The 119,650-nt window shown below is 44.2% G+C and overlaps 1 protein-coding gene across 2 annotated transcripts; it reads right to left on the reverse strand.

The window, feature by feature from the left end:
* Window positions 1-16,977: 16,977 nt before the first annotated feature.
* On the reverse strand, window positions 16,978-75,237 carry ZC3H12C (zinc finger CCCH-type containing 12C). Of its 2 annotated transcripts, XM_068144571.1 has the most exons (6): window positions 74,890-75,021; window positions 48,410-49,173; window positions 31,752-31,891; window positions 26,407-26,641; window positions 25,135-25,241; window positions 16,978-24,407 (listed from the first exon to the last, which is right to left on the reverse strand). In XM_068144571.1, exons 2-6 carry the CDS (start codon window positions 49,099-49,101, stop codon window positions 23,011-23,013), a joined length of 2,571 nt encoding a protein of 856 aa, XP_068000672.1. In that variant the 5' UTR covers window positions 49,102-49,173; window positions 74,890-75,021; the 3' UTR covers window positions 16,978-23,010. The 2 variants fall into 2 exon arrangements, with proteins under 2 accessions (XP_068000672.1, XP_068000681.1); XM_068144580.1 differs by lacking the exons at window positions 48,410-49,173; window positions 74,890-75,021 and adding an exon at window positions 75,203-75,237.
* Window positions 75,238-119,650: the final 44,413 nt, after the last annotated feature.

The following is a 119,650-nucleotide window of genomic DNA, read 5'->3' on the forward strand; positions in this document are numbered from 1 at the left end:
TAATTCTTTCTAATTGAGTAATTTATTTATCATGTGATAAAGAAGGGCAAAGGGTCTGGAGAACAGGCCTGGGGAGGAACAGCTGAGGGACCTGGGGGTGTTCAGCCTGGAGAAAAGGAGGCTGAGGGGAGACCTCATTTGGCTCTACAGCTCCTTGAAAGGAGGCTGGAGCCAGGTGGGGGTTGTGCTCCTCTCTCTATTCTCAGGTGATAGAAGGAGAGGAAATGACCTGAAATTGTGCCAGGGGAGGGTTAGGCTGGAGATCAATATACTCTGTCTTCTTGTAGTAGATCCCCCTGCACATCAAAACTTAGATTTTCTGTTGGTTGTACTAGAATAGAATAGAATAGACCAGGTTGGAAGAGACCTTCAAGATCATCATGTCCAACCTATCATCCAACACCACCTAATCAAACCATGCAACCAAGCACCCTATCAAGTCTCCTCCTGAACACCTCCAGTGATGGTGACTCCACCACCTCCCCAGGCAGCCCATTCCAATGGGCAATCACTCTCTCTGTAGAACCTCCTCCTAACCTCCAGCCTAAACCTCCCCTGGCACAGCTTGAGACTGTGTCCTCTTGTTCTGGTGCTGGTTGCCTGGGAGAAGAGACCAACCTCTGCCTGTCTACAACTTCCCTTAAGGTAGTTGTAGAGAGCAAGAAGGTCACCCCTGAGTCTTCTCTCCAGGCTAAGCAACCCCATCTCCCTCAGCCTCTCCTCATAGGGCTTGTGCTCCAAACCCCTCACCAACTTTGTTTCCATTCTCTGGACACGTTCCAGCAGGTCAACATCCTTCCTAAACTGAAGGGCATAGTCCATGTTTCTCTTATGCTCTGCTTATTTTGTTGAAACCAGAATGAAATTCACATCCAGCCTTTTTAAACCCAGTTTGGAGAGCACTTTTGTCCCCTTCTTTAAACACATTCTCCGTGGCTGTTCAAGTTGCATGCTTGAACACCTCTGAGGAAAAAGAAAGCTTGTTTTAAGTGAAATGCTTTAAAACATCTGAGGAGAAAGTACCTCAAATGTGTTTTCTTAATTAAAAATAATTAGCTAAAACTTTTTGATTTTGAGAAGGAGCTTGGGCAAGCATTTTCCATGCCTGTTCATGGATAATTTAAAAGCAAATTGTGTTGACCAAGACATCAGACTAGTTTCAAGAACTGGGGATTTTTAAGAGAATTGGTGTATCCCAGTGGGGTGAGGTGGTTCATTTTAGTTTCCATAAATGCCCTGTCTGACTAAAAATATCAGCATAAGAAAGTTGAAAGCTTCCTCACAAAAGAGCAAAGTTCACTTATTACTAGAGGTTGTCTCACAAGGGCAGCTTGATGTAACTTGGCTGAATGATAAGATCTTCCTGGAAGGTCCCCAAACTATCACATTTCTTCTCCAGAGGAGAGCTCGAGTATTTGCAGCACTTGCCTGCAATATTCGAGATATTAGGGAAGAGATTTTGTCCACATACCTCATAGTTTAGGGGAGGACAAATCTAGGAAAGGGAAATGGAGCAGTTTGAATTGCAGGGAATTCCAATAGGTGCTTGTATTGTAAATAATGTACCAGAGTGTTTCTGTTTAGGCTTTAGGCAGCAGCAGAAGCAAGGTGAGATGGCAATGTACATCAAAGGGGGCGGCCCGGTCGGTGCAAGTACTCCTAACGCACTTGTGTGTAGGAGTCAATGTTCCCTGTGCTGTGGGTAAGTGGATCAGGTGAAAAGAGATCGAGCTCAGAGGTAGGACAATTGCATTGCTTTTTTTGTTTTGCTTATTTGAGTTTTGGGGGATTTTTGTTTGCTTTTAAACTCCCTTATTTACACAAGAGGAGTTGCCATTATTGGAGTAATGAGATGAAGGCTTTTAGCTTGCTGCCCAGCACCTAAAGGTCTTGCAGTTCTTAAGGCCACGTGTACCTAGAGTGGCCTCTGTATTATGGCTTGCTTAATTTCTGCAGGAGACATTCTTTGCAGTCTGCTCATTTCACGGTGGAGCAGTTTTGCACTGACAAGATCAGCTGAGAGCAGGCACAGTTCTTAGCTGCCCCACTGCTTGTTCCAGCAACGTGAAACCCATTGTGTAGCCGTGTGAAACGGTCATCGCATGACAGGCTCCCTAACCACGCAGGCTGAACTCTGCAGGATCTCGTGTCAAGTCTGCAGCTCCCTATGGCCTCAGCTTTCAGGCTTCTTACTCGTCCTTGATTTCTTCATTAAACTTGATACAGTATTTAACTTCTAAATCTATAACCTGAGTAATACTCTACTAAACTGAGCTCCCAGTTAAGTGGTTGACTATTGTCGAGTGTTTTCTGAGAACACACCATGCCAAGGAGTTGCAATAGTTGTGCTTTTATCTAAGTAGCACTTCTGATGAATTAATAATCATCTCTGTGAATATGGTAATGGCAGTCCTATTGCCAGAAAGAGATTAATTTGCATTGGGGCCGAGGCTGAACGGTTTTCTGCCAAGTGCTCTTCGATTTTCTACGCAGAAAGTTGAGAAGATGTAGGCCACACCTAGAATACACAGACCAGCTGATCCTGTCACTGCTGCCTTCGTTGCTGGGAACATTATTTGAGCAAACAGATTCAGCCCTTAGGCACTTGTGACAGGACAGCAAGCTTGTTCCCAGGCCAGAACAATTCCTGAAAATGATAAGAAATCTTTACACTGCTATCATCACTGCTGTTCCTGTCCTTGATAGTTCTTCAGGTTAATGCTGTTTTGAATGTCTGGGTCTGTTCTCTTGCTAACAGTGTTTCAGACATCCATCTGCCTGCTCAGTGCCAGTTGTACTTCTCTGTACCACTTGAAAACTCAGGGGAGACCTCATTGCTCTTTACAACTACCTGAAGGGAGGTTGTAGACAGGCGGATGTTGGTCTCTTCTCCCAGGCAGCCAGTACCAGAACAAGAGGACACAGTCTCAGGCTGCACCAAGGGAGGTTCAGGCTGGATGTTAGGAAGAAGTTCTATACAGAGAGAGTGATTGCCCATTGGAATGGGCTGCCCAAGGAGGTGGTGGAGTCACCATCATTGGAGGTGTTCAGGAGGAGACTTGATGGGGTGCTTGGTGCCATGGTTTAGTTGTTTAGGTGGGTTGGATTGGTTGATGGGTTGGACGCGATGATCTTGAAGGTCTCTTCCAACCTGGTCCTGTCCTGTCCTGTCCTGTCCTGTCCTGTCCTGTCCTGTCCTGTCCTGTGCTGTGCTGTTCTGTTCTGTTCTGTTCTGTTCTGTTCTGTTCTGTTCTGTTCTGTTCTGTTCTGTTCTGTTCTGTTCTGTTCTGTTCTGTTCTGTTCTGTTCTGTTCTGTTCTGTTCTGTTCTGTTCTGTTCTGTTCTGTTCTGTTCTGTTCTGTTCTGTTCTATTCTATTCTATTCTATTCTATTCTATTCTATTCTATTCTATTCTATTCTATTCTATTCTATTCTATTCTATTCTATTCTATTCTATTCTATTCTATTCTATTCTATTCTATTACAGCTCTTCATCTTTCTTCTTTTGGATCTTTCAGTGTTGTTTTGAGCAAAGCCACCTGTCTATGTGAATTTAGAACTGGTACTGCTACTTCTTGAATTAATCTTTATATTGACTTTGCTTGCCTGTTCTCTTATCAGGCATGCATATATATGCCACCTTATAGGAAAATCTGAGGGCTGGGTATCAAGATGAAGGTGACAGACTCTCTTCAGTGATGCCCAGTAATAGGACAAGGAACAACGGGTATAAGATGGAATACAGGCAGTTCCACCTCAACACAAGGAGATGCTTCTTTACAGTGAGGGTGACAGAGCACTGGAACAGGCTGCTCAGAGAGGTTGTGGAGTCTCCTTCTCTGGAGACATTTAAAAACTGCCTGGATGTGTTGCTGGGTGGCCTGCCCTAGGTCATCCTGCTTTCCAGAGGGGGGGTGTGGGGGGGTGAGTGTTGGACTACATGGTCTTTAGAGTTGGAGGTGGTGGAGTCACCATCATTGGGGTTGTTTAGAAGGAGACTTGATGGGGTGCTTGGTGCCATGGTTTAGTTGATTAGATGGTGTTGGATGATGGGTTGGACACGATGATCTTGAAAGTCTCTTCCAACCTGGTCTGGTCAATTCTATTCTAATTCTATTCTATTCTATTCCAATTCCATTCCAATCCCTAACATTGTGTGACTCTTTCTAGCAGTGGCTTCTCTATGTTTTGGTGGCCTTTTTCATATGTGTTTCTCCCAGTGTTGGAACTGTTTCTTACATCTCACCTTGCTTTACTGCCATTGGTTGGTTGGGTATTTTTGTCCTTACTAGTGTGCCATGCCTTTTATTTAATCTGAGTAATAGATTTCAGTTTAGATGAGATGAAAGCTTTACTGCTATGAAATGACTTTGCTTCAGTAGTATGAGAATGCAAATGCAGGCAGGGAAGGAAGATATTTCATAGCCAATGGTTTAAAAATATTAGGGTGGGTGGAAAGAGCTTAAGACTTACTGAAAGAAATACATTGCATTAGCTGACTGCTCAGGTTCCAGCCTGATAGCAAGAGGCAGGCAGCTACATAAGGCAAGATAGATGCACTAGCCCTATGAGGAGAGGCTGAGGGAGCTGGGGTTGCTTAGCCTGGAGAAGAGGAGGCTCAGGGCAGACCTTCTTGCTGTCTACAACTACCTGAAGGGAGGTTGTAGCCTGCTGGGGGGTTGGGTCTCTTCTCCCAGGCAACCAGCACCAGAACAAGAGGACACAGTTTCAGGCTGCACCAGGGGGGGTTTAGGCTGGATGTTAAGAAGTTCTTCACAGAGAGAGTGATTGGCCATTGGAATGGGCTGCCCAGGGAGGTGGTGGAGTCACCATCGCTGGAGGTGTTTAGGAAGAGACTGGATGGGGTTCTTGGTGCCATGGTTTAGTTGATTAGATTGTGTTGGGTGATAGGTCGGACTCGATGATCTCAAAGGTCTCTTCCATTCTGTTCTATTCTCAAACTAAATTAACTAAATTTATGGTAGCAAAGTTCTTTGGTAAAATTTACTAGGCTTTTTATTTATTTATTGACATGTGCCGGATTCTTTAGCGAGCACCAAAGAAGAGAATCCCATATGCTTCTTTCTTCAGTCACATTACCTTTCATTCCTTCTGCTGTGGCTTATTCTATCAATTTAAGAGTATAAAATGCCTCTTTTTCTCTCAGGTGATTCTGTACAGTTGTGTTTTCCCTGTGTCACTGCAACTAGCTTTGCAACCTGGGCCTTAATGAATGAAAGTATTGTCTGAGGGAAAGGTAGAATAATTTGCTTTGTGTTTAACTGAGCTTGATAACTTATATGTGTATATATACACATACACTTAAATTTTCTCTCTCTCTCTCTCTATATATATATCTACCTCATGGTTAAGCAAGAGATTTCTGAAACAGCATGTGGCCTTAGGCCTTGTATTGAATAGCTGCACTAAAGTGAAATACACAAGTTGCTACTTAGCTCCTGAATAGTGTTAGAAGTTAAGCTTTTTAAAGCTGTGTTTAAAAATATATATTGTAGTGTGCAGAGTGAGTGTGGTTCAGTTTTGTCCTCAGTATCAAAGTCTAATCTGTTTATCTACCTGTTGGAGGGTTTTTTTTATCCTCCTGTGAAAGCCTGTCGCTTCTGGGGTTCTCTTGCTCCCAGCAAATATTTGGCTGGTCTCAGTGGTGCCATCTCAGTCTACAGTTTCACTCTCTCCCAGAAGCCTGTTTCTCTTCCTCAGCCTTGCCCAGGAGTTGCTGTCAGACTTCTAGAACACCAGAGTGGTTTTAGTACTTCTACACTTTCAACACACACCTTATTTGTTTATGCTGAAGCCCTAAAGTTTGCCACAGGCTTCTGTGCCCCCAATTAGCACAGAATTTCTATGGGAAACAGGCTGTGGTATAAAATTTGACATGACATCGTGTGGCCAGCAGGAGCAGGGAGGTCATTCTGTGCCTATACTCAGCACTGGTTAGGCCACAGCTTGAGTCCTGTGTCCAGTTCTGGGCTCCTCAGTTTAGGAAAGATGTTGACTTGCTGGAACGTGTCCCGAGAAGGGCAACAAAGCTGGGGAGGGGTTTTGAGCACAAGCCCTATGAGGAGAGGCTGAGGGAGCTGGGGTTGCTTAGCTTGGAGAAGAGGAGGCTCAGGGGTGACCTTCTTGCTCTCTACAACTACCTGAAGAGAGGTTGTAGACAGGTGGGGATTGGTCTCTTCTTTCAGGCAACCAGCAGGCAACAAGAGGACAGTCTCAAGCTGCACCAGTGGGGGTTTAGACTGGATGTTAGGGAGAAATTCTTCACAGAAAGAGTGATTGCCCATTGGAATGTGCTGCCCAGGGAGGTGGTGGAGTCACCATCCCTGGAGGTGTTTAGGAAGAGACTTGATGGGGTGCTTGGTGCCATGGTTTAGTTGATTAGATGGTGTTGGGTGATAGGCTGGACTCAATGATCTAAAAATTCTCTTCCAACCTGGTTAATTCTATCCTATTCTACACCTTTCTTGCTGTAGCTGCACTCATAAATGTAAAACAAGTGGTACTGAGGGCCTCTCACTTTTGAATAGCAACTTGAATGACAAGCTGGTAATTAAGTCTTTATCCTAATTCCTTTTGAACAACATTCTGATTTGTTAATACTTGGAGCTGAAGCGTTTCTCTTGAGCAGTCAGAATGAGAGGTTCACATTATAGGAAGGCTGAATTTAAAATGCTAATTATTCTTTGCCTACTCATTATATAATACACCTAAGGAAGCCATTCTCTGAAAGGAAAACATTTGGCAAGCCACTTCAACAATCTTCAGAGAAGTCAACACAGAAAATACACACCTCTCTATTTTTTTCCCTCCCCCAAACTGTATCTTCACTCAAGTAAATTTTGACTCATTGTAAAAACATTCCACCAGAGAGCTTTAAATGTTAAGACAGACAGAGATTTGAGAGTGAGATGATCTTTTGTTATCCTCACCTTTTCTCCAGAGGTCTCATGGAAGGCAACAAACTGAATGAACTACACCCCAGAGCTTCTCCAGCAAACGGCACACGTGCCGTGCTAAAAGGATGTCTGAGATAGTACTGGCTGTGATTGAACGTTCTACCAATGAATGTGTCCTGTGTTTGGTGTGTTTATGCACAAGGGATCTTATTGCAGCCACCCTTGGGAACAGTTTTAATACAGTATTACCTGCATTGCACTCAGCTGTGGCTTGTGTCATCTGCATTAGCAAATTAGGCCTTTAAAACTATCGGGGGGTTTAAAACTATTGGGTGGATTTTAGGTGGTGAAGTTCCTTGTCATGCTACTATTTGCCATCAAAGTGGTGAAGGTCCTTGTAATGCTACTATTTGCCATCAAATAGATGAAGTTCCTTATCATGCTACTATTTGCCATCCAAACTATACTGGTATGAGGTATGGTGCAAGAATTTGACTCTGGCATAGAAGAGTAGTTTTATAGAGAGTGGGACCTGCTCTTCATGCTGAAAGTCAAAGAATGCTCTTCTGTGTCTCTTGGGGACTTTGGCCACAAGAGCCACGTGTTTCTTAAATCATTCCTTTTCTGCTGCTCCCTCATTCTGCTGATGTCTTGGAAACGAGATTCAGGTGGCAATGCAATTCAGAGTAGTGGCAGGGAGCGAAGTGTGGCTCTTGTGATGTTGCTGCATATTTCTATTTACTGTTTTTGCTTGGTATCCTCTTGCTAAATCTGCTTGATCTCTCTGTGTCTTTCTGTGCAGGTTACAAAAGTACGATCTCTTGCAGCCCTTAGGATAGGAACAAGGTAAAGATCCTCAGAAGAGCTGTGGTCTGCCAAGGCCTGCTATTGTGCTTCTGTAAATCTGGACAGTTTACAGCGGTTTAACTTAGGTGCTGCCTGGTCCACGAAGAGATTTTTTGGAAGGACCAGGAAGTGCTGTTACAACAGTTCACTGATGTTTGGTTCTCTCGTGGCCTCCTTCAATCTTTCCTCTGTTGTCTTTTCCCAGGATAAAAAATCAGCTTTTTGGAGTATTTAAGCTGTTGTACTTTCCAGAAAAAAAAACCAACCAAGAAATAATGCTAGTATGTTAATCTTTGTCTTGTAATGGGACCTGCTAGAGGGAAGAAGTGGGAAGAAGTTCTTCACTATGAGGGTGGGTGGACTCTGGAATAGCGAGGTTGTGGATGCCTCCTCCCTGAGGGTGTTCAAGGCCAGGCTGGATGAGGCCTTGAGCAGTCGAGTCCAGTTGAGAGGTGTCCCTGCCCATGGCAGGGAGGTGGGAGTAGCTATCTCTGAGGTCCTTTCCAACCTAAGCCATTGGATGCTTCTATGAAACTGCTGGAGGAATCTTGTAGATCTTTGCCCTCAAATGATGTAGTGTGGGAAGCCTGACGCTATATCCAGCCTGGGTAAAGTGAAATAAGAGTTAGATACTTTCCAAGTTTTATTGGTTTTCTACACAGTTTCTAATAGCCTTGATGATAGACAAATAGTGCCAGGTGATTTTTTAATGTAACCCCCCCCACACACAGTTGGAGCTGTCTGTACATAACGTTTCCAGTGTAAGCAGCCGTTGCTATTTGCCTTTTTGTACGCTCTTGGGATGTGCATACTGTGTATACCTAACTGTGTTCGGTGGTGCAGCCTGCACAAAAGCCTGAATAAATGGGTTTTAATGTTAATCCAGAGAATCACTGTTCCTTTGATGGTCAGTGTTGGTTACTGCCAGTGGAAATCTTTTTGCTTCTCTCGGAAGTTTGATTCATTTTGTGACACCTATCCGGAGCGGACCTTCCAGGTGAACATCTTATGCTGTGCTCAGATAAACCATGAGAGCCTGGACTTGCAAAGAATGGATCATTCTTCAGGGAAAAGATGGGAGCTGGTAATTAGGGGAGCTAGTAATTGGGCAGATGGGCACCTGAACTGTTCCCAAACTCAGCTAGCATCCCCTGGGAACATACTAAACCTTGGAAGCACATGTGTTCTTCATGGTACATTCTTGCATAACAGCCTCCTGCATTGAGAACTCTGCAGGTAGAGCCGCTGGAGGACTTGGATCTGAAACAGCTACCTGACATCTACCAAAGCCTGACAGCATGTGCCCAAAATCATTAGCTGGTAACTGCCCAGTGAGGCTCTGCAAGCCTCCCTCTGACCTGGGATGCTGCCTTGCCGGCACTCACTGCTGTTCTGCCTGTAGGCAACCACTACAAGGAGCAGCCTTTCTACCTGGCTGATGGTGGAGGGGCTATGTGCTCTCCATCCTGGCAGGGTTTGGAGCCACTTCCCTCACACCTCAGGACTGTGGGTGGGCAGGGCAGGCTGTGGGTCATGTCCAGCCTCTGCCTGAAAGCCCTGAAAAGCCCAGGAGTCTGTGCGGAATGAAGCCTCCTCTGCTTCTAACTGATGGATTACATCAGGGCACCACCAGTTCACCAGTTGAAATAAGACCCTGGCTCAGCAAGGTTCAGGTTCAGGACACCGAAAGGAATACAAAATTCAGAGCTATGGCCTCAGGGGCTGCTTTGCACATCCAGGCTAGCACTGGGCTGGCTTGCTCAGCACTTGAGTAGTAGTTAAAATCTTTCTGCAGTCTCCCCTTCCCTGTGTGACCCATATGGAGGGGTCTGAGAAATTCCTGCTGCCCAAGGGAACCAAGGCACAGAGGCCTTCATGAATTCTACCTCTAGCCAGGTTTTAAAGTGTTTCTGTAGTAACTGCCACTTGAAGCAGATTTCTCTAAGAGCATTTGCTTCAGGTACTAACAGTGACAGGTAGTAAAGCCCTTTCATCCAAATACACATTCAGTGTAACTACAAATGTTCCAGAAGATTTTATTCAGTGGTCTGGTTGCTGATGTCTGCCTGTGATGCTTCTTGGCTTCTGTTATCAGTGCTGAACTTCTCTGGTGGATGTCTTGCAGAGGGGAAATTGGGTAAGATGGAGTATAATAGAACCTTAGTAGATTTAAAAACAGAAACGTGAAAGAAAGTGATTTTACTGTAATAGAAGCTTTGGGCTCTTTCTCACTGCTAATCATAGCCTCAAGATGCAACAGTTCTGGTCTAGCTATAGCAGATGGGATCAGCTGCATGTTAGCTGGAAGGTGCAGGTTCATACCCATTTCTGGTGGCCAGAAGGAGCTGGTCTGGAAAGGGATGGCATCTCCCTACTGGCAGCTACTAGAGGACCAACTCCTGGTGATATGGCTTCCTCTGCTTCAGCAGCTGCTTTATATAAGCCTTGGTGGCTGAAAATTGTCATGTACTTCCATGCAGGGTGGCAGTCGTGCCTGTGGAAAGACCATAGGAAGTGGCCTTCCAATTTGAAGAGGGCCTACAAGAAAGCTGGAGAGGGACTTTTTAGGGTGTCAGGTAATGATAGGACTAGGGGGAATGGATCCAAGCTAGAGGAGAGATTTAGATTAGATGTTAGGAATAAGTTCTTCACCGTAAGGGTGGTGAGACACTGGAGCAAGTTGCCCAGAGAGGTGGTGGAAGCCCCATCCCTGGAAGTTTTTAAGGCCAGGCTGGATGTGGCTCTGGGTAGCCTGATCTAGTGGAGGGTGGCCCTGCCTATGGCAGGGGGATTGGAACTAGATGATCCCTTCCAACCCTTCCAATTCTGTGATTCTCAGCCACCTCAGGCAGGGGTCAGGATTTTGCCCTGATGAGGAGGGTGTTGGTGTTGAAATAACAGGTTGGGATTTAGCCATAGGTAAAGTTGTCTGTCTGAAGTATTGTTGTAGCAGAGTTGCATGATGAAAAATGCTGGCCTATAAGGAAGGAAAGCATGAATTCAATCATGCCTATGAATAGCCCAGCAGTGTGCACAGGTGGCCAAGAAGGCCAATGGTATCCTGGCATGCATCAAGAATAGTGTGGCCAGCAGGAGCAGGGAAGTCATTCTGCCCCTGTACTCTGCAGTGCTTAGGCCACACCTTGAGTCCTGTGTCCAGTTCTGGGCCCCTCAGTTTAATAAGGACATCGAAACACTTGAACGTGTCAGGAGAAGGACAACAAGGCTGGGGAGAGGCCTCAAGCACAAGCCCTGTGAGGAGAGGCTGAGGAAGCTGGGATTGTTTAGCCTGGAGAAGAGGAGGCTCAGGGGAGACCTCATTGCTGTCTACAACTACCTGAAGGGAGGTTGTAGCCAGGAAGGGGTTGGTCTCTTCTCTCAGGCAACCAGCACCAGAACAAGAGGACACAGTCTCAAGCTGCACCAGGGGAAGTTGAGGCTTGAGGTGAGGAGAAAGTTCTTCATAGAGAGAGCTGTTACCCATTGGAATGTGCTGCCCAGGGAGGTGGTGGAGTCACCATCCCTGGAGGTGTTCAAGAGGGGATTGGACGTGGCACATGGTGCCATGGATTAGTCATGTGGTCTGTGGTGATAGGTTGGAATTGCAGCTTTGCTGAACCTTGTGGAAATTCTCCATGGGACTTTGCTCTAGTGGTTTTTGCATTTGTGCATACAGCAGGATCTGGATTTGAAAGCATCTGGGCTGCAGCTGGCTATGGCCAGGTGGTCAGGCATGGAGTGGCTGAGGTGCAGGCACCCTGGGTCTTGGGGCTCAGCTGCCCCAACTACTGAAGGCCATTTTGTGAACCTACATCCATTGTGGGTTGTTTTCCCAGTTTCTATGATGATGTGACTGAAGTTCTGCTGCCACTTTGTTTTCCATTGCTGATGTGCACTGGCAAGTTAATGAATGAAAGCCTACATGACTCTCAGCCCTGGCAGCCCCTGATGCCAGCATTTGCTGGCCCTTGGCAGTGCAGGGGGAGGATATCCCACTAATTTTAAGTGTTAAAAGAATAAGGTGGGGTGAACAAGTTAGATTGCATTAGAAGGCTGTTCAAGGTTGAGAATAAGGTAGCAGCCTCATTTCTGGGCAGCATGTGGCTCACTAACACTCTCTATTCTTATCATGCTGACATTTTCCTTCTCTGAAATTATTCTCTAGATGCAGAGTTGAAGTGTTAACTAAATCACTTTTTCATAGAAAGAGCCAAGGGAAACTCTTCTTGTATAAAGTAAATCAATAAACAGAACATCATTCCTCTCTGCAGTTCTTGGCCATGATGACTGTGATGAGATCAGGGCAGAGCCTCAGCAATCTGTGTCCCTTCCCCCCCATAAAAGGAAAGCAAAATAGCAAACCCCAAGCCTTTGGCTGGGGCTGAGCCTCAGCAGGTCTGTAGTTATAGTCTGGAAACCTGAATAGAATAGAATTAACCAGGTTGGAAAAGACCTTCAAGATCACCGAGTCCAACCTATCATCCAACACTATCTAATCAACTAAACCACGGCACCAAGTGCCCCATCCAGTCTCTTCCTAAACACCTCCAGTGATGGTAACTCCACCACCTCCCTGGGCAACCCATTCCAATGGCTAACAACTCTTTCTGTGAAGAACTCCTTCCTAACATCCAGTCTAAACCTCCCCTGGTGCAGCTTGAGACTGTGTCCTCTTGTTCTGGTGCTGGTTGCCTGGGAGAAGAGACCAACCCCCACCTGGCTACAACCTCCCTTCAGGTAGTTGTAGAGAGCAGTAAGGTCTCCCCTGAGCCTCCTCTTCTCCAGGCTAAGCAACCCCAGCTCCCTCAGCCTCTCCTCATAGGGCTTGTGCTCCAAACCCCTCCCCAGCTTTGTTGCCCTTCTCTGGACACGTTCCAGCAACTCAACATCTTTCCTGAACTGAGGGGCCCAGAACTGGACACAGGACTCAAGGTGTGGCCTAACCAGTGCTGAGTACAGGGGCACAATGACCTCCCTGCTCCTGCTGGCCACACTATTCCTGATGCAGGCCAGGATGCCTTTGGCCTTCTTGGCCACCTGGGCACACTGCTGGTTCATGTTCAGCCTACTGTCAAGCAATACCTCCAGGTCCCTTTCTGCCTGGCCGCTCTCAAAGCTCATTCCAGAGGCACTGACAAGAGCTGGAACAGCAAGCAGTGCTGCTGTGGTCTGCAAGGTGACTGCAGCAGGGTAGAAGGTAGGAAAACACACTGCCTGAGGGAGTTCTGCTACTCAATTCAGTTTATCCCCCCAACAAGGGAAAAAACCCAACCAAACAAAAAACTTCTCTATTTCTGGAATTGGCAAAACATAAATGAAAGGTAGGTGTAAGTGAGGAAAACCAAATTCATTCTCCCTGCCTCCAAAGCACCTCTGGCAGGACCCCAGTGCAATTTTCCTCTTTACAGGCTGCTTCCTGAGGGGTAGAGTGTTGGGCCACCCAAACCATGGCCACAGCTCTGATTCCAGGGTGCAGTTGGGGATCTCTGTAAGATGAGCCTGGCTGCCATAAGGAACCCTCCTGGTGAACACCCGCTGCCAGCTCCTCATCCTGCATGCTCCTCCTGCTTATGCTTCACCCAGCTCATGTACATTAATAGTGGCATTTAATTTCCATTGTACCAACCTGCTGCTCTTGGCAACTGTAACTGGGGGGGGGGGGTGGGGGGGGGGGGGGTGGGAGGGGCAGTGAGAGAGAGATAAAAAGCCCAAGCCTTTCTATGGAGGCCAGTAAAGTGACACCAGAACATCTTCTGCACATCTACTGTGGGTGTCTTGCACATGTCTCCGCATCTGGCTCTTGACCATGGTGAGTAGGGCACCTAGTGAGGTCTAGGCTCTTGGGTCTCCTACAAGCTGGTTTTAGGCAGGTCCTCCTCAGCCTGCAGCTTCCCCCAAGCTCTCCTTGAAGAGGCTTGTGTGTTGGATACATGTCCAAGAATGGACAGTGAAATGCAGGGCAGCAGCTCCTTCCTGGTGGTGGCTGTGAGACTCTGGGAGCCTGCTGAGAGGTCAGGGAGGCACAGTGGAACAAAGTTAAGACAAAGCCAATCAGGGAAGGAAATTTCAATCATTTTCAACACTGCTGCTGCTTCAGCTCCACCAAATGTTTCAGGAGTGGGTCCTGGGGTTAGTGAGTGTAGGCCCTCTGTCATTACACTGAACAGCCAGCTGATGGTGGCACCTGGTGCATGTGCTCCTAATGTACCCATTTCCTCGCCAGCTTTTCTCTACAGTCACAGCAAACCTTTGGACCAAAGGGGCAGTTCATGAACCGGGACAGAAAAATCTCTCATTCATTTTTTCAGCATAGAATGGGCTCAAAGATCCTCCAAGGCTGAGAATGCTTCCCAGAGCAGCCAAAGCAATGCTTCATCCTGCTTGGAAGTGGTTTTGCCAGGAACATCCTTGTGTGGTTTGCAACAGCATCTCCTGTAGCTCCTTTTAGACAAGGTCATGCAGGTGGTTTAGTTCAGATTTCATCTCCAGGATGACTGACAGAGCCCCTTCATCTCCAACATAACTCTTCAAACTGCATCAGGAGCTCCTGTGATGCCTGTCAGACTCCATGGACTCTTGTTAAAGCTATCACAAGGGACATTTGTAACCTGGTAACACAGCCTCTCCAAGCCTGTCCTGTATAATGCAGGCAAGCAGGACCAGAGTGCTGCAGTGGGCTGAATACAGCATCACAGCATTGAATTCAGCAATTAAACCATTTTAGGGTACTTGAGGCTGAAAGATGGCTTGAAGTTGAGCCCTGGCCCCCTCACAGGAGAGAAGAGCATGATGGTCAATGCAACCAGGCACCATCCTGCAGCTCCTGTGGTTGAGAGCTGAAGAGGGAAGTGAGCAACACAACCAGGGAAGCAGAAACTATTTTTTCAGAAAACAGAACACTTCAGTGTGTTAAACTGCTAAGTAGCAAAACATTCCTTAGCCCTGCTCCTTAGACCCAAGCTCTGGATGTGCTCCAGGCCTAATTATTTTTTGCTCTTTGCTAGGAAAATGAACTGATGGTTATGGTTGGCTTTGGGAATCTGCTCAGCCTTACCTTATGCTCCTCAGCTCTCTGGGTGGAGGCTGCAGGTTAAGCAGAGCAGGACACAGCCCTGGGAGACGAGCATGCAAGGCCCTCAGACAGCTCTGCTCAGCTTAATAAATATAGCAGAAGCAATTTGCACCTCTGAGGTCATAAAGTGAGCCCTTCCTTTACTTGCTTTGGAGGATGGAGCCTCTGCCCTCCAAAACGGCATTTTCTTGCCAGGTGACTAATATGCTGCTGTGTAAAATAAAAGTGTAAGGGGAAGCATGCAGAGGATGCTGCTTAATTTCCTCATCTACTGCAAACAGAGTATTTCTGGATCTAACACATGGAGACAACGCAAATGCTTTAGAGCCTTTAAGCAGCTGGCCCAAGAAACCGACAGAGCTGCATAGATTGGCTGCCAAGGAAACCTCACCTCAGGTCATCGATCTGCCTGGAGCTGTGATCACCCAGCCTGGGCCCTCTCTGTTTATATGCACACTCTGCTCAGGCTTCAAGCATTGATTACTGAAAAGTAGCTTCAACAAGTCACACACCACCTCAGAAAAATAGTACTAGTTCCATGGGGCAAGAATAAAGGCTCAGCTGAGCTGAAGGCAGCAGGAACACCTATCCCAGCTTGACTTCTGACAAGAAGACAACAGAGGTGCTCAGAGTCCAACAGCAAATGAGGAAAATACAATGCAAGCACAAATGGGTATGTTAGAAACTACCAGCCCCATACCAGAGCTTGCAAAGGAGCCACAAGTTTCTCCTGTGATGGGACCACCTCAGCCTATGAGCTAAGGAACAACTTCTCACTCTTTACATTACACACAAACAGAAACACAGAATCACAGAATCACAGAATCGTTTTGGTTGGAAAAGACCTTTAAGATCATCAAGTCCAACCAATCTCTAACTCTACCAAGTCCAGTTAGGGGTACCCCACTAGCACAGGTGAGGGCTTGACCTGATGGAAGGTGGCACTGCAGAGGACTTGGGAGTGCTTCTCAGCCAAGAAAGCTGAGGCTGTCCTGGGGTGCACTAAGAAGAGCGTGGCCTGCAGGCTGTAGGAGATTCTCTTCCCTCTCTACTCTGCCATGGTGAGGCCACATCTGAAGTCCTGGGTCCAGTTCTGGGCTCCCCAGGTCGAGAAAGACAGGGAACTACCGGAGAGAATCAGAGGCCCTAAAGCTGCTGAGGGCTGTGGAGCATCACTTAACAGAGCTCCCCGGCACTGCTCCGCTCCGCTGCCGACGTGATCAGTTATGGTTCATGCACACCATGGTGAGTTTTGAGATCAGCATCCCTGGAGGTACAGCGCTCTTAATGCTTCCACCCAGATGCTGGGGCGGGACCTTCACGTTTCACTCCAGTGCCTCTGTTTGCCCTGAAAGGAGGCACAGTCATGTGATACACCCAGGCTGGACACAGTAGAACAGCAGATGTGCACAGATGTGTAAATCATTTGCATTAAGCAAATGACCACTGGTCACAACTGATGAAGGGCAACACTATGTCATTGGTTTTTTTAGGCCGTCTGTCCCATCTGCCTTTTTACCACCCCACTTTGTGCCTCACTGAAGTTCTGGCAGCCTGCACATAGGGCTGGAGAGGGAAGGAAGAGAGGTCACAGCAAATCTGGTGTGCTGGCCCTAGCCAGGCACTGCCACTGGGCAAAACCAAATCGACAGCTCCATGTATCTTGAACAAGCACTTCATCACAGCTTGGGGCAGCTTCTGCTGTACTTTGCATCCATCAGGTAAGTAATCAATTCCAAATTCTGTTCTATGCAGTTCTAAATTCTGTTCCATTTACCTTGCAACATCCTGAGCCAGGCCACGAGGAACTGCACCACTGAAGATGAAGAGATGGCACAGCAGTACTTGACAGGAAACCAGATCCACCATGTCTAAAGCCAAATATTGATAGTAAATGACTGATGTGGCTACTTAACCCTGGAGCTTGCTTTTGTAGTAAGCCAAACAAGGGGAAAGAGTCTATTAAATACTAAACTAAAAAAGAACTGACAATCTACAGTCACTTATGGTTGAAAGTCTGTTTAAATTTACTCAAAGTGAGCAGTTTTATTGTGCAGGTAGGAACACAAACCTCTCTCTAATTCCCTGTTAACTGCTCTTGAGATTACTCTTTTTGTTTTTTTATGAAACAAACCAGCCCATCAATGAAGAAAATGAATCTTTATTTTGTTGTTTTGTTTTCCTCTAAAAGCAGAATTCATGTACATGGGTTTTGTTTTTGTATGAGTTAGAAAGGTGGTTTTAAGATGTGAGTAGTCACATCACAGAAGTAATACAGAACAACCAGTGAAGGAACGAAGAGCCAGTTCGACAATTGCTTTATCAAGTAGTCCAAACATTCTTTTTCACTAATGTGGTTGTAGGAACAGACTTCAGGACAGTATGAAAATCTCACCTACTCAACACAAGTCCACAGATAATGAAGGGAAAAAAGAACTACAAAACACAGTTATTGCTGCTGTACCTGCATTTCTGTTTCCTTGCAGGATGCTCTGCAGTATGCTGGTAAAAAAGTTTCATTAAGAATGTCATTCAGGTAAATAAGAAGTACCCAACCAGCCACCCTAATGTGTTAATTAGACTTCATCTGAGACCGAAAGAAACAGTAGTTCTAGAAAAAGCAGGTAGGTTTTTGTTTTACAAGTGAAGAGTAGATTATTGCACCTCTGAAATACTGAGGATGGATGTGCTTAAACATCCAAGTAGCCTTGCTTTGTAGGTGCTCCACAAAATGCAATCCTGGCCCTCTGACTTGTCAGCACCAGTGAGATCTCATGTCTTTTGGGAGCAGGCTGTTCCCTAGCTGTGCTCCTTGAGGTCCCAGCCTTCCCACACGTATGTGCACCAGTTTTACTTAGGTCTTCTCTAATGGCACTAAAATCAGCCCACGAGAGTACTTGTGCTAAGTGTACACGGCCGGGAGACTGGGCCCTCCAACCTCTATTAGAAGTCCAAGAGAGGGGACAAGAGTATTGCAATCATTCAGGTTAAAAGGGTAGAAAGAGTAATAAACACTTCAAGCACAAGTTATGGCAACCCTTTAAGACCTGAAAATGGAAGTTGGAGGAATTATTTAAAGCACACTGGTAACTACAACCAGAACACTGCATCCGATGGCGCTTTTGTAAAGACCTACCACGTACTTCATGTGGACCGGTGTCACTGCAAGGAAAACCCAGCACACAGGAGGAGCATGTCTCACATGCAGACATTCCATGTGTGATTAGGCCACCAGATCACCAGTTTCTGATGGAACCTGAAGACATGTATCCCAGAAGATCTAAAGATGAAGCCTGAACATCTCTCACAATCACCTAACCAAAAGTTACATGGGGAACAATCCTTTAACACAGATGGCTTTGGGATTAGCTACACGGTTTGTCTAAACAACGCGCACACACACCTTTCATTTGAGCAGACTTCGTCAGCTAGGCTTCTCTACAACTTACAAAACATATAAAATGCATGATCTGACATTTACAAAACCTCAGCCCTTTTTATAGAAAAAAACAAGACAAGGCCATAAGAGTTTTAGGTTTAAATCTGTTGTGGCTGTTTCGTGTGTGTGCGCGTGTGTGCGTGCGTGTATTGTGTGCTTCTCAGCAGTGTTAGTTCCTACAATAAATACAAACCATCAATGGCACTCCAGCACGGCCTTATAATGCAAGGAATAAATTAGCAAGAGTCACACTCTAAATCAAAAATAAATAATTGCTAAATTATTATTTTTTTCATTATTTTTTGTTTGTTTTTTTTTTTAATGGTCTCCTTAATTGCACAGTACATTTTCAGTAGCAATGAAAAGTCAGCTGGGTGTTTTTCTGTCTGCTCCAGAGAGCATGAAAGCAATCGTGTCACATTTACTTTCAGCTTTGCACATCAAAGGAACACCTTGGTCAAACCATCAGCTGATGAAACTGATCAATGTTTTGGTAGTCTCTTTGCCGCAGCAAGATGCTGCAGTATCTCCCACTCGAGGCATTAAGTCCTCCGGTGCCCGCCTTGCTCAGGGCAGACCCCCCCCCCCAGCTTTCTGTTCCAAGTGAGGTACTCTGGTTTACACTGATAGCTTGGCTATTTTTGGAAAAGTGTTCACCATTAGCCATGACTTTCACAGCAGAAGATCATCAATGGTTCAACAACAGTCCACATACTCCAAGGCTGCAGAAGTCCCCTTCAAGGGCTTCGCTAGAACGGCACGCTGTCTTTTTTGGGTCATCGCATGAACACATCATCACATCATTGCATCAACACATCAGGCTTTGGCTCTCCCCAGAGCTCTTTTGCAGTGGACCAAGTTAGAACTCAGACACACCAAAGAAAACAGGACACCTGAAAAGACATGACCTTACCTCAGACTTAGCAGTAGTCTTAAAGCCCCTTGCCTAGCGTGTGTGCATATATACAGATACACACACACAGTCACACATCTTCAGAACAAAGCCAAAGACAACAAAGCAAATAACACTGTCAAGAGCCTGAGCAAACGTAGCTCAAAGCTAGGTATCTGCAGGACATGTTCAAACCCTCTAAATATTGGCAGCATGTTGTTGCACACAGTTGTGGGCAGATACCTAGTGGCAATGTGCACTCAAAATACTGTGCATCTACATACTACTGCTGATGTAGCTTGGGATTGTATCTAAAAATATGGAGTTTCAGCTTAGCATCAAAACAGTTCTCAGGTACTAAAGATGAAGGAGAGTGTTGCCCTCCTCATAGTGGTGGGACAGGCCTAACTTGAAAATATTTAAGCATTCTGTGCACTTCATGCACTCAGCTGGGGCAAAACCATTATCACTGAACTACCTTTACTGTTGGATGTTAGAGTTCAGTTATTTGCCTCAACACAATCACACTGACAAAGGTAGTACATTTGACTGTACATGTACATGTCTACATGACTACAACACGTACTGACTTCATGTAGTACATGACCAGTGTCATTGTGTTTATGGTTGTTACCGGTGTCCTCTCTAAAAGGCTGCTAAATATATAGACTGATCACTCCATCGTGGAGGAGTTCTTACACAACTCCTCATTCATTCTCTCTGTTAGCACAGCAAAAACAGCATCAAGGCAAATATTCTGCCCACATAAAATCTGCTTTACCAAATAGAAGACAGTCTAAGGGAAACTAGCACGTCATTGTACAACATTAAAACTCACCAAATTACTCCTCCTCTTATACGTCTACAGCATTTTTGGTGCCCGAGTACAAAGCACAGATCCTATTACAAGAATTCTCTAGCAATCAACACATTTTCAGGGAGGTAATACTGCATTAAATGTACACAGAGGCAGTGACACTGATAACCCAGGTGTGGATGCTGCAGCACACAGCCCCACACTTCTGTTTTAACAACTTGGCTAAGCCTGCTGATCCAGTACTCTAGACTGCTCCAGACTGCTACATGTACAGGGTAGGAAGCATTCTGATGCTCACATGATAGGGAGAAAGATGAAACACCTCTGTTACACACACACTTCTGTTCACGCTTAAAGGAATTCCACTTATGGCAGAAGTAAATTCCTACATAAAAAATAAATGTAGAAACCCATTAAAAACACAAACATCATATTGAAACAGCTGCATCTACACTATGGTGTAGTACTGAAGTGTAATTCAATTCAAACAAATCTTAGTGTAGAACTAAGACGAGACCCATTTCCCAGTCCAAACCTGCGCCTCAGCGCTGCACTGATCTCCACATTACAACGTGCTCTATAGATGGTGACCAACCCAATCCAGGGGGAAAAAAAAACTGTTTCCACAGGTGAAGAGGTCCTCTCCCTAAACAGACCATGCGGGACAGATGGTGCAGAGCCCCTCTGGTATCGCCGCAGGGACAGGCGACGGCAGATCCCGCAGCGCATCGGCAGCGGCAGCTGCCTGAGCGCTACGTCCTGAATCGTTTTGCTGAACATGGTTCAGATTATTGGCTATGTCTATAAGCACAATGCCCTTTAGGAGCATTTACTGTATACCCAAACCCTACTCACTGCAACACATGGTGTCGCACAAGTAGTGAAAATGTCTTCGTATTCAAAGGTGCTTGGACATAATTTTCAGGCAGCATTTTACCTTTATTTTAGTGAGTTCCCACTACAAAGATTTTTAGATGGAAGAAGTTGCCAATAATGTCTTTTTTTGTCTTTTTTTCTTTTTTTTCTTTTATAATATCTGAAACCAAGACAGATACCTAAATAAATATCTACTTTTACTTGGCCTAAGTCTACTCTATGTCTGAAACCTCTAATTTTTAAATAAGGGATAAAATGTTGCCCAAAAGTCTATGGTTATACATTTGTGTTTCTACTAAACCTACACATTGAAATAGTTCTCAGTTAAAAAGATACAATTTGTATCAACAGTAAAAGGTACTTTCTGGTTCTTCAGGGTTCTTACTTCAAATCTCAGCAAGTGTACCAAACTTACCAGCAGGGGTAGTGTAAACTAGCGATCGCTCTTTTTCTTTTAACACTGAATGTTGTTAACGATGGATGGAAACATAGCGGCAGTCATGTTAAGCACATCTGACATCAACTGCAAAACCTATTTCTATTTTATATAAATATATATATATATATAAAAAAGCTTATCAGGTGCTAGTAAAACCCATGACTTCAAAACCAGAAATATCCCTTACTAATGCTAAAACAGACTTGGGTTTGCCTGTTCCTAAAACTACGCTATTCATGGCAAGAAGCAGGCCCGCAGGATGCAGCAGGCCAAAAAACTACCTTCAGGAACACATACAGCATCTTCTCTCCTTGCAACCCTCCCCTCCCCAACTGAAACAGAAAGAAAAAGAAAACAAAACAAAAAATTCAGTTATTATTTTGAGCTACAATATCGTTACCATAGTGCACTTAATAAACGTTGCATATCCTCAACACACAAAACCTTTTCAGGCCAGCCTCCATAAATAGCAAGGGGAAAAAAAAATCAATCAAACAGTACCTTAAATACAAAACTTGCATTGAGATAATTAAATTTCATTTAAAAACAGGTAAAATATTTTATGGAAAGCATATTTTATCCAGTACACTTGTGCAGCAATACAAAGGGGAAAAAAAAACACAAACCAACCCAACACATAAACCAACTAAGTGGGACCCTGCAATTTCAGGCCCCTTCCTACTGACCAGAAATACACAGAGCTGGGTAGCAACACGTGGGAACTTGGGTGGCCGAGTCTGGGGAGGCTCTGAGCATTTGCAGCCTCTGTTATGTTCAAAGAGGGCTGCAAATTCTCAGCACCACTAAAACTCAGGCAATAAGGCTTTTTATCTTATCCATAAATTAATTAAAACAATTACTGTTTTTCCCTCCTCTGATTGCATCTGATCTAACGAATCGACTGCATCAACAAAACACGGAGCTACTGAAACAAAACAAAGCAAGCAATGGAAAGTGCCATACTATAAATTACCAATATATTGTTACCCATTTCACTGTTATTGGTAACTTAATTATTTGTTTAAAAAGGAAAAAAAAAAATGAAGTCAGTGCCATAGTAAATCTTTGTTTCCTATGAACAGGTGATCATAGCACACACACACACACACAAAAAGCTCACTGAAAAACACACATACAAACATACAAACAAACATACTTAGGGTGTTGTAATACAAGTTCAAAACACTTGGCTTGAAAATTGCCTGCCAGAAATAGCAAAACCCTCTTTCTGCAGGTTGCTTTAATACCACACAGCCCGAGGAACAAAACATCCGGCGAGTTAAAAAACAAACGGAACCCAAACTCCCAACGACGTGTAACAAGGATACAAAGTGCTGCATATAAACCCCTGATGCACCAAAGATTTTAACCAGAGACCACAAAAAAAAGTTTGTTTTGTTTTGTTTATATATCTATCTGTGTATATATATATATATATATATATATATATGTATTAATTTACACTGGAACATTCTCCAGCTGTGAAAATAGCCATTTAAAAAAGAATTCCCAAACTAGAACACAAAACCTATCCGGTAACTTCCGATGCATGGGGCTATACACACAGACTCCATGATACAGTATTTCACATAAATGGATTACTATATAACCTCCTTGCTGAGAAGGAGATCCCAAATGCTATTGTAGCAAACCTCCCTCAGCCTTCCAGCTGAGCTGAAAAACTACTAAGACACCACAAAGATGCATCATCTCTCAATAACCCAGCTGAGATTTTTCCACCAAGATGGCTGCAGCAAGCTGCTGAGCGTCCGTCACGTGAGGGTTCTTCTTCATAACAATCCTCACCAGATCAGGGGGGAATATGTTGCAGAGGTTAATGTAAACCTTCTCCCGGGTGTCTTGGAGCCTTGGAGGGTCTTGAGGGATTCCACAGTAAGGTACTCGCCAGGTCTGGTCCTGCTGTTCAGGTAAGCTTTGGAAGGCAAACTGCTCGTAACATGGCTGTGTTGGGTTACTCGGCAAGGAGTAGGTCTGGCGGTAGCCGTACGCATCCATCCCGTAACCCTGCCTATCCCAGCTTCCAAGCCCATCTTGGCCAGAATAAGGCTTTCTGTGTCTTAGTGGAGAATTATCATACAAATGTGAGTCTGAAATGCTGTCTATTCTTGTAGACACGAGGGCTCTCCCCAGATGCATGGGTTTTGAATGCGGTGAACTCTGAGATGTAGAGTAGTCATTTGGACAACTAGAACGAGCAGCGACTGATGGATGCTGTAGGTGCACAGCCATGTATGGAATTGGAGGTTTGTGGTGATGCTTTGGTTCTTCATGACTATAGCTTTGCACTCGTGTGAGAGGCTCGTGGTAGCTCTGTAGGAAGGGCTGAGTGTTAAGGCGGCCATGGGGATGCATATGCTGGCACTTCAAGTTCTCCTCTAGCTGTGGGTCAGGCGAACTCATGTAAGAGCGATCGCTGTAACCCACGTAGGAATCACTACTGCCACAGCTAACACTCCCTTCACTGCTGCAGTCAGAAGCTACAGAGCTAATCCTATAATCTGTGTCCAAGGAGAAACGCCTTTCAGGACTACGTGGGCTAGATATACTTAGATTCGAATATGCACTCAGCATGGAGTAATACCCAACGTCCACAGGAGACTCACATTTTGGATACTGCTCATAAGGCATTGGCGTTCCATGATTTTTGGTTGCCATCATCACTGTGGGATACTGTCCCTGTGGTCTTTGATCCTGAGGTGTGAAGTGAACTCCAGATGGAAGGCCGTTGGTTAAAGGTGCAGTACTTTGGGGTTTTGCCGCAGAGGAGCTCGGTATGCTAACTAAAGAAGGTACAGACCTGGTTTCCAATTTGTTTTTGGTGGGAAGCTTTTCCTCCAAGTCTTGATAGACTTGAGTCCTTATACTAGGATCTGATTGCCTCTTTGGAGCAGCACGCTTCAGCTCAGAAGTGACATCATTTTTAGTGCTACAGGGAACACTATTGCTTTTTACCAGTCCTCCTTCACTTGTAGTTTTGGCAGCTGCGCTTCTAGACATGGCACGAAGTTCATCAGCTACAGACCGCTGAGGTTGATTTCCTCTCTCTGGGTGATAGTATTTGCATTTGTGTCCATAGGTACATTTCTTCCCTATTAATACAAACATAATCAGGTAACAAAACCTTCAACCAAAATCTCTTAATCAACAAACAATGGAAACAGCCCTCATTTAAAGTTTTGCTCGTGATTTGAAAGCCCTTGCAAGAAGTTTTGTGTGACACTGCTTGCAGTGTGCGCTCGCAGCTAGTGCTCCAGGAATGCAGACCAACGCTGCCAGACATGGTTTGAACTTAATGTCACACTGTCACTGCCCCTGCTGTACTGGACCAAGGAGATATATAATGGCACAAAACTGATTAGGAAAATCCCAAAGAGATGCAAGACCAGCAGCTTTCAGCTCAGTCAAGATGTGCCTGTAGGGATGCTCAGTAACTAAACTTCAGACAGCTGAATCAATTTTCTAGAAGGAAACTTAGGTGTCCAATGACCAAATCACATTAGAAAAGGGCTTTCTGAGGCATGTAGAATTTAGGTGCTGTTTGGACCTATTCCTGGGAATGATTAATAAATTTACTCCTTTAGCTCAAATAGTAGATTAAAATGTTCAATAGTAGATAAAAATGTTCTTTAACTAGCACATGAAAAAAAAATCATCTCACTTTCCACCATCAGATCAACATTTCAGCCATTCTCAGGCTAAGACACCAATGTAAAAACCTCTGTTAAATAGCTTCTATTTTTGTTAGTGTTAAAACAAAGGGGGTGCTTGGTTCCCAGTTCTAGCACTACCACAAATTGACGAGTTAAATCAAATTACCATATGGACATGGTTGCTTCTTATGTTCTGGCACAATAGGCTTCTTCCTAAGGAAATTGTCCAGACTTGGACCATGGCGACCAAGAGGATCATCAGGAGGCATAAATCTACAAAGCAAGGAAGAAAAAACCAAAAAAAAAAGGAAAATAATACTATTATGGAAAGCAAACCAACCTTTTCATACTCCTCATTCAGTGACCCAAACCCTCATGACTCTGTCCTACACCATAACCCTCTACACTGATGTTTTTAAGCCTGGGTACTTTGAAAGCTGTTTTGAAAGGCCACCTTTCTGCTGTCCAAGAGATGAGTCCTAGAAATAGACTGTGCATTTGTGGACACCCTAGTCTGCCTGTAGCCCAGCTAAGCTGACCACTCTGCAACAAATCAGGGCTTCATACAACCCATTCCAAAATCAAAGTAAGGGCAGCAGTACAGGCAGTGATTTCTTACACCACCACAACTAACTTTGCAGAACTGTGCTGATTGTCTAGGACTCTTGTATCAGTATTTAGGCTCTTAAATACAAGTGTCTGCTTCACAGAATGACAGAATGTTGGGGGCTGGATGGGACCTCAAACGATCATCTAGTCCAACCCCCCTGCCAGATCAGGATTGCCTACACCAGATCACACAGGAATGCATCCAGGTGGGTTTTGAGTATCTCCAGAGAGGGAGACTCCACAACCCCCCTAGGCAGCCTCTTCCACTGTTCCATCACCCTCACAGTGAAAAAATTTTTCCTCATGTTTCCATGGAACTTCCTATACCTCAACTTCCACCCATTGCCCCTTGTCCTGTCATCACCAAGAAGAGCATGGCTCCATCCCTGGCAGACTACTGACTTCCTCAGTCTGCCAGGTAGATCTGCGGTATCTACCATGGATCTACACAGACAGTTGAACTACAGAGCTCCTGAGGTCCATTCCAACATGGGTTTCTCCATGGCTCCAGGATTTAGCAGTCCAACCACAGGCACTCAAAAATGCTGGCTCAGCACACCAACACAAATGAAATCTTTTACCATAGTACAGATCTACTGTAACATATACATGGACATTCACCAAAAGAGGCAAAAATAGCCTAGAAGTTATTATCATTAAAAACTTCTAGCAAAACCCAGAGTATTTTTAATCAGAAGACCAAATCTACAATCAGCTTTTCCTCTTGTTTTCCTACATGTCCCTAATGATTTGAAGGTAAGATAGAAAAAACCCCTACAAGTCTTCAGATTGTTTTGGTGGGGTGAATCAAGGTGGCAAAAGCACTTACTTGTCGTTAACAAACGAATACATCAGCAAGCGTTCATCGATGAACTTCTTCCATTCAGGCTTTTCATTAGCTAGATCCCTGTAGTTGTCATTGGAAACAATGATGCCATCTGACTCAAAGGCCAGCTTAACTATGAAGCGGTCATCGTAGCACACCACCCTTCTGCCCTGCACGCGGCGGGAGGGCGTGAACACCAGGATCTTCTCCTTTTCCAACTTACGCAAGATTTCCTGATCTGCAGGGAACAGGAACCAAAGAGTTAACAGAGAAAGAACATAGAAACGTTTGGTGAATATCCAGAGACATCAGATTTAAGGTTGACAGTAGGTTGAACATGAGCCAGCAGTGCGCACAGGTGGCCAAGAAGGCCAATGGCATCCTAGCATGCATCAGGAATAGTGTGGCCAGCAGGAGCAAGGAGGTCATTCTGTCCCTGTGCTCAGCACTGGTTAGGCCACACCTTGAATACTGTGTCCAGTTCTGGGCCCCTCAGTTTAGGAAAGATATTGAGACACCTGAACATGTCCAGAGAAGGGCAGCAAGTGTGGTGAGGGGTTTGGAGCACAAGCCCTACGAGGAGAGGCTGAGGGAGCTGGGGTTGCTTAGCCTGGAGAAAAGGAGGGTCAGGGGAGAACTTATTGCTGTCTACAACTATCTGAAGGGAGATTGTAGGCAGGTGGGGGTTGGTCTCTTCTCCCAGGCAACCAGCACCAGACCAAGAGGACACAGTCTCGAGCTGTGCCACGGGAAGTTTAGGCAGGATGTTAAGAAGAAGTTCTTCCCAGAAAGAGTGATTGGCCATTGGAATGGGCTGCCTAGGGAGGTGGTGGAGGCACCATCACTGGAGGTGTTTAAGAAGAGATCGAGTGGAGCACTTACTGCCATGGTTTAGTTGATTAGATGGTGTTGGGTGATAGGTTGGACTCAATGATCTTGAAGGTCTTTTCCAACCTATTCTATTCTATTCTATTCTATTCTATTCTATTCTATTCTATTCTATTCTATTCTATTCTATATTCTATTCTACTTAATTCTAATTCTAATTCTATTCTTCTCCTCTATGCAGAATCCAGAGACCCCAAGGAGCTCTGAAATACAGGCTCAGACTACTAAGGAGGTTGTACCTAGCACTACTGCACACACCCCTTGTGCTGACTTTCCTAGCTATCACTATCCTCAGAGCACACAAGTTGTGAAAGAAAAATAAATCAAAAACAATGCAACATCTGAAAGAGCAGAAGATGCCTGCACAGTGAATATGAATCATGGCTCTTAATAACATTTGAGATCCCAAATAACTCAACTGTTGTGTAGCACAAGAAACTTGACAGGGAACATGTTCCATCTAGGAAAAAAAACAAACAAACAACAAAACAACAAAAGAGACTCCAACAGGAAGAGATAAAGCACTGATATTACACATAAGCAATATATTTTATATAAGCATTTATCTGCTTAGTTTAGGCTGGATGCTAGGAAGAAGTTCATCACAGAAAGAGTGATTGGCCATTGGAATGGGCTGCCCAGGGAGGTGGTGGAGTCACCATCACTGGAGGTGTTTAGGAAGAGACTGGATGGGGTGCTTGGTTGCATGGTTTAGTTGATTAGATGGTGTTGGATGATAGGTTGGACTCGATGATCTCAAAGGTCTCTTCCAACCTGGTTTACAATAAGCTGCTTTGATCTTCCTCCCATTTTCAAGGTCCATTATGACATGGAAAAATTGTTTTTCATAGCTATACTTGGGTCAATTCTAAGACTTTCTACTTGAAACTCATTTTAGGGGTTTCTATCCCCATCCACAGCTCTAGCAGATGTCATAATTTACTTCAAAATAGCCAAATCTTCACTGCTACACCAACACTCTTCTTGTGCCTCGAGCACCAGTATAGTGAAAAAGAAAGATCCTGGGCTGCATCAGGAGAAGTGTGGCCAGCAGGTCAAGGGAGGTGATTCTCCCCCTCTACTCAGCTCTGCTGAGACCCCACCTGGAGTACTGCCTCCAGTTCTGGAGCCCCTATTACAAGAGGGATCTGGAGGTGCTGGAACATGTCCAGAGAAGGGCCAGGAGGATGATCAGAGGGCTGGAGCACCTCTCCTATGAGGACAGACTGAAGGAGTTGGGGCTGTTCAGTCTGGAGAAGAGAAGGCTCCCAGGTGACCTAATTGTGGCCTTCCAGTATCTGAAGGGGGCCTACAGGAAGGCTGGGGAAGGGCTTCTCAGGATCTTAGGTAGTGATAGGACAAGGGGGAATGGAAGGAAGCTGGAGGTGGGGAGATTCAGGCTGGAGGTGAGGAGGAGGTTCTTCACCATGAGAGTGGTGAAACCCTGGAATGGGTTGTCCAGGGAGGTGGTTGAGGCCCTGTCCCTGGGGGTGTTTAAGAGCAGGCTGGCTGAGGCTCTGGCCAGCCTGATCTAGTGTGGGGTGTCCCTGCCCACGGCAGGGGGGTTGGAACTAGATGATCCTTGTGGTCCCTTCCAACCCTGACTGATACTATGATACTATGAAAGGCTCCAGACTACCTGTGATGAGGGGAGAAGAGCAGCTTTTCAAACCTTTTCTTGTTTCAACAGACATGTTCTAGTAGCAATCAAGGAGATGAAATAAAATGTAGTGAAGCTCTTTCCAGATGTTTGAGAATGCACATTGTAATCAAAATGTGATTGCATGTTCTTTTAGGAGCCATAGCTACTGCTCTCAAAAGCTTCCCCTCTTTAAAGGCAGCCATGTCTTTCTAACAAAAAAACAACTAACAACTAACTCCCTCAAAATCCCAATCCCCCCTCCCTCCTAGATGCTAGGGTTATTTTTAACCTGAAATTCTCCTTTGTTTAAAACAGAGAGAAGAGCTTTCCAGCCTTCACACAGAATCAACTGGCTTGATCAAGAAGTAAATACTTCCACTCCTTTTTTTTTTAATTCCATATTAAAACCATTCAAATTTTAAATTTTCAAAAACCATCTTAGTGGTTAGTAGTAAATTACAGAATCACAGAATCATTTGGTTGGAAAAGACCTTTAAGATCATCAAGTCTAACCATTATCTAACTCTACCAAGGCTGGTGCTATACCACGTCCCTCAGCCCCACATCTATTTGTCTTTTAAACACCTCCAGGGATGGGGATTCATTCACCTCTCTGGGAAGCCTATCCCAGTCTTTGTCACTGGAGAGGAGGAGACTCAGGGGTGACCCTATTGCTCTCTACAACTACCTGAAGGGAAGTTGTAGACAGGTTGATGTTGGTCTCTTCTCCCAGGCAGCCAGTACCAGAACAAGAGGACACAGTCTCAGGCTGCACCAAGGGAGGTTTAGGCTGGATGTTAGGAAGAAGTTCTATACAGAGAGAGTGATTGCCCATTGGAATGGGCTGCCCAGGGAGGTGGTGGGGTCACCATCATTGGAGGTGTTCAGGAGGAGACTTGATGGGGTGCTTGGTGCTATGGGTTAGTTGTTTAGGTGGGTTGGAGTGGTTGATGGGTTGGACGTGATGATCTTGAAGGTCTCTTCCAACCTGGTTGTTTGTTGTTGTTGTTGTTGTTGTTATTATTATTATATCCAGCCTAAATCACCCCTGATGCAATTTGAGGCCATTTCCTCTAGTCCTATCACTTGTTATTAAGGAGAGGAGACCAATGCCCACCTTGATGCAACCTTCTTTCAGACAGTTTTAGAGAGTAATGAGGTCTCCCCTGAGCTTTCTTTATTCCAGACTAACCAGCCCCAGTTCCTTCAGTTGCTCCTCACAATGCCTGTTCTTCAGACCCTTCACTAGTTTCACTGCCCTTCTCTGGACCTGCTTCATCACCTTAACGTCTTTCTTGTAGTGGAAAAAACCCTCAGGATCACCAAGTCCAACTGATAACCCTACTCTACAAAGTTCATCCCCCTAAACCGTATCCCCAAGCACCACATCCAAATGACCCTTAAACACGTTCAGGGTTGGTGACTCAACTACCTCCCTGGGCAGCACATTCCAAAGCCTGACTACTCTCTCTGTGAAAATGTTTTTGAGGACAGACTGAAGGAGTTGGGGCTGTTCAGTCTGGAGAAGAGAAGGCTCCGAGGTGACCTAATTGTCGCCTTCCAGTATCTGAAGGGGGCCTACAGGAAGGCTGGGGAAGGACTTCTCAGGATCTCAGGTAGTGATAGGACTAGGGGGAATGGAATGAAGCTGGAGGTGGGGAGATTCAGGCTGGATGTGAGGAGGAGGTTCTTCACCATGAGAGTGGTGAGACCCTGCAATGGGTTGTCCAGGGAGGTGGTTGAGGCCCCGTCCCTGTAGGTGTTTAAGCCCAGGCTGGATGAGGCTCTGGCCAGCCTGATGTAGTGTGGGGTGTCCCTGCCCATGGCAGGGGGGTTGGAACTAGATGATCCTTGTGGTCCCTTCCAACCCTGACTGATACTATGGTACTATGATAGTATGATAATGTCTGTCCAGTCTAAACCTACCCAGTGGTAGCTTGAGGCCATTCCCCCTTGTTCTATCACTAATTACCTGTGAGAAGAGACCAGCACCAGTCTCTCTACAAGGTCCTTTCAAGGTGTGGTGTCTCACCAGTGCTGAGTATAGGGAGATAATTCTCATAACCCAAAGAACAGGCGGTGACTCACTGCAGGTGACAGGCATACAGGCCAGCCTGCTCACCACAATAAAGATCACTCAGTGAATCATTAACTTCAGTGCCTATGTTACATGGGCATAGCACATTTTAAATGCAGCAATTACATTCTTCGAGAATTAAATAGCAGGAGGAGAGGCTGAGGGATTGTTTAGCCTGGAGAGGAGGAGGCTCAGGGAAGACCTTATTGCTGTCTACAACTACCTGAAGGGAGGTTGTAGCCAGGAGGGGGTTGGTCTCTTCTCCCAGGCAACCAGCACCAGAATGAGAGGACACAGTCTCAAGCTGTGCCAGGGGAAGTTTAGGCTCAAAGTGAGGAGGAAGTTCTTCACTGAGAGAGTTGTTAGCCATTGGAATGGGCTGCCCAGGGATGTGGTGGAGTCGCTGTCCCTGGAGGTGGTCAAAAGGGGACTGGACGTGGCACTTGGTGCCATGGTTTAGTCATGAGGTGTTGGGTGACAGGTTGGACTTGATGATCTTTGAGGTCTTTTCCAACCTTGTTGATTCTATGATTCTATTAATGGAAAAATTATCAGGTGAACATAAAAGGATGACTTGGAGAAAGCACTGCTTTGTCTTTTTCCTTCTCAAAGATCACAACAAAGTTATTACACCAAAGATATTTTCTATTACTCTCTCATTCCTGAAGACCTGTTCATTTGAGCAGTTGTATGCATGCTTTGCAAAGCACCAAACCACAGTGAAGACAGAACAGAGCTTACCTGTGATAAGAGCATCAGGCCTCGACTGCTCTTTCCTCCATGCTGGCACAAACACAGTAACATCCTTATGGCCTCTTTCCAAAAACCAGTCTACTGCCAATTTGATTCCTCGACAGGAAAACACTTCTTTGTTCCCGTGGCTGAAACACAGATTGAAATTAATTCTATGACTTTGCTGTTCCTTGACTGCAAACAGAGCACAGCAAAATGGGAATCTCAAAGCTATGCTCTTCGCTTGCTCCACAGCTCCTAAAGGCATCTAGGAGCCCTTCTGAACCCTGCCTAAGCATTGCCTTTGTTTGTTAAATGGTGTGGGAGAGGGATACTAAATCTGCCAAACATTTTTGCATCTGCACACAGACTCAACAAACAACAGATATAGGTAGGAGTATTAAAAACGCTCATAGCCCGACCAGAAGCACAGGCTCCAACAGCCACCACAGAGAAATGATGAGAGAAAGGAGGCCTGAAATACCAACACAAATAGGTGCAGTGTGTTTAGGAAATGCCTGCAGATGAGTAATGAGCACCTGCATGCATGGTAGCAAGGGAAGAAACAACAGATCCCCACTGCAAGAGATCTGTGAGGCTTCCTCTGAAGAGGGAAAGAGAGAAAAGGTCTCCAAGCCCAAGGGTGCGGCAGGCACCCTACAGAACAGATCAAGCAAGTCAGAGAGACTGTCCAAAATCAACACCACAAAACTAAGAATCTGTTCAGTACTGCACTTCAGAAGAAGAAATTAATTGTGTATTAAAAAAGCTGTGGAGAGACAGTTAAGCAGAACCTGATCAGACACAAGCAAAACAAAAGATGTGCATCTGTTGTGCAAGAACTGTCTGAGGTAAGGTGAGAGACGCAATTATGTCATTATCTGAAGGCAGACAAGTCCTCAGCCAATTTCTACATCCTGTTTTGGCAGGACACGTTACAAAAGATATAGAAGAACTGGAGAGAATCAAAAGAAGGTGAAACAAGAACTTGGCTCTGTTTCAGGGCCAGTCTTGTTTAATACCAATGGTCTGGATGAATGGATGGAGTGCTCCCTCAGCAGGTTTGCAAGTGACACCAAATTGGGTGGGAGCATTGATCTGCCTGAAGGTAGGAAAGCTCTGCAGAGGTATCTGGACAGGCTGGATTGATAAGCCAAAGTCACTTGTATGAGGTTTAACAAGGCCAAGTGCTCGGTCACAATAACCCCATGCAACACTACAGGCCTGGGGGAGAGTGGCTGGGGAGTTGTCCAGCAGAAAAGGACCTGGAGGTGCTGACCAACAGGTGGCCAAATGTGATCCAGCAGTGTGCTCAGGTGGCCAACAGCACCCTGGCATCCACCAGAAATAGTGTGACAAGCAGTGATTGTAGTCCTGTAACTGGTACTGGTGAGGCTGCACCTCAAATACTGTGTTCAGTTTTGCAGCCCTCACTACAAGGGAACATTGAATTGCTGGAGTGTGTCCAGAGAAGGGCATCAAAGCTGACGAAGAGTCTAGAGAACAAGTCTTATGAGAAGCAGCCAAAAGAGAGGGGATTGCTAGTCTGGAGAACAGGAAGCTGAGGGGAGACCTCATTGCTCTCTACAACTACCTGAAAGGAGGCTGTAGCAGGGGTGTCTGCCAGTCTCTTCTCATTACTAACAAGTGACAGGACAAGAGGAAATAGTTTCAGATTGCACCAGGGGAGGTTTAGATTGGATATTAGGAAAAATGTCTTTACTGAAAAAGTGGTCAGGTTTCAGAATAGGCTGCCCAGAAAGTGCCCTGGAGATGTTCAAAGCATGTGTAGACATGGCACTCTAGGACATGATTTAGTGGGCATAGTGGTGTTGTGTTGATGGTTGACTTGATGCTTTTAAGAGGTCTTTTTCAACCTTAATGATTCTATGAGGAAAGGCTAAAGTGTACTTAGTTATGCTGGGAATAAAAAGGCAGCTTCTGGAGGCACAAAACAACCTTTAATAACTAGTGTCTGTTGGTAGCAGAGGGCTGCAGTGTGGCCCCTGTAAGAAGTCAGGGACTGCCCCATGCCAGGCATGGGCAGCTCCAGCCAGATCTGTAACAGAGAAGGGAATGAAGGAACACCAAGGATTAAGGAGGAGAAGGTACTTGTAAGCAGCAGGTACACACCCAGAGGGACTTGCAGCCTGTGGAGAACAAGAGTACAAGGAGCAGCAAAGAAAAATAGTGACATCCACACTCAAGACCATCACTGCTCACTGCCTCTCTGAATGGACTCAGTGTCACCTGCAGCCATGGCAGAGAGAGTACCATAGGAGAGGTGTCTAGAATGATGCTGTGATGAGGGAACAGGGAGAACACGTTTGGAGTGGAGCAAACCTGGGAAGAAGAGAGATACTTTTGCCCCTTAGTACTTTAATGTTTGTCTTTTTCATTTCCTAATATCTGAGTCAGTAATTAAACACTTATGTTAACTGGTTATAAATTGCATTTCCCAAGCTGAGTCTGTTTGGCATGCAGCAGTACTTGGTAAGTGGCTCCCTTGTCGTTATTCAGACACATGAATTTTCTTGCTCCTGTTCTCCTTTGTTCTGCTGGTGGGAGGAATTGCACCCATAGGACCACAGTCCCACTCATTAAGGACAGAAAAGTCCTTAATTAGTATAAGGAATAGTTAAGCAATATGCTAGAAAAAGCTTTCTAACTGACCAAGGGGACTGTCTGGCCATAGATTTTGGGGTCTCCTCCTGGATACTTGGCAGAACAAATCTGACAGCTCCTCTGGGACCAGTCTGGATTCTCCATGCACAGGAGGAGAGGAGCAGCTTTTGTGAATCACAGAATCACAGAGGCTGGAAAAGACCTCTGAGATCATCAAGTCCAGCCTGTGTCCTAACAACACCACATCAGCTAAACCATGCCACCAAGTGCCACATCAAATCTTTTCTTAAAGACCTCCAGGGATGGCAACTTCACCACCTCCCTGGGCAGTCCATTCCAGTGTCTGATTCCCCTTTCCCTGAGGAAGTGCTTCCTAACACCCAACCCAAACCTCTCCTGGCACAGCTTCAGGCCATGCCCTCTTGTCCTGTCACTGGTTGCCTGGGAGAATAGCCTGACCCCCATCTCACTACAGTTTCCTCTCAACACCACAGCTCTCTGAAGCAGAAGAAACAGAGGGGCACGGCAGCAAGCCATTAACCTTTCTCTTGGCTGGCTTGTCATATACAGCAGGTGTGCCACAACCTGCTTTCCAGAAAGGTAAAACACAGTTCTTTCACCATGGAGCAATTTGTGAAGGTGACAGTATGATGTTGGGTAGGATAGCCAAAGGGATCCTACAAGTTCCTCCTACTTGTATGTTCAGAGGTAAGTGAAAACACCAGAAAGCTGCTTGGGGCTTTTTGCTTGCTTGTTTGTGGTTTTGTTTTGCTTTGGTTTTGGGGGGTTGTTTGTTTGTTTTGTCTTATTATTTGGGATTCTTTTCTTTTTACATGGGACCATTTTCAAGTACCTACTATTTCCAGCTTTCTGAAACATAGAACTGCTCCTTCCTACTCTGCAGGAGCTTGAGCAGTTGCACAAGGGATGAAGTGCCACAGGAAAAGTGAGAAAAAAATTGAAACAATGTTCAGACTCCAGAAGCCTGCAAAGCAGATGATGTGCACATTCATGTCTGGGCACTGAGAGAGAATGAGTCATGGCTAACACCTCTCACAAAGCATTCTCAGCAGAGGCAACGTGGAAAGTTATCCCCAGTCAAAAGGCATCAGGGGGGCGGGTGGGGAAGGGGCAGGCGAATGAGCCCAGTACTGTTCTCTGGAACTGTACTAGCTCCTTTTCTAATGACACTGGAGACAGGACTTGGAGACATAATTACATACTAAGACAGTGCAATTGTTGCTGGGTTGAGGGTTAGACTGGATGATCTTTGAGGTCTCTTCCAACCAGATACATAACCTGTTATGTTGTGAAATAACAATCGATGATTGGAGATTGTAGCTGGCACAAGGTAGTCCAGAGATAGGTTAAGTACATGTGCTGTGCATAAAGGGCTACACTATGAATGCTGCCAGGAGCAAGACATCTCTGTATCTCAGTATTCTGTTTAGCTGTGGTTACAGGCTTCTGCAATAACACAGTCCTTGTCTTGTACAATAACAACGAATGGAATGGAATGGAACAGAATAGGAATAGAATAGGAATAGGTTGGAAAAGACCTTCAAGATCATCAAGTCCAACCTCCCATCCAACACCATCTAATCAACTAAACCATGGTACCAAGAACCCCATCAAGTCTCCTCCTGAACACCTCCAATGATGGTGACTCCACCACCTCTCTGGGCAGCGCATTCCAATGGCAAATCACTCTATGAAGAATTTCTTCCTAACATCCAGTCTAAACCTCCCCTGGTGCAGCTTGAGACTGTGTCCTTTTGGTCTGGTGTGGGTTGCCTGGGAGAAGAGACCAACCCCCACCTGGCTACAACCGCCCTTCAGGTAGTTGTAGAGAGCAATAAGGTCTCCTCTGAGCTTCCTCTTCTCCAGGCTAAGCAGCCCCAGCTCCCTCAGCCTCTCCTCATAGGGCTGGCGCTCCAAACCCCTCCCCAGCTTTGTTGCCCTCCTCTGGACACATTTCAGCAACTCAACATCTTTCCTAAACTGAGAGCCCCAGAACTGGACACAGTAATAAACCACCTAGTAACATTTTTTCCAGGCAGTGTTTGGCCATGCTTGTTTGGCTGACAGAGTACTATCTTTTTTTCTGTATTTAATGACTTTCCAAACCACACACAGATGTGTCATGTTTAAAATGCATGTGCAAGTATGCACAGAAAAAATGGTCAACAAATATTTCCCATCATGGCAAGTCTAATTTTGTCTCCCTGCAACAACACAAAATCAGGGCATTTGGTGCATGTTCAGTATCCAGTGGGCAGCCATCAGGCCTCCTTTACAAGAGGTGACTGTGGATGCTATTGGCAAGTCACGTGCCACCATAACCACACTGCAATCCATTTTAGAATGGTCAAGAAGGCCTTGTTCCAGCTACTAAACTCCAGGGAAATCACTGCATTGTTATCACTCTAAACAAGTTCTGTGGCTTCAAATAGATAAAACCACTTTTCACTTCTGACAGCACAGAAGCATTTTGTTAGACTACGTTTTAGCAACAGTGTGCTTCTTCCCAGAAGTCTGAGCAATCACTTCTGGAATAAAATCCTGGCTTCTCTACATGAAATGGATGTTCTTGCCTACTTCTTTGCACCAGGCTGGAATTCAAATCGCAGAATCACCAAGGTTGGAAGAGACCTCAAAGATCATCAAGTCCAACCTGTCACCACACAACTCATGGTGGTGCCACATCCAGCTGGCGGCTAGTCACCAGTGGCATCCCCCAGGGATCAGTGCTGGGCCCCAACCTCTTTAATATCTTCACTGATGACCTGGATGAGGGGATTGAGTCAGTCATCAGCAAATTTGCAGATGACACCAAGGTGGGAGCAGATGTTGATCTGTTAGAGGGTGGAAGGGCTCTGCAGAGGGACATTGACCAACCGGACAGATGGGCAGAGTCCAACAAGATGACATTCAACACATCCAAGTCATACTTTTCAATTCAGAGGGAGGACCATGCAGTTCAGCTCCTTAGTGTTCTCTTGCCTAACACAAACTATTAAAATTCTTTCATCCAGAACATGAATTTTAAATATACTTAAGCTGTGTGCAACAGAAATGAGAAACGCCTTCCAATGCACACTAGCTCTTCTGCACTGCTGAGGAAATTCATTTAGAGCTCGTATCAATCTCCACATTCTTTCTGCTCCTTTTCAGACACATGCCTAAGCTGGTATCTGAGCAGATACAAATTTCAAGACATTTAAATGATTCTTGAGAAAGTGTGTGGAAAAGAATCTGTAATCAGATGTTTTTTTCCTCTGCTTCTGTTTTGCTCTCATGCAGATTTGCTGCTCTCCTTTTAGTGATCTTTGTGCTTCATCAGCTTTGTGATACATCGTATGGGAACAGACTAAAATCAGGCTGCTTCTCCTGCTTTTTTTCCCCCCCCTTCTGATTAGTTGTAAAAGAGAGGAGAAATGTTTGTCAAAAACCTTTCTTTTAGAAATCTCTTTCCAATTATTAGAAGTCTGTGAAAGTCAGAGCAGCCAAGATGATTGCTGTGACCCTGAGTGAGACATTGGTGTATGCTGCTTGGTTCTGCTTGCTGACTATGTTTTATCTATCACTCTTAGATGAAGGAAGGTAAAGTATATTCCTTATGAAGTATCTATTTCATATCAGGCATGGATAATTTGTTTTGTCACCATCATTGGAGGTGTTCAGGAGGAGAGTTGATGGGGTGCTTGGTGCCATGGGTTAGTTGTTTAGGTGGGTTGGACACGATGATCTTGAAGGTCTCTTCCAACCTGGTTTATTATTATCATTATTATTATTACCACAACTTTCATATTCAGCCTGTTGATAGCTGTAGTTTTATTTTTAAAAGGAAAAAACCCCAACAACCCCTCTCAAAAATCTCTGATGAGAACATTTTCATTTTCTGTTACATTCTTAGCCCCCAAATTAGATTTTCAAGTGACTGTCTTGAAAAGAGTTGGGATATACACTCCTACAACACTGACTGCTAACAACAACTGCAAGTCTTCTGGTGTGCTCTAATGCAATATTCAAACCAACACAGATTTTGAAAGCTACAGGAAATAAACACATTGATGTCAAGAGACATTAGAGCTCTGATCCTAGAATAGAATCATAGAATGAATTGGGTTGGAAGGGACCTCTACAGGTTTATCTAGTCCAACTCCCTGCAGTAAGCAGGGACATGCTCAGAGCCCCATCAAGCCTGACCTTGAATGTCTCCAAGGGCACCCCAAGGGTCTTGAATGTCTCCAAGGGTGTTCCACCATCCTCAAAGAATTTCTTCCTAATGTCCAAACTAAATTTGCTCTTCCCTAGCTTAAAACCACTGCCCCTTGTCCTAGTGCTACCTGTCTAAATAGTCCCAGCTTTCTTGCAGGCCCCCTTCTGGCCCTGGAGGGCTTTTATCTCACCAGGGCCTTCTCTTCTTCAGGCTGAACAACCCCAACTCTCAGTCTGTCTTTGCAGGAGAGGTGCCCTGATCATTATTGTGGCCCTCTTCTGGACTCACTCCATCAGGACTAAGCCTTTCCTGGACATGAAGACTCCAGAGTCTGGATACAGTACTCCAGATGAGGTCTCACCAGAACAGAGGGGCAGAATCACCTCTCTGGATCTGCTGGCCATGCTTATTTTGATGCAGCTGAGGATGTGATTTACCTTCCAGGCTGCAAGGGTGCATTGCAGATTCAGGTCCAGCTTTTTGTCCACCAATATCCCCAAGTCCTTCCCTACAGGGCTGCTTCCTACCACATCCTCCCTCAGCCAGTATTAACAATGGATTGTCCCAGCCCTGCTGCAGGACCTTGCACTCGGCCTTGTTGAATCTCATGAGGTTCACCTCAGCCTGCTACTCTAGCTTGTCCAGATCCCTCTGGCTGTACAATGTGTGTTGCATTACACATAAAAATTTCTATGTAACTGAAATCCTGACCCAAGGCTGAGAGTTGGGGTTGCTTAGCCTGCAGAGCAGGAGGCCCAGAGGAGACCTTATTGCTGTCTACAACTATCTGAAAGGAGGTTGTAGCCAGGTGGGGGCTGGTCTCTTCTCCCAGGCAACCAGCACCCGAACAAGAGGACACAGCCTCAAGCTGTACAAGGGGAGGTTTAGGCTGGATGTTAGGAAGAAGTTCTTCACAGAAAGAGAGATTGGCCATTGGAATGCGCTGCCCAGGGAGATGGTGGAGTCACCATCACTGGAGATGTTTAGGAAGAGACTGGGTGGGGCATTTGGTGCCATGGTTTAGTTGATTAGATGATGTTGGATGATAGGTTGGACTTGATCTCAAAGGTCTTCTCCAACCTGGTTAATTCTATTCTATCCCAATTCTATTCAAGATACTCTCCATGCAAAAGCATCATGATTAAACCCAAGAAGAACAGAACTAAAATACAGATCTGCCTGGTAAGTTTAGAGAGCTACCAAACCTTCTATTATGTCACAGGAAGAAAACAGTGTTCAGGCCACAGCACAGAGAGACTAGAATTTCCATCCTGTATCATATTAGTGACTCATCAGCCTAGCAGCCTGGTTTTGTCACTAGCCTTCCTTACTTACTTACTTATTTATTTATTTATTTATTTATTTATATATTTAGCTCTACTAATTTCCTAATCACAGAAATATTTTGTCCCAAAGCATTGCTCAGTAACCTGAGCCTTCTCTCACTCCTGAATTTGTTCCTCATACTTCGATGCCAACAAGAAATGGGTGAAATAGATCACAGATGCTGGGTTTTGGTTGGCCTTTTTTTTTTCCATTAGCCAATGACAAATTATTCCAACACTCTGAGGTTTTTGAAGGAAAAAAAGCCTTGGGAGCTGTAACACTTCTCAAAACATCTTTCATCTGCAGGGCTTCCAATGCAGGGGGCATTCCACAGAGTATGGCAAGTGCGGTCACCAGTCAGACACGCACGCAGGTGTCTGACTGAGCAAGAGTCACACACTCAACAGTCAGAGGTCACAACAAGCACAGACAAGTTATACTCAAAGCTGCCAATGACAAGCTCCTATCCACATGATTGCTACTTGCTGGGAAAATATTTTCATCTGTTCCCAAAGTGACTTCTCAAAATAACCAAAGAAACTAAAGAGCCACTGCCTCTGAAGAATGAGCATCTGAATCAAGGCACCAAGACACAACTGTGCCTACCAAGCTCAGCAACACAAAACCTGAACAAAGGCTAAGGCAGCTACATTGTTAATTTGTTGAAAACACATAAGCAATTAGATTTCCATGTGAAAACCACATATGGCATAGACAAGACAATCAAACCATCCTTGGGCTGACACAGTTTGCAGTTGTGGGAAAACTTCTGTGTAGACAAGGCGTCAGCAAACCTTTTACTACAGCCAGGTTATTTGCCTCAAGGTTCATGCACAAGGACAAGACTCAGTTGCTGAAATGGAGATGCCAAACACTGGTTAGGCACCTTTGGGTATTTCACACTCTCTCCAGCTGAGTGCCACTCCTGAATAGCACTGGGGTTTGTCACATCTGTCAGGCCTGAGTGTACTTTTCTGGTGCCACCAAACACCTGGAACAACCACAGCTGGCAGGATGGGTGGGTATGAAGGCTGTAAGAAAACTGTAATGTGTCTGTCTTAAGTAGGAGTGTATTTAACTAAAAAGCATCTTCCTCTCACTAAAAAAAGTACATATGCAATGGTTATTTCACATCAAAACACATACAAATATACAGGACAAGGTTTTCTAGAAGAGGAAACTGAAGTACATCACTTCCATAGCCTGGGAATCCCAAGGGTGAAGTTTTCAGAAGGATCTAACAGCTCAAGACAAGACCAATTGATTTCACCTGCAAACCCAAATGCCACACGATCAAAATACTTCAGCTCTTTTGCCTATACCATTCTCAAAGTGGTCTTCTAAAAACTGTAATCCAGCAAGTAAAATATAACATTATTGGCTCATTGGTATTCAATTCTTGTTGTGTGCTCTGTAAGCACAGTCTACAAAGAAAGTCTGAAGGCACTTGGGTTAGCCAGGGAACACTAACCAACATGAAACAAAAGCAAAGGAATAAAACAGTTATGATTTTCCCCACTAGCTTTGTAACTAACAACTCTGTTCCTTATTTCATACTTGCTGGCAAAAGCCCCACAGTGATTCCAGCAAAGTGAAGTATCACAGCAATAACCAGCCTGAGGTATCCTAACTCTACCTTTGTAGAGGATAAGCAAAGGGAATAGTACTGTGCAAAGAAACTGCTGTATGTGTCTCTCTTCTGGAAGAACTCATCTCTTAATTTCAGTAGTAAAGGGAAATCTTAAAATGAAGGGGCAAAAGAGCACCTCAAAACCTTGCCTCTGCTGCCTCATGGAGACACTGAACCTTCTCCCTTCCATTCCAGAATGTGGAGACTCAGCTGAGGAAGCCTGTGATGCATGAAGAGCAAGTCCAAGAACACACTGGAGAACAGATAGGTGTAGAGGTGACAATGTGATGTTGCTAGATGGACAGAGATCTACCTACCTCAGTTATGTAAAGGGGAAATGTAGGGTAGCTTAAGTCTTATCACTCAGGGATACAGAACTACTACTGACTGTGTTACCTGTGTAGTACCTGTGATGTACAGCCTACACTAAATAAGGTCCTGCGTGCTTTTTGATGTCAGAGCACAAATGTCTCTCTTATTCACATGGACTAAGGTTCTAAATGAATATTGTATCCATAGGACAGCAATGTGCCCCTGTGGCGAAGAAGGCCAATGGTATCCTGGGGTACATTAAGTAGAGGGTGTCTAGCAGATCAAGGGAGGTTCTCCTTCCCTTCTACTATGCCCTCAGGAGGTCCCACCTAGAATATTGCATCCAGCTCTGGGCTCCCCAGTTCATGAGGGACAGGGATCTACTTTAGAGTCCAATGAAGGACTACAAGGAGGATTAAAGGACTGGAGCACGTGCCTTATGAGGAAAGATTGAGAGACCTGAGGCTTTTTAGTCTGGAGAGAAGAGTGAAAGGGATCTAATAAATGTATATCTGAGGTCTGGGTGTCAAGAGGGAGGGGACAGGCTCTTCTCACTTGTGCCCTGTGATGGGACAAGGGGCAATACATATGAACTACAGCACAGGAGGCTCCACCTCAACATGAGAAATAACTTTAAGGGTCACAGAACACTGGAACAGGTTCCCCAGAGAGGTTGTGGAGTCTCCTCCTCTGGAGACTTTCAAGACCCATCTGGGTGTGTTCCTGTGTGACCTGCATTAGATTCTATGGTCCTGCTCTGGCAGAGAGGTTGCACTCTAAGATCTCCAGAGGTCCCTTCCAAAAGCTAACATCCTGTGATCCTGTAAGATCATCCTCCATGTGAAAAACAACCAAGCAAACAATAACCCCACAAAACAAAACAAAACAATCCACCATATGAAGCAAGATTAGAGTTGCACAGCTCTCTGGAACGCGAACCTAGGTGGCTGCTCATGTACGGCACAACTAAATCCTGGGTCCTATCCCCCAGTCCAGCCTCACTCTCAGCGGTGGGAAGTGTCTATCAAGAACTCCACAGCTTCTCTAGGGGACTATTTAATTTGCTCTTCAGCTCTGATTTTAAGTTTGCACATGCACAGCATAAAAAAAAGTCAGCCTTATCTGTAAGAGCATTCCAACAAAAGACTTTGTGTGTGTTAGGCTTAAATGTGTAGTCACCTTTCCTCTTCTGGAGGAGCATTAAGTCAACACCAGGAAAGCTAGAATAATGAAAGAACAAACCCAGCTTTGAAGTATCCCATAGAAACAAAATGGCCAAAGCCACCTTTCTGCTATTCAGTTCTAAGGAGCTTGCTTTGTTTTTAAAGCTTTAACCATTTCATATTGTTTAGCCAATACTGGGAGCTTTAAACTTGAAGTACACAAGATCCAGCTGATCAGCTGTTTCCAGTTTAAGGCACAAATGACAAGCAATGCCATCTCAAAGTGTAAGAAAAGCTTTCCAAGCATTACCAGAAGGCAAAAAAAAGGAGAGCTGGGTAAGGTTTGGTTCGTTTGTTTGCAGGGGGCTTTGTTGTTGCTTTCTTGCTTTATTTTCTGGTGTATTCATTTGTTTCTTGCTGGTTATTGTTGGTTTGCTTGATTGTTATTTTTTGGTTTGTTTTGGGTGTGGGGAGAGTTTTGTTGTTGGGTACTTTGTTCTGGGGTATTTTTGTAGCTTTTAATTACAGTTTGCTAAAACTGTTTGCCTGGAACAGGAGTAATCACCAGACCAGACTAGTATACATGCTGGGTTTGGCTGGCCAGACTAAATCATTCTGGTCCAAGCTTTTTTCTCTGCTGTCCTTAAGGAACTCAAAAATTCACCTGTCATCAGTTGATTAGATGCAACCAGTCACACAAATATGAACACCAGTGACGTAATCAGACATATCCTTCCTCCTTTGTATCAGACCCAGGTGTTCTCTCAACCACAAAAGAAAGAAAGAAAGATTCAGGTTCCATTTACAGGTCTAACAGAAAAATAATCCTTGCTGATTTGTCTTTTTCTTTGAATTAGGAAGCTGACTCAATTAATTTTGCAGCCAAAAATCTGATAATATGCAGGGAGGAAAGCATTCCTTGGACTGAGATAAAGGGAGGGATGAAACTAAGTCACTCTGTGTCACTCCTTAGATGTCACTCCTTTATGAAACTGCATCCTTAATTAGTCATGCAGTGTGGAGAGCCAAGGCAGTGTACAGTGCTTGATCCTTCTAGAAGAGCACAGCTGCATTATCCTGCTAGTATTATTGGACATCACGCACTTCAAACTTACCCACAACCCTTTCCCCTCTTCCATCAAATACATCCTTTAAAGGAAAATTAGCAGTTCTTATCTAGAATAATTCTAACAGTAAATGGTATCAAGTAAGTGTACTACAGCAACATGGGAGTAAGAATATAGATCACAACCTACCCTTTTCTGTGATAACCTATGAGAGAGCTTCCCAAGAACACCTCTTGAAAGATTATCTACAGTCTTGCTTAGGGCACAGGCTCATATCCCTTTAGCAACTCCAAACTAAACTCATTTGCCATAGCCTGGAAGAGCAAACAGTTAACAAAAGAAGAGATGATGCCAATTTATAGGTTACCCATAACAGGAGCCCGGACGCTTGGATACTGAAATGTCAACAAGATTGCCTGAACTGCAGGTGAGTTCCCTCTACCTTGCTCACTGGTTTTGACATTGCTCTTTTACATGTGACAAACAAAGTAAAAAAGCAGAGCAGAAGTATCTTTTCCCACAGGCAGGCCAGCTCAGCAAGGCATTCATAACTTCTTAACAAGGGTTGATCAAAGCACCAGTGGGGGAATGGGCTGCACCTCCTACTTAGAAACAAGGAAGAACTGGTGAGAGATGTGAAGGTCAAAAGGCAGCCTTGGGTACAGTGACTGTGAGTAGTGGAACAGAACCAGTACCCCAGACTTCCAGAGAGCAGACTTCAGCTGGCTGGAAGAATCACATGTGGTACAATCCTAGAAAGAAGAGAGGCACAAGAGAGCTGGTTGATTTTCAAGGATCACCTCTGGAAAGCTCAGGATTGGTGTACCCTGATGTGCAGGAAGTGAGGCAAAAGTGACAGGACAAGACCTCCCCTCAGCAGGGGAAACACTGAAACAGGGCATTGCCAAGCTGCTGAACCTTGATGGGATGTCCTCAACGATGTTGTGGGAGCTTGCTAATGACATTGCAAGGTCACTGTTAGTAATCATTGTAGGGTTGTTGTGACTGGGGATGTTCCTAAGGACTAGAAGAGAGCACACATCCCTTCTATCTTAAAGGAAGACAAGAAGGGTAATTCAGGGAACTACAGACCGGTCAGTCTCACCTTGATCCCTGCAAAGTTAACGGTGCAAATCCTCCTGGAAGCCCTTTTCTAACAAATTATGTAGACTGGGTGAAGGTGCCTGGGAACACTCAGCATGGATTTACAAAAGGGAAACATGTTTGGCCAACCTCATAGCCTTCTACAGCGAGATGACTGGCTCAGTCAATTAGGAAAGCAGTGGATGTTGTCTATTGTGCCTTTAAGAAAGCTTTTGACACATTCTCTTATACTCACTGACAAACTAATGAAGTGTGGGCAAGATAAGGGGACAGAGAGGCAGACTGCAATCTCTCTGAACTGTTGCATATAAAGGGTTATGATTAGTGGCATAAAGTCCAGCTGGAGGCCACTCAGTACTGGTGTACCCCAGGAACTGCTACCAGGGCAAGTGCTGGTTAATATCTTCGTCAATAACCTAGATAACCTCACACAGTTTCCCTCAGCAAGTTTGCAGAGATCACAATTTGGAGGAGTACACCAGAGGAGTGCACTGCTATTCAGAGGAACCCCAAGAGGGCAAATGGGCCCACAGGTACCTCAGTAAGCTCAACAGAGCCGATCTTCTGCCTGGGGAGCACTAAAACCAGGAATTGGTAGAGGCTGGGGGCCAAACAACTGGAAAGCAGTTATTTTTGGAAGAAGGGTTTTCAGAAGAGGTTCTGGAGAACACCAAGCTGACCACGAGGCAGCAATGTGCATTTACTGCACAGAAAGCCAGCATCCTCCTGAGCTGCATTAGAAACTGTGCTGACAGCAGGTCCCCCTCAGTGCAACCTTGGTGAGACAATTATGGAGCAGCTGGTTAATTTCTGGGCTCCCCAGTATAAGATAGACATTGGCAGGTGAGACTTCACCTGGAATACTGAATCCAGTTTTGGGCTCCCCAGTTCAAGAGGGACAAGGATCTGCTGGAGAGAATCCAATGGAGAGCTACTAGGATGATTAAGGGACTGGAACATATGCCCTATGAAGAGAGGCAGAGAGCCCTGGGGCTTTTTAGTCTGGAGAAGTGAGGACTGAGAGGGGATTTAATAAATGTTTATAAATATCTGAAGGCTGGGTGTCAAGAGGGAAGGGACAGGGCAAGGGGTAGTGGATATAAGCTGCAGCACAGCAGTTTCCACCTCCACATGAGGAGGAACTTCTTCACTGTGAGGGTCACAGAGCACTGGAACAGGCTGCCCAGAGACATTGTGGAGTCTTCTTCTCTGCAGACTTTCAAGACTCATTTGGCTGTGTTCCTGCGTGATCTGTGCTAGGTTCTATTGTCCTGCTCTGGCAGGGAAGTTGGACTTTTGGACTTGATGATCTTTGAAAGTCCCTTTCAGCCCCTAACATTCTATGATCCTGTGATCCTATGACATACTAAAAGAGCTGGGATTGGAGAAAAGAAGGCTCAGGGGGAATCTTATCCATGTATATAAATAATTAATGGGAAGGAATAAAGAGGACAGAAACTGACATCCCTGGTCTCCAGTGACAGGACAAGCAGAATACAAAAATGTTGTTTAAACATCACAAAAAAAGAGAAAACTTTCCTACAGTGAGGCCATTCAGACACTGGCACACAGAATATGTCATCTCCATCCTTGGAGACATTGAGACCCCAGCTTGACACGGCCTTGAACTGACACTGCTCTGTGCAAGAGTTTGGATTAGAAGATCTCCAAAAGTCCTTTCCAAACAGAATGATTCTGTGATTATATTGGTACCAAAGAAATAAAGACCTGTGAATTCAGCCCTCAGATACAGAAAGACTGCTATAGATAGTCTGTTTTAAGGCCCTGTAGCATGCACGGGATGCACTCACATTTGACTCAGTTTATGTAAGTGGTCAATAAAGTAAATTGAGCATAGGAAGGCAAATCCTAAATATTTAGACTAATAGCTGAATAAACATTAAGTGAAGTGACTGATCTGGAGCTACTTCTGGAATGTGTTCAGTGCAGTTTGTGGGAGAAATAGAACCTAGGTACACCCACAAAGTCTGAGCTGTGCTAACTAGCTAACACTTGCACAACTGTTTTGGATCCATGTGAAATACAATCCAAACCCATTTAGAAGTCTCTAGATGATTTCTTGGTTGAGTATCAGAACAGTGTTTCTTCTACTGGACATAATTTACAGCTTAAGTTGAACAAAAAGATTAGGAATTACTCATCAGATAGAAAGAACTCAGAGGAATATTACACTAACAAAGAAGCATAATAGCCTTTCTTTACCCTTGCTAACATATCTACTTAAATAAACAAAACTGATCATATTGACATAAATGATAGTCACAGTTAAAACCAAATTTTAATAGCCTCATTTAAAGGTAATTGACTTGATTAGGAGCTAAAAAGATCTGGGCCTTCAGCCCAGAAATGCCTTGCACAAACTTTTATTACTAAGCCAATGAAAACCACATTGAGTCATCAGAAGACTAAAAGTGACCTTTCTAAACCAGGGTGTTAGTAATCAGATAATCCTTATGAGTTACCCAATTAGTTACTAATCAATTTGTCATTTAATCATTTATATAGTCATAATACCCCCATCTCTCAGCATGTCTTTCTGTCATTTCATTCTACAATCACTAATGAAGCATGAACCTCCAGCCTTCCCACAGACAAGTTTCTCGCTACGCACCTAGATGACTGGGGTCAGGATGGGTAAATGCTGAAGGTAAACGTGTCCTCTGTGCATAAGTGAAAGCCTAATGCACAGCAATCTTAGGAATTAATGGCAATAAAAGCTAATTCCAAATCTGATAACCAAGACCAATTTTACTGACAGATCAGCCACTGCAGAATGGCCTGCCATGGAGAAGCATCCCTTAAGCCTCTTAGTTCCAAATAACTTTTTTAATCTTAAGGAATCTTCCTACTTGCTTTAACCTCCTGCATGTAACTGGACACAGCAGCTGCCTAGAGCAATGGCACCTACCAAAAACTGATTAAGTACTGGACTGGCAGTGTGAAGGAAAGATTTGATACCTGCCTACAAAGGGAGACCAGCATTAACCTATGATCGCTCTAACAGAAGCGCAAACCACTGAACTCTTACAGACCTCCAGCCTGATTGCAAGACTGGCAGATTCTGTGGCTGATGAAGACACTTCTGGCAGAACCTGCAGATGGTTTTAGGCAATTATACCAAACACCAGGGCTTGAATGAGACAAGGTTGTTCTGTTTTCATTTAAACAAAAAAAGCAAAAGCTTCGTGGTCACATACCTCATTGCAACATTGCTGCCATCAATAACTATTGGTCTCAGGTTGTCACCATCCTCTGTCACATCCTCCTGCAGTGGAGACTCTGACCTCTGAGACTCTATGGAAGATGCTTCACGTATTACACTAGTGTTAGCATTAGTTACAGTCTGATCAGTCTCAGTTTTATTCCCAAGTTTGACAAGTTCTCCCAAAATATCATTTATTAAAGCATCAGTACCAAGTTTATTTAGTACAAGTTGAACCTGCTCTTCAGAATAACCCAATTTAAGTGCAAACTCCAGTTTGGTTTGATATTCTTTCACCACATCAGGGGGTTTTACTTCCTTAGGTACTATCTGAGCCTCTTCTATCCTAAAGTCTTGTAAGATTTCATTTCTTTTTAGTATATGAGGCTCTAAGCAAGGAGATCGGCACAGCTGTCGGTGAGTCTTAGGCAATAAATGTGATTCTGAAGCAGAATTATTCAGTCTTTCTGAATCATTATCAGAATTTGTGCTTTCTTCAGAGTCACAGCTGGAGCTTCCAGAATTCTCTTCAGATGCCTCCTTGTCTACATCTTCTTTCCTAGAATTAACCTTATCCATCGTTGGCTTCTCCGCCATTGACCAAGGTACAATTGCATTTATTTGCGTGCCAGTGCTCCCCACATAAAGGTGGCCTAAGTCATGCCCCAGGTGATCCTTCAAGCCCATGAAGCTGCTGCATGTACTTGACTCCACTTTGCTGCTTTTCTTGTATTCCTGAATATAAAGTGTTCCGTATTCCTAAAGAGAGAACAAAAACGTTGCAACCGGTTACACAAATGACTTGGGTTTTCTGCTGCCTCCTCAGAACTGCCTTTACTCTCTCCCAACAGAGAAACAGGACTTCTTTTCTCTAACAAAACAAAAGGAAAACTTTCTCCCTAAGTGACATCCATAGCTAAGCAGATAAACCACTGATCATCTGTTGCCTGAGTGTATCATGCTTTCACTTAAACATAGTATCATAGTATCAGTCAGGGTTGGAAGGGACCACAAGGATCATCTAGTTCCAACCCCCCTGCCACGGGCAGGGACACCCCACACTAGATCAGGCTGGACAGAGCCTCATCCAGCCGGGTCTTAAACACCTCCAGGGATGGGGCCTCAACCACCTCCCTGGACAACCCATTCCACTCTCACGGTGAAGAACTTCCTCCTCACATGTCTAGAAATGGGTTTATGAAAGACTAGGAAACCAAACACTGCAAGTTTACCTACTGTAACACAGGGAGAGGAGTCTTGTCATGAATTAAAGAAATCAAGGTATTTCTCCTAGCTTAAGACAGTGTGGTAACAACAACAAAAACAACCAACCCAACACCTCCCCTCCCACAATGCAGCTAGGACTAGAAAAGCTTTTTAAATTAGATAAACTTTCTGTTGAATAGAAGAAAATTAGAATAGTACCAGATTATCTGTCTCATTAAACAAATATAAACTATCATAAAATGAACGTGTAGCAGAAAATTATAGGCCCTAAAAGACTATTAGATCAACTGAATATACTCTAAGTGTTTCTGAATTCTCTAATGTAGTGATCATTAAGTCAACACAGACTAACTGCTCTCAGTAGAGTGCTGTATTGCTAACACATACAGCACTTAGACCTAAGGGCCAATAAAGCCAATGGAAGTCTTTGCACTGACTGCAAAGGCCAATTCATTAAGCCAACAAGCCAACACAATTGAAAGCTGACTTCAGCTTCTGGTCTAGACTTGTGCAAGCCTTTTACTGAATCAAAACTATAGATGGATAGTGGACACTCTCCTGAAGGGTCAAAACATGCTCTAGCCCAGATAATGGGCTAAGCACTAGTGAATATGCTAACCTGGTCAGCTCCTGGGATCCAGACGGTCCGGGCAAAATGTATAGCATGTGCAACTAACTTTGTAACACGGCTATGAACTGTGTCTGTCCCTGGCCATGTTTGGATATGCCCTATCCTATAGGTCCAGTTATCAGGTTTCTGTGTTACCAAAGGGCATTGTCTTAGGACAGTATTTAAACCAGCCAAGAAGTTAGGCAACTTGCCTTGCTCTCACCCAGCAAGCAACAAGAGCCAAATGCTGCTGGAGTAGCAGCTGAAGGGCCTGCTCTAACAGGCAAGAACTACACCCAGGCCTTGTATCTGGACCAAGGCAGAAAGGAGAAAAGCTCCAAGAGAATTGAATCCCAGAAGAGGCTACAGCCAGGCAACAGAGCACACGAGAGAGAGGTCCCCTAGCCCTCTCTGAGCCAAGGACTGCTCAAATTATAGCCACAGCATCTGGGAAGATACCAGACAGGGAAGCAAGCTGTGAGTACCTGGCTGATCTGCCACAGGATCCCATTTGTGGGAAAACCACAGATCACAGCACCTGTATTTCCAATTTGAACTGCTGTATTGGAAATGTTAGGTCTGTGCTAGATCTGTGCATTTAACTGCCTTTAGATGTAGAATGTGATACCCACAACCGAATAATTGAACCTGTAAATACACTGTGTAAATAAATTACAGTGGTGTTTGAAGGTACCACCACCAGGAAATATTAATTATAATATATGTAACAATGTAGATTTTATTACAGACATGTACAAAGAATGGAAGAAGTAAAGTTCCAATCCTCTGGATGTCATACACTTGCCACATTAGTCTTTCTGGGGAATTTTACATAACCATAGTTACATAGAAGTTAGTTACTTAATTGCATCACAAGGATTACTTCCACAATCTACATTTAAAGGCAAATTGCCATTTCTTTCCCCTATTCTGTTCTTTTGAACAGGAATCCTTGCCAAGTGCCTCAGTAAAGATAGTAAATGAAATTATTTCTTGTAGATAAAAACAGACCACTTGGACCAATGGTACTGCAAGCTCACCATGAAAAAGAAGAATTTATGGTAAGGGAAGGCTATGAAACAAAGAGTTCTTTCACACTTCTTTCTTGCAAGGCAGGACATAAAAGCAACATAGAGAGGCAAAGGACTTCACTTGAACTTGACAGATACATTACAGACAAAGATTTCATCAAGGAGGATATACTGAGACATAATGCTATGTCAATCAGAATCTAATAAAAATTACAAGGATGTCTCACAAACAGCCAAAAATCTCCATTAGCAAACACATCAACTTCCAATTCCCTTAGAAATGACTTGGCATTTTTAAAAGATGGTGTTCTTTCCTCTTCTTGGAATCAAGATCTGAGAGAGCACACAAGAAATTCATGTAGACTTAAGACTAGCGAGGATCAAGCAAACAGAAGCCCAATCCATGGTTCATTAAAAGCAAATTCTAGAGGTACTGAGTGTCAAGACATCAGCACTGTGGTGGAGCTTTTTGGTTATGGGGCAGAAAACCCACTTAAAGAAGTAAGCAAACAAACAGGTGAATCTATCATCAGCACTTTCATCTCCAACACCTTCAACCAACCAAAACAAGAATATCCAACCAAACCACAAGAATATCCCAACGAAAAGATACAGTTAAAAAACCAACACTAAGGCAGGTGTGGAGGTGCTGGAGTCACCATCACTGGAGGTGTTTAGGAACAGACTTTGATGGATTGCTTGGTGCCATGGTTTAGTTGATTAGATAGTGTTGGATGATAGGTTGGACTCGATGATCTCAAAGGTCTCTTCCAACCTGGTCTATTCTACTCTACTCTACTCTACTCACAGTTTCATCTCCAACACCTTAAACCAACCAAAACTGATAGGAAAATACTCCAAAGTTTTATTTAAGCCTGACCTTGTTAGAAGGCAGCAGGGCTGTAATTCTCAGGCAGTAACTGATCAATTAATATTACTGCCTCTTAACTCAAAGCTTAAGGATTTCAAGCAACATCACAGATTAAACACATGAGAATACAGGAAATAAACCTTTCCACACAATGATTTATTAACTGATGTAATGTACTCAAGAGCACAGTGCTAGTAACAAACCCCAAGAATATCCCAATGAAAGGATACAGTTAAAAAACCAACACTAAGGCAGGTGTGGAGGTGCTGGAGTCACCATCACTGGAGGTGTTTAGGAAGAGACTTTGATGGGGCGCTTGGTGCCATGGTTTAGTTGATTAGCTAGTGTTGGATGATAGGGTGGACTCGATGATCTCAAAGGTCTCTTCCAACCTGGTTAATTCTATTCTATTCTATTCTATTCTGCTTCATCTCCAACACCTTAAACCAACCAAAACTGACAGGAAAATACTCCAAAGTTTTATTTAAACCCAACCTTGTTAGAAGGCAGCAGGGCTGTAATTCTCAGGCAGTAACTGATCAATTAATATTACTGCCTCTTAACTCAAAGCTTAAGGATTTCAAGCGCAACATCACAGACTAAACACATGAGAATATAGGAAATAAACCCTTCCACACAATGATTTATTAACTGATGTAATGTACTCAAGAGCACAGTGCTAGTAACAAACCCCAAGAATATCCCACTGAAAGGATACAGTTAAAAAACCAACCCTGTGGCCTTCACAGAACCAACACATACACAAAATAATAATAATCAAAAAAATCTCAAACAAGAAGCCCCTATTGGAAGCACGGCTGCTTAGCAACCAGCCTGTAGTTGCTAGGATGCACTCCTTTAACATACCATCATGAATACTAGCACAGCGAAAGAATAATTTGGTATGAACAAAAGCCCATGAAAGAGAGCGGGACTTAAGTGCGTCTGGTTTCCCCTCAGAGAACAATGCAGCTGCCAAACCGATCTGGAAGCCCCGACATCATTGTTCCACCAACCCCACAATCTGCTCTGACTTGAGGAAGTCTAGTTAATGGGCAACACTTTTAAGCTGGACTGAAAAGTTGAGCTGACTCATGTACCGCCACTGCAGAATACGGGGAGATAATGGGTCACTGCCTAAATCCGTGTACTGTGAAATGTCATTTTAGTATTGAACCAAAAGTAGAAGGAGGCTTCTTTTTTTTTTTTGGAAAGGGGGGGGGGGGGGGAAAGAGGAGGTTGCATATTAAGAGCATGGAATAAACAAAGCCTGAAGTGCATAGATCAGAAAGAGGATTAATATTTTTTTTTTTAGTGTTAGTTAAAATAATACTTAAGTCATTATCCAATTGCTTCTTCCTTGAAGTTTAAGTGCTTTACAGCAACTACAACCCTAACACCCTCCACTGGGATTCAAAGAAGTCACTAGCATATGCATGTGTCTGAAGAGCAGGCATTACATGAAGCATACTTCAGACAATCTGCACATCAACTGCATATGAAAAAATGACTATAAATCAAGCTTTGTCCATTGTTGGGAATGCATACATAATCAGCCTTGCATCTATCTGCTTTAAGTCACCTGTCAGTCTTCATCATGATCCAATATCTAATTGCTTCTTTTGCCCAGAACTCTACTCTTTTTCAGCAACTACTTAAAGAGCAGACTAATAACAGGAGCAGCTTTAAAACCTGACACTGACAGAGAGTCACCATACTATTGCTTTAAAAGACTAGTTTGAATTCTGTTTACACTGTAAGTCCAAAGCTAAAGATTTCCTAAAGAGTTTTGCATAAGTAGCAGTCTGTTCCTGGCATACAAACAGTGTTTATTGCCAGTAAAATTTTATACAGTGTCTGTGAACTTTGCACACTGTATTTGCGGCCAGCACCAGCTCTCAGAAACCCTACACCGTGGAGCGCCCAACACGATGTCCTTTATGAGATTCATTGATTAGAACCATGAAAATCAGATGTCACTGCTGAATGCTGCTGGAATTGATTATTTTATCTTGATTTGGTTAGTGAAGAGCAACGTGCCAGCCAGCCTATTGGAACGAATTTGTGTTCCCAATAATCACTAGTGTACCTATATATAGGACAAGGCTCACAAGACCAGAAAAGGTCACACCAGATGAGAACAACTCCGTGCACTCTTTATTTACAAGGAGCTCTCATTACACACACATGGGTTTACAGCATTACAGTGTACTATAGCTAAGAAAAATATTGTCTACAAAAGTTTGACTCCACTGAGAGGCAAAAAACTCTTCTCAAGCAAGTCTTCAACTTTTGAGTATGCTCAGCATGGCTGAGTAATAGAATTTGTATCTGTGAAAAAGTTACTAAAATGAGTAACTCTCAACCATGAAAGCTTTATTAGAGTAAGTTTTTAACTGCAGCCTGTTTAAAACTACAGTATTTCACACTAGGCCTAAAATACTGCATTACTGAGTTAAAGACATTTATCAAGGATAAATGTAATACTTCAGTTGAGCACTGTGCTACTACACTGTAGAAGTGTAAACTTTTCCCCTTTCTTAGAAGTCATTGCTATTTTCCACTAACCACTAACAAAAACAAACTCATTAATCCACCTCCACAGAAACCAAGTATTTCTCAAGGGCATGTGGGCAAGTAGCTCATCTAATCTTTTAACGTGTAGTCAGAATATTTTCCACTTACAATTGAGCACAAGAGAAGCAATTTAATGCAAATTTAGTTTGGAGAGGAAGATAACAAGGAGTAAAACAGTGTCATGTGGCACAGTATAACAGAAATGATTCTCAAAAGGTCATCTAAAGTTTCTGAAGGTGCATTCTACAGTGAATTAGCTGAGCAAGTTTTCATGCAAGCAGGCTTTCTCCTAAGTCTTCTAAACACAAAATGGAAAATGCTGACATCACAGTTTGCTGAAACATTATTATTACTTGTCACAAAGAGAAGCGCAGAGCTGACGAGAAAAGAAGAAAAGAAATGAATGTATCAGTTATCCAAATGATAAAGATACTGCAACAATGCAAATAAAATAATGAATATGTAATAAATACCTACTGCTGTAGTTTCTATGTATTTAATTACCATTGTATTTCAGCGAATGCTGTTGTCTGCATCATTCTATCCAACAAAGGAAGGATGTCCCATTGAACAGATTGGTTAATGCTCTGGGGCAACAGATGTCTACTGGAACTGCAGGAGACCAGCAACTGGTGGCCTGCCCATCTTCTGAAAACTTTCAATAGACTCATGCATATGTTCACACAATAGGGCATGTGGTAGAAATGCAAACCTCTTTTTAACCCTTTTATATGCTCTCTTTCCCTCTCAACTGATATATGAAGGTCTTTGTTTTGTTTTGTGTTTTTTTTCTTTACGGGATCCTTGGAACACAGGCTCACAGAGCATGCAGTGTTTGTTCTTCAGCCTAACATCTGAACTCAAAACATAAAGTAAAAAGGGATTAGAAACTTTATCAAAATAGCCAGGCTCGAAACTTTGACTGGAAGATGCTCCCATCGGAGAACATCCTAATGCTCTATCTTGCACGACAGTATCTTCAGAGAGCCCACAATGGAGGTCTTTCCCTTTTCAGAAACAGAGGAAATTTCGCCCACTGTATGGTGGCGGATTTTTTCTAAAGCTTTTCACACCAGTCACAAATTAAAGTAAATAATAGTTTTCTGGGAAAAAGAAAAAAAAAAAAAGGGGGGTGGGGAGGTAAATAACTATAACTTCAAGTTGAAACCTCCCATTCTTCCTGGGGGGGGGGCTAGAGAATTAGTTCTGTTGATAGCTACCGCCTACCATGTTCCAATTCTGTGAAACACACCATTACTGATGCTTTCGAAAGTTCCTTACTAGAAAGCACTGGGTGAGATCAGTGCTCTTCTATATACTTAGTCTTCAGACATACCTGGTTTTCTTCCCCTCTTTTTCCAAGAGACACCCCAAGTGTACAAACCTCAGCCGACACGCATGCTAGCTCGGTTGTCCAAACACAAACTGATAACGCTGCAACACCAGAAGGGTGAAACTTCCCGGTTCTGCAGAGAGAAGCCCCTATACTTACGTTCGCTGGAAAACACACAGACATTGGCTTCTTGTAGCTGTTCCAGAAGCAACTCCTTAACACGATTTCAGCTGCAGACTTCAGGCAAGCAAGCAGAACAATGAATGGACGAACAGATGGACCCGTGATGTCTTTGCTTAACCTATTACTGAGCGGACACGGAGCCAATCACGACCCGCCGAGCTCACAATTAGTTGGCTGGGCAGATGCAAGGCAACCTCCCCACCCTGCATCAGGTTTGGAGGTTTCTAAGATAAGCAAGTTGATGTCATTCTCAGGGTCTGCCCCGGGCAGCATGTGTATTAACGAGGGGTGTGCAGCAACAATAGGCCATACAAAAGAGACTAGCAGGCAGCTGCTGTATGAGAGCCAGAGTCATTAGGGAGCAGGCTGCCAACAAGAAACACCTGGCTTGGGCAGACTTCAGCTTCTCTTCATTGTTTCTAATTCATGAAACAAAGAAAGGAATTATTTTTAAGTAGTAAAAGTTGTGAGTTCCTATTAAAATGTATCAGTCTTAAGGGATATAATCCCTTCTATTATAGAAACAAAAAGTTCTTTGTAAGGAAAAATATTAAGAAATAAATCTATCAGTAGCTATTGTAGTCCCCTTTTCTTGTTAGCAAAATGAGTCATATTGGTATAAAGTGCAAAGAGGTATGAAAAGAGTCCACCCTAAACACTGAAATCTAGTCACAAACTGCTTTCTGAATTTCCTGACACTTGTACATCAGTCAACAAATGTAATGAACTTGCATTTACACACAACTCTAACAGAGTACTTGTGGGTAATTTCAATGGAAGGTGCAACTAATGAAACTAAACCAACATAATATTAATATGTGAAATGATGGATGTTTTAAGTCGTGGCATTGAAACACTAGGGCACTCCATAGAAAGGAACAACGAACCACTCTTTTGTCCTGGAGTCATGTTTGTTTGTGACACAACTACTTTCCCTTGTATTCCAAAGATCTGTTCTAGATGTCCAGATCTTCCTGCCTCTTTACAGTGATGAAATATTTGAGCAGAAGTCAGGAGCTGGGCCATAGCCAGCTTTTAATTGGAGGTTTGGCTTTTTTTTCATTGATGTAAGCAACATAGAAACATGAACTCCAGTCCATGCCTCCCCTCACTGCCCAACATTTCAGACACCCCCAAGCCCTGCAATACACACATGTAGCAATACAACACCAGCAAGGTTTGATGCCTGACAAAAATAAATAAATAATGGAGCAATGTAGGCTAACAAAATAAAAAAGTTGCTGCTGCTGCTTCTGGTAACTTCAGTGTAGACAGCTCATGACAGAGAAGGAGGATATACTACTTTTGCAAACAACTGACTATTAGAAAAGCGTATTTACCGAACTTCAGCGTTGGTACATGATTAAAACCACAGAGGCAGCTGCCCTCCTCTGCTTGGGAGGGCAGGTGACCTGCTGGGAAACATCTACTGTGATTTAAAAGAAAAAAATGAGAGTAAGTTTGTTAGACCTGTTTTATTTCCCAAGTTTTATGTGGATATTAAGTCATTCCAGGACATGGTTTAATGGTGACGGTGCTGTTAGGTCAACGGCTGGACTCGATGACCTCAGAGGTCTTTTCCAACAGAAATAGTTCTCTGATTCACCATAGTAAATGGAATCCCACACCATCATATACCCAGATATTAAGCTGTAAAGCAGAACCCCCAACTACAGTTTCTCTGCACTGTCCATTGAACACTCCTAAGAACAACTACTAACACTACTTCGGAGCTTTTAAGTCAGAGGCAGAAGGAGACTCCTTACTAATTTCTGCCACTGTGAACACAAAGAGTAAGAGAAAGCTACCCACCAGCACAGTGGGATGCCTGATCTCCAGCACTGGATTAAGCCTCTTTGCAAACAGCAAATAAAAGCAGTGATCTGAAAAAGCTAATCAGTCCCTGCTGTGGTATTTAGACTACCTCAGTTGCTGGTATTGGATAATGTTAAGCATATTAAAACTTCTGTAAGCAAAATAAGAAGCCAGTCCAGATCACCTATCTCCAAGAACTGCCCTTAAATACAAGCAGGATCACTTGGCTAGTCTTCAGCTGAGTATGTCCCCAACTAGAATCAGGCACTTCTTTTGCAATAGCAGAAATAATTGTTTTGCAGAGTATGATACCCTCTGTGTACATCCATAAGAAACTGAGACCTCTATAGCACTGAAGCACTGTACTTATGCCTCTACAAGAACAACTAGGGCAAGCAATCTGCCTTAAAAATGAGGCTGTAAAAAGTTTACTTGTAAAGATCAGCTCCTTCAATGTCTTCTATAATAACAATAAGAATACTCCCAACTCCAGCCTAAACAACTCTCCATACTCCAACTGAACCAGGTCTAAACTTTACTTGCAGGTTTATGTCCATGCTGCAGCACTGGCTATGACCAAAGTGAGAACAGACACATTGTGAAGACTTAAGTTATAGTGTTTAATTAGCAGAAAACATTCTAGCAAGCTGGAGCTGCATGAATTAAGACATTTTGTACTTCTACCTTAAACTAGCTATCTGTTCTGTAATTATCCTGTTCAGTATCTTTATTGATGATCTACATGAGGGGATTGAGTCTACCATTAGTAAGTTTGCAGAGGACACCAAATTGGGAGCAGGTGTTGATCTGTTAGAGGTTAGAAGGGCTCTCCAGAGGGTCCTTGACATGCTGGACAGATGGGCAGAGTCCAGCATGATGGCATTTAACAAGTCCAAGTGCTGGGAGATCACTTTGGCCACAACAACCCCATGCAGTGCTACAGGCTGGGGAAAGAGTGGCTGGAATGCAGCCAGGCAGAAAGGGACCTGGGGATGCTGGTTGACAGTAGGCTGAGCATGAGCTAGCAGTGTGCCCAGGTAGTCAAGAAGGCCAATGGCATCCTGGCCTGCATTAGGAATAGTGTGGCCAGCAGGAGCAGGGAAGTCATTGTGCCCCTGTACTCAGCACTGGTTAGGCCACACCTTGAGTCCTGTGTCCAGCTCTGGGCCCCTCAGTTTAAGAAGGATATTGAGACACTTGAACACGTCCAGAGAAGGGCAACGAGGCTGGTGAGGAGCCTCGAGCACAAGCCTTTTGAGAAGAGGCTGAGGGAGCTGGGGTTGTTTAGCCTGGAGAAGAGGAGGCTCAGGGGAGACGAGAAACCAGCACCAGAGCAACAGGACACAAGGCTTAAGCAGCACCAGGGGAAGTTTAGGCTCAAGGTGAGGAGAAAGTTCTTCACAGAGAGAACTATTGGCCATTGGAACGTGCTGCCCAGGGAGGTGGTGGAGTCACCATCCCTGGAGGAGTTCAAAAAAGGATTGGATATGGCACTTGAAGCCATGGTTTAGTTGTCATGAGGTCTTGGGTGATAGGTTGGAATTGATGATCTCTGAGGTCTTTTCCAACCTTATTGATTCTACGATTCTATCTTCTCAGCTCTTCGCCACAATTTACAAGGTGTTGGATCATTCATTTAATCATGCTTGTGATGACAGAGAAGCATTCATATTAAGGTTTAACCAGTACACAAGGCTTCCTTCTGGGAATGGTGAGCTCAGCAAAGAAACCTTAGCAAGAAACATCTGTGGTATGCTGTAGCAGCATCACCTTAAGGTACACAGCGCAAATGGATAAAGCAAGTACTACTTCTTGTGCCAAACCCTCCAAATTTAGCAACCTGACTTAGTTCAGCAATCTCCATACCTTACCATATCTAAACCACACGGAGTCAGTAAGTTAAACTCACTCATTAATACACAACAAACATAACATCTCTTCAGAGTTCTGGTCTTGGGACACAAAAACCTAGGCAAGCTGTAAAAACCCCTATTTTTGCGGCTCCTAGAGATGGGACATCATGCACAGTGCTCCTCAAGTCCCTAATATCATTTGATTAAACAGCAGAGCAGAACAACATCCTGAATTGGCTGGAGGTAATAGGCTCAGGAATTTCATGGAAGGAGATTTTGGAATGATACACAACAAGGTGATGGGATGCTGCAGAGAGACACAGACTAGACTAGAATAGAATAGACCAGGTTGGAAGAGACCTTCAAGATCATTGCATCCAACCCACCTAAACAACTAAGCCATGGCACCAAGCACCCCATCAAGTCTCCTCCTGAACACCTCCAATGACAGTGACTCCACCACCTCCCCAGGCAGCCCATTCCAATGGCCAATCACTCTTTCTGTATAGAACTTCTTCCTAACATCCAGCCTGAACTTCCCCTGGCGCAGCCTGAGACTGTGTCCTCTTGTTCTGGTGCTGGCTGCCTGGGAGAAGAGACCAACATCCACCTGGATACAACCTCCCTTCTGGTAGTTGTAGAGAGCAAGAAGGTCACCCCTGAGTCTCCTCTTCTCCAGGCTAAGCAGCCCCAGCTCCCTCAACCTCTCCTCATAGGGCTTGTGTTCCAAGCCCCTCACCAACTTCGTTGCCCTTCTTGTTCCAACAAGTCAACATCCTTCCTAAACTGAGTGGCCCAGAACTGGACACAGTACTCAAGATGTGGCCTAACCAGTGCAGTGTACAAGGGCAGAATGACCTCCCTGCTCCTGCTGGCCACACTGTTCCTGATGCAGGCCAGGATGCCATTGGCCCTCCTGGCTGCCTGGGCACACTGCAGGCTCATGTTCATCCTACCATCAACCAGCACCCCCAGGTCCCTCTCTGCCTGGCCACTCTCCAGCCACTCTGACTCCAGCCTGTAGCACTGCATGGGGTTGCTGTGGCCAGCGTGTCCCCCCACCCCAACTGCCCAGTTTGGTATGAAACATACGCATGGGAGGATCAGAAAGACCAAAGTAGAGAGTGCTAGAGCCGCTGGGGAATTCAGACAGCATAGGCTGAACATATTAGGGAAGCACTGCTATAAGGGACAATAAAAACCAACCAACACTAAAAAAAACCCCACCACAACATAAAAGCTGCTAGCTCCAGCCAACTCTTGTTTCAAACACACTGAAAACAAAGACTTATTTAAAAAGAAATTATTTTATGCCAGCATACAAAACAGTCATTCTGCAACTCAAGTGGCATTATTGCAGCAATTAGAGAGACAACTTGTCCCATTAAAGTATTTCATTATCTTTTATGGTAGGACTTTATGCTAAGCCTCCAGTAATGTGCAGTGCATCTGCAAGAATACGATGAACAATTTAAATCAATCATATACAATTGGATTGATGAAACAGAAATGAAGGTTGCATGCTACAGACAAACCTCACTGCTGTGCCATTGCAAAACACCCTACCTTTACTGTTGGACTTGGGAGCTCTACAGGAGGTGCCTATCTTTAAAATTATGAGGTGGCAATGCAACAGAAATTCTTCTTTTCTAGTCAGTATGTTAAGAGATGCAAATTATCTTCTTTGAAAGAATAGTAAATGGTGCTCTAGACTGTATCTACACACAGCCATTAAAAAAACACCCCAAAGCTACCACCACTATGCAGCCATATAGAGGAGAGTGGATTAAATGACCAGTGAGAAGTGCCTAGGATTCAGAAAGACAACTGATGTTATGATAAAGATCAGTAATGCTTTGCCTAGTAAATAGCTAGGTTGCTGGGTTTTTAACAAAGCCTACTTAAAAAGAATCAACTGTATTTCCAAGTGCAGCATTGATTTCTAGGGCAAAAAAATCCAATGTGCATTTTCAAATGCATTAAAGCAAAGCAGCAAGGAGTTCTTTCACTCTTTCAAGGAAGACTCAGCTGCCTGTAGTTACCCCTAAAGTTTAAAAAGGCAGAGATGTATTTTCCAGCAGGCTGTCACCTTTGAAGTAAGTTAGAAGGTGTACAGTTTCTAGTATCATCCCATTAGATGACTAGTACTGACTGCATGTAAGACTTGAGCAAACCATTGCAACATGGCCAAGGGATCAGGCCCAGCCAGCATGGATTTAGGAAGGGCAGGTCCTGCCTGACCAACCTGATCTCCTTCTACGAGCAGGTGACCCACCTGGTGGATGTGGGGAGGCCTGTGGATGTAGTCTACCTGGACTTCAGCAAGGCCTTTGACACTGTCCCCCATAGCAAACTCCTGGCCAAGCTGTCAGCCCATGGCTTGGACGGGAGAACACTGTGATGGGTTAGGAACTGGCTGGAGGGCCGAACACAGAGGGTGGTGGTGAATGGTGCCACATCCAGCTGGCAGCGAGTCAGCAGTGGTGTGCCCCAAGGATCAGTGCTAGGCCCTGTGCTCTTTAACATCTTTATTGATGATCTGGATGAGGGCATTGAGTCCATCATCAGTAAATTTCCGGACGACACCAAGCTGGGGGCAGGAGTTGATCTGCTGGAGGGTAGAGAGGCTCTGCAGAGAGACCTCGACAGGCTGGACAGATGGGCAGAATCCAACGGCATGAGATTTAACACATCCAAGTGCCAGGTTCTGCACACTGGCCACAACAACCCCATGCAGTGCTACAGGCTGGGGTCAGAGTGGCTAGAGAGCAGCCAGGCAGAGAGGGACCTGGGGGTGCTGGTTGATAGTAGGCTGCATAAGCATGAACATGAGCCTGCAGTGTGTCCAGGCAGCCAGGAGGGCCAAAGGCATCCTGGCCTGGATCAGGAACAGTGTGGCCAGCAGGAGCAGGGAGGTCATTCTGCCCCTCTACACTGCACTGGTTAGGCCACACCTTGAGTACTGTGTCCAGTTCTGGGCCCCTCAGTTCAGGAAGGATGTTGACTTGCTGGAATGTGTCCAGAGAAGGGCAACAAAGTTGGTGAGGGGCTTGGAACACAAGCCTTATGAGGAGAGGTTGAGGGAGCTGGGGTTGCTTAGCCTGGAGAAGAGGAGACTCAGGAGTGACCTTATTGCTCTCTACAACTACCTGAAGGGAGGTTGTAGACAGGCAGAGGTTGGTCTCTTCTCCCAGGCAGCCAGCACCAGAACAAGAGGACACAGTCTCAGGCTGCGCCAGGGGAGGTTCAGGCTGGAGGTCAGGAGGAAGTTTTACACAGAGAGAGTGATTGCCCATTGGAATGGACTGCCCGGGGGAGTGGTGCAGTCACCATCACTGGAGGTGTTCAGGAGGAGACTTGACAGGGTGCTTGGTTGCATGGTTTAGTTGATTAGGTGGTGTTGGGTGATAGGTTGGACGCGATGATCTTGAAGGTCTCTTCCAACCTGGTTTATTCTATTCTATTTATCATGACATCCCCTAGTATGTTCTGAAGATAAAAGGAAACCCCTAAGTTTTACCATAGGCAGCGACTACCTTTGGGCTAACCATGGGTATAAACACATCTGTGGGTAGACAATGGCTGTGACCAAGACCTGTTTGTTATCACATGAAAAGGTGCCTGCCTACAGCTGCCCCTAACTGCACAACCCACCTATGTCAGAAGTCCAAACAGGCTTGAGGCACCCCAGCCAACCACACAGAATAAAGCAGCATTCTCAAACAGCTGGCATCATCCATCAGTACCACACTGAGAAGTAGCTCCTGAAATTACACATATTTTCTGCAGCAAAGATCTTAATTTTGGAAGTGGATTATTTTGATTATGTGACTAAATTAAAACCTGCTATGTTTACCTAAGAGGGTAATGAAAAAGTTGCCATCTCAGCACTGTGACTTCAAACCTCCATTTCAAGCATGGATTCCTAAGCAATGCTCCTTCCAGAGTTATCACAGAATCACTGAGATTGGAAGAGACCTTTAGCAGTCATCTGGTCAAGCAGGGCCACCTACAGCCAGTTGCCCAGAATCCTGAATAGCTCCAAGGATGGAGATTCCACAACCTCCCTAGGGAATCCGTGCCAGTGCTTGGTCACCCTCCCAGTAAGAAAGGGTTTCCTGAAAGGCACACTGTTTCATTTCTTTACTAATTTTATGATTTATGAATTGAAGCAGAGACACTGAGAAAACATGCTAGGCAAAAAAGTAGTTTCCAGGAATGCATGTTGAGGAATGGCTTGAATTGCAGGGACATGGTTCTATGGAACAGCTGTTTGAACAGTGTGTAGGCCAGACTCCATCTTGCTGTTTACTGCTCACAGCTTAGCTGGTGTGCTGATGCAGCAAGGTCACCACAGCCTTGTGACTGTGCTTGCAGTTGCTTATAAGATAGCAGCATGTGAAACAAAGTATATGTGAAACAAAGAACTACTGAGAAAGGAGTCTGTGAAGTTTCACGTAGGCCTAACTGCAAGTAGGCTGGATATTATAATGTAACCCTGGACTAATAGCCAATAGAATAATGACACGTGCATATTTAGCTGAGATGCTTTATAAGCCGTGCTTTCGAACAATAAAGGTGAAGCTTGCTTATCAGTCATATTGATTGCTGTGAGTCTATCCCTCACCGTTTCTCACCGTCGGATCGCGTCACGACAAATGCACATTAGATTTGGTCACTTCCCACTTTCAGAATGAGTCATGCTGCTGTCTGGATGCTTTCTAAGTGTGACAATTTGAACGGTCTCATTAACTTTCCCTGTGGCAGTACTGGGTGGATGGGCAATGCCCACAACTGTACAAAGTGGATGCCACCATGCTTAGCAAAGTACCTTTATTCAAATTTGTCCTGTCAGAAGAAAATCCTCTAACAAAACTAACATGCTTATGTGAAAAAATAGTATTCTATTCATTTAAATACAAATTCAAGAGACTTAGCTAGAATAGAATAGAAAGGAATAGACCAGGTTGGAAGAGACCTTCAAGATCATCACATCCAACCCATCAACCAATCCAACCCACCTAAACAACTAACCCATGGCACCAAGCACCCCATCAAGTCTCCTCCTGAACACCCCCAATGATGGCGACTCCACCACCTCCCCAGGCAGCCCATTCCAATGGGCAATCACTCTCTCTGTATAGAACTTCTTCCTGATGTCCAACCTAAACCTCCCCTGGCGCAGCCTGAGACTGTGTCCTCTTGTTCTGGTACTAGCTGCATGGGAGAAGGGACCATCATCCGCCTGTCTACAACCTCCCTTCAGGTAGTTGTAGAGAGCGATAAGGTCACCCCTGAGTGTCCTCCTCTCCAGGCTAAGCAACCCCAGCTCCCTCAGTCTCTCCTCATAGGGCTTGTGTTCCAAACCCCTCACCAATTTCGTTGCTAGTCAACCTAACATCTTTTATCTGTGCAACAGACTTATATTATTAAGAGTCTGAAAAGCTCGTCAGAGGAGAATAGGCCTCTCAAACTGTCTAGCGACACAGCCAGGTTGTGTTTCAGGTCATGCTGCTGGCAACACAGCTCCATAATCTCCAAGGTTCCTGGATGGAGTTCAAGGTGTTGGTTGGACTCTGTGTCACCTAAGTGGCTTCACAGGGTTATGCTTATTTGAGAGACAATTCCAGTGCCTGTAACACATGGCTGCAGTTGTCATTTTGAACTGGAGGCTTCCGAGAGAGCTGCCAGCAGTGGATTTTCTGCAAGACTTTCAGCCTTGCCATTTACTCTCTACTGGGATGAAAGAGCCAGAGAATGCATTAAGGTCCAATTTTCTACCTGTATTTAGTAATCTAAGAATCAGAGAAGACAAAGATGGTCATGCAGTTTGTTGAGACACACTTAGTGTATAAAAATTTCTTACTTGCTGGAGAAACCTTTAATAGACCTGAAAAGTAGTAACAATAACCAGATCTTACAGGACATGGGTTAATGTAGCTGCAAATCCAGGCTAAAAAATAAATAGAAAGAAAATAACTACACAGAACTCCGTCTTAACTACTTGTCATTTAGGTAAGGCTTTTCTTCAGACTTACTTTATCCCTGAACTCCAGAGAGACCACCAGGAATTCTCCACACTGAACCATGCACACCAGACCTTGAATCCTTACATTTTATACATTAATAAAACAGGTTATTAAGCAGAAGTGAGCAAGCTAGTATCAGAAAAACCCCAAACTGTTAGTGATTTCACGTAATTTTTGTAGGTCCTCAGAGCAATTTCATTCTGAGCTCAGAAGTTTACAACTTTTGAATTAGAAATTAAGTATGGCAGGCCAAATTTCCTTATATTTAGTCTCCACTTTATGATTATTATTTTTTAAGTTGGAAAGTCAAATATGTTTTTGTTCTGTGAATATCTGCACAGATTCCTTCATTAAGGTTAACATTTCAAGTCCTATCCAGCCTCCAGAGCTTGTATTTGACTTTTCAGAGTCCCATCTTGCCATGAAGCTGATCTAACAATGACAGATACAAATGGGAAGACTTAATTCAGAACTGATGATACTGTTAACATTCAAGCTAAAGTAGTTTAGTTTGGAAGGGATCTCAGACTGTCAGCTAGTTCAGTAAACTCCCATACAACACAAGGTCAGCTACAATAGGTTGCTCAGTGCCTTTTTCAAGTCAACTTCTGAACATCTCCAAGGCCGGTGATTTCACAACCTCTTCAGGCGCCTGTCCCAGTGCTTAGTATCCTCATGGTGACATTCTTCTTCATCTCCATCCAGAAATTCTCATAACTTGTGACTTCAGTCCATTGTCCTTTTGCTGCACGCCTACAAGTAGAGTACTTCCTCTTCTCTATGCCCTGACATTTTGCAGACGAAGACAGCAGCAAGCCCTCCCTTAGTCTTAGAATAGAATAAACCAGGTTGGAAGAGACCTTCAAGATCATCGTGTCCAACCTATCATCCAACACCACCTATTCAACTGAACCATGCAACCAAGCACCCTGTCAAGTCTCCTCCTGAACACCTCCAGCGATGGCGATTCCACCACCTCCCCAGGCAGCCCATTCCAATGGGCAATCACTCTCTCTGTGTAAAACTTCCTCCTGACCTCCAGCCTGAACCTCCCCTGGTGCAGCCTGAGACTGTGTCCTCTTGTTCTGGTGCTGGCTGCCTGGGAGAAGAGACCAACCTCTGCCTGTCTACAACCCCTCTTCAGGTGGTTGTAGACAGCAATAAGGTCACCCCTGAGTCTCCTCTTCTCCAGGCTAAACAGCCCCAGCTCCCTCAGCCTCTCCTCATAGGGTTTGTGTTCCAAGCCCCTCACCAACTTTGTTGCCCTTCTCTGGACACGCTCCAGCAAGTCAACATCCTTCCTAAACTGAGTGGCCCAGAACTGGACACAGTACTCAAGGTGTGGCCTAACCAGTGCAGTGTACAGGGGCAGAATGACCTCCCTGCTCCTGCTGGCCACAATTCAGTTCTTACTCTCTCCTTGTATGTGAAGTACTTCAACCTCCTCATCACCCTGGTATCCATCCACTGGACTTGCTCCAGTAAGTTGGTGTCTTCTCCTGTCTGTCAGAGACTGAAAATGGACACAGTACTCCAAACGCTAACCCATCAGCGCCAACAGGAGGCAAAGAATCACGCCATTTGATCTGCTGGCTCTTGCTAACACAGACTATGTGGCCTTATTACCTATTTCTGCAACATCATCCTGCACTTATCAAGGGATGAGACTTCACTTTCCACAAAAGCATTCCAAGTCAGCAGATGAACTAAACCTTATTTGCAATGCCCGCTGGGGGTATCTGTTTTCAGCCCATCCGCTACAAACATTCTCTTTCTCTTTCCAGAGCTCCTCCAGGCATATGGATGAGCACATAGAAGCTGGAGATAAGCAGTTCACACTGCTCATGGAAGTATGTCGAGTACAGCAAGAAAGATTTGCCTTAAAATGATGGTGCTTGTTTTCACACCAATGAGTTTATCTGAGGTGTCTCTTGCTACAGCTGCATGCATCAAAAAGTTATCGATCTGCAACATACTAAGGTCTGAAATTTAGCAGCATCCTGTGTGAAGTACAGACTGGTACCACAGTCTCATGCAACTCTGGAGCTGCCAGTTTTATAAAACAAATCACAAAAGACCATCACCCAATACTGGGCAAAGCCTTAAGGAGACACCATGTATGGTACCAACAGTTAAACTTACCAGAGTCCAAGTAATTATTTTGAGTCTTGAAAAAGACTGCCTGTACAATTCCACAATTCCTCTGTGAAGGTCTGTAGTGTAATTTCTCCTATCTATCAAGCAATGGTGGTTTAACAAGTTGCACTGATAAGTGGTGGTCAGTTCAAGACAGAGAACTCACAAGAAAAAGCTGCAACTTTGAGATTTGGTTTTAAGGTCAAACTCCCAACTACTGAGCAACACCTAAACACGCTCACAAGCCACACAATCTTTTGCTGGAACCAGATGAAAGTTGCATCAATGTAGAATAGCATAGCATTGACCAGGTTGGAAGAGACCTTCAAGATCATTGCGTCCAGCCTATCATCCAACACCACCTAATCAACTAAACCATGCAACCAAGCACCCCATCCAGTCTCCTCCTGAACACCTCCAATGATGGTGACTCCACCACCTCCCCGGGCAGCCCATTCCAATGGCCAATCACTCTCTCTGTGTAGAATTTCTTCCTAACATCCAGCCTAAACCTCCCCTGGTGCAGCCTGAGACTGTGGCCTTTTGTTCTGGTGCTGGTTGCCTGGGAGAAGAGACCAGCCCCCATCTGGCTAACAGCCTCCCTTCAGGTAGTTGTAGACAGCAATCCCAGCTCCCTCAGCCTCTCCTCGCAGGGCTTGTGCTCCAAACCCCTCCCCAGCTTTGTTGCCCTTCTCTGGACATGTTCCAGCAGCTCAACATCTTTCCTGAACTGAGAGGCCCAGAACTGGACACAGGACTCAAGGTGTGGCCTAACCAGTGCTGAGTACAGGGGCAGAATGACCTCCCTGCTCCTGCTGGCCACCAGATGTTATTTCCTTCCACGCAACAGCTACAATAAAAGCTATTAACAGACAAGTGAACCAACGCCTGGTGAAACAACAGCTGAAAACAGAAAACTCTGATTTTAATCTTCCAGTGGTAATTATGGACTGTAGCTCAGCAACACTTCAAGAGACCCTGACGGTAATCTCAGCACAGACAGTTCCAGAAAAATGTAATGAGTCCAATTCACAGCTCAGCAAGAGCGGCAAAAGCCCAGTTGGCAGCCCAGCAAGAATGGCAGCAGCAATCCCAGAAGCAGCTGCTACACCGACTTGTGAACCCAGGTGCACAGCCCTGGGCACTTGCACATCATTGCCCTTCCCTAGTCAGAACAAACCATTTCCAGAGGTGTATCTGGCATTACAAATAGTGTGTATTGGAATTACTGCTGAAGGAGAAATCACTTGGGGTTATCAAAGAAGCTGAGTGTTTTAAGGTGGAAAGGCCTTAGGGGATATGCTGCTGCAAATTATAAGGCCCCCCCAGACTCTCCACTTACAATGCAGAGAACTCCATGAAAGCATTGATGGTACTTTCTATAAGTGAAATGTCTCTCATCGAGGATGAGGCCATGCATTCATGCTGGAAAGATTAGACAATTCAGTCATTCAAACATGAGCTTTACAGATGACAAAGGATTGAAGAGACTTGTCAAAGCATCAATGTGGTGGGCTGAAAATTCCCCCCAACATAAAATTGCCAGACCAGCTCAGTAGGAAGCAAATGAAGCTGCATTTACAAGCAAAACTACAATCTAGAAATGAAATGCAACAAATATCTAGAAAATATACAATATTTACAGTATTTAGAGGTATTTACAATTTCTAAACAGCACAAGAACCTCTCTGGACAAAACCAGGGGGCTAATAATAGCTTCCCCACTCCCTGCCCACTTCCATCCATCCCCCTGTACACAAGGGACAAGAGAGAGAGCAGAGAGTTGGTTTTTGGTACTTAGCCACAACAAAGAACATAGCCAAGGTCAACATAGCCAGAAGAAGCAGCAGCCAGAGTGGAGGAAGCGAGAAGAGAGCAAGTTAGTTTACCTATCTCAGTTTTATGGCCGATATCTGTCCAATAGGATTATTTAGAACTTATAGTTATTTTCCTCTTTACACCCAATGGTGATTTATTTACATTCTACTACTTTCTGTTCAAGTAGTTGTGGAAAATTTTCCAGGCACAGCCTGAAACTACCACAATCAACTAAAATGGTGCCTAGGAAAGCACATAAATGAGAATTTATAGATACCAGTTTCTTACATCGACAGTTTGCAAAACAAAAGACGAGTAGGGAAGCAGTTTCTGTTAAAGGAAATCCAATCTGCCTCTTTTCCATCCAATCTCTGCCAAACCACCAAATTTCATTAGTCCTAAGATAAAAGGTCTAAGTCATAGCACAATAGAAATTTTCAGCTCATCGCAAAACTTCAAAGTTTTATGGGACTGATTCACTGATTTCGCAACTTAACACATTTCATTTTACAGCTCATAGGGGAGGATGGCTCACAGAAACGTTCATTTAGGAATTATCATGACACTTTTTTCAATTAGTAAAGTATTCAGGGATTTAAGGCTCTTCCCAGCCTCTGAGCATTACCTACTAGCAGCAAGCAAATGGCTTTTCAGGTATTGACAATAACCTGTGTCACATTTGCTGCTGAACACCCCCAGCTTCATTGACCTCCCCAATCTCTGGCACTCCTCTGCAACTTTTAACCACCTCCCAAGACATTCCTTTCGTACCAAAAGAAATTACTGTATTTCTTCCTTTGGGAGGATTATTAACATCCATTAAACTCTCCTTCACTCCCAACCACTAAACGTCTTGCTTTGTCCTTTCCTCCTCTCTCCCCATTCTTTACTCAAAACAAGCTTCCTATTAAGCAGAATCCATCCTCCCAAATATATCTCTACTTTCCTCACTATCAACCCTCCAAAAAGCTATGATTTTGAACACAGAATACATTTTAAACACTGTAATGGGTTGAAGTTTTCCGCCCCCCAGCATTAACTTCACACTTTGTGTAAAAATTCTACAAGATGAACCAAACATGATACTTAACCCTGAATAATTTCACAACCAAATCACTTCAGCCTAAACAGAGGCGCTGGGAGCACATAGGAGCTTCCTATGTTTAATAGACAGCAGATCCTGGGATGGTCTAACATTCTATTTTGTACCTATGTACCCATACACACACATATATATACACATGTACCTGTATGTATACATGAAAAGACAACTCTCCTCCCAGGGAGGAGGATGACTTTTTAAGTGTTACAGTGGTATCGTAAATCAAGCAAATACAACCTTAAATGCCCAGGTGGCCACAAGAGGTAGTCCAGCACGTGCTGTGAGGTGAGCCTGGAAGAATGATCTTTCAGCTGCAGAGGGTGAGCTTTGTTACTCCCCAGGGCAAAATTTAAAAGGTTGTCTCGACCTTTCCAGTCGGGACAGCAGAGGTACTTAAAACCAAAGTACTATTTCAAAACATTCTCATTTTGCAGCCACGATTGCAGAATGAACAGCACTCGAGTTTGCAAAAAAGCATTAAAATTATTCCTTGAGTGAGGGATACAATACCCTTGCAGAAGCCAGAAAGTCAGTGTCCAGTGTCAAGCCCCACACCTCATGCTAAGCAAAATACAGTTTGGATTTTTGGCAGTGCAAGCTCAGCCTTTTACACAAGAAATGGGAGCTAGCCTGAAGTAATCAATCCTGATAGGCAAAAAAAATAAGTGCCTAGTTCATCTGAGCCAAAAGCCCCGATGTCATGAAGATCTCCCTCAGTTTTTACTCATCACTACCACATGGAAAGGAAGATGCTTTCTGACACAGCCTCAAGCTGTTACACGAAAACATCTGAAGATGCAGAGCTTTACAGAGAAAAATATCCACAGAGTATTCTTCTTCTCTAATTCTGGAGAGCTGCCTAATCCACAAGACATGCAGAGAGAAAAATAAGGAGGGAAAAAACCACAAAACAAACCCAAAACAAGAAGGAAAGAGGGGAAGGGGTGGAGAATGAGAAGAACTAGAAGAGAGAAATACCTCATAGCTCTACCAGGAGGGCAATGACGAGCAGATCACAATAGCTTTTCTATCTAAATGCTAACTGGAAATTACTACAGTTTGAGATCAGGAGGTAAGAAAAACGACTGCTTGTTACACCATCTCACCTTTGCTTTTGTCACACTCTATCTTTAACATGTAATTTAGTAACTAAAATGAAGTGCCCATAAAATACAGGCTTATTCAATTAAGTGGGTATCTTGCTTCAAACATATGGCATTTATGGTAAATATTTAGCATGCTTGAAGACAAGAGGCGTTTTAAACAATTATATATGAGAGAGATAAAGCATCACTCCATAATAACTTCAGTCACTAACATTTCAGTCACTTCACAGAAACAACTCACTGCAGTCTTTGTAACACAATCTGTTTCTCACAGTACCTGATAATTCTAATACTACAAGACAAGAAATGAAGTGTAACCACCTTAATCACTAATAAGGCCACCGGCTAGCTGCCATGGCAACAAACACTACCAAAATGAGTGAAATGATGAAATCTCTCTTGAATAACTTAAAAAACACAACAAAAACAAACCACCACCACCCCCCAAAAAAAAAACAACAAACCCACCCTCATATCCCTAACTGCCTAGCTACATGTGGGACACTGTTCCACAGAACAGCAAAAGCAGAAGAAAAATATTTACAGACCAGGAAAAAAAAAGAGGAGTTTTACACCATAAACTTACACAACACACATTCTAACTTTCCTCTTAGTTACTACGACCTCTTCCCTCCATTTCTTACTGTTGTCACTCTCTTTCCAGCACTTCCACTTTAAAGAATTATTTCAAGTACAAACTTCTGAGAGCTCTACAACTGGAAGATGAGGCTTGCAAAATTCATATTAACATCTGGTTTATTTAAAAAACCCAATGTGCAACCAGTGAAAAGAAAAACTACCCTGAGTTTAAGTAGTCAAGGGCAGTTGTGATTGTTTTTTAACAACTGGTTTAAGACAGGAGTTATGGAGCTGAGAAAATACCAAACAAGATTTTACAACTTCTGTAATGAAAGAAGTCAAAGTAAATCACAAAACACAGAGTTGCTCAGCCATAGCTATTTGTGAGCACAACAAAAGCTGACCCAAGACAAGCAAGTTCCTCATTTCACTTCATGCTGACTTTGAACTGTCTTTTTTTTAGATCACTTAGAGTATTTTCAGCTGCATGTAGGCTATGTAAGATCTCACAAAAGAATACCTCACAAGGTTTTCAACTTACCTATGTAAAATTGAACAGTAGATAGGTTTCATCAAATATCAAACTGAATCACCAAGTTTTCAGGTCTCATCAACTGCAAATCCAGGTTGTTTGTTTGTTTGAATAAACCCCTAACTAAACAGCTCTGGAACACCAACAATATTTTTAAAGGTTGGTACAATCCAGAGAAGCAGGCAGTGAAATCATTCCACTGGACTGCTGCTCAGCTCAGCAGTCAGCCTGAAATGCACAATCTACACAGATGAGTCAAGTCTGGATAATCCCTTCATGCTCTGTCAGGTTGAGAGTATGGGCTTTGTCTCTAAATTGTGTACCTTCAATAAACTCCACTTCTCTTTGCATTTACGTTAAAACATGAATTTTTCAAAGTTTGGATTTGCAGATGTCTAAAAACCTTGTTTGTACACCTCAGTCTATAAGGATCTCATAAATAACAGCTGCCTTTGGAGAAGGATCACAAATGGTAATGGTAATTATAAGATCACTGAGTGACTGCTGCTCTGTGGAAGTCCAGTGTAATAATACAGGTATAATAATCATATTGGACTAAAACAATAGATACTGCAAGGTTTGTGGAGAGACAAAATATCTTCAACTACCTCCATTAGCAAATAAAGACTTTGAATTCTCAGGACTAATGGGTCTAATTATTAAAAAGGAAGGGAAAGGAGGGAGACAAAAAAACCCTAAAACCTTTCCCTATTTCCCTAAAAAAGTTGCAAATGTGTTTCATGCTGGCATAACAAATTCTCTTTAAAATGACAGCATGCTCAAAATTCGATCCATTTGTTACAGTACACTCTGGATCATCACCAGAGAGAAAATGTAGTTCCTTAAGATTTATCTAACACAGAAGTGTTCCTGTGAACTCATTGGCTTTCTACACAGGCAGATGCTAAGTGGCAAGGACACAGTAGAAGAGGAAGTACCCTGCCACTTTTAAAACCCAGACATACTTGGATTGTTTATTTTTCTTTCCAGATCAAAAGACTATGCTACTGCTATCTTAAGTATTGTGTAACCCTAAGAGCCGCAATTATGAATTATGTCTCTGCTTTGCAAACACAGACCAAGAGAACAAGACACAGTAAACAAGACACTTCAATTCATCTACTGTTAAAAAAGCGTGGTCTCCTGTTCAGTGGAAAGGGTTTACTTAACCCAGCTTTCGGCATCACCACTGCGTAAGGGATATTTGGCCCTACCAACGCTGCCAATCCAGAGCCAGGCACGGGAGTGCCAGACGGGACCAGGACAGTCTGCAGAAGGTGCTGTAGAAACACAGCCCTGCCGAGTTTCCTCCCGCGGGGCATTATAACATAACGTCACCGCTCCACAAATACAACCGTACATGCCCGGTGTTACTCAGACATGCCTGCAGAATGAGGTCCAAACCACGCAGGTGCATGAAAATTAATTTTTAAGAGAGATTAAAACTTAAAAGGCACAGCTAGATCTGGGAAAGGTGCAGACAACGCTTTTCGAGCTTTCTGCCTATTATGGTTTGGTCGAACAGAATATGCCAACTTATACAGCCGGTTCCCTCACCGAAAGTGCAGAGAATAGATCTCCACTGCTCTCAAACAATTATTAAAGGGAAAAAAAAAAAACACAAAAAAGCCCCCAAAAGTTAGAGGCAACGAACGACAGTAGAGGCAATGTACCTGAAACAACTTTTGGACTCCTGGAACTCCCGTTACTCGCGCCTATGTGTCCCACTGGACCGCTGCAGCTCCGAAGCGGCCGCGGGACCAGCCCCCGGGAGCACGCCGCAGCCGGGTCAGCCCAGCCCGGCCGCTCCCGCCAGCTCGGCCCGCGGCTCCCGCCGGGGTCAGCACAGACCAGGTCGCGGAAAACTTTCTCCAGGGCCGGGGCCCACCGAGGGGACGGCCACAGGGCCTGCCGAGCCACGGAGCGGCCGGCGGGGCCCGCCGGACCCCCGGGCTGGGGGAGCAGAAGGATGGGGCTGTATCCTACCTCCCCGGGAAGCAGCAAGCGGCGGCAGCTCCTTCCCCACCGCGGCGCGGCCTCCGCTGCCCGGGCGACCTCCGCCGGGCGACCTCGGGGAGGCGCCGGGGACAGGGCCGGCGCCGCGGCCCCGTGTTGACACACGCGCCAGCTCGGCCCCAGCAGTGGGCGGCGCTGGGGCGGGAGCGTGGAGTGGGGCAGCCGTCACCGGCCACAGCGGGGTACAGCCCCGCACCGTACTGCACAGCACTGCCCTCGCCGCCATAGCCCGGGGCAGCTACGCACCACGCCCCGCTCGGGGCCGGGCCCCCCGCGCCCCCGCAGTCACCCACCTGCAGCCTGCTAGCAGCCGCATACCGCGAGGAGGACGGCCCACGCTGCCGTTGCGGGTGAGAAGAGCGTCGGCAAAGGTCGCTTTCACCTCGCCCGCAGCCGCGCTATATACCGCCTCCCGCCTCATGCCCGCGGCGCTGTGAAAGGCTCTCCGCGAGGCCCTATAAACGGCCCGCCCGGTCCCCGTCGCTGGGCTGGCGCGCCGCTGGGAGGGCACGCCGGGGCGGGCACAGCCAGGCTTTGCGGGCGGCACCTGCTGCCGGGGCGCGACGAAACCTAGCAGGGTAACTGCCCCCTCCCCGCCCCGCGCTCGGCGCCGCGTGGTGAGGCCCGGCCTGGCCTTCGCAGCGGCCTTCGGTGATGGGCGGCTAAGGCACTCGGGTCACCCGCCGTATCGTGGGCTCCCGCCGCAGGGTCCGAGTGCCGCCGTACTAGCACTGTCCCGAAATACCAAAACATTACCGGCTGCGCTGGGACTAGAGGGGTGGCGCCGCACTGAAGCGGGCAGGCCGGCGGGGGCAGCGTGGTCTGGACAGTGGGTCCTCCCGGCCTGGCAAAGGTCCTGCTGCTATCTGAGAAAATCTCCGGGTGCCTATGGACCTTGAGTCTCCCCAAGCCTTACTGCCCCTGTCATTGCAGGTGGAGAAAGGAAGGTCGGGGAGCTTTTTGCCAAGGAGAACAAACTCAATCAGCGGCAGAGTTGGTGGGAACCGTGATTTCCGTCCCGTGTTCTAATTATGAGATATTTCCTCCCACTCCGCTGTTACTTTTATGCAGATGAAGTAATCTACCTCGCACCATCCCACCCTGCCTGCTGTGCTCCTGCCGAGGCGGCTGAGCGCCAGGAAGCTGGTTAGAAGACATGAATGAAGCTCTGGTGGTGTGACTACAGCTTGCGAGCTGACTGAGCGTATCGTGTACAACAGATGACATACAGCTATTGCTGCTCACAGACTGCAAGTCTGTATATATAGTTGTTATTCGCTCCTGTTCTTCTGGTACCCAGCAGAAAGTAGGCGTTTTCTTTTGTTTGTTTGTTTTAATTGGCATCCAATCTATGCAAATTCTACACAGAAATATGAGCCCAAAGGGCCACTCTGCAGGGTTTATTTTCCCAATAAAATTATATATATTTGCCTGGACAAAAGGTTATAAAGGGACGGGCAATGTTGTTTTCCTATATGCATTTCAATGAACCCTCCTTAAGGCTGAGACAGTCTGTAGGAGTGATGGCGTGATTTTGTCTTTCCAACTCAGTCAGTGCGAGGTGTGTTGAATTTCTCAATGTATCTCATCCCCATGTTAAGCATGGATTTGTAGGGTTCATCTCATGGTGCAAGAGGCAGTAATTTTCCTGTGGTTAGTTACTTACCTGTGCAGGAGAGTGAGACCTCTACTAAAGAAATGCTTGTTCCCTTGGTCCCAGGCATGATGGTGCTGCTTTAGAGGCAGAGTGGTGTCCAAATGTGACTATTAATTTAATAGAGGAAATCAGTGAAAGCAAGACTTAGAAATTAAGCACTTAGAGTGCTACTTTGCTGCTTACTATGGAAGCTGTTGCAGATGACTGAGGAGCTCATGAGTCAGTGAAAGCATTGCACTGCTATAGAAAATGATTCTCAATTATCAGAATAAGAGAACAGAATAATATGGAGTGGAATTGGCTTTTAAACTACTTAAGTCACAAGAGAATTTCACATTAACTTTATTTTCCTTAGTATACTGGAGTTTCTGCTGGGTTTGAAGGATTTTTTTTTTACCTCCTCTTCTATTTAGAAGGTTGCGTTCTGTAAACCTGCAGTAGCTTTGTAATTGATTAAAACATGCTAGCTAGAAGAGCAAGTTAAATGTGTCAATGTAAAATTTGCTCAAAGTGAGCTGCTTGATGTCATTGCATTGCAGGTTGGTAAAACCTCATTTCCTCTTTATGGCCTTAGCAAGCAAATAGCTTCCTAATTAAAACAGATGTTTGTGAGTGAGAATCCAGGATTTTTCTGTCCCGTGACCACAAACCCCACATAACAGCAGTATGACCTTGGAAGAGGGTCTTGGGTAAGACAGCCAGGGCTGGGGATTCATATGCCCTGAGAACCTCCCACATCTCTCTCCTCCTCAGTTACGTACCCTGTTCTATGTCCGCGGTCTTTCCCACATGACCATTCTAAAGGTTTTGCTGAAACTCAGGATTTCCATAGCTTCTCTGGGACTTTCACATGTTGCACAACACTGTCCTGCTCAGCGAATGGAGGAAAAGGTTGGTAGTAAGTGAGAAGACACTTGTGGGGATTAATCAGTCCTTAAAAACAAGAAGAGAGCAAACAAGACCAGCTGCCACATTCTGAAACCAGAACCTCCTTGTTTCCAGGGTCTGTGTTTGCGCAACTACAATGGAACAATACAGGACAGCAAAAGTTTGTAAACAATGCTTTTTATACAAAAGTGGCATGTTAACTTTGATTTCCTTTCTGTCCTCTTTATGAATCTCTGTCAAGTCAGACTTGCATCAATTACCTCCTTTTGTAATTAAAGAACAAAAAGCACATTCATATTTTCAGTTATGTTGTGCACTTAGTCTGCCATTTCTGTTTTCTCCTTATGAGCTACAGCTGTTTGCCATGACTTGAATATTTTCTGCCTGTGAAACAGAGGATGTTTCTTATTCCTGCATTTATTCAACAAACTGGCCAGCCCCTGTAATTGAACCTACTCCTTGTCTTCTCACAGGTTGCATTGGGTTGGGAGGGACCCTCAAAGGTCATCTTGTCCAAGCTCTCTGCAGTCAGCAGGGACACCTCCAACTAGATTGGGCTGCTCAGGGCTACATCAAGTCTGATCCTGAATGTCTTCAGGGTCAGGGCCTCAACCACATACCTGGGCAACCTGCTCCAATATTTTACCACTCATTGTAAAGAAATTCCTCCCTATGTCTAACCTAAATCTACCCTGTTCCAGTTTAAAACTATTGCCCCTCAGCCTATTGCTACAAGCTGTTCTAAACAGTCCTTCCCCAGCCTTCCTGTAGGTCCCCTTCAGATATGAAATGTAGTTAAAAGGTCTCCCTAGAGCCTTCTATTTTCCAGGCTGAACATCCCCAATTCTTTCATCCTGTCTTCACAGGAGAGGCTCTCCAGCCCTCTGATGGTCTTTGTGATCTCCTCTGTACTCACTCCAGCAGGTCCATGTCTGTCTTGTGTTGGGGGCCTCAGAGCTGGACACAGTACTCCAGGCGAGGTCTTGGAAGACTACATTTCATGCCTCCATCCACAACATCCTACTCCTTGGGAAGTCCCTGCTCAAAACTCTCTTGATCCAGCTTGTTGAGGCTATCAGATATGACCAAGCAGATAACTGATTTCAGCAGAATGTCATCCCTACTAGCGCCTGTTGCTTTTTTCTTCTTAAATAATTGTTGTGTGGTTTGACAGTTCTAAACATTATGTCTACTTCTTGCTGGCTTTTGAGTACCTTTGTCAGGTAGTCCCTCATCCTTTCCTTCCACTTAACTACAGTTACGGTCCCTGTTTCCAAACTGATAACCTCAAAATGTCTAGATGATTTGTCAGCTCTGTGTTTAACCTCCACCTGACATTATTTTACCTTTTCAGCCACCACATTTTGTCCAGTTACATTTTCATCTCAGAATCTTGTGCTGCTTCTGCTGTTATTTGCATAGTATTACCTACGTACTTTATATGACAGAGCTTCTACAACAATGGACATTTTGTTAATTTATGTTGCCACAGCAACTGAGTCATGCATAGTGTTTCATTGTTTGGTATTGTACCTTAGTATTCTGCCAAAAAATAATAATAATAATGAAACAAAAGCTTGGGAAATGTAGTAGAGTGAAGCTACTATAGAGCTGGGGTTTATCTATCAGCAAATAGGTAGGGAACCATGCCTACAGAGGAGTATCAAGGGCTGGTGTCAGAGTGGGTTCACCAGGTAGGAATCTAAGTCCAACTCTGTTCAGTTCTGGAAGGAATTTCAGGCATGTTGAAGGAGGGGATTAGGATCTTGGCAAATACAAAACTAGTCTAGAATCTAAACACGGCACAGGTTGGGGTGGGGGGAGGGCAAGTAGGCAGGTAAACAATTGCACAACTTCAGGAAAAGGAACAATTGGTGAAAAAGTCATCTAGAACAGAATCTGGAGTCTACTGTAAGTCACAAGCAGAATGTGAGTCAGCAATGTGTTTTCATGACAAATCCAGTAAGCATCTCTGGACAATGTATGTGTGGGAAGAGACCTGTGGCTTGTATGCAGTATTGGTTTAGTTGATTAGATGGTGTTGGATGATGGGTTGGACACGATGATCTTGAAGGTCCTATCCTATCCTATCCTATCCTATCCTATCCTATCCTATCCTATCCTATCCTATCCTATCCTATCCTATCCTATCCTATCCTATCCTATCCTATCCTATCCTATCCTATCCTATCCATGGAGTGGCTAGTTTTTTGCACCTTAGCTCAGGAAGTATTTGGACCAACAGGGAATGGGGCAGGTGGTGACATGAATGAATAACAGACTGAGAAGATTAAAGGAGCTGGAGTTCTTTGGGCGAAATAAAGGAATGCAGAAAAAAGACATGCTAAGAATCTTAATGCACTTAAAAGGGGTGTTGAGTTCCACCCATCCTCGATGGGGGCTGGGTTTTCAGGTGGACAAAAGAAACTTGATCCAGGTGGACAGAGAGAGACTTGGTTTTCCCCCTCCCAGGAGGAGGGGTCCCCACAATCAAAGGTGATCTATTCCACCCCCTGCTTCCTGTCCAGCAAGTCTATAAAAAGGGTGAACATCCTTTACTTCTCTTTCCCTGCTTTGCCTGCTCAAGAGAGACATCATCTGCTGCTGCTTCCTGCACTGACCATGTGGTTGGGCCCTACTCTTCAAGCTGCATCCATGCTTTTTGAAGATCTGAATCCACTTGCATCCAGGGCATACAAGGCCGTCCGGGCTTGGTTTTGTCTATTTTCCCATTTATCCTTATCCCTTACCTTTGTGAACCCTCCCCGTTATTGCTATATATATATATAGTTAAAAATTTACCTCTTTTACATCCAAACTGATTCCAGACTATTTCTTCTGTGAAATTACCTCTCCTTTTTTGTCATTTTACCTTACCAGGAAAAAGATGGGGAGTCAGGAATAGAATAGAATTAACCAGGTTGGAAAAGACCTTCGAGATCATCAAGTCCAACCTGTCACACAACACTATCTAAACAACTAAGCCATGGCACCAAGTGCCCCATCCAGTCTCTTCCTAAACACCTCCAGTGATGGTGACTCCACCACCTCCCTGGGCAGCATATTCCAATGGCCAATCACTCTTTCTATGAAGAACTTCTTCCTAACATGCAGCCTAAACCTCCTCTGGTGCAGCTTGAGACTGTGTCCTCTTGTTCTGGTGCTGGTTGCCTGGGAGAAGAGACCAACACCCAGCTGGCTACAACCTCCCTTCAGGTAGTTGTAGACAGCAATAAAGTCTGCCCTGAGCCTCCTCTTCTCCAGGCTAAGCAACCCCAGCTCCCTAAGCCTCTCCTCATAGGGCTTGTGCTCCAAACCCCTCCCCAGCTTTGTTGCCCTTCTCTGGACACGTTCCAGCAACAAAACATCTTTCCTAACCTGAGGGTCCCAGAAGTGCAATATGGTATTCAAGGAGTGCCCTAACCTGTGCTATGTACGGGGGCAGAATGACTTCCCTGCTCACCACACTATTCCTGATGCAGACCAGGATGCCATTGGCCTTCTTGCCCACCTGGGCACACTCAGTCTGTTACCATTTTAGCTTTTAAATTCCAGCTAAGGCAAAAACCGCACAAAAGGCCATTGCAAAGAGAAAGAGAATAATCTGTTCCTGGTAGGTAGGGTAAGATGTAATGAACTTAAATTGCATCAAGGAGGAAAGGCATTTTTAATGGTAACATTAGTGAGGCACAGCTTTATATTATTGAGGGTGTAACAGTAACTGAATTACTGGATGCCTTCAAATACTTACTGAACGAATAGTAAGTACTATTGATCTGGCATTGGAATTAGAGGATGGTCTAGGTGACTAATGAAGGTCCATCCCTGACCTATTTTTCTGTCATTAAGTATAACCTGAAACTTCTCATTAATCATCATTCCTTTATCTGATCTCATTGACCATTCTCTTTTCTTTGCAAGTAAGATCCCTAGTCATTCCTGTATTCTTTGAAGGACAAAAAAAGTGGGTTTAGCTGAATGTAGTCAAAGACTAAAGCCTTTTTTCTTTTCCTGGCAGCCCACAGCAGACTGACTGGTGAGTTGTACTTCAGTGAGCTGCTGAGATAACTATCATAATTTCATGTGAGTCAAACGTGCAGTAAAAGTTATTTTGATGATTATTGTTTGTTTATTTGAACACTTTCTACATACATCTCAGATTCTTTAGGGATATAATAGATAAAACTGCATAATTCAATTCCAATGGGATGTCATTTAACAAGTCCAAGTGCTGAGTGCTGCACTTTGGCTATGGCAATCCCATGCAGAGCTATAGGCTGGGGTCAGAGTGGCTGGAGAGCTCCCAAACAGAGAGGGACCTGGGGGTGCTGATCGACAGCTGCCTGAATATGAGGCAGCAGTGTGCCCAGGTGGCCAAGAGGGCCAATGGCATCCTGACCTGCATTAGGAATAGTGTGGCCAGCAGGAGCAGGGAAGTCATTGTGCCCCTGTACTCTGCATTGGTTAGGCCACACCTTGAGTACTGTGTCCACTTCTGGGCCCCTCAGTTTAGGAAGGACATCGAAACACTTGAACGTGTCCAGAGAAGGGCAACAAGGCTGGGGAGAGGCCTTGAACACAAGCCCTATGAGGAGAGGCTGGGGGAGCTGGGATTGTTTAGTCTGGAGAAGAGAAGGCTCAGGGGTGACCTCATTGCCCTCTACAACTACCTGAAAGGTGGTTGTAGCCGGGAAGGGGTTGGTCTCTTCTCCCAGGCAACCAGCACCAGAACAAGAGGACACAGTCTCAAGTTGCGCCAGGGGAGGTTTAGGCTCGAGGTGAGGAGAAAGTTCTTCACCGAGCGAGTCATTAGTCATTGGGATGGGTTACCCAGGGAGGTGGTGGAGTCACCATCCCTGGAGGTGTTCAAGAGGAGATTGGACGTGGCACTTGTTGCCATGGTCTAGTCATGGGGTCTGTGTTGCTAGGTTGGACTCTATGATCCTTGAGGTCTCTTCCAACCTTAGTTATACTGTGATACTGTGATACTGTGATTCATAACATGTTACTGTATTCCATACCTACCAAATGCACACAATCCCAGCTTTCCCAGTCTTTACTTCCAGGAACCCACAGAAGATTTTAAATGTGAGCTGTACTATGTTACTTTTTTTTTCTAGGCATGATTTGGTTTCATGAAGTCTTGCATATTTTAAAAAAAGTGTAATTTAACATTCACTTCTACATTTCAAATTAAAATAAATAGCTTATACCAAGAACAATTTGCTTTTGTTTACTTGGCACACTCGATCAACAGACAGCATCCCTGATAGGTTTTCTATCTTTCCAACCATGTTATCTGTTCTAATTAGGTTTTAGTTTCTTCTACAAACTTCTGCTGTTACAGCCTCAAAACAGCATGTCTGTGAGAGCAGACCCATGCATATTTTGAACACACTAGAATACAAATGCTATTGCAATAGTTGCCAGTGCTGAATACATTATTTGAATAAACTCTTTATTAGAATAAACCAAACCAGGTTGGAAGAGACCTTCAAGATCATCGCGTCCAACCCATCAACCAATCCAACCCACCCAAACAGCTAACCCATGGCACCAAGTACCCCATCAAGTCTCCTCCTGATTTGCTGAGCCTTTAAAGACAATGTCCATCAGGAGTTTAAGCCTAGCCTTTTTTTCCCCTGAAGAACACCTTTGGTAAATTGTGTAGTCATTTTATCTTTTCAGTGAATGAGGATTTTCTTCCTGTACTTATTTCTTGTTAAAGATTAGTGATGTGCTTTCCCATACAAAGCATATATTGCCATTGTACCTTTGCTGATCTAGGTATTCATAGATGATTTGGAAGAAGAGGTGGCAAATAAAGTGGCAAAATTTCATGATAAGGGCAATCTCACTTAGAATCATAGAATCAATAAGGTTGGAAAAGATCTCAAAGATCATCAAGTCTAACCTGTCACCCAAGACCTCATGACTACTAAACCATGGCTTCAAGTGCCACGTCCAATCCTTTTTTGAACACCTCCAGGGACAGTGACTCCACCACCTCCCTGGGCAGCCCATTATAATAATATTAATAATAATATTGAGTTTCTCAGGGTTATAAAAGCTAAAGTCCAACACTGAAGAACTATTGACTTCATGTGACACAAAGGACACTGGAGTTGTAATGAAGATGTTCAGCTGTGGCTGAAAGAAATAGATATGAAGAAAAGAACAGGAAACAGAAAGTATCATTATGGTGCTCCATTTTTTTGAATGCTACAAGCAGCTGTTGCTTTCATATCTCAAAAGAGATATAGTAGAACTAGCAAAGAAGATGTGGCATCTTCATGAGCTGTGGCTAAATGCACAGACTGAGCCTGAAGAAGACACAGCCAAGAGAGAGGATATGATAGGGAACTGTAAAACGTGGATGGCACAACATTCATGAAGTGAATATGTGTCTTTCTTAATATAGGAGTTAGGGAATGACAGCTAAAACTGTCAGATGTCAGGTTTTAGAGAGACAAAAGGAAAAAAATCCCTGAAACTAGCAATATTTCAGAAAGCAAGTGGATATGCTCATGGAATAAAAACCACCGAGAGCTGTTAATAACTAAAGTGCAGAGATCTGTGTTTCAACAGGTCCCTGAGAGAGCGCTGAGTCTCAGTCCTGCTGGAGTCTTTATACATTTGTTTAGTTCTTGTGTTTGGCAGAGGACATCTTCAGCTGGCCGCTGTCAGAGAGAGGTCCTGAGTTTGACTGTGATGTGTATCCCAGTGTGAGCACCCTGTTGTTTATTAGCCTGCTCACTGAGAATGCTCTGAAACCCTTTGACTTGTCCAGGGCTGTGCTTCTGCAGCCTTACAGCACTGTGGGGGACAGAGCCTGGGAAGTGATCAAAAGAATAAGCAGGAGGCAGAAATCTGCCTTTGATAAGTCAGAGCTGCTGTTTTGGTTTGTTTAAAAAAAAAAATAGAAAGAAAAAAATACTTCCTCCCACATCCATGAACACAGACAAGCATGGACAGATGCCTGACTCCATTATCACCTTCTCCTTCATTGTGATACAGCCAAGCAAAATCCTAAGGCGCTTTAAGGCCACATGTCGAGGGTTAGAGAGAAAGGCCCAGCCTTCTCCCCCCACAAAGAGAAAAAGAAATAAAAACGACAGCTAGCCAGCTGGAGAAGCAAAAAGGGAAATGCTATATTCAGCCATAGTGCCCCAGTACTGTCCTTTTCTTAAAGGCACAGCCTCAAACGGTCACACCACAAAATGGGTCAATAATGCTGGGGGTGGGGTAAGCAGTGAAGACATTCCCTTGCTGTGCCTGCCAGAGAGAGAATCAAGCTGATGCAAACCTATTTTCTACAGCTAGCAGACAGCACTTGGGTGATCCCTGGAGTAGGTCAGGGCAGAGATCGCGCTCACTGTCCTCAAAATTTCCAGAGCATCAGCAAGAAGGAGAATTATCCACTGTCAATGTATCCAGAGGTGTGATTGAATACTAGCATGGGAACCTTCTTCCCAGCAGAGCACAGGAAAGCAAGTATTTGATGTTTGAAAAAGTCTGGCTGAGAGGAATATTAAATAGGCTTCCACTTAGGAGGATGCATACATGTTGGCTTCTGGAGACCAGGAGGGATAAAAGTCACCTCAGGCAGCAGCTTTTCAGAGAACTATGAGACACTCTATAGCCAGGGGAAAAGATCAGTGCTGAGGAATTCTTCATAGCTATGATCCCCTTCATGCTCAGGAGAGCTCTGGGAGAATGTAATGGAAGTGCCAATGCTAGCATAAGAAAAAGAATTTTGCCCCTGTTTTAGGAATGTCTATTACCTCATATATTAACCTGTTGCTGCTGCTATGCTGTACCTTAATGAATAAGAGAGAGAAGGATATGGGGGTGTAAAATGCCTTCATCCCATTTATTTACCATTGAGTGTCTGTGTTTGGAAGTAATGAAAATTCAAACAAAAGTACTTGGTACATCATTTCAAATTTTGAGTCAAAAACCTTAAAACTGATCACTTTTGAGTGCATAAATTTTACACAAATGAAATAATTAGTCTCCATCCTTAGTTGGATTTTTTGATTCCTTGACTAGGAAGAAATTTTCACTGAGGAATTTATCAGAGAATTTTTTAAATGCCAGATATTAAAATTGAAAGAGTACTTGGGTGATAATTTTCAGATAATCAAATGTTGACCTTAGCTCTTTTATTTTACAATAAACTTTTATTTAGAATAAACCAAACCAGGTTGGAAGAGACCTTCAAGATCATCGCATCCAACCCATCAACCAATCCAACCCACCCAAACAGCTAACCCGTGGCACCAAGCACCCCATCAAGTCTCCTCCTGAACACCTTCAATGACGGCAACTCCACCACCTCCTTGGGCAGCCCATTCCAAAGGACAATCACTCTTTCTGTATAGAACTTCTTCCTAACATCCAACCTGAACCTCCCCTGGTGCAGCCTGAGACTGTGTCCTCTTGTTCTGGTACTGGCTGCCTGGGAGAAGAGACCAACATCTGCCTGTCTACAACCTCCCTTCAGGTAGTTGTAGAGAGTGATAAGGTCTCCCCTGAGTCTCCTCCTCTCCAGGCTGAGCAATCCCAGGTCCCTCTGTCTTTCCTCATAGGGCTTGTGTTCCAAACCCCTCACCAACTTCGTTGCCCTTCTCTGGACTCGTTCCAGCAAGTCAAATTCCTTCCTAAACTGAGGGGCCCAGAACTGGACACAGTACTCGAGGTGCGGCCTAACCAGTGCAGTGTACAGGGGCAGAATGACCTCCCTGCTCCTGCTGGCCACACTGTTCCTGATGCAGGCCAGGATGCCATTGGCCCTCTTGGCTGCCGGGGCACACTGCTGGTTCATGTTCAGCCTACCATTGACCAGTACCCCCAGGTCCCTCTCTGCCTATCCGAATTTAGCAGAGCCCTACAGAGGAACTAGCTCTTTTCTGTCCTTTTGCAGATAATATGACTCATAGTTGTATTCTGCCGATTCACAGTATCACAGTATCGCTACGGTTGGAAGAGACCTCGAGGATCATCAAGTCCAACCTGTCACCACAGACCTCATGACTAGACCATGGCACCAAGTGCCACGTCCAATCTCCTCTTGAACACCTCCAGGGATGGTGACTCCACCACCTCCCTGGGCAGCACATTCCAATGACTAATGACTCGCTCGGTGAAGAACTTTCTCCTCACCTCGAGCCTAAACTTCCCCTGGCGCAGTTTGAGACTGTGTCCCCTTGTTCTGGTGCTGGTTGCCTGGGAGAAGAGACCAACCCCTTGCTGGCTACAACCACCTTTCATGTAGTTGTAGAGGGCAATGAGGTTTCCCCTGAGCCTTCTCTTCTCCAGGCTAAACAATCCCAGCTCCCTCAGCCTCTCCTCACAGGGCTTGTGCTGAAGGCCTCTCAGCAGCCTTGTTGCCATTCTCTGGACACGTTTGAGTGTCTTTTTGTTTTTATTGTGAGTTTTCTAGCTCAGTGATGTGAGTAGTTGGCACTTTTGTAAGGTGAAGTGACACCATTTTGTTTCCACCCTATTGGTGAAGTCTGAGCTTACTGATGCAAAAAAAACAATAATGAAAAGAACCACCGATACTTGTGTTTTTTCTTTCCTGGGAGGGCTGTGTGGGGAGTGTATTATTTAATATATAGTTGTGCTTCACAATGTCTCAGAAGTGAACCCAACATGTTACTGCAAATGAACAAAATGGGTTTTAACTGCAGTGAGAATTAGTTGTTTTTTTTCATTAACTTTCCACTTTGGCCAGAAGCTAATTACATGCTACCATTTTCTTAGTGGGTTTGCATATCATCAATGAGATAGCGGTAATAGCTTCTCACCTAAAGGTTACTGTTCTTTATAGCTCGTCTCCTCAAGATGAGAATCTCCACTTTCTATATTCTTTCCAGTTATGTAATTTTTCTCTTCCCCTTTTTGTGAGCTAAGCTGTGAAAGCAAACAATCATTAAACGGTTTCAGCATTTATTTATTCATTGTGTTTGAGAAAGCAATACTGCAATAAGTGGGACTGAGCATCCATGTTCTCAGGGTTTGGTTCACTTTGATTTGTTTTTCCCATTTTTTAAACCAATTGAACAGTTTCCAGCGTCTATATTTTACTCAGGAGGCAATAATGACTTTATATATTCATCTTTTTATCTGCTCCAGTCTTTGAGTCTTTAGGCCGTTCTTCCCCCCATTCCTGGCCTTGTAAGCAGAATCATAGACATTATAGAAAATAGAATGAGAAGAGGCATCATTTGGTGTATCATTATACTCCACAGTGAGATCATCACCTCCTAAATTAGTCCTGAAACTGTTTATCCTACTTCCTTTGAGAGTGCCTGTAGGCAATATGCTGCAGCACTAACTGGTCTGAATAATTTACCTGAGAAATGTCTTTCAAATGGTCATTGTGGGATTAATTCTCTAAATGTAGATGACTGCAGGTGTATATTTACTAACACTATATGTTTCTAAGTTTCTGGTAGAAGAGGAGATCTGAATCTTGACTCAGTTGCCTACAGATAGGTGTTTAGAGCTGTCTGAGATGGAAAGAGTACGCCTAATGTCTCACATTATGTTGAAAGACATTTTAGTCTCTCTCATCCATAAGAGAGGTATGGGATACAACTTGTTCCTTTCCTCTTTGTTGTCCCTTTTGTCCTTATTTATCATGTTGACTCTCACCTTCTATATGTCAAACAAGGACACTGCTTCTTTAAATACTACTTCTCAAATCATTGGTTTTGTTCCTCTTTGGACTCCTTCCAGATGGTTCATCTAGTTCTCATAATAAGGAACTTGAAACTGAACACATGGTGGAAAAGAGACTATATGACACTAAATGCACACTGTGTGAACCCCAGCTTATCTTCTAGGAGAGCAAGTGGGGAACTTCAGGAGAGGAAAAGCTCTTGCATTTCGTCACCATTGAAGCAAAAGCAGCACATGCAACTGTGTAGTGCTTCAGGCTGTACTTCCTGTAAAAATGAGCACTGGATACTGGTGAGCCATCAGGGCCTGGTAGGAGAGTATCAAAATCAGCAAGCATCACATCAGCAAAAGTGTGCTGGATATTTCTCAATGATTTGTGTCTAAATGCTTTAAAAAAGATGCTCACAAAAATAAGATGCCAGAAGCACTCTTAAGAAACTTTATTATCTCATTTGCTAGTTTAAGAAGGTATTGACTTCATTCTTGGAAGTTGTGGAGTAAAATTCCAAGTTCATGTGTGGAGGAGGAATACTGAGAGGATTTTTTGGCATATATCTGAAAAGAAAGTTGATCTAAAAATATGTTCCATTGTAGCTCAGTGTTCAGATATATTAATCTTTTCAGCTCTTTTTTTATTAACAGCTTAAATGTTCTATAATAGTTCCTTTAAAAAAAAATCTTTATTACTATAGCACATCTTATGATGGAGGATAATTGTTTCTGAATCTTCTAATTTTTCATGCGTCAATCAATCTATAAGAAACCCAGAACAGTTCTGTGAGAATAATGGAACAAACTTCAAGTGGAGAGAGTCATCTGAGATCAAAGGAAATACAAAGAAAATGCAAATGACCAGGCTGTGGGACAATGAAAGAGTACCTGTAAAGACTGTTCGTGGTATATCCATCCCACTTGGAGCATACCTTGATTTTAATGATACTAATAATAACCATAAGGCACATGTATCCTGAGATTTTGATTTTCAGATGAATATCATTGCTTTAGAGAAATCATCACAGTTTGAAAGATAGAGACAAAACATAGAATAGAATAGAATAGAATAGAATAGAATAGAATAGAATAGAATAGAATAGACCAGACCAGATTGGGAGAAACCTTCAAGATCATCACAGCCAACTTACTTCATATGCTGTTGTCACTGTTCATCAAGAAATAGCACATGCTGCTTCAATTGTTCTAGGTTCAAAGGGCAATATAGGGCATTCTCTTCTCTCTGGAAACATTGCTGAATGAGAATTTTAAGTCTGAACAATCCTAGTACCTTCAGATACTCAGGGCAACCACGGAATCCCCAAGGTTGGAAGAGACCTCAAAGATCATCACGTCCAACCTGTCACCACAGACCTCATGACTAAACCATGGCACCAAGCGCCACGTCCAATCCCCTCTTGAACACCTCCAGGGATGGTGACTCCACCACCTCCCTGGGCAGCACATTCCAATGACTAATGACTCTCTCTGTGATGAACTTTCTCCTCACCTTAGCCTAAACTTCCCCTGGCACAGCTTGAGACTGTGTTGATGCAGTCAGGATCCTGGTTGAGTTCCAGCTATGGCATGAGGTATGATACATAATCTGAAGGCTTTTATGTTAAAAACCTTGCAAGACCTGATTGAGTCAGTGATTCTGAAACCAAAGACCAATTAACATCTTGATTGGATACTCTTTGCTTTATAATATTGCTCAATAATATGTAGGATTTTCCACTCACAGCATATATTGCAAAGTACTTTGGATTAACAGTTATTCATCGGTAAATTTCTCCTGCAGCACTCTACTATTGATACTGCTCCTTGATATATCTTTAAAATTAAGTTCTTTGCTAATCAGGATCAGTTTATTGTGATGTATTAGCAGCTTCTAAGTTTCTCCATGCCTTTTTGAGTATGAACTTTGCCATTACAAAGCATCACATTGTTCAAGACTTGCTGACCTAGAAGTCAACCCGCTTTTTTCCAGCTATTTAATCATTATGTGTATTATTGTTACACTTAAAGGCCTATTAGTAGCAGATCAGGGACTTTTTCTAGAAGGTGCACAAAAACAGAACGACAGGAGGACCTCTGTGCCCTCCTAATTTAGAACAAGAGAAGATACATGTATGCCACAGTCAGAGGCACATGATTGGAACAACCCTCTGGTTTTGGAGATATGAAATTATATATTTCAAGACTGTAGACAATTCCTTTTTTCTTACATGAAAGTGATTTTTCTACTGAAACTGTATGATGAAAACACCAAAACTGAACTGAGAAATCTTTTAAACCCCAAGTTGTTTGTTTGTTTTTGGTGGGGTTTTTGTTTTTTGACACAAATACTTTCTATCTTGCTTTGAGGTATAGAGAATTCTTTCAGTTCTTGAAAACTTGCCACAGATGGGAAAATCATGTCCCATCTGCCTCCTCCCCAAATGACAGTGGGATGAGGGAAGGCTCTTTGGGTCTTGTGGTACAGCCTGCACTAACACAAGGATGTGTACAGTAAACCGTGCAGCTCACTTTTAATCCACATCATAGTATCATAGTATCATAGTATCAGTCAGGGTTGGAAGGGACCACAAGGGTCATCTAATTCCAACCCCCCTGCCATGGGCAGGGACACCCCACACTAGATCAGGCTGGCCACAGCCTCAGCCAGCCTGCTCTTAAACACCTCCAGGGATGGGCCCTCAACCACCTCCCTGGACAACCCATTCCAGTGCTTCACCACTCTCATGGGGAAGAACCTCCTCCTCACCTCCAGCCTGAATCTCCCCACCTCCAGCTTCATTCCATTCCCCCTAGTCCTATCACTACCTGAGATCCTGAGAAGCCCTTCCCCAGCCTTCCTGTAGGCCCCCTTCAGATACTGGAAGGCCACAGTTAGGTCACCTGGGAGCCTTCTCTTCTGCAGACTGAACAGCCCCAACTCCTTCAGTCTGTCCTCATAGGAGAGGTGCTCCAGCCCTCTGATCATCCTCGTGGCCCTTCTCTGGACACATTCCAGCACCTCCAGATCCCTCTTGTAATAGGGGCTCCAGAACTGGAGGCAGTACTCCAGGTGGGTCTCACCAGAGCTGAGTAGAGGGGGAGGATCACTTCCCTTGACCTGCTGGCCACACTTCTCCTGATGCAGCCCAGGATCTGATGGGCTTTGCGGGCTGCAAGTACACATTGAGAGCTCATGTCAAGAATTTTTGTAGTCTATCTCCCCAGTTTTGGCTTCTGCAAGTAATACTTAATAGTTATCATTAAGCACACCACTAGTTCTTTTCAAAATTTAGAGTTCACCATGTTGTAGGTGACCTGTGATAAAGGACAAGTTCTCTCTAGAAGGACCTTTAGGAGCAATGTTGTAAACAAACTGAAACCACATCTCACTGCTTAGCATTTGAGAGGTAGGATGTGGAAAAGGCTCTGACACTGGTTCTCTTTTTCTCTTGTCAAATGTCAAGTTAATTTTAGTTACCACTATTGCTTTTACTTGCTGTTTCTTCTATCTGTAGTTGGTCTGAATTTGCTTGAGCGCTGCAGCCTATTGAGCCTGTGGCAGAGTGACACTAAGTGGGGTTGATTCTCTGCTAGCAGAAGTTTTGTTATTGTTTTGACATGCTGTTGTAAGGTGAAATCTCACCATGTATTTAAAAGTGACAGTGTGAAAAGATTAGCATGTTAGAGAGGCATAATAACTTCTGATTTGATGTTCTAAAATGTCCTACTGCTGGCTTGATTGCTCTGTGTGCAATTTGCCCAAATTACTTATGCAAAACACGTTGTGAAAGGGTGATATCTTTGTCAGAGGTGAAAAAAAAACAGCTTGGAAATCCTTTCCTAATCTAAATATACTAAGCCCATGCTAGACCTACCCTAAAAAGAGTTGATTATTCCATTAAATTTCTTGAAGTCCCTTAGAGTATTCCTGCCTTTCTCTGCCTATACAACTGAACTGACCACTGACTGTGTTTAGTTTCATAGTTTCATAGTTTCATAGTTTCATTCAGGGTTGGAAGGGACCACAAGGATCATCTAGTTCCAACCCCCCTGCCATGGGCAGGGACACCCCACACTAGATCAGGCTGGACAGAGCCTCATCCAGCCTGCTCTTAAACACCCCCAGGGACGGGGCCTCGACCACCTCCCTGGACAACCCATTCCAGGGCTTCACCACTCTCATGGTGAAGAACCTCCTCCTCACATCCAGCCTGAATCTCCCCACCTCCAGCTTCATTCCATTCCCCCTAGTCCTATCACTACCTGAGATCCTGAGAAGTCCTTCCCCAGCCTTCCTGTAGGCCCCCTTCAGATACTGGAAGGCGACAATTAGGTCTCCTCGGAGCCTTCTCTTCTGCAGACTGAACAGTCCCAACTCCTTCAGTCTGTCGTCATAGGAGAGGTGCTCCAGCCCTCTGATCATCCTCGTGGCCCTTCTCTGGACACGTTCCAGCACCTCCACATCCCTCTTGTAATAGGGGCTCCAGAACTGGACACAGTACTCCAGGTGGGGTCTCACCAGGGCTGAGTAGAGGGGGAGGATCACCTCCCTCGACCTGCTAGCCACGCTTCTCCTGATGCAGCCCAGGATCTGATTGGCTTTGCGGGCTGCAAGTGCACACTGAGAGCTCATGTTGAGCTTTTTGTCCACCAGCACCCCCAAGTCTCTCTCCTCAGGGCTACCCTCCAGCCAGTCACTGCCCAGCCTGTATTTGTGCCTGGGATTGCCTCGACCCAGATGCAGGACCCTGCACTTGCTCTTATTGAACTTCATGAGGTTGGCCTGTGCCCACCTCTCCAGCCTGTCAAGGTCCCTCTGGATGGCCTCCCTTCCCTCCAGCGTGTCTGCTGCACCACACAGCTTGGTGTTCAAATATACTGTGATCACCACCCTGGTTCAAGTAGAAGTAATGCTGCAATTATTAATTAATCTAATGCAGGTCTAGAGGAATATACATAATGCTGGATGGAAAGCTGCTTCTCTGTCAGCAGCTTTGGGTTTTCAGTGATCAGGGACATTTGGTTATGTTTCATTTTTCACAGATGAAAGGCGAGAAAGCTTACATTTATACATAAACAAGTACAACATTGGGGAGGCTCATCTGCCTCACTGCTTGCAACTGCTGAAATGAAAATGAACATTTGTTGAGAGTACTATTCTGAGAAGTGCTAAGAGTCCAGGCTGCTCGCTGTGCCAACCGCCCCAAGAGCAGTACACCTTAGATGTCTGCCACAACACAGTCTGGCTAAGAAGCAGGATTATGGAGTTCAGGGAATTGTTTATTGATCATACATAAAGAGTTCAGTAGCCAGTGGTGGAGGTTCCACCCTATGACAGAAACATCCAAACTGTGTCCTAGGGAGAGATACGGGTGGGTAATGAGGCAACATTATACAGTTACTAAACCAGCAGGAGGTAGGGAACTGGGAAGAATCTGGGCTATATATCTGCCTTGGTACCAAAGCACTTGTGTTTCTGGTGTTATTTATATCCTGGCTGGTTTGGGACAGGCCACTAATGCAAAATCTTCAATGGATTTTTCTTACTGGAGGCAAATCTGTCTTGGTGTTTGCTGAGGGAATGAGCGCAGGGCCACTTTCTGCCTGGGATGGGATGTGAGAAGTAGTGAGCTCCATCCCTCATCATGTTTGGGATAGCAGGAATTGCTTGATGGCAATCTTAAACAGCTTTGTTTTTTTTCTCATGTCCACTTGTGTGTTTTGCCTCTGCTAACAGTCCTGCATAGTAGATGTGTTCAGGGTTCTGCTACCTAGGTGTTCTGCATGTAGTTTGTGTTCATTTTATATCCTTTGGCATTCTCTCTCCACTGGGATTTTGGTTGGCAAAGAACCAAACTGTGCCAGTTTGTTGAGCAGAGGTCTCTACAATGGTAGAAACAAATCCCCAGGCTGCTTCTTAGAGCCATAACCTGTTAGAGACATTCTAGCATCACATTACAGAGAACCAAAAGAATACTGGAAAGAAATCCCAATCAAAAGACAATCACTTGTTCTCATATTTGCTGCTTTTTAGTGGATAGCAGTGAGACTTCAAAATAAGAGACAGTTGCCTGACATTAGTCAGGCCATTCACTCAGTCTTAACCTCCCTTCTGCAAGAGGCATGACTAACCAAAGATTAGAAACTTGCAGCTTGGGCTTGGTTTACACTCTGGTAACAGCTCATAAGCATCTTGCCAGAATATTGACATAATATGTACCAGGACTGGCTCTAGGCACATCACTTCACAAACCAAGCCTCCTTTTGTTCTTCTCCAGAAGTGTTGCTGAAGGCTCCAGTTGCAAGATGATGATACTCCAGGGATGACTTGCATAAGGTTAAGTTTGTGCTGCAGAGCGCTTGAATGAAACTTGGTGTCCTTGCCTCGTTTTCTGTAATACATTTTCAGGATCATCTACTCATTACTGTGTGCATCACAGAATCACAGAATGTTTAGGTGTTGCAAGGGACTCATTGAGATCATTGAGTCCAACACCCCTGCCAGAGCAGGATCACCTAGAGTAGGTCACACAGGAACACATCCAAGCAGGTTTTGAGTATCTCCAGTGAAGGAGACTCCACAACCTCACTGGGCAGCCTGTTCCAAGTGTTCTGCCACCCTCACAGTGAAAAAGTTTTTCCTTATGTCTGTGTGGAACCTCCTGTGCTCCAACTTGCACCCATTGCCCCTTGTCCTGTGATTGGCTCCTGAGAAGAGCCTGGCTCCATCCTCCTGACACTTGCCCTTCATATATATTCACATCATATTTTACTAGTTTGATTATTCTGCCATTTTTATGCAAATGACAGTCTGTATACTATGAAAATGCCAGGTGTTTGCATTAGATGTCACCACAACTCTCCCCATGTCAGTCCTGATTTTGAAGATTAATTAATTATGATTGAAATGATGCCATATCCAGGGATTAATTATCTATTTGAGAGTAGATTAATGGTTCCTTCTTTAATGTGATTTATTGTTTGGCTGGGTGAGAGTTACGTGTCCAAAAGAAGGCTGAAGTTTAAAACAACAAGTAAAAATGCAGCCTTCTAATTAATTGCTTCTCAGACATATATGGCAGAAATTTGCAAGTTTATCTCTCTCTAACTGGATTAAGACCATGACTTCACTCTAGCTAATAGTAGTCTGAACAGGTTTAAAACTGTATTGGTTAAGTAGCACTGGCAGCTTCAGTGTGCCAGTATGGTAACCCATGTGAGCTGTGAAACCCGAAGGCATGGCTTTGGAATAGAATAGAATAGAATAGAATAGAATAGAATAGAATAGAATAGAATAGAATAGAATAGAATAGAATAGAATAGAATAGAATTAACCAGATTGGAAAAGACCTTTGAGATCATCAAGTCCAACCTATCATCCAGCATCACCCAATCAACTAAACCATGCAACCAAGCACCCCATCCAGTCTCCTCCTAAACACCTCCAATGATGGTGACTCCACCACCTCCCCAATGGGCAATCACTCTCTCTGTGTAGAATTTCCTCCTAACATCCAGTCTGAACCTCCCCTGGTGCAGCTTGAGACTGTGTCCTCTTGTTCTGGTGCTGGTTGCCTGGGAGAAGAGACCAGCCCCCGCCTGTCTACAAACTTTGAGAGAGCAATAAATACTTTCTGCTTATTAATCTATGAAATTCTTGTTTCATTCATTGAGTTACAATCAAATGAGGTATGTTTTTAAGTGCAATTTTTATTCACTGGACCCTGACATCTATGTAGTGACATCAGGGAGGGTGGCATTAATTACCTGTACCGTGTGATGTTCTACTACACCTATTGCTTGAGCTGATTCTTTTGATTCTCAAGAAGTGCAGTACATAAAAGATATCTTTTAAAATTGTTTTATCTTGCAGATTTCCCCCCCCCCCCCCCCCCATCCTGTTTGATGAATGTGGTTTCACCAGGAAAGATTTTGATTGTTACTTGTCTCTTCTTAGTGATTCTGTGCCAGGGTTTATGAAATGCCCTTTTTTCCCCTCCTCCTGTCCAGAGAAAGCATTCAGCAGTGGTGTCAACATTTATGGGAAAGATGACTGATCACAGAGCTTACTCACCTAGTGGTTATGGGAAGAGCTCTGTTCATTTCAAATGCAACTGCTAATGGGTTTTGCATTAAAGTAAAACAAAATTATGGCAGGCTTATTGCAGCAAGTTGCAAACCAGCCATGGTCATGCTCCTGTTAATGCTGCACCGGCACTCATTGCAGAAAACCGCTGCCATAACCTGTCAGACAGTACTGATGACAGGTGCATGTGTTGCTTTTGGATAAGGTATTCTCAACTGCTATCACTTTTGATGGTATTGCTGTGCTGTGCTATGTCCCTTGGTCAGATAAGAGGTCTCAAACTTCTATTTACAGATGTGGATAATGGATAGTCAAATGAGCCTCACTATCTATATTTTAAATGTTGTATGGACTTAGGAAGTATTATAGAAGTGCTATGAGAATGAATACATTGAGAAAAGACTGTGAGATATCATGTGTTTCCATCCAAAAAGCAGCTTTTTCTCCATCCAGAGAGTCCTTTTGGTCATTCTTTAACACTTAGCCTACCTGGGTGAGTACCATGAGCTACTCCATCCCTGCTGACCCAAAGCCTGCCCTCGTTCATGTAGATCCAGACCACATGTGATGTGGCATACAGTGGAGCTGTACATACAGTTTCAGTATTATAACTCATTAGGTCTCAATCAGCTAAAAAACAACAGCATTTGATTGTGTCAAGTGGCAATGTGTTTGCTTCATGACTGCTCTGCTGTGTGTTGTCTTCCCTCCCAGTGCAGTGCCTGGTCTATAGAGGATATCCCTTCAAACCCGAATAGAATAGAATAGAATAGAATAGAATAGAATAGAATAGAATAGAATAGAATAGAATAGACCAGGTTGGAAGAGACCTTAAGATCATCATGTCCAACCTATCATCCAACACCACCCAACCAACTAAACTATGCAACTCCAGCAATGGCGTTCAGGAGGAGACTTTGGCATGGACTTCGGCATGAGCTTCCTGGGCTCCTACTCCTCCTGGTGTGGTGCTTGGTAGATGTCTTCTGCTGGAGAACAATCTGGACTGTTGCTGTAGCCAGGTGCACTCCAGCTCCTCTAAGGTCAAAGGCAGTACTGTGATCTGAGAGAGGAATATTTGAAGCTCTGAATGTACTAGAGCTTGTTTGGTGTCAGAGGAGCTCACACACCAGCAGCTAAAAAAATACCAAGCTAACTACAGACTCACAAACATGGAAAGCTCTTTCAAGCAGAGCTTTCATTTAAGAATCACTGTTCCCAAAATATCCATCAAGCTTGTCTCATGAGTCACCCCAGATATCTACTCTCTTTCAAGAGAAAATATATGGCAGGTGTCAGCATCCTTAACAATGTAGAAGGCCAGGCTGAATGCTTCCCTTCCAAATGGTCAAATGCACCAGCAGACAATCACAAGAGCCAGAGCAAGATGCTGCTAATCAGATATCTGAAGCGTCTTGGCTAAGGATGAAGCATGGTCCAGGGACTATGCTTCAGAGAGACCCAACAGAAGGGTTTCTGTTCCTCTGCTCTCTTCTACCCTGCAAGATGACATAGCCCTGCGCTCCAGCACTCTGCGTTCCATGTGGAGTCTGCCTCTTGACTTCTTTGGTCTCTGCACAGCAGATTGTCTGTCCCTCATACTCAGCAGGGACTAGCTACTAGCAGCACTTTTTAAGTGCCCGTTTTGAAGACCAGCAGCTCAGTGATGGTGGGGTGAGGATAATGATGGGAAAGACACAAAATTACCAGCTTCAGTTGTTGAAATGTTGTGACTTGGATTTCTCACCCAGGTCCATGCTTTAAAGCACTGATTTATTTTCATTTTTGGCCCTCCTTCCTTGCTCCCTGGCCATATCTTCATACTTTGCTCCCCTATGCCGAGAGTTACAAAGGAGATTAATTTCCACTAATGGCCATATTCTCATCTGACTGCTGGCTTTGGGCTGGGAATGGGAAGGAGCTGGGATATCAGCATGGCAGCTAACAGCAGGGACTTCAACCACAACTGAGGGTGGAGAGCCCACTCCCAGAGTTTAAAGGGCAGAGAGAAAAGGCAAAACCAGGCAGCAGAGTCTTATTTTAGGAGGCTTAGAGGAGCAGGACTGTAGATGAAAGACTTGGGGGCAGTTTTGTAGCTCTGTGAAAATTCAAGGAGGCATTAAGGAGTACCAAGAAGTCTGTGGTGTTTCCTCCTTTTTGTCTCACTTGTGGGATTGCTTGTGACATGCACATACACCAAAAATTAGTACTGCAACTACCCTGCAGGAGTAAAAATACTCACTGTAGTTTTGAAATTGGTTCAGGATTGGGATTTTTTTTTTTCCTGAGAGCAATGAAGATGCCTAGAAAAATATGGGTTTGTTACGACTGATGGCTGCTGTCAACCTGTTGCAGACATTTTGCTCTGTATATGTCAGGATTAGATCTGTTGTTAGTTGGTGCCCTGCATGGGCTTGCTCTGAGTCAATTTAATAATAATAGTAATAGTAATAGTAATAGTAATAGTAATAGTAATAGTAATAGTAATAGTAGTAATAGTAATAGTAATAATAATAATACAGGTTGGAAGAGACCTTCAAGATCATTGCATCCAACCCATCAACCAATCCAACCCACCTATACAACTAACCCATGGCACCAAGCACCCCATCAAGTCTCCTCCTGAACACCTCCAATGATGGTCACTCCATCCTAGCTAAGCTTGAAAGAACATTGAGACAAACTCCAAATGAATTTAGAGGAGTGCAGTGTCTTGAAGGGGACACTGCTAATTGGGACTGAAGCTGTCAGGAAATGTCTTTTTCTGGTAACTTTATTAGTGAATAAAATCAGTGCTCATCACTCACCTTCTGTAAAACATGCCCCTTAAAGATGCCAAAAATCAGTACAGAGAATATTTTTTTTAAAAATTTGGAGGCTTATTTATTATGCCTTCAGGTTTTTTGGCTTAAAAAAACCTTTTTAAAAATGGAAACCCATATTTCCTCCCTCCCCCACCCCCTCCTTTCCTCTCTGTTAGAAAACGTAGTTTTTCCATTAGCTGAACTCCTCTCCTGGTGGGCCAATTCCAGCAGTAGGGCTGAACTTTACCTGCATTTAACACCTCTGAATGCTCCTGTGGTTCTTACTTGAGCTGATATTCAGACCTAATTTGTGGAAACAGCAGGCAAGACAAGGAAAATTCTGTCTGAACATTTTGTCCTTGAAATTATGGGCACCAAGTAAATAGCATAACTAAAACCTTAATTAATGTTATTTTCAATCCCTGCTTTAAACCAGAACTATTATTGACATCCCTGGTGTATTCTCCTCAATGCAGTGCCACAAAAGCTTTCTCCCACGTGCCCAGCTGCAGGAACTAGAGCACCTGAACATAGCCTTGTTTGTTGTCCTGTTCGATCAACCTTAAATACCAGTAGCTTTGCCTCAGCAACAATGCCTTGGGCACAATTGGATATGCTCTGTACATTTACCCAGTACCCTGCACTTTGCTGTGAATCTAACCTTCCTTTTTCTTTCTGCAAAGCCCTTGAGGGTGAAAAACAATTTGCTGGTAGTAGTTCTGGGCTTTTTTTTATGGATGGAGAAAATATTTATTTCTAGAGATGTATCATTTACCTTTCATGGCCTTTTCCTTTTCTTGTTGGCTAAGAAGCTATTGCAAGAGTTTCTTTTTTTCCTCAGTGGATTTTTCCACATAATTAGTGAGAAGTGGAAATTGCAGTTGCAGTGTTCACCATGTACTTGTGCTGTGGACGAATAGAATAGAATAGAATAGAATAGAATAGAATAGAATAGAATAGAATAGAATAGAATAGAATAGAATAGAATAGAATAGCCCTGGTGAGACCCCACCTGGAGTACTGTGTCCAGTTCTGGAGCCCCTATTACAAGAGGGATCTGGAGGTGCTGGAAGGTGTCCAGAGAAGGGCCACAAGGATGATCAGAGGGCTGGAGCACCTCTCCTATGAGGACAGACCGAAGGAGTTGGGGCTGTTCAGTCTGCAGAAGAGAAGGCTCCCAGGTGACCTAATTGTGGCCTTCCAGTGTCTGAAGGGGGCCTACAGGAAGGCTGGGGAAGGACTTCTCAGGATCTCAGGTAGTGATAGGACTAGGGGGAATGGAATGAAGCTAGAGGTGGGGAGATTCAGGATGGAGGTGAGGAGGAGGTTCTTCCCCATGAGAGTGGTGAAGCCCTGGAATGGGTTGTCCAGGGAGGTGGTCGAGGCCCCATCCCTGGAGGTGTTTAAGAGCAGGCTGGATGAGGCTCTGGCCAGCCTGATCTAGTGTAGGGTGTCCCTGCCCATGTCAGGGGGGTTGGAACTAGATGATCCTTGTGGTCCCTTCCAACCCTGAATGAATCTATGAAACTATGAAACTATGAATAGAATAGAATAGAATAGAATAGAATAGAATAGAACAGAATAGAATAGAATTAACCAGATTGGAAAAGACCTTTGAGATCATCAAGTCCAACCTATCATCCAACACCACCTAATCAACTAAACCATGCAATCAAGCACTCTATCAAGTCTCCTCCTGAACACATCCAGTGATGGTGACTCCACCACCTCCTTGGGCAACCCATTCCAATGGGCAATCACTCTCTCTGTGTAGAACTTCCTCTTGTAATGTCATTTCCCACCAAACATAATGAACAATATCATATCACCTACTGAGTGGCAATCTGTAAAACCACTGGCTGCTCAGGGGTTGATGCAGGAGGACAATTTAGTGTTTGAGATTCTCTGCTTACTCACAAAGCCTAAGTAATATAAATAGTCCACAAGATTACACACAGAATTTTTATGCTCATTTTGCATAGTCCTTCTGGAACAGCTGGGATGGCTTTGGCCTGTTTGAAAGCATTTCTATCAAACAGCCTCAGGAGTGATGGCCATACCATACCAACATCTGGGCTAGCTTTATAAAGCAAGTTATTTTAGGTGCTGGTAGCAGGCTGGTTATGATGCTTGTCTTGCGCTGTCCATTTGCCCTTCATCACGGCCTGCTGATTGAAGCTGGCGGCTTTTGGAATACAGAAGATAAATCCCCATTAATAGTTGAAATGTAATCAGAAACCTAGTAATTTCTGAAATTACTGCATCTTGAGAGGAATGAGATAAATGGGCATCTTGGAGGATAAAAAAAAGAATCAGGTAAGCCTTCCAGTGAGCCTACTTATGTTTTTGTTGACATAAAGCAGAGACACACTCACTGCCCTGTTTACTGTCTCCCCAGGCTAATCAGGTAAAGCTGAGGACTCAAAGGAAGGTCATTAGTTACCATGCAAAATCCTGGTACTGCCACTGAGCAGTGTCCCTTCAACAAAGCAGCAATTCTTTGCTGCTGCAGCATGCAAGATTTCATCATTCAGTTGGTATGCAAGAGCACGTGGCACACGGCAGCAGTGAAATAGGATGCAAAGGTGAAAAAGAGATCATTCTCAGTCATTTACTGTTACCTGTCTGACAGCCTTAATAATGGTAATTTAATAAATGATTCAATATTTTTTACAGGAGACAGTGAAAGGTCAGTTCTTCACTGTCAGAACAAGATTTGTATCTCAGATGTCTCATGTGCACTACCTGTGCTGTCTGCAACATCCTGAGTAGAGAATCGGAGTTTAACTGTTTTAGCTAGATTCTAACTCAGGAAGAGTACAAAGCCTGACCCCATGGTCCTTGAAAAGCAATGGAATGAGTCCAGTGGACTTCCATCTAATACAGGTCAAGCTGTAATGTGGATTAGTTAGGTTAACTTCAACCTGAGTATTTACCAGAATAGGATCCAGCAGGTTATTTCTGCACTGTGCCTTCGTTCTGAAGTCTAGAAACTTTCAGCCTGGTCATAGGAGATGATCCTTTCTCTGTACTTAGAAATCAGCACAGCAAGGATTGTTTTTTTATTCATGGTTTCCATTGTAAATTTGCTGTAATATTGAACAGCTTACAGCCAAACAGATCTTTTATGACTTTATTGAAGAAGAAACTTAAACAATTACTTGTTAGGCCATACAAAGGAGCACAGGAAACCAACTGCTATTTGTTTTAAATGGAAACACAATTGATATCCTTTTAAACAGATGTTTTCCTAGCAGTGTCAAATATCATAGAACCAGAGAATCATAGAATCAGTAAGGTTGGAAAAGACCTCAAAGATCATCAAGTCCAACCTGTCACCCAACACCTCATGACTACTAAACCATGGCTTCAAGTGCCATGTCCAATCCCCTCTAGAACACCTCCAGGGAGAGTGACTCCACCACCTCCCTGGGCAGCCCATTCCAAAGGCTAACAACTCTCTCTGTGAAGAACTACTTCCTGGTTTTTTTTTTATGTCCTTTGTGTTGTATGTGAGCTTTTAGGGGCAAAGGTAGGTCCTTGTACTTATGGAAGGAAGACCTGGAAAGGTGAGTAGGAAGCAGGCAGGGTGCCCAGCGCAGTCCAGTATTTTACAGACTAATAATGATAACTGCAAAACCAAGCAGGGCCATCACAGATAGAGCCATGAGTCCAGCTGAACCATATTGCTGTTTCAAGTTGTGCTAAATTGTCAGTCTGTGAGCAGAATGATGCCAATAAAAGCTTGGGATAGCAAATAAATGCAATCTGTGCAATGTGGATGTCTTGGGATATGCCATGCACCTAATTCCTAGAGGGGAACTCAGGTGTGATATTGGACACACTGGCACCATTTCTTGTGCCAATTTCCTACACAGCTGAGAATTACAGCTGGGAAAAATGGGGCTGGTACAGGTGACATAGTTGTCTTTTTACCCAAGGGAAAATGAACTGTAAGTATGCCATCCTTGAAACATGGCTCTCCAATACGTTCTTAAGGTTGATGGGGATTGGCAGCGGTCAGCTGAGGCCTCACGTTCTCTGAGCAGGTTGTGACTATCTTCCACAGCTTTCCTCCTGGCCATCTTTGTCTTAGCCCATCCTGGATGATTTATGAGCTCACCAGTTCAAGAAGGACAGGGAACTACTGGAAAGAGTCCAGTGGAAGGTCATGAGGATGATGAGGGGACTGAAATGTCTCTTTTCCAAAGACTAAGAGATCTGGGGCTCTTCAGCCTGAAGTAGAGAAGACTGAGAGGCATCTTATAAATGCATATAAATCCCTAAAGTGTGGAGGTCATGAGGATGGGTCTGGAGTCCTTTCAGTAGTGGTCAGTGATAGGACAAGGGGCAGTGGGTACAAACTAGAACACAGGAGATTGCACTTGAACTTAAGGAGAAAGTTCTTTATTTTGAGGAACAGGCTGCCCAAAGAGGTTAGGCAATCTGCTTCTCTGGAGACTTTCAAAACTAGCCTGGACACCTTCCTGTGCAACCTCATCTCGGTGTACAGGGGGGGTTGGACTTGGTGGTCTCCAGAGGTCCCTTCAAACAACTACCATTGTATGATTCTATGTATTTTTGCAAGCATTTGGCTTCTCTTCATCCTGTGCTTCTCCCCATCCTGTGCTTCTCACTAACTGAGCTTCTTCCTATTTCCTGAGTGTTGCTTCATCATTCTTTCTGTGTATGTATGTCTGTAAATGGGCATCATGGAAATAGGGAAATATATCCATTATGCTAAGGAAAAACAGAACTATCTTCTTCTGATTTTGCTGGTGGATTTTGCTGTTTCTCTTGTAGTTGTATTTGTTGAAATTAATTTCAACAAATTAGGAAAGAAGGGCAGCACTTTACAGCTTGCTAATTCATAACAAATCCTTAGCTGTAGGAACTCAGCACCTTTATCATGACTCTTGGTTGTCTGTATAATATAAATTATCCATTGTGGCTGGATGCATCAACTGGCTTGACCCCCATGATAGGAGGGACATGGGAAATGAAGTAGCCTTTTACTCAGATATAGGCTTGGTCCTGCCACCCTGGGTTCAAAATAAGAAGAGAAAGTGTCACTTGATTCAATAGATGAATAAAGTATTTTAGCATTTGTAGCTAAAATTTGACATAGTATCATAGTATCATAGTATCATAGTATCATTCAGGGTTGGAAGGGACCACAAGGATCATCTAGTTCCACCCCCCCTGCCATGGGCAGGGACACCCCACACTAGATCAGGCTGGCCAGAGCCTCATCCAGCCTGGTCTTAAATAGTCCCTTTGCAGTAGATATATGAAGACATGTGAACCCAGAGAAAATGGAATTCTTCATAGGAGAATGTCACAGGTGGAACAGATTAACTAAGCTCATGGCTATATCTTTTTAAAATGCAGTAGCTGATCTACATTTCAAATGACAGTTTATTTCTGTTTTCTCTCAGTTTAATTTCAGCAGAGCTAAATTCCTGTTTTCAGGCTGATTTGTGCAGATGGATTATCTGGCAGAACATAATACAGACTCCTGAAAGAATCAGATTTCTGTAGCTGGTTGCTGGTGGTTCACAGTGTGTAAGATTTTGCAGCAGAGGGAAAACAGGGAAGGAAAACACGGGAAGCAGAAGAACTTATGCTAAGGTCACTTCAAGGTCATTAAAAACATGGGAAGGAGATGCATTGATTCCCATAGCCTTCGAGTTTGGCAACATAGAGGACAACATACAAAAGTCCCTGGGCATTGGGGTGAGTTTGTCTATGCAGTTTATTACCTTTGGTGGGATTATGGCAAAAATGACTTTAGCAGAGTCATCAGCCTCTTAAACAGCTCCTTGACATGTTGGCCTTTCCCTCTTCACATTTTGCTGTTCCTTCTCTGCACTCTGATTTTGCAGCACATGTAGTAAAAGGTGAGCCTGGGATGGGGTAGTGAATGTTGATCCAATTAATGTGCTATGACAAAAGAGGGTAGGTCACAGAATCACAGAATGTTAGGTGTTGGAAGGGACCTAGAAAGATCATCTAGTCCAACCCTCCTGTCAGAGTGGGATCATATAGAGTAAGTCATGCAGGAATGCATCCAGGTGAGTTTTGCATGGCTCCGGTGAAGGAGACTCCACAGCATCTCTGGGCATCCTGTTCCAGTGTTCTGTTACCCTCAAAGTGAAAGAGCTGTTCCTTATGTTTATGTGGAACCTCCTATGCTCCAGTTTGCACCCCTTGTCCTATGATTGGACTTCACTGAGGAGAGCCTGGCTCCATCATCCCTACGTTTGCTCTTCACATATTTACAAACATTAATGAGGTCACCCTCAGATCGGGGAGGAGAGGTGACTTCAGGGAAAGTTTACCTTGGAGTCCTCTGCATGAGCTGCAGGCACTATGAACTTCTTCAGGTGTTTCCTGCACTTGTAATAATAGGGGAAAAGAAATTTTTTCCCAGACCTTTTGGGTCCATAAATATTGCTAAGCCACTGAGAAATAAAACTCTGCAGAGGCCATGCAGCTTCTTCAGCAAGAGAGTAAGTGACAAGATGTAATTGTCCAGCACTTGGGGCAGGACCCTGTTTGGGATTACAAACCCTGCATTTAGGGGTGTGAGAGCTCTAGTACTGAGGACCCCATCATGGGTAAATGCATCCCAGCTGAGACATCCATGGGACTGAGGGAGCTGCGCAGAGGCCAGGTACTAGAGGGCTACATGCTTGGTTGGGTGCTTGCATCTAGTGCCATTTAAGTGTCATGGGAATCATAGAACTGGATTTCAGGAAGACATTCTTCCCCATGAGGCTGGTGAGACACTGGAACAGGCTGCCCAGGGAGGCTGTGGCTGCCTCCTCCCGGGAGATGTTCAAGGCCAGGCTGGAGGAGGCCCTGAGCAACCTGTTCTAGTTGAGAAGTGGCCCTGCCCATGGCAGGGAGATTGGATTAGACGATCTCTAAGGTCTCTTCCAGCCTAAGCCATTCTATGACTGGGTTGGAAGGGACCCTCAAAGGTCATCTTGTCCAACTCCCTGCAGTCAGCAGGGACACCTCCAACAGGATCATGTTGCCCAGGGACACATCCAGTGTGATCCTGAATGTCTCCAGGAACAGGACCTCAACCACATCCCTGGGCAGCCTGTCCCAGTGTCTCACCATCTCATTGTGCAGAACTTCCCCCCGATGTCCAGGCTAACTCTGCCCTGCTCCAGTTTCAAAACATTGCCCCTTGTCCTATCACTCCAAGCCCTTCTACACAGTCCCTCCCCAGCCTTCCTGTAGGTCCCCTTCAGATATTGAAATGCAGCTTTTGCTGCAATCCAGCAGCATGTAGTGGCTGTCAGACAGGAGCTCAGAGGCACTGTGGCTGCATGTTTTCTGTGACAAACAGCACTATCTACAACCTTAATTACTAGCAGCTCTACACTGAATACAGCTCAAATTCTTTCATCCTGTCCTCATAGAAGAGGCTCTCCAGCCCTCTGATCATCTTGGCAGCCCTCCTCTGAACCCAATCCAGCAGGTCCTTGTCTCTCTTATGTTGAGAGCCCTAGAGCTGGATGCAGTACTCCAGGTGAGGTCCACCAGAGCAGAGGGGCAGAATCCCTTCCCTCCATCTCTGTTCACACTGCTTTCATAGAGTCATAGAACCAATAAGGTTGGAAAAGACCTCAGAGATCATCAAGTCCAACCTGTCACCCAACACCTCATGACTACTAAACCATGGCACCAAGTAGAATAGAATAAACCAGGTTGGAAGAGACCTTCAAGATCATCGTGTCCAACCTATCAACCAATCCAAATCCAACCCACCTAAACAACTAAACCATCAAAGAGGCAAAGTTAGTAGAATTATTGACCAGAAATTTTATTCTTTGCTTAGGCAAAACAACAGTCAGGTTGTTGGCAGTGCTGGTGAAGAGCATTACTTCTTATTGAATAATTATAAGATTGCTAAGATATTGTAGTCACTTCCCAGGAACTAATCCCTAACCACAGAGAATGATAAATTGACTGACATCCACTGGTTTGTTTGTGATAGTGTTTAAGAAGTTGAAGTTATTAAAGCACTGTTTTGATCAACACAACTTCAGTGATTATATATCTCATCTATCTCACTATGTTGATGTCCTTCTATGTTATTAGCTCAGAAATTTGGCTTCTTCTAACAAAGAGTTATTTCTAAATGCAGTATTTCCACTTAGCAGTTAATTCTGTCTGTTTGTTGCACAGATGCTGGTTACAACTGAAAAGGCAACATGATCTTACCTGAAGTGCTAATATAGGAGACAAGGTATCCGAACTCACTGACTGATTAGTGACAGATCTCCTCATATGCTGCAAACATGCCAGAGAAATTGATGTCAACAGGATGCAATATCAGCTGGGACATTTTCTCCACACCTCCAAGACCCTCTTTGTGGGGTCTAGCTATACATGTGGAGCACTGAGGTCATGGCAGGCAAACTTCACTTCATCTGACTTCCATCATCTAGAAGTACCATTTAGGCTAAGTTTATGACATAGCCTCCATCAGTGTCCAGAGAGGCAGAGAAAGTCATATCAAAGCACCAGAACAAGAGGACACAGCCTCAAGCTGCACCAGGGGAGGTTTAGACTGCATGTTAGGAAGAAATTCTTCAAGGAAAGAGTGATTGGCCATTGGAATGTGCTACCCAGGGAGGTGGTGGAGTCACCATCACTGGAGGTGTTTAGGAAGAGACTGAATGGGGTGGTTGATGCCATGGTTTAGTTGATTAGATGGTGTTGGGTGATATGTTGGACTTGATGATTTCAAAGGTCTCTTCCAACCTAGTTTATTCTTTCTATTCTATTCTATTCTATTCTATTCTATTCTATTCTATTCTATTCTATTCTATTCTATTCTATTCTATTCTATTCTATTCTATTCTATTCTATCCTGCATCTGGGTCGAGGCAATCCCAGGCACAAATACAGGCTGGGCAGTGACTGGCTGGAAAGTAGCCCTGAGGAGAGAGACTTGGGGGTGCTGGTGGACAAAAAGCTCAACATGAGCTCTCAATGTGCACTTGCAGCCCGCAAAGCCAATCAGATCCTGGGCTGCATCAGGAGAAGTGTGGCCAGCAGGTCGAGGGAGGTGATCCTCCCCCTCTACTCAGCCCTGGTGAGACCCCACCTGGAGTACTGTGTCCAGTTCTGGAGCCCCTATTACAAGAGGGATCTGGAGGTGCTGGAACGTGTCCAGAGAAGGGCCACAAGGATGATCAGAGGGCTGGAGCACCTCTCCTATGAGGACAGACTGAAGGAGTTGGGGCTGTTCAGTCTGCAGAAGATAAGGCTCCGAGGTGACCTAATTGTGGCCTTCCAGTATCTGAAGGGGGCCTACAGGAAGGCTGGGGAGGGACTTCTCAAGATCTCAGGTAGTGATAGGACTAGGGGTAATGGAATGAAGCTGGAGGTGGGGAGATTCAGGCTGGAGGTGAGGAGGAGGTTCTTCCCCATGAGAGTGGTGAAACCCTGGAATGTGTTGTCCAGGGAGGTGGTTGAGGCCCCGTCTCTGGGGGTGTTTAAGAGCAGGCTGGATGAGGCTCTGGCCAGCCTGATCTAGTGTGGGGTGTCCCTGCCCGTGGCAGGGGAGTTGGAACTAGATGATCCTTGTGGTCCCTTCCAACCCTGACTGAAACTATGAAACTATGAATTCTATTCTATTCTATTCTATTCTATTCTATTCTATTCTATTCTATTCTATTCTATTCTATTCTATTCTATTCTATTCTATTCCCTTCCCTTATTGACTAGCAAGGGAACTTAATCATTAACTGAGGTCGGATACCCAGCGTTTAGACAGCTGAAGTTATATGACACGAATACCTCCAGAACCTGAAATCTGTAGAACTATTTGCAACACTGTGGAGCATTTTGCACTGTGCTTAAAAATTGCTGCATCTACGGTGATTTTAAGTAAAGGCCTATTGTCAGTAAAATTGAGGCTTCAGTAACAAGCCTGACATTTGAAGACCTGGAGAGACCATTTAAAATTGCATATCTTTCTATCTGTGCACTGAGCATACAATGCTGATCTGGTTACTAATTTCTGTGTAGGTTAGCAGGGTAATCAGATTGTTATGTTGCTCATAGAATCATAGAATTGTCAGGGTTGGAAGGGACCTCAAGGATCATCTACTTCCAACCCCCCTGCCATGGGCAGGGACACCTCACACTAGATCAGGTTGCTCAGAGCCGCATCCAACCTGGCCTTAAAAACCTCCAGGGATGAGGCTTCTACCACCTCCCTAGGCAACCTGCTCCAGTGTCTCATCACCCTCATGGGGAAGAATTTCTTCCTAACATCCATCTGAATCTACTAATTTCTATTTTTACTCCATTCCCCCTAGTCCTATCATTACCTGACACCCTAAAAAGTCCCTCACCAGCTTTCCTGTAGGACCCCTTAAGATACTGGAAGGCCACAATTAGGTCTCCTCAGAGCCTTTTCTTCTCCAGACTGGATAGCCACAACTCTCTCAGTCTGTCTTCTAAGGAGAGGTGCTCTAGCCCTCTCTCATCTGGATCAGGACTCAAGACTGACTAGTACCACAGCATGTGTTTTATGAAGCACTGCCACTTTCTGCAGTGTATTTCATTACTTGTGTCACTGTCATGTATTCCAGGACTTTAAATACAATGTTCTTAGTTTCAAAGATGCTCGTGGAGAGACTATCTGGAGACTTTTTAACAGTGAAAACAAATTGCCAGATGCAGAAAGCTTTCCATTTTTCCCCCTGCTATCTGATATTAACTTTTCTCTAAGTTTGATTTTAACATTTATTTTCCAGTCCAATGAATCATATGTAATGGATTGCATTTTGATCATCACCTCAGATTTTAGAGATTTTTAGAGTGAGGTTTGAAAAGTCCTAAAAGGGCTTTGTTTTTCAGCCATATGAGCCATAGCTTCTTTTCAATGATAACAAAATCCTTGATTTTCCACTTGGGGTTCACTTTACAAATCCAGGGTCATTGGTTTGAACAAGATAACAGATAACTGGGCAACAGTTATCAACTGTGCCCTACCTTTCATTATGGTTACAAAGCATTTTTGGAGTCTTCTGAATGATCAAATATTAAAATGCAAATCTTGGCTTCTGCCTTTCAAAGCTGACAAATCACTTGGGATGTTTTTTATTGTAAGTATGCATCTTGAGACCTTGACTAAAATTGCTGGATTGACGAATGTGCCAACTCCTAACCTCTAAAAATCAATTCCTTTCATTCAGTTGAATTAAACCTCCAGAAACATTGACTGAGAAAGGTACTGATCTTATGTTTTAAGAGGGAAAAGTCACACTTCCTTCCCATGCTTTCCTCCCCCCCCCCACCCATCAATCAGATTAATGAGCAAACTTGGCTTAGATAGAGATTTTCTGTACAAGTTTTCTTTTGACCTTGAAAATGGAATTTGGCTCTGGTAAGTAGCACCAGTAAGAATTTAATTACACATGTTTGGGATTTCAAGGTTTCTTTTAGTATTTGTCCCTTATATCTGGTGCCAAGAAGTCTTTTACTGCAGAATTATTCCTCTACTCCTTCCCAATGAATAGATGAAATTCTCCCTATGGCAGGGAACAATCTCCCTTTTTATAGGTACATCTGCAATATCTTCTGCCCATTTTCTCCTCACACCCCAGCTGTATTGCCATAATGTTACACTTATGGTCAATAATGAAAGTGATTCAAGTTTTCCAGATGCCATGTAAAGAAATCTGATTATTTCAAAACTGAAGCAACAGGGGACCCATCTTCACAAATGGTGTGAAGAGAGAGTAGAGCTGTTGAGTTGATAAGAGCTATTAAGTTGATTAAGGCTGCTTATGATACGATCTTATATCCAAGACTTTAGGTTTTCTTTAGTGAGATGAAGAAGAAACCCACTCCCTGTGACTCCAAAAAGCAGCTCTAAAACAGAAGTCCCTGTATTTGGAAATACATTTAGCCTATTGTCCCCTTGTACTCACCTCTGGTGAGGCCACACCTCAAGGACTATATCCAGTTTTGGGCACCTCAATACAGGAGAGATGTGGAAGTATGATTCTAACATTCAATTAAATAAAAGCAACAGCACACCATATTTGTAAAGTAACAGAAAGAAGAAAAAATAATTATGCTTTCACAGGTGACATAGAAATACTTTAAAAATATGAGAGACTTGAGCAGATGTGTGATCCCTCTCAATAGCATCTGTAGTTAGACCAATACAAAATGCTCCCATCAAGATCTTGTGGTTCAGGAGTGGCATAAGTAAGGCCATTATTAAAAAAAATAACATAGTGAAAATGAAAAGTAGAAATAGATATGAACTTTTGATAGAAAACAATAGAATAGAATAGAATAGAATAGAATAGAATAGAATAGAATAGAATAGAATAGAATAGAATAGACCAGACCAGGTTGGAAGAGAGCTTCAGGGTCATTGCGTCCAACCTATCATCCAACACTATCTAATCAACTAAACCATGCAACCAAGCACCCCATCAAGTCTCCTTCTAAACACCTCCAATGGTGGTGACTCCACCACCTCCCCAGGCAGCACATTCCAATGGGCATAACTCTCTCTATGAAGAACTTCCTCCTAACATCCAATCTAAACCTCCCCTGACACAGCTTGAGACTGTATCCTCTTGTTCTGGTGCTGGTTGCCTGGGAGAAGAGACCAGGCCCCACCTGGCTACAACTTCCCTTCAGGTAGTTGCAGAGAGCAGTAAGGTCTCCCCTGAGCCTCCTTTTCTCCAGACAAGGCAGGCCAAAAAGATGCCCAGAGCTTAAGGCATAAAAATGGCGATATCCTGTCTTCAATGCATGTGAATCACCTGTCAGAGAGTCCATAAACACTCAAACTGCTGAAGAAGTTCTGAAAGAGTACAGATCTATAGTACAGGAAGAATATGAATTACAGAAGAGGTTGATGGTTCTTTTAAGGGCATGAATGTTAAAGGATTACTCTTAAACAAGACCACCACAGGATCACAGGATGGCTTAGGCTGGGAAGGACCTCAGGAGTTACCTGATCAGAGCAGGGTCAGGCCTGAGGTCAGACCAGGCTGCTCAGGGCTTCATCTGTGCTAAAATTAGTAGGGAAAATTTTTATAACATGGTGCTTGAATCAGTGGAAGCAGCTTGGAAAAAATTTAAAAGGCATTTTGAAGTTGCTAATTAAGTTGTTATGAGTGTCACAGTATCACAGTATCACTTAGGTTGGAAAGGACCTCGAGGATCATCGAGTCCAACCTATCAACACAGACCCCATGACTAGACCATGGCACCAAGTGCCACGTCCAATCTCCCCTTGAACGCCTCCAGGGTCGATGACTCAACCGCCTCCCTTGGCAACCCGTTCCTTTTGATTAAAACTGCTTGTGACACAGAAGCTGTCAAATGTGACTGATTTTCCACCTGGATTCTAAAGGTGGAATCAGAGATCCATGGCCTACCCTCAGCAAACTGAAGGGAGCTATGCTAACGAAGAGGATCATCAGACACATGGACAAACATGGACTTAGGAAGGACCAGCAGATCTTCTATAGTTTGAAGCCAAGAGCCAGTGAGCATGAGAGCTCAGGGAATCTGGTTCATGAAGATACATTACTAAAGACTCTCAGAGATAATATGCTGAGGATCAAGGAATGCATTTGCTCATGGATTAATAGCTCATTAAAAGACAGAGAAAAAAAAAGCTATGGATACAGAGATATTGCAAAAACCTTTTGAATCCTCTGTAGGAGTTATATGGCTTGCTGGAGGTGGTGAAGTATCCTAATTACATTGGGGAAGGTCATATCTGTACTTTCATTTAATACCACTTCCTTCTTGAGTGACATTACAACGGGAATTACCTTTTAGTTGCATAAAAGCATCAGCATGTCAGGAGGTCACAGGATTTCATTGTTTCTTCTTTTCTCCTTTTGATTGAGTCAAGTCTTTCAGTGAAATTGGGTCTGTACTATGAGGACTGGTGTTTCTTCTCAGCCATCTGAAAACTTTCACCCCTGCACCATGGCCCTAAATGCCATATCTACACATCTTTTAAATGCCTTCAGGGTTGGTGGCTCAGCCACTTCCCTCGGCAGCCTGTTCCAGTGCTTGAAAACCCTTGTGGTGAAGAAATTTTTCTTCATAACCAATCTAAATGGTAGAGAGGGACCACCTGGGGGTACTGGTTGATAGTAGGCTGAACATGAACTAGCGGTGTGCCCAGGTGGCCAAGAAGGTCAATGGCATCCTGGCCTAGATCAGGAATAGTGTGTCCATCTGGAGCAGGGAGGTCATTGTGCCCCTGTACTCAGCACTGGTTAGGCCACACCTTGAGTCATGTGTCCAGTTCTGGGCCCCTCAGTTTAGGAAAGATGTTGAGTTGATGGAATGTATCCAGAGGAGGGCAACAAAGCTGGTGAGGGGTTTGGGGCGCAAGCCTGACGAAGAAAGGCTGAGGGAGTTGCAGTTGCTTAGTCTGGAGGAGGCTCAGGGGAGACCTTCTTGCTCTCTACAACTACCTGAAGGTTGTAGCCAGGTGGGGAGTTGGTCTCTTCTTCCAGGCAACCTGTGACAGAACAAGAGGACACAGTCTCAAGAAGCACTAGGGCAGGTTTAGGCTGGATGTTAGGAAGAAGTGAAGAGCACACACATCCAAGCCATGTGCATCCAGTCTCTCCAGGAGAATGATGTGAAACACAGTGTCAAAGCTGTACTAAGTTCCAGGGAAACAACATCCACATTCTTTCTCTCATCCACTAAGTGGTCATAGAAGGAGATTGGGTTAGGCGAGCAGGACCTGCCTCTCGTAAACTCATAGTGACTGGGGTGATTGCCTGGTTGTCCAGTATGTGCTGCATGATGGCACTCGAAATGATCTGCTCCCTAACCCTCCCCAGCACTGATGTCGGATGGGCAGGTCTGTAGTTCCTTGGGTCCTCTTTCCAGACCCTCTTGTAGATGGGTGCCACATTTTCTAACATCCAATCCACTGGGACCTTCCCAGTTAGCCAGGACTGCTGATCAATGATTTTGCTTCTGTTTAGGCTAGTGAATGTAAATAAAGTGATTCTAAAAGTTGACCTGGCTGGGGATCACAATAACAAGTATGTGTCACATATCCTCAGGACAGGATATGTGCCCTGCAGGGCAGGAGCCTCTGGAGGTGTCAAGTACCATCACCTCTGCAGCTCTGCTCAAGATGGAGGTCTGTGCTACAAACTTCTCTGGTGGCCTCTACCGTTTTGAATGAAGGATTTCTGGGCCTTGATTTCTTCTGACCCTCACTGATCTCCCAGTGACAATGTTTTCAATGTGTTGGTGTATATGGGGTTTAGAGGTTGCTGTGATAGGCATCCTGCTGCAAGGGCTTTTCTCAGGTGGGTGCTGTACTGAGCAGGGCCAGTCATACCACAGGCACTATGGGGACATGGTACAGAGGCCCCCAGTGCTGAGGTCTGATTTGCCACATCCTGATGCCTCAGGGGCCACAGGACAAGCACTCATGCCTATACCCAAGCTGTCCTCCAGCTGTGGAAGGAGTGGCAGGAAACTTCTGATTTGGTTAGCAGGCTGGCTGGTGCTGTGATGCTCAAAAATACTGTTTGGGCTTCTACAGGTTGAAACACATTCAAACTCTGCTTTGAGTACAGAAGTGATGAGGGCAGGGGACTGAAGGTCTCTCATTGGTGCTGAGGAGGCTGCAGTGGGAGGCACTGACAGGCTCCACTGACTTCCTCACTGCAAGCTGCAATGAATGTAAACCAATCATCTCTCAATGAAAATTTGAAGAACAATACAAAAAAGTCCCAACCCAACCACGTATGTGTCTTGTTATTAAAATAAACCCATGAAAAATGAAAGTAGCTTGTGACAAAAACTTCCAGATTATGTTCTCCTCTGCAGCCTACAACACAAAGCTAAAAATAATACTTCTCTTTCAGTGCTACTATGGTTACTGATACTATTCTTCTGGGCCTTCAGAGGAAATAAATTGATTGCGCTAAGGAGGAAGCTGTATATGGGAGATAAACTTGGACCTTCATGGTGGTTTCATTCATATTGGTCTAATTTCAGACTTTCACAGTCTAATCTGCACTTAGCTAAAGTAGCTATTGCTTCATTTTAATATCTTTGTACAGACAAGTTTAAACTCTTAACAGGCAAGGCTTAAGATTTTCATAGTTTCATAGTTTCATAGTTTCATTCAGGGTTGGAAGGGACCGCAAGGATCATCTAGTTCCAACCCCCCTGCCATGGGCAGGGACACCCTACACTAGATCAGGCTGGCCAGAGCCTCAGCCAGCCTGCTCTTAAACACCCCCAGGGACGGGGCCTCGACCACCTCCCTGGACAACACATTCCAGGGCTTCACCACTCTCATGGGGAAGAACCTCCTCCTCACATCTAGCCTGAATCTCCCCACCTCCAGCTTCATTCCATTCCCCCTAGTCCTATCACTACCTGAGATCCTGAGAAGTCCTTCCCCAGCCCTCCTGTAGGCCCCCTTCAGATACTGGAAGGCCACAATTAGGTCACCTGGGAGCCTTCTCTTCTGCAGACTGAACAGCCCCAACTCCTTCAGTCTGTCCTCATAAGAGAGGTGCTCCAGTCCTCTGATCATTTTGTCCTGAACTCCCAGAACACAGAATTTGATGTTCCTTGTTGAATGTCCTGGTAAGTTGTCCCATTCAATGTGATTAATTCCATGCATTTGAGAATGCAGAATGTATTTTTTTTCAGTAGTAAAGATGACCTTACAACCAAATATATTTGTTATTTGAAGCCTTTTTCCATTTGTGGTGGGTTGAAGTTACCCCCCCGCCCCCAGCATTAACTTTGCCAGACCATCTCATTTAGAAGCAAATGAAGCTGTATGTACCAGCAAAAACTACCCTCTACGATGGAATGCAATGAATATGTACAAAATATACAGTATTTACAACATTATACAGATATTTACAATCAGCAAACAACATGAAAAACCCCGTGGTCAGAGACCAGGGAAGCCGTTCCACTGCCCCTGTCCCAAAAGAGAAAGGGAGCCAAGAGAAAGCACAGTGGGTTAGACTTGACTAAACAGCTCAGCCAAGGCTAGCCAACAAGCATGTTAATCTCTCCCAAGCAAAGCAAACAGCAGAGATCAGAAAAGAAGAGAGAGAATTGTTTTGGTACAACTCCAATGAATTTGTTTAGAATAATCTTTTGTTTTCCTTTTCACACCCAGTAGTGATTCATTGATATTTTTCTACTTTTCTGCTCGAAATCTGTAACTAAATTTTAAAGCCCTACTCTAAAACCACCACACCATTCCTTTTTTCCCAATTCCAAACTGACTCCATGTGCTATTTGCTGTGAATCTCAGCCCCATAGGATAGCTCAGGCTGGAATGGACCTCAGGAGGCCTCTGGTCACTGCCGCTCACAGCACAGTCAGGTCTCAAGGCCAGGCCAGGATGTTCTGCACCTAATGCAGCTGCAGCCTGAAAACCTCCAAAGATGGTTCCTGCCTCAAAACACCTGTAACTACCATGTACATTCTCAAGCTGCACCAGGTAAAGTTTAGACTCAAGGTGAGAAGAAAGTTCTTCACAGAGAGAGTTGTTAGGCATTGGAATGTGCTGCCCAGGGAGGTGGTGGAGTCACCGTCCCTGGAGGTGTTCAAGAGGGGATTGGATGTGGCACTTGGTGCCACCGTCTAGTAGGCATGAGGTGTTGGGTGACAGGTTGGACTTGATGATCTTTGAGGTCTTCTCCAACCTTGTTGATTCTATGATTCTATGATACTTGAAAGATAAAAAGGCAGAAGAAGAACCAATTCACTGCACAGGATTAGGGCCACATGGAGAGTTGGTGGCAGAGCCAGGAGTGAAGGCTTGATCTCTGACACTCATGTCAAGTCAACAAAAGTCAACAAACTGTTCCATAGACATTGTTTTATGTAGTTTCTAATCCTTCCAGATGCAGCACAGCTCTGCAGCCCTTCACTGTAGGCAGACCTCTCTCTGGGGTAGTGTCTATTATTGGGGCATGCAGATATGTTACAGATGGGAAGAACATCATCTAGCTTTGGTGCCAAGACCATACAGGGTCATTTAGCTTGTGTGAGACAGGGTGAATTTGCTGAAGTAGGCATGGCTCTGCATTAATCTTCCTACCTGGTTGTGGAGGACAGAATGGCTTACAGCTGTTAGCATGTGATGGATGCCCCAGGGGAGGAAAGATAGGAGGTGCTGCTGCTTGATGATAATACCTTTCAGTAATGAAGTACAAGTGGTTTGAGGTGAGTGGATGATTTAAAATAAGGAGACATGTAGAACTGGCCTTGTTCTCAGTATGTTTGTGCTGTAATCGCTCTGTACTGATGACACAGCTTAATTTATCACATTAGCTGCATTTGGAACCTGCTTATGGCAACTCGGAGATTACACGCATCTTGTCCTACAGCCTCACTTACTAATGAGACCATTTGTTTTTGGCTGGAGAAAGTCAAAGTATGTGCAGGGATTTAAGATTAAGACAGGGACAGCTTAACTTTGTCTAAACCTAGTTTAGCTTAAATCAAATGGGTAGCTGTTTGAATCAAATGGGTAGTTGTTTGAATTCCCACACACAATGCTTGCGTTGTTTTCATCAACTTTGTTTGGAAATCACTCTAGCTAAATCAGGGCATCCCCTGGTGTGATATAATGAGGTTTCTCCTCAGATGAGTTACACTGGTATAAAGAAGCTATACAGGAATGGTCAACGCAGCATAAAACTGTCTGTAAACAAGCTGTAAGGCACGGCAGATTAAGGTGGCCTGATCAGGGATTTGCACTGGTTTAATTAATTTGTTTTGTTAATTGAATTCCATTAAATTACAGAAAGTTTTGATTTTAGACAAAGCCTCAGGCCTTGATCTTCCATTTCAACCTGTCAGTTGCACTGGCTGAATTGCTTTTGGTGAACGCTTCATTTGCACCACTGCATTGTTGGTCATCACCAGGCTATAGTGAGTGTGACCCAATTTACCAACCAGATCCCCTGAAGAGCAGTTTGGAGAAGTGATGAGGAAGTGGTCTCCTAGTCATGGTCTCTGAGCACAGCTCAGAGTAAGACCCAAGACTTTGAACAGTCTATCTAAGGGAATGTTCCCTATCTAAGAGAACTGATAGCTCCCTTGCTGAATAAAATGTTTTCTTCGATCTCAAGCTGCACCAGGGGAGGTTTAGGCTGGATGTTAGGAAGAAATTCTTCATAGAAACAGTGATTGCCCATTGGAATGTGCTGCCCAGGGAGGTGCTGGAGTCACCATCACTGGAGGTGTTTAGGAGGAGACTGAATGGGGTGCTTGGTGCCATGGTTAGTTGATTAGATAGCGTTGGTTGATAGGTTGGATTCTATGATCTCAAAGGTCTTTTCCAACCTAGTTCAATTCAATTCAATTCAATTCAATTCAATTCAATTCAATTCAATTCAATTCAATTCAATTCAATTCAATTCAATTCAGTTCTATCCTATCCTATCCTATCCTATCCTATCCTATCCTATCCTATCCTATCCTATCCTATCCTATCCTATCCTATCCTATCCTATCCTATCCTCTGCCTTGAGAGCTGTGTGTCCTGTGCTTACTGCAGTAATGCCATTTCTTGTAAGGTTGGTTCATGCAGCAGCTTGGAATATTCTGGTTGTGGCTACTCTGAGACTAAAGAATATTAGGGTGAAAGAGTGGGAAAGCAAGAGAATCATATTGACTGAAGTCAGGAAACACAGCTTTGGTCAATGCCTCATTTGAAGACTGTTCTAGTTATGTGGCCATGCCCTGTCCAAGAAAAGCTGTGGTCTGTGCTGGATCCTTCTGAGAGATGGGATGACATTGTAATCTGGACTGGAAGAGCCATAAAAGGAGATTTTATCTAGAAACTACTGGAGAGATTTGGTATGGAGAGAAAACCTTACATTCTAACTCACTGGGTCACTGTGTTTTGACTGCTGTTTGCATGTAATAAGCAGACAAAACCCTCGGAGTCTTGGACAGCAACCTAAGTCACTGTAACTGGAATGTGTTTGTGGCACAGAGCACAGCAGTTGTATCTGAGAATTGCATGCTTATAAAAATGCAAGAAACAATCTTTATACCACACAAAAGCACAGAACTTTAACACAACTTGATTGAGCCTTGTGTGAAAGGTTCCTGTTTTGTTAGGGTGACAGATAGGAGAAAAAGGAAATAACCCAATGAGTGAATTGCAACATTTCCAAGGAAATGCTGCTCTATGTTGGCTCCCCAACTCCTGCTTGAGGAGATTTTGCACTCAGTGATGATGACACATCTTCTGA

Source organism: Melanerpes formicivorus, unplaced genomic scaffold (assembly GCF_026170545.1).
Source record: "Melanerpes formicivorus ecotype bairdi unplaced genomic scaffold, bMelFor1.0.p_v2 SCAF_1, whole genome shotgun sequence".
NCBI classification, from domain to species: domain Eukaryota; kingdom Metazoa; phylum Chordata; class Aves; order Piciformes; family Picidae; genus Melanerpes; species Melanerpes formicivorus.

Excerpts from the sequence above, each read along its gene's own strand:
- ZC3H12C (XM_068144571.1), bottom strand. The coding sequence starts at position 49,101 with ATGGGCTTGAAGGATCACCTGGGGCATGACTTAGGCCACCTTTATGTG. Across the intron at positions 31,892-48,409 it reads GGCAGCAATGTTGCAATGAG|CCACGGGAACAAAGAAGTGT; the intron begins GTATGTGACCAC and ends TCTGTGTTTCAG. Across the intron at positions 25,242-26,406 it reads TATTCGTTTGTTAACGACAA|ATTTATGCCTCCTGATGATC; the intron begins GTAAGTGCTTTT and ends CTTGCTTTGTAG.